This window comes from Oryctolagus cuniculus, chromosome 12 (assembly GCF_964237555.1).
Source record: "Oryctolagus cuniculus chromosome 12, mOryCun1.1, whole genome shotgun sequence".
Taxonomy (NCBI): domain Eukaryota; kingdom Metazoa; phylum Chordata; class Mammalia; order Lagomorpha; family Leporidae; genus Oryctolagus; species Oryctolagus cuniculus.
The window spans coordinates 118,089,929-118,220,520 of NC_091443.1; the positions used below are offsets into that span (position 1 = coordinate 118,089,929).

General features: G+C 41.1%; 1 protein-coding gene and 3 pseudogenes across 5 annotated transcripts; 2 read left to right on the forward strand and 2 right to left on the reverse strand.

Moving 5' to 3' along the window:
* Window positions 1-754: 754 nt before the first annotated feature.
* LOC100341405 (E3 ubiquitin-protein ligase TRIM13-like) lies at window positions 755-38,948 on the reverse strand (annotated as a pseudogene).
* A 488-nt stretch (window positions 38,949-39,436) lies between these two features.
* LOC127489746 (NIF3-like protein 1) lies at window positions 39,437-42,080 on the forward strand (annotated as a pseudogene).
* A 25,240-nt stretch (window positions 42,081-67,320) lies between these two features.
* On the reverse strand, window positions 67,321-120,090 carry LOC138844788 (zinc finger protein 568-like). Of its 5 annotated transcripts, none has more exons than XM_070054832.1 (7): window positions 119,756-120,046; window positions 94,913-95,127; window positions 88,120-88,320; window positions 82,964-83,028; window positions 76,330-76,456; window positions 75,993-76,085; window positions 67,321-72,576 (listed from the first exon to the last, which is right to left on the reverse strand). In XM_070054832.1, exons 4-7 carry the CDS (start codon window positions 83,006-83,008, stop codon window positions 70,568-70,570), a joined length of 2,274 nt encoding a protein of 757 aa, XP_069910933.1. In that variant the 5' UTR covers window positions 83,009-83,028; window positions 88,120-88,320; window positions 94,913-95,127; window positions 119,756-120,046; the 3' UTR covers window positions 67,321-70,567. The 5 variants fall into 5 exon arrangements, with proteins under 5 accessions (XP_069910933.1, XP_069910934.1, XP_069910936.1 ...); XM_070054833.1 differs by having other exon boundaries at window positions 119,752-120,046; XM_070054835.1 differs by lacking the exon at window positions 82,964-83,028.
* LOC127490052 (vacuolar protein sorting-associated protein VTA1 homolog) lies at window positions 92,773-102,061 on the forward strand (annotated as a pseudogene).
* Window positions 120,091-130,592: the final 10,502 nt, after the last annotated feature.

The window sequence follows — 130,592 nt, forward strand, 5'->3', positions numbered from 1 at the left end:
ATTGATAGGCTAAAATGAGAAACTATAAGCAATTCAAATACCAAAATGTTCCATACTGAATCACAAAAATGGGATTTTCAGATTAATCCAACTTGTAATGTCTCATAGAATTTAAGAAGTTGTTCTGGTTCTGTGGATCTTCAATTGCTCTTCACACAGAATATTTTCTTCTTCTTAGAAACAATGTCTTCTGAATGGCTCTGTAGTCAGCATGAAAGGGTAGGAAATGGCTTTTCAGAGTGGCTGGGCAAACATGCTTCCGAAGTGATTCATTGTATCATTTTATAATATCTGCAGATTTACACATGGAACTTCAGGATTTTTCTTTTTTTTTGTTCATTCTCAAGTCTATGGACTTCAGTTCCTAAGGCATCAATGATATTTTTTCTAAGTTTAAGTGCATAGGTCTCTAGTTCTAGTGTTTCATATCTTCAATTTCATATATCACTTAGTCAAAAATCTTGTCCTTCCAAATAAAGTCTTGTAACAACTCAGCCATCAAAATGTACCTCTGCATTAAATCTTATTTATCTAACCTGATATCTGTGGCTTTGATGTCATGAACTGCCCTTACAGATCGATCTTTCTCCAGGAGTTCAGTACGCCGTTGTACTTGCTCTGGCTGTCAGGATTGCTATAGAGGCCTTCTGTGTTAGTGTGGATAAGGATTGGTGAGACCACAGCTAATAAGGTGCACCCACCCAAAGAACATAGGCTGACAGAGTGAATTGCCTGCATATTCATCAAATAAAGATCATTTTAGGGATGCAGTGGGACTGAAGAAAATGAGAAAGTCAAGCAGAAAGACTACTACAAATAACTGATAAAAGTGCCAGGGAATCTTGCTAATGAATGTGACAGTGCCCTGAGGCAAAGAAAGTATCCACATCTACTAATTTGATGTTCTCACACTAACTGGTCAATGTTCTTCATCAAAGTGCTTCTGGGAAAATTAAGAGGCAGGTAAAGGGATTTCCTTGATGACCTTGATTTTCTCCCAGAATGCCTACATCTGTTGCAGAAACATCATGGGTTCTGCCAAGTCTTTGAAAGCCTCAGCCATGTTAAAGGCCAATCATTGTTCCTGTAAGGTGGTGTTGAGTTGGTTAACCTCTGGGTCATAAGCTTGCAGAACTGCAAATTTCTGATCTCAAAGTCAGATAGGATTTCATTATCCTTCATTATCCTTTTGATCCAATGTTTGTTTCAACTTCTCAAAAAATTTCTTAATTTTATCTTTTTTTTCTTAATTTCATCTTAATCTTTAGTCAGTAACTGTTGAGTATTTTCTCTTGCTAGTTTCCAGGTATCCAAGTGAGAAAGAGCATCTCCCCTACACGTTGTCTCAAAGCTCTGGAAGAGGAAATCAAAGGCATTCCTTTCCTGAGCAGAGGCATCTTCAATAGATCAGAAGACATACTTGGTGTGGTCAGCAGGAATAGCACAGATCCCACAAATCAGCTGCATATCAGTCAGGCAGAAAACAATGAGGGACTGCCCCAAGAGTCCTTTGTACACGGGCATCTTGGGAGAAATCTTGATCTTGTTCTACTTTTCCACAATACCCATCAGGGAATAATTAACCTGCAGCCTGCTAACTCCAGCAGCTGACATTTTCTTATGGCAGGAGGGACACTTGAATGATGATAGTCTCCACAATAAATTCTGCACAGTTCCCTCTGAGACCTTTCAGGCGCTTTTGGCAGAAGTTATGTGAGCAAGGCAAAACTTGAGGATCATCAAACAGATTGCAACAAATTGGGCACATGAGATCTTCAAGCACTACATCACATTCAGGGAGTCTTCTGTAAGTCAGAGGGCACCAAAGACAATGGTATTTCTAGGGAAGAAATGCTATCTTCTGGTTGAGTAAGAAGTATGAGCAGTTAGTCAGCAGCTCCATCCAGCTCTACAAGAAGGAGTGCCTCTGGCATCATGAGGGATATGCCACACCCCCTCCAGCCATGGGGGCCACGTGATATGTGCCAGTAATGGCTGCAAGATGGATTCATGGCCCCACATTACTTCTTTATCATTTTTCAAAAGGGAACATTCCTCAGTCATTAGATGAGTCAGTGTTGTGAGAAAAGAACATGTTTTAAATTGGTTGGCTAAATGAAGAGGTTTTCCCTGTTTCTTCCATTATGACATATCCTACAGATACTAAACTCTAGACTCTTTTAGACAAAACAAAATGTAATTAAAATGTCAGTAGTTATAAGATCTATTTTTTGATTTACATCCTTATTTCACTGTTTGTCAAACATTTTTCTTCAAGCTCGTTTTCTCCAAACCCTTGTATAAAATAAAACCCAATGTCCAGTTCTCATTGATCATGCAGATAATATCAACTGATTCAAACAAAGAGAGCTCTCAGAACCATAATAGCTTAACCTCACCACACCTGCACTGCATGCAGTTCCTGAGGAACTATCAAAGTCTTCAAACATCATGTTTGGAAACTAGTGGTTTAGATGAAATGTTTTAATCTATGTTTACTTTGCATAGTGTGATTGGTCTCCGTTATTGATATGCCCATGTAGGAGCCATGAAGTTCAAGTTCTTGAATGATTTTCTTTGATAAAGAACATTAGAAAGTAGAAAATGTTAATGAAAATTCTTTTTTCTAATCGGATCGGTGGCTCTAGCGGCACAAATATTTTCAGCAGAGGGACAGTATTTTAAAATAAAAAGCTTAATGGAAAATCTAACATGTAAAACATATTAAGCCATTTTACATGTAAAATCATGATTTAAAATGTTAATATTCATGAGTGACCCAACCACTAATTAAGTGCAATGTAAGACATTTGCAGGTTTAAAATTACCAAACATTATATTTGCATCAGATGTTATGGTAAGTACTAAAGTTACATAGTGGTGAACAAAATTAACATAACCCCACCCATATCAATCTGACAGTCCAAAAGAGAAAAACTTAAATAACCAAAGAAAAACCTATAAATCTTATGAAAAGTCAATATGTTAGACTCAACATTAAATTTATTTCTACATTTTAATGATCTAACATTAAAAATCCAAGTATAAATAAATAAGTAAAAATTATTTCTTAAAAAGTCAGCCCCTGGTATTCTCTAAGACCATTTTTCATTTAAACAAAGATGACAAAAGAAGTGTTATTCTTGAATTTATAGTAAATTCATTTACCTTAACAACAGACATTAATATGATAGTCAATGTGTTAAAAGCATTTCAATGGATACTTTCATTAGTTTCAAAAATAATTTCATAGAAAATGAATGTCAGCAAATATTTTGAACATTTTTGATAAAATGAAAATAAATGCCCCTAAACAATTTTTTAAAGATTATTTATTTATTTATTTATTTATTTGACAGGTAGAGTTACAGACAGGGAGAGAGAGAAAGCTTTTCCTTCCAATGGTTCACTCACCAAATGGCCTCCATGGCCAGAGCTATGCCAATCCAAAGCCAGGAGCTAGGTCCTTCTTCCTGGTCTCATGTGGGTGCAGGGGCCCAAGCACTTGGGCCATCCTCCACTGCCTTCCTGGGCCACAGCAGAGAGCTGGACTGGAAGAGGAGCAACCAGGACTAGAACTGGTGCCCATATGGGGTGCCGGTGCTGTAGGCAGAGGATTAACCTAGTGCACCACCGTGCCACCCCACCCCTAAACAATTTAAAATATTGTCAATATAGTGTAAGTTTTTCTCTTAAAGAGGTACAGGGAAGACATTTTATTTCATCCTGAAGTGACAGGTAATCTCTTAGTGTTAAACTCTTACAGTAAAAATGATGCTTGTGTTCACATACATGCACTCTTGTACATATAAATGTCATGCATTTCTTCCAAAACTATGCATACTATACATAAGTAAATAAAAATAATAAATGTTATAAATATTCATTACTTATACATCCATTTTTTTAAAGTTTTTGTTTAATTGGTGACTCTCAATTTTCTTTTATTTTAAAGATTTATTTCTTTATTTGAAAGAGTTACTCAGAGAGAGATGGAGAGGCAGAGAGAGAGAGAGGTCTTCCATCCACTGGTTCACTCCCAATTGGCCACAATGGCCGGAACTGTGCTTATCTGAAACCAGGAGCCAGAAGCTTCTTTCAGGTCTCCCACATGGGCACAGGGGCCCAAAGACTTGGACCATCTTCTATTGCTTTCCCAGGCCATAGCAGAGAGCTGGATTGGAAATGGAGCAGCCAGGACTCAAACCAGTGCCCATAAGGGATGCCAGCACTGCAGACAGCAGCTTTACCCACTACATCACAGCACTGGCCCCACATATACATCATTTCTATAAAGCATTTTTTTTTCCCAGAAAACAACTATTTCGTCTTTTGTATCAACATGTGGTACTTGTAAAACTTAGGGAGTATAATCCAATATTTCAAAACATGTATAAGTAGATCAATCAAGTAATTAGTGTTTCCATTTCCTTATAGTTTTTTTTCTAAGCTCATCAGCTCCTCCCCTCTAATTGTTCATATAGTATATAATGCAATATTGTGATCTATAGTTACTTTGCTGTACTGGGAAAGCTAAGAACTGATTATTCCTATATAGCTAGATTTTCATAACTATTACCTGATGTCATCTGCCCCTCTTCCCTCATCTTTATTTTAATTAAAATTATTTTAGAATTAAAATATTTTAATTTTAAAATTGGTTATCTTCTATAATGACTCCAATTCTAACTTTCTCACAAGCATACTAGTATTTTAAAGCTGAATATCATATGATTATTTTGTATATGAAAAATATAAAAACACCATTGCCTCCGCCTTGCAGTGTTGGTACACTGGGTTCTAGTCTCAGCTGGGGCACTGGATTCTGTCCCAGTTGCCCCTCTTCCAGGCCAGCTCTCTGCTGTGGCCAGGGAGTGCAGTGAGGGATGGCCCAAGTCCTTGGGCCTTGCACCCCATGGGAGACCAGGATAAGTACCTGGCTCCTGCCATTGGATGAGCACGGTGCGCCGGCTGCAGCGTGCCAGCTTCGGCGGACATTGGAGGATGAACCAACGGCAAAGGAAGACCTTTCTCTCTGTCTCTCTCTCTCTCTCACTGTCCACTCTGCCTGTCAAAATAGATAAATAAATAAATAAATAAATAAATACCATTGGTACTCCAAGATGTGCAATAAGTATTGTCATTCTGACTGCATTTTTAATTATAAAGACATGTAAACATGTAATTTCTTTATTTTCTACTGTGAGGCACACAAGTATGCCTCTATTTTTACTCATCTTATCCTAGAAGAAATAGATAAATTCTTGGACACTTACAACATACTTAAATTGAGCCATGAAGATGTAGAAAACCTAAACAGACACATAACAAAGACAGAAATTGAATTAGTAATGAAGACCCTCCCAACAAAGAAAAGCCCTGGACTGGATAGATTCACTGCTGAATTCTACCAAATACTTAAAAAACTAACCAATTCTTCTGAAATTTTTTAATAAATTGAAAGGGAAAGAATCCTCCCAAATTCTTTCTATGAAACCAGCATCACCTTAATTGTTAAAGCTGAAAAAGATGTAACAGAAAAAGAGAATTACAGACCAATTTCCCTGATGAACATAGACACAAAAATTTTCAACAAAATTCTGGCCAATTGAATCCAACAACATGACAAAAAGATCATTCACCTGAACCAAATGTGATTCATTCCTGGTATGCAGGGATGGTTCAACATTTGCAAATCAATGTGATACATCACATCAACAAATTGAAGAACAAAAACCATATGCTTATTTCATTAGATGCAGAGAAAGCATTTGACAAAATACAACACCCTTTCATGATGAAAAATCTAAGCGAATTGGGTTTAGAGGAACATTCTTCAACACAATCGAGGCAATTCATAACAAACCCACGACCAACTCATACTGAATGGGGAAAAGTTGGAAGCACTCCCACTAAGATCCGGTACCAGTCAGGGATGCCCACTCTCACCATTGCTATTCAATATAGTACTGGAAGTTTTAGCCAGAGTCATAAGGCAAGAAAAGAAATCAAACAATTCAGGAAAGAGGATGTCAAACTATCCCTATTTGCAGATGACATGATTCTATATATAGAGGACCCAACAGAATCCACTAAGAGGTTACTGGAACTCATAGAAGAGTTTGATAAAGTAGCAAGATATAAAATCAATACACAAAAACCAACAGCCTGTGTATACACAGACAATGCCATGGCTGAGAAAGAACTTCTAAGATCAACCCCATTCACAATAGCTACAAAAAAGTCAAATACCTTGGAATAAACTTAACAAAGGATGTCAGATGTATAATTTGGGACATGCTCAGGCTGACTGGCCCCAAGTGGTGGAGTTGGAAGCATACCAGGGGATTCCAATTCAATCCCATCGAGGTGGCATGTACCAATGCCATCTCACTGTTCCAGGTGATCAATCTCACTTCACAGTTGGTCATGGTGGAGGGACTGGGAGTCAAAGGGAGCACATAGACAAGTCTAGTACCTGCTAACGCTAACCGATGGAGTAAATAAAGGGGGAGAGTGATCCAACATGGGAAGTGAGATACTCAGCAGACTCATAGAATGGCAGATGTCCTAAATAACACTCTGGCCTCAGAATCAGCCCTAAAGGCATTCGGATCTGGCTGAAAAGCCCATGAGAGTATTTCAGGCATGGAAAGCCAAGACACTCTGGCAAAAGATCTTTGTGAGTGAGATCCCAGTGGAAAGAACAGGTCATCAAAGAAGGAGGTACCTTTCTCTGAAGGGAGGAGAGAACCTCCACTTTGACTATGACCTTGTCTAAACAAGATAAGAGTCGGAGAACTCAGAGGGCTTCCATAGCCTTGGAAACTCATGACTGGAGCATAGGGAGATTACTGATGCCATAGACAGGAGTGTCAATTGGTAAAGTCAACAACAGGAGTCACTGTGCACTTACTCCTCATGTAGGATCTCTGTCCTTAATGTGCTGTGCATTGAGATTTAATGCTATAACGAGTACTCAAACAATATATTTCACTTTGTGTTTCTATGGGGGTGCAAACTGTTGAAATCCTTACTTAATGCATACTAAACTGATCCTCTGTAAAAAAAAAAAAAAAAAGAAAGAAATTATCAATTCCCAACTTGACTCTCACTGGGATTAAACATGACAATAGGTCTGCTCTGATTTCATCATCATTTAAAAAAAATCATCTATTATTTTTCACTTTATGTTTCTGTGTGGGAGCAAACTGTTGAAATCCATACTTAATGTATACTAAGCTGATCTTCTGTATATTAAGATAATCGAAAATGAATCTTGATGTGAATGGAAGGGGAGAGGGAGTGGGAAAGGGGAGGGTTGTGGGTGGGAAGGACGGTATGTGGGGGAAGCCATTGTAATCCATAAGTCGTACTTTGGAAATTTATATTCATTAAAGAAAAGTTTTAAAAAAAAAACAAAGATCTCTACAATGAAAATTACAAAACATTAAATAAAGAAATAAAAGAAGACACAAAAAATGGACAAATTTTCCATGTTCATGGATTGGAAGAATCAATACATCAAAATGTCCATTCTTCAGAGAGTAATTTACAAAGTCAATGTGATACCAATCAAAATACCAATGTCACTCTTCTCAGATCTAGAAAAAATGGTGCCTAAATTCATATGGATCCACAGGAGACTTTGAATAGCTAAAACAATCTTATACAACAAAAACAAAGTTGGAGACATCACAATACCATACTTTAAGACATCATACAAGACAATTATAATCTAAACAGCCTGGTACTGGTACAAAAACAGATGGACAGATCAGTGTAACAGACTAGAAACACCAGAAATCAATCCAAACATTACAGCCAACTTATATTTGACCAAGGAGCTAACCAATCCCTGGAGGAAGGGCAGCCTCTTCAACAAATGCTGCTGGGAAAACTGGATTTCCACATGCAGAAGTATGAGACAAGACCCCTACCTTACACCTTACACAAAAATCCACTCAACATGGATTAAAGATATAAATCTATGATCTGATTTCATCAAATTATTAGAGAACATTGGGGAAACCCTGCAAGACATTGGCCAGGCAGAGTTCTTGGAAAAGACCCTGGAGGCACAGGCAGTCAAAACCAAAATTAGCAAACAGGATTACTTCAAATTGACAAGTTTCTGTACGGCAAAAAGAAACAGTCAAGAAAAAGAAGAGGCAACCAACAGAATGGGAGAAATTATTCACAAATTATTCAACTGATAAAGGATTAATAACCAGAATCTAAGAGATCAAGAAACTCCACAACAACAAAACAATCAACCCAGTTAAGAGATGGGCCAAGGACTTAAACAGACATTTTTCAAAAGAGGAAATCCAAATGACCAACAGACACATGAAAAAAGGTTCAGGATCATTAGCTATCATGGAAGTGCAAATCAAAACCACAATGAGGCTTCACCTCACTCTGTTTAGAATGGCTTTCATACAGAAATAAACAATAAATGATGGTGAGGATTTGGGGGAAAAGGTACACTAATCCACTGTTGGTGGGAATGCAAACTGGTAAAATCACTATAGAAGACAGTTTGAAGATAGTTCAGAAATCTGAATATATGACCCAGCCATCCCATTCCTTAGCATTTACCCAAGGGAAATGAAATCAGCCATCAAAAGAGTTATCTGCACTTTCATGTTTATTGCACCTCAATTCACAATAGCTAATATATGGAATTAACAACCTAGTCACCCATCAATGGAAGATGGGTCATTTGCAACAAAATGGATGAATCTGGAAAAATCATACTTAGTGAAATAAGGCAGTCCCAAAGGGACAAATACCATATGTTCTCCTTATTCTGTGACAACTAACAGAGCACCTAAAAGGAAACCTGTAGAAGTAAAATTGATACGATGAGAAGCAAAGACTTGAACAGCCCTTGTCTTGAATGTCAAGGAACAGCTTATTATCCATTTTTTTTTCTACATAATACCATTGGTTGTACTCTTTACTTAAAATAGAATTAATCATAGGTGTATTAATTCAATGGAAAATATATCCCAGTAAAAAATAAGGGTGGATCACTCTCCCCTTTATTTATTCTATCGGTTAGCGTTAGCAGGTACTAGACTTGTCTATGTGTTCCCTTTGACTCCCAGTCCCTTCACCATGACCAACTGTGAACTGAAACTGATCACCTGGAACAGTGAGATGGCATTGGTACATGCCACCTCGATGGGATTGAATTGGAATCCCCTGGTATGCTTCCAACTCCACCACTTGGGGCAAGTCAGCCTGAGCATGTCCCAAATTATACATCTCTTCCCTAATCCCATTCCCACCACCATGTTCAACAGGGATCACATTTCAGTTAATTTTCAACACTTAAGAATAACTGTGCATCAATTACAGATCTAAACCAGTCATATTAAGTAGAACAGATAAAAAAAACTACTAAGAGGGATAATGTATTAAGTTGTTCATTAACAGTCAGGGCTATGCTGATCAAGCCACCATTTCCCATAGTGTCCACCTCACTCCAACAGGTTTCCCTCTTGGTGATCAGTCAGTCGTCACCGATCAGGGAGAACATATGGTATTTGTCCCTTTGGGACTGGCTTATTTCACTCAGCATGATGTGTTCCAGATTCCTCCATTTTGTTGCAAATGACTGGATTTCGTTGTTAGTGAGATACTCAGCAGACTCATAGAATGGCAGATGTCCTAAATAGCACTCTGGCCTCAGAATCAGCCCTAAAGGCATTCGGAGCTGGCTGAAAAGCTCATGAGAGTATTTCAGGCATGGAAAGCCAAGACACTCTGGCAAAAGATCTCTGTGAGTGAGATCTCAGTGGAAAGAACAGGTCATCAAAGAAGGAGGTACCTTTCTCTGAAGGGAGGAGAGAACCTCCACTTTGACTATGACCTTGTCTAAACAAGATAAGAGTCGGAGAACTCAGAGGGCTTCCATAGCCTTGGAAACTCATGACTGGAGCATAGGGAGATTACTGATGCCATAGACAGGAGTGTCAATTGGTAAAGTCAACAACAGGAGTCACTGTGCACTTACTCCTCATGTAGGATCTCTATCCTTAATGTGCTGTACATTGAGATTTAATGCTATAACGAGTACTCAAACAATATATTTCACTTTGTGTTTCTATGGGGGTGCAAACTGTTGAAATCCTTACTTAATGCATACTAAACTGATCCTCTGTAAAAAAAAAAAAAAAAAAAAAAAAAGAAATTATCAATTCCCAACTTGACTCTCACTGGGATTAAACATGACAATAGGTATGCTCTGATTTCACCATCATTTAAAAAAATCATCTATTATTTTTCACTTTATGTTTCTGTGTGGGAGCAAACTGTTGAAATCCATACTTAATGTATACTAAGCTGATCTTCTGTATATAAAGAGAATCGAAAATGAATCATGATGTGAATGGAAGGGGAGAGGGAGTGGGAAAGGGGAGGGTTGTGGGTGGGAGGGACGGTATGGGGGGGAAGCCATTGTAATCCATAAGTCGTACTTTGGAAAATTATATGCATTAAATAAAAGTTTAAAAAAAAAAAGATAATATGAAAAAAAAAATAAGGGTGGAAATAAGAGAGATACAAGCTGTACAGTTTGGAGCACATTCCCACAGACTTACCTAAGGGTAAGCCTAAAAACGTGCCATGAGACTCTCAATCTCATTAAGCTGGATGGCTTCAATGCCACCTTATGTATTACAGTGATTATATTAAGTGCATAATTGATCATATAGATAGGGTTAAGTGTCAAAGGGATCAAATAAATAAGACCAAGTGTCTGGTAATAACAATAGATAGAATTAAAAAGCAGAGATGTTCCAACATGGGAAGCAGACCGCACAGTGGACTCATAGTATGAGAAATGCCCTAAACAGCACTCTGACCTCAGCATCAGCCCTTAAGGCATTCAGATCTTCCTAAAAAGCCCATGAGAGCATTTCAGGTATGGAGAGCCAAGACATTGTGGCAAAAAATGTTCTACATGAAGGATCTGTGTGAGTGAGATCCCATTAGAAAGAAGGGGCCATCAAAGAAGGATGTACTTTTCTCTGAAGAGAGGAGAGAACTTCCACTTTGCTTATGGCCCTGTCTAAATATTGCTGGAGTTTGTGGACTCAAAAGACTTCCATAGACTTTGCAGCTCATGTCAAGAGACTCAGGTGATCATTGACACCATAAATGAGAGTTAATTGTTCAATCAACAACTGGAGTCCTGTGCACTTACTCCCCATGTAGGACCTCTGTCTTGAATGAGTTGTACTATGATAATTAATTGCAAAACTTGTTTTCAAACAGTACTGTATACTGTGTGCATGTGTGTACAAATTGTTTAAATCTTTACTTAGTACAGAGTTGGTCTTTTATATATAAAGTTAATTAATAATGAATCTTAATGAAGAATGGGATGGGAGAGGGAGTAGCCAGTGGGCTTGGAGGGCAGAAATGGGGAGGAAGAACCACTATATTCTTAAAGCTGTACTATGAAATTTGTATTCATTAAATAAAAGCTTTCTTTTAAAAAAGAGACTATTGGAACTCCCAGATGTGCTTGATAAAGTAGCAGGATATAAAATCAACACACAAAAATTATCTTCCTTTGCAAATGCAGACAATACCACAGCTGAGAAAGAACTTGTAAGATCAATCCCAATAGCTGCAAAGACAGGCAAAGACAGGTGGCAACATATCAAGTCACTGCACAGGTGGCTGAGATGACAACTCCACCACCACAAACACAAAACCCACCACCTAAACCCATTGGCACTTGGGGACCAACCTGATCAGAGCAACTCAGGAATGCCTGGTTTACAGGTGGCTCAGCCTTGGTAGACCCTGGAAAGGTGCAGCCTGTAGACCCTCAGATAGAATGATCCTGACAAAAGAGGGAATAGACAATTCAGCACAACATGCAGAAACGCTTGCAATTTGGTTAGCAGTAGAAAAAACAATCCAAGAAGGACACAAACACATTTACATTTGCAATAATTCACAGTGCTCATACAATGCAGTCACAATTTCGCCTAGTAAATGGAAAAAAAATAATTGGCAAATCTGTGGTAAAGATATATGGTCCAATGAGACATGTGCTAAGATATCTGAGTCCAAATAAACTTAAAATAATGATTTAACAAACTTAAAATAATGATTACTCATGTAGATGCCAGTACTAATAAACCCCATCATGAAGCACAATACAATGAGGTGGTAGACAGATTTAGATCAAATAGCAACTATTAGCTAAAAAAAAAACCTAATAATTGGTAAATTAACATACCTAAATTGAAAATCACTAAACAAAATTGAGAATATAAAGTAAAAATACACTAAAATTAAAGAAAAATCCAAATGGAAAATAGTTAATACTGATCCATTAGAGATAACAAAAGAAACTCTTCAATTACATCAATGGCTAGGACATATAGGAACACATGCAATGTACAAATGGGTTCCTGATTGAAACCTACCCATTACGTGGCAACAGTGTAAGAATGCTATTAAAATGTGTACAGATTGTCCAAATATATCACCAAGATTTATACACAGAGAACCACCATTAAATTATAAAATTAGAACATTTAGCTGTTTACTACAAATAGACTTTATAGATCCATTACTCAAGCTCCAAAAGAAATATGCATGTACAATAGTAGACACTGAAACAGGACTGGAAATTGCTAGAGAATGCAAACACCCAAACCAGGACAACACTATTAGTATTTACGGACATGGATTTCACTCTTTGGAGTCCCAATAGTGATTGAAAGTGATCAAGGATCCCACTTTATGGGATATAAAAGATGGGCAGAAAATTTTGACATCATATTGAACTGGGGCTGGTGCTGTGCCGCCATGGGTTAACATCTTGGCCTGAAGCACTGGCATCCCATATGAGTGCCGGTTTCTAGTCCTGACTGCTCAACTTCCTATCCAGCTCTCTGCTATGGCCTGGACAAACAGTAGAAGATGGCCCAAGTCCTTGGGCCTCCGCACCTGCATGGGAGACCTGGAGGAAGCTCCTGGCTCCTGGCTTCAGATTGGTGCAGCTCCGGTCATTGAGGCCAATTGAGGAGTGAACCATCGAGTGCAAGACCTCTCTCTCTCTCTCTCTCTCTCTCTCTCTCTGCCTCTCCTTTCTCTGTGTAACTCTGACTTTCAAATAAATCAATCAATAAAAAATAATATGGAACTACCATATGGCATATAATCCACATGCTAGTGGTAACATAGAAAGGTTTAACAGATGAATTAAACCTGAAATACTTCAAGACAATAATAATAAAAAAATTGCAAAATGCCCTAGACATTGCAGTTTTTGAATTAAACTCCAGAACAAGAATAAACACAGAACACCCACATAAAGCATAACACAAAATGCCAATGATTTATTAGAAGTAACACCACAACAAAATTCAAAACACAAAGTCAAACCTTATAAGTTAGTTTAAAAAAACATTTAAGGATCAAATGTTACCCTCACAAGAAATTATAGCTAACAGACCAGGAAACACATACTGGACTACAAGCAATAAAGAACAATTAAAACTCCCAAGGAGAGATGAGTTAATATTTTTTGTAAACTCAGGTCAATACTCTTGTGCTGGGGCTAGCACTGTGGTGCAGCAAGTTAATGCCCTGGCCTGAGGTGCCAGCAAGCCATATGGGCACCATTTGAGACCCAGCTGCTCCACTTCTGATCCAGGTCTCTGCTGTGGCCTGGGAAGGCAGTGGAAGATGGCTCAAGTCCTTGGGCCCCTGCACCCATGTGGGAGACCCAGAGGAAGCTCCTGGCTCTTGGCTTCAGATCGGCACAGCTCCAGCCATTTTGGCCAACCAACGGATGGAAGACCTCTCTCTCTTTCTCTGCCTCTCCTCTCTCTGTGTAACTCTGACTTTCAAATAAATGAATAAATCTTAAAAAAAAAAAAAACTTGTGCTTATCTGAAGTAGGATCATGCCAGCAAATAGCCAACCCAATCTGGATCCATCAACAATACAGGCCATCACTACCTTCATAAAACCATTACTGCCCTTGGATGGATTTATGACAACCAACTACTAGACATCCTGGTGAGTATCCTGCACAAGAGTCCAACCTCAGAGTTTGAGCCCAACATCTTCAACATTTACACTGACACAGACATTAAATTTAACACTCAATAACACTGATCTACCCTGATGATGGGATGCCAATCTGCCTGTGCAACCCCATGAAATCAACTTCAAGGTTCTTCCAAACATGCTTCCTACAATATATACAACCTGTTTAACCTTTACTGTGGTTGTCCTGTCTTGACATTAACATTTTATGAACAGTCAGTGAACAGCAGTGACTGGTAGAGAAAGCTCATCTCCAACTACACCTTCTGTTTGATCAAAACCTTAAAAGAATAAAATTCAATGGATATTAATAATTGGACTATAATCAGTACAAACCCATATACATATATGGTAGAACTGCAGAGCCCAGATGGAATTATACAAAGATTCCATTCATCACCTTTTACACTGGATCAATTCCCAATTGGATACACAACCCAGGAATGTGAATAAAGAGCCCAGGAGTGTATGGAAACAGATGAAAATTATGAAGATTTCATCTTGATTGATGATGAGACAGATAGCATTGGTATAAATCAAGAATAGTTCATCAAAAATATAATAACCTATATCGATGACTTACTTCCACAATTAAATATTCATCATCTCACCATTGTATACCAATTATTGGGATGACCAATTAGAAGACATCTTGACAAACTTTACTACTGCTCCTGAGACAGAAACAGAATAGTATGAGATGCCTCATCATTTCCTATATTATCCTTCAATTTCTTCAAATTTCAATCTCAAGCCCCCCCCCCATATTTCACCACCAACCCTGCTACTCCAATCTACAATCATACTGACAATCTGGAAACATCTTGATGAAAATATTACCAAAGTGGCCGGGCACTTTGATCATAAATAGCTTGCCAAAAATATCTCTTATAACATTAATAACTTTTATGCCAAATATGCCTTCTGCTTTTATGTAAGTCAGTATGTTTATACAGAACAATGCAAAGAATACTGCAAAGCAAATAGAAGATATAGTGTCTGGCAAGCAGAGTTTTGGCCAGTGAACAATTTGGCAGAGCTTTGACAAGATGCAGCAGATCCACTCAGCCATCACTTGGAATAAGCCATTGTTGCCCAAGAGGATGGAAAGCAGTTGTGAGGCTTGATTTTTATCCCCTCTCTGGGGTAGGTGGGCAGTGATTGTGATCTAGGGCATCCTCAATCACAAGCCCATCCTTTTTGGGTGTCACCAACCAGAAGTTGGTTTTGGGTGTGGCCAATGGTGTGATAGAAGCCTTCTGAGTGAGACCAATTGTGATACGGTAAAGTGGGTGAAGTAAAGTAGTGGCCAGCTGGTTGGCTGCTTCTTTATGATGTAATGTTCTTCTGTCCTTATCGTGCTGACAAGCTGTGTCTGTTTCTGGCAGAAGATCTGGGCAGTTCCTCGTGCTTAGTAGCATTAGCTAAAGTAACTCGATCTTGGTTTGATTTTTCTCTTTCTTTTTGGGCTAGTGGTGCTCTGTAACTCTTTTGGGACTCCTGCAGGATTCCCTACAATGTGCCAGCAGGAGTTGTTTATTTTGAAATTGGAGATATAGATTCAATGGGGATCCTTGAGAAGACAAAGTGGGAAAGCCACACTCAATTGTTGCTGACTTCCCTTTGTCAACTCAATTCCTCTGTCTGAATTAATGTTATACCTCCCACATAGTGATTAGCACTTGTAATTTCAAGCCACTTATCAATGACCTGAGTACTAATATATATTTTGTGTTAAATCTACAAAAATGTATATAATGTAGCTGCTGTGGTAAACATAGAGAGAGTGATAATCAGAGTGGAATTGACTGAAGATCTTACAAGAATTAAGATCCAAGTCAATCTTGTAATAATCATTAATGAAAATATATACATTCATGCATCTCATGTCTGATTATGTTTAGTCCTATATTAATTCATTTAATATTCTTTAGAAACAGACATAGATAAGATAAATACCACTTTCCTCTTCACCATCCACAGAAAACCTGCTCCCTGAGTTAATCATTCTATTAAGTTTAATTTTCTCAAGCATTTTTAGCCATGTCTACATATAGAATGCATAACAAAGATGAGAATTCTCATTTTATGCATACTTGATTTTGGAATATTAGTGTATAAAGTGTTACATGAATTCAAATAATTCAATGTACATGTTTTAAAATGATCTGAAATACAAATTTTTAATTACTTTTGGAGATATTATGTTCACTTAATTATCATGTAACTTTTCCATTCAGAGTGTACAATTGAGTGGTTTTAACAGATATATGGAATCATGATGGCTGTCAATTAAGAACACATTTACCACTTCAGCTACAAACTCAGTACTCTATAACTGTTCCTTAATGATGGCTTCATCCCTCCAACCCGAACTAAACACAAATCTAGTTAGTTTTTTTCATAGAATTTTGTACTGTGAACATCCCATTTGATGGATGCAGGTTTCCAAGAGTTCTCATGCCCAATGTGGAGCCCATCCACAAGTTGGGCCTGGGGCCCACCTCACAATTGCACTCACAGTGCACAGGAACAGCAACAGGCCCACGGAAAGGAGGAGAAGTAGAGATGATTTCTCACATCCAAGGTATCCAGTCAACTGGCAGAAAGGAAAACTTCCCATTCTTGGCTTCACACAATTGGACTGCAGTTTACTGACAATGATTCAGGAGAGGAGAGGGAAAGAGAAAATCTAAATTCAAATATCACTGAATTTCCATGCTGTTACTTAATCTCAGCAGATTTAAAAAAAAAGATTTATTTATTTTGAAAGGCAAAGTTACAGAGAGTCAGAGGCAGAGAGAGAGAGAGAGAGAGAGAGAGAGAGAGAAAGTCTTCCATCCATTCATTCACTCTCCAGATGGCTGCAATTACCAGACATGCACTGATCCAAAGCCAGAAGGCAGGAGCTTCTTTCAAGTCTCCCAAGAGGGTTCAGGGGCCCAAAGGCTTGGGCCATCCTCTACTGCTCCCCCAGACCATAGCAGAGAGCTGGATCAGAAGTGGAGCTTTACCCACTATGCCACAGCACCAGCCTCAATCTTAGTAGATTTTAGCAGTTATGTTTTCATTCACGGCTGTTTTTGAGACCATTTAAAGAGCATTTAGAGGGTTGGATTTCTGTTTATATTTAAGGAATTTTCACCAATTTAAGAATAATGTAGGTCTACATAACTACTTGCTGTCCTATAAGAAATCTTTATAAAGATCTTTCAATTGTAATGAATTGTAATGAACAAGTAATTCATGAATTACTTGTAATTGTCATACAGTAATGACACATTAACTCTGACAATTAACATCATCAATCAATTGTCAATATCCTGAGAGTCACATGGTTATTGACATCCTTTGGAGGCTTTGAGGAAGCCAAAGTGTCATATGTGTTGTTATACTTTAGCAATTAAAAAATTCTAGAGGCCAGAGTTCTGGTGTAGCAGGTAAAGCTGCCGCCTGTGGTGCTGGCAACCCATGTGGGTGCCAGTTCAAGTCCTGGCTGCTCCACTTCCAATCCAACTCTCTGCTATGGCCTGGGAAAGCAGTGGAAGGTGGCCCAGGTCCTTGGACCCCTGCACCCATGTGGGAGACCTGGAGGAAGCTCCTGGCTCCTGACTTTGGATCGGCACAACTCCGGCCATTGCAGACAGTTGTGGAGTGAACCAGCAGATGGAAGATCTCTCTATCTCTCTGCCTCCCCTTCTCTCTCTGTGTAGCTCTGACTTTCAAATAAATAAATACATCTTTAGAAAAAAATTCTGTACTAGTCACCCCAAGTTCATTGAATTAGTAAAATTCATTCACGTATTTAAAACACCTTTGACAATAATTTTGAAAACCTTAGATGATACATGAAATTTCAAGGAATTGAAAATTCATTGATAATGAAGTATGAACTTAATTTAATAGGTAATGAAAAGATAAACGAGAGAATATGCCAAAATTTTAGTTGCATCAATAGATTATGCCTTTTTGGTTGTTTCTTTCCTATGTGTTCTATAATCCTAATGGCTAATTTAGAGCAACAAGTTAAAATTTGCAAGGTCTTTAAGAAAACATCTCTCATGTAGACTAGTCTATATTGATGTAAGGCATGATTTCTAGAAATCATGTATTAGAAATCATGTATTCTAATGTTTACTTTTTAGGAACAATGAATGGTGGATGCCATATATATGTGTAACTGCAGATTTTATTACCATTTTTCTACTTCTCATCACAGTTAATTGTTCCCTAATTTCATCATATCAGATATTATATTGATTTTACCTATACAAAACACTTAGACATCCCATACTGGTTTGTGTATGTGTATACAAGTGTAAGTGTCTGTGTGTGTATGTGTGTTCATGCAGGTGCCCATATAAGAGAGCGATTGTATTGAAAATGCTGTGAGGAGCCCTACTCCTAACTTCAAATATTCAGTCCTCCTTAGAACTGCCCACCTCTGAGGCAGAGCAGTGGGTCCCTTTTCATTGTTCTGGGCTGAACTGTTTGTCCTCAAAATTCATATCTTGAAACACTAATCCCAGGGGCCAGCATCATGACACAGGTTAATCCTCTGCCTGTGGCACCGGCATCCCATATGGGTACCAGTTCTAGTCCCACCTGCTCCTCTTCTGATCCCGCTCTCAGCTATGGCCTGGGATAGCAGTGGAGGATGGCCCAAGTCCTTGGGCCCCTGCAACCACATGGAAGACCATGGCTCTTGGCTTCAGATCAGTGCAGCTCTGGTTATTAAAAAAAGAAAAGAAACACTAATCCCAAATTAAACTATTTACCAATAAAACAATTAAATAGGTAGTTGAGTTTTTTTCCCCCCTCTCATTCTGGTGTGTTGAACTAATTTTGTCTCTTTGCTGCAAAAGGGAAATGGAAAGTTTTATTAAAAGCTGTGAGATGTTTTTATACTCTCTTTCAAAATATGGAAATGCATATTAGTCATATTTAATGTGAAAGAGTTCTGAAGTACAATGTAGTAAGCAGAAACTGGTAGGATCTTTAAGTCAAAATGGAAAATGATCTACTAATTTGAATCATATATTACTAAGTGTGATTTACCCTACCAGAGGAAACCTCCATGGTGTCTCTCACTGTTTCCTTCAGAGAAGTAGTCATTATTCAAAGATGTAGAAATACACATATTGCTAATAAGTTTCAAATGCCTGATTAAGGAATGGGAGAATTAATTTCTTGGTAGCTGTCAGATCACTGGACCGAAAACTCAGAAATAATTGACCTCTTCAAACCAAACCAAGAGATGCTGTAAACACTCGAAGGGCAAGCTCTGAGACCTGGGGCCCTTTGTGTCACTTCTTAGAGCAGGTGCCAGGGTGTGCTCAGCCATCCCCGTCCCCACACACCAGTGGGTCTGTAACAGTAAGTCCTTTCTCAAATGTGTGATATTTGCAGCATGATGTGTGTGTGTGATTAGAGCCAACTGCGGTTGGTTGGTTGCAAGCTAAAAGGCTAGAGCTCAAGAGCAGCATGCAGGAGAGCAGTGGGCATGTGGAGTGGTGTCATCACAGAGAAGGGGCTGTGCTGGTGGGTTCTGCTGCCATCTGGAAGAAGTCAGTACACTGTAATTACGACTTAGCCAGTGACAGTCTGTTGCATCCAGAGCCGAAAACTTGCCCAGATGTGATTTTTATAATAAAGGTGATATCCAAATAACTTTTTAAAAAAAGATTTATTTATTCAAAAGTCAGAGTAACACAGAGGAGAGGCAGAGAGAGAGGTCTTCCATCTGATGGTTCACTTCCCAGTTGGCCGTAACGGCCGGAGCTGTGCCAATCGGAAGCCAAGAGCCAGGAGCTTCTTCTGTGTCTCACTTGTGGGTGCAAGGGCCCAAGAACTTGAGCCATCTTCTACTGCTTTCCCAGGCCATAGCAGAGAGCTGAATCAAAAGTGGAGCAGCTGGGTCTTGTAGCGGCTCACATAAATGATGCTGGCACTTCAGGCCTGGGCATTAACCCACTGCCTGATATTAAAATAGTGCACTCAGAGAATTTCATCATGACAGCCTCCATTTTGGACTACCCCTTCAGCACTGTAAGTTTCTACAGCACCAACAGCAGTGTGGGCCATGAAGGATTCTTGCTGGGAGAGATAAGAGGGAACTTTCAGCATCAGTGAGTCATGCATTAGAAAGAAAGAATTTCTGCAAATAATTTAAATCCATAACCATCAGCTTTGTTCAAAACTTCATTTTCTGTAACTGTGAAAATGAAATTAAGGGAGAGATTTGAGACAGAATTCTTAAAGATATGTGAAAGAAGGTTACTGAGTGGTACATAACTTGGCAAACCTGCAGGTTTTATATAAGGAACAGATCACCCATAAACAGCTCACTCACACCACCAGAGTGCCCAATCTTGGCTTCCTTCTCTTCAGCTTCACCTCCACTATCAGCAATTTTATTCCTGTTTTAGAATTTAGGCTCTCTTTAGTTCAATTTGAAGGTATAATCAGAGGATATCACTACTCCCAATCTAGGTAATACTAGCAAGCAAAAACACAGTGTCTTCAGTGTCAAACACTGTTCAGTATTATGCCAAACTTATTAAAGAACATGATACAGGAATTTTTACAATGATGGAATAATAAAAATCATTAGAGCAATTTATCAGGTTTATAGTGCACACAAAAAGAAAGTGCTGTCAGTGTGTCAAATGTAGAGCACAGCGTGCAAATTGTTGAGTATTATCAGGGAGAAGTGAAAAAATTAAGACAAATCATGCTGGGTAAAAGTATATGGGAACAAGATTTCAGCAGGCAATGTTAAGCAGGGAAGCACCACATAGAAGTATGCAATCATTGTTTATTCAATGGATGCCCTAGTCTGGGTTCACAGCTGGGAGGTAGAAATACACTTGGAGATGCAGAGGTCCCTTATCCTCTTCATGATGACTTTTACCCAACCAAGACAGTATTCTCAGTCATTCTCACATGGAAGCAAGTGTCTTTTTGCCTTTATCTCAGCTGTGGGCTCTTTCAATTATTCTTCCTCCACTGCTGGACTTAAGTATCCTGCAAGTGGAGCAGATTTTCTTCCCCAGAAGAGCAGCTAGGGACAACAGTGGGGAATCAGGTGTCAATGATTGTAAAAATTTAATCGACCCTACAGAGCCCTCTAGTGGTGAATAGTCACATTCAACTGATTCATGACCCATTATTATATCCCAATGAGGACCCCAGCAACACTCAGACCTCCCAGAGTTAATTCAACCAAAGAGGCTCTCCAGTTAGCACACCTTCTCTCGCTTGTTATTGAGAGAGGCACTTGAGGACTTAATCTAGGAGAGCTTCCATGTCAGATGCTTTGACCCTCAAGAGGAGAGTTCTTGCACACAGTAATCATAAGCCTCTCTCCCTGGTCCATGTCCTTGGATGCAATGTGCAAGCTTCATGACACAGAAAAATTAACAAAAAGAAAGAAAGAAAAAAAAGAAAAAGAACAAAGAAAAGAAAAAGAAATAAAGAGAAAGAAGAAAGAAAAAAGAGAGAAAAAGAGAAAGAAAGGAAGAAAGAATGAAAGAAAGAAGAAAGAAAAAGAGAGAAAAAGACAGAGGAAGGAAGGAAGGAAGGAAGGAAGGAAGGAAGGAAGGAAGGAAGGAAGGAAGGAAGGAAGGAAGGAAGGGAGGAAGGAAGGAAAAAATTGTGTTGTGATACAACTCATGGGTTTACCATAAATTTAGATGAAGTGGGGGCCGGTGCTGTGCCACAGTCATTAAGCCTCTGCCTGTGGCACTGGTATCCCATACAGGTACCAGTTCATGTCTCGGCTGCTCCATTTCCAATCCAGCTCTGTGCTAATGACCTGGGAAAGCAGTGGATGGTGGCCCAAGTGCTTGGACCCCTGCACCCATGTGAGAGACCCAGAAAATTCTCCTGGCTCCTGGCTTTGGATTGGCTCAGCTCTGGCCATTGTGGCCATTGGGGAGTGAACCAGCAAAGGGAAGACCTCTCTGTCTCTCTCCTGTCTGTCAAATAAGTAAGTAAATATTTAAAAAAAAATAGATAAAGTGAAATTTTTCTGTGTAATTTCTGTTCTATAAAGTAAATCAGAAATTAGAGACTAAGCATAATTGGTTTTCCAATGTTTTGTAAATCAAAAATTTACCTCTTGTAGATTCATGCAGTAAAATTTACTTTTTCAAAGAGGGACAATTTTAACAAGAGCCTTCAAAGTATTTTCTATGATGAGCCAAATTCACTGTTGTCAGAAAAAAAAATTTAAATTTTAGGAAGGCCTAATAGAATGAATCAGATGTGCCTTCTATTCACATGACTTTGTGAGATTAAGAGAGAGTGCTTTGTTTCAACCTTTTTTTTTTTTTGACAGGCAGAGTTAGACAGAGAGAGATGGAGAGAAAGGTCTTCCTTCCATTGGTTCACCCCCCAAATGGCTGCTACGGCCGGCGTTGCACCAATCCAAAACAAGGAGTCAGTTGCTTCCTCCTTGTTTCCCATGTGGGTGCAGGGCCCAAGCACTTGGGCCATCCTCCACTGCCTTCCTGGGCCACAGCAGAGAGCTGGACTGAAAGAGAAGCAACCAGGACAGAACCAGCGCCCCAACCAGGACTAGAACCCAGAGTGCCAGTGCCACAGGTGGAGGATTAGCCTAGTGAGCCATGGCGCCAGCCTGTTTCAACCTTTTTCTACTAGGCTGATGAATATTGTCACTTGAAATGTTTTCATTTAAAACTGAATTCTAATTACCAATAATCAACCATTCAAATTAGTACATGATAATAGACATTAATTACTTTTCTTTTAGTATATCATAGTGACAAAACTGCAGTAGTAGCACATTTATAGTTTGTTCTGGTGTCCTTATTAAAATTTTTTTTCTTGAAACTGTTCTGCTTTCCTAGTTTCTTTTTTAAAAAATTATTGATTTACTTACCTGAAAGTCAGACTTTTCAGAAGAGAGAGAGGGAGAAGGAGACAGAGGGAGACAGGGAGAGTACAAAGTACTGTTTGAAGATTACTTTTACAGTTAATTCTCATAGTACAACACATTAAGGACAGAGGTCCTACATGGGGAGCAAGTGCACAGTGACTCCTGTTGTTGATTTAACAATTGACACTCTTATTTATGGTGTCAGTAATCACCCGAGGCTCTTGTCATGAGCTGCCAAGGCTATGGAAGTCTCTTGAGTTCACAAACTCTGACCTTATTTAGACAAGGCCATAATCAAAGTGGAAGTTCTCTCTTCCCTTCAGAGAAAGGTACCTACTTCTTTGATGGCCCGTTCTTTCCATCAGGATCTCACTCACAGAGATCTTTCATTTAGGTCATTTTTTGCCACAGTCTCTTGGTTTTCCATGCCTGAGAAACTCTCATGGGCTTTTTAGCCAGATCTGAATGCCTTAAGGGCTGATTCTGAGGCCAGAGTGCTGTTTAGGGCATTTGTCATTCTATGAGTCTGCTGTGTATCCTATTTTCCATGTTGGATCATTCTCTGCTTTTTAATTCTATCAATTATTATTAGCAGGCACTGATCTTTTTAATGTAATCCCTTTGACATTTAATGCTATATTTATGATCAATTATGAACTTAAACTGATCACTTTAACTAGTAAGATGGCATTGGTAAATGTCAACTTAATGGGATTTGGAGTCCCATGACCTATGGCAAGAGAACAAATTTTTCAAATGCTGTTTAATTAAAAGCATATCCATGGGGTCTTGTATATTTTTTCTTATTTAATCTTTGAAGTACACCTCTACTTATGGATTGAATTCTTAATTCTGTGTGAGGAGAAATGTAGGTCAAATTTTTCATAATAAAACAAAATTGCCTTGCAAAATATAACATGGCAAGAATTTGCATTCATGTGTACTTATTTTCAAAGCTCAGAATCCTAAACATGTACATCTTTAGGGGTGCATATCAGATGCAAATTTTATCTGGAATATCACCTTCTAGCTTATTCACACTATTGTTCTATATGACTCATTTGTAGTACTGCAAGAGGATTCCCCCTCTATTGGACCCATTTGCAATAACACCAACCTCTTATTCATATTTTCCAGTTCACTGTAGTTATTCATTTAATCATACATTAAAAAAGACTCTAAAATCTCATTCACCATGTCTTCTGGTTAAGGATGTAAACTTGGTAACTCCAAACATTTGCAGATCCTGTGACTGCATCTGACAGAGCATATGACTAGTGTATTTATACTGGTCTAACTAAACTCATCTTTACAAAATTACTTAATATGTGTATCTGTCTATATTTAAAAGTTATACAATTTTTTGTTCATGAGTACTTCATGTCATCATGCATGGATTGAGTGTTTTCACATATTCACATCACCATTCCCTTTTCATGTGGAATGGATAATATGACATAATGTCTCTACTGATGCCATAAGAGTTATACATAGGGGCTGGCACTGTGGCATGTGCTGGCATGCAGCACAAAGAACTGAGTTTCCTGAAACAGAGAGTGGGAATGTGGGGACAAGGACGCAAAGAATGGAGCCAAGACAAATCCTGATCAAGGCTCGTTTATTCAACAAGTCCAGTAGTATTTAAACATGACCAGTCATACACAAGAAGCCACACAAAAGATTTACATATCCAAAAGACTTTTGGTGTTACAAAGGGTTCCCAATAAGGTTCTTCTGCTTAACAGATCACAAAATGTTATCAATCATTGATTACAAGGGTATAATAAAACACCTAGGTGATAAATGCAGGTTTCAGGTGTGACTGATTATCTACACCATCTCTTGTGAGAAGTTTAGCAGTGAGATATGGTTCTTCCTGCCTCTTCCTGGAATCTCCTTAGCCTTTTGTCTGTGCCAGGATGTCTCCATCCATATGTTTAAGTGTAAACAAAAGGGGCAACTGCCTGTGGCTGCCCACATTTCCCCCTTTTATATTTTTTGAGGCATTGTTCCTGTCTTAGGTTGCCCATGTCTCTTCTTGTCCTTACCCGTCATTGGACACCCAAGACATCCTCTGAGGCTCCTGTCTTAGGTTGGTACAAGGAGACCAAGTCTTACCCATCATTGGAATTCAATGCCATCCTTTTTGGCTTGGGGGTGAAGCTGTGAATGCAACTTTAAAATCTCAGACCAAATGGCACCAAATGACACAGAGAGGCCTCAGAATATACAGGGGAGGCACAGAAGAAAAAGCAGGAGCAGCAATAAAGGACCCAGCAACGTCAAAACCAGGGGGTCCATTGAGATCCACCAAAAGAAAAGGGATTAGTTAGAAACATATGCTGAAGTTCAACTTTTAGCTGCTGTACCAGATATTTTATGTAAGGAACATTATTTGAGATAGTAAAGCAGCAACCTCCAGGAATCAAGTCACAGCTTATACGATCTTTCAGTAGTAAGTAGTCAATGGCAGCCCGGATGAGCAACACACCTGTCCGGACCTGATCAAGTTCTGTTAGGCAGAAAGTTAGGTATGAGCTTATGTGTGTGTGACAAAGGCCTCCGGAGAAGACTTCTATGTCCAGCATCTGCATCTACATCTGAAAGCTATCCCGATAATGCTTCAAGGGCAGCCCAGTGTTCGCATCCTGCCCTGCCCCCTTCTACCTGATAACCTGCCAGGCAGAGATCCCTGCCCCTTCTGCCTGACAAATCTTCCACAATCTCCCAGGTGCAGCCCAGTATCTGCATTTCAAACACCATGCTCTGGATCCCCATTCTCTAGGGGGTCCTGCTCACCCTTCCTCTAAACTCAGGATGGTGCCAGCTAGACTTCCTCTTGTCTGATACCTTCAAGGGAAAACTCAGATAGGAGCTTCTTAGTATTTACAGCCATAAAATCCTTTGTTTCAGGAGGAGATGTGTGAAGACAAAGACCCATCTCCTTAAAAACCCTGGGCCTCAACTGGACTGTGCACTCAGCCTCTCTGCTGAGCCACCCGCCTGGTCTGGCCAGGTGTAATCTCTCCTCTCATCATGTAACCTCACTCCCCCCCCCCCCTGACCCAGTCTCTCAGGCTCTGTCTGGAGGGGTGCCCATCCATCCTTAAGGATGTCCCTTCCCTAATAAACCTTGTTATTTTACCTCCCACTACTCTCTGTCTCACGCCTGAATTCTTTCTTGCGCAAAGACAAGAACCCTGCAATTTCTCCAGTAACAGTTCCTCAGCAATATTGGCTAAGGCAGCAGCAGTCGTGTTCACAGTTTTCGTAACAATACATGCTAGTTCTCTTAATCCGTGTTTGCATAAGCAAGCCCAGCAGCTCCTGCCATGGAGGCAGCAAGGAAAAAAGTTTCCCAATCCCCGGGAACATGGAAATTATCAGTACATCCTTCATAAATCATACGCGTATATCTTCTTTTGTACAGATTCTTATCAGCAGGTTTGAGGAGGGGTGCAACCCATCCAAGGGAGCATTTACCCCTATCATGAGGAGCTAGAGAGCTATATGCATAATAACCACCCAGAAAAACCCATCCTTTAGGAGCTTCGCTCCCATTGAATCGAGAAAGCTGAGTTTTGTTTAATTGCCAAGGCACATAGTATAACCTTTTGGTCGAATTGCTAATTTTTAGAGAAGTAGGATTTATGCCGGTAATTTTTGTAAACTCCTTTTTAGTAGAAGGAACTCCCAGGATATTGTTAGTTAACAGGTCTGTAGGAGAATCGGCTGTATTTACACAAAAGGATGACGTATTAGCTGAGGCAGCTAAATGTAGCCAGAAATTGCTACTTTCGACAGAGAAGGAGGAATTGACCATAAGAGTTACTTTAACAGTTTTAACCAATACATCAACGAGGCCTTTTTTCCAGAATTGACAAAGGTATACCCCGGAGTCTGACAATGTGACCAGTTTTAATATGCTAAAATCAGTATTCTCCCTTTTTGATTGATCAGTCACATTAAGCCATTGATTCTCAACTATATCCCTCCCAATATGGAACAAGGTTTGATTGTTCCTTACCCATTGTACAAACCCTGCTGTTTTAATTCCATTATCATAAGTACATGAACAATTTAGAACTACCGGTGAACCAACAGAGGTGGTAACATAAGTTTGGCTTGATGTAAGCCGGAGAGCCAGGATCCCGATCAGCAATGTTATCATGATGATCAAGGGGCTGCTTCGTGACATTGTTTGCTGTACCAGTCGCTCAGGTAACCACCGCACTTCATTGTCTTTCTTTAAGAATATAGAAACATGTCCATGTCCCCATATTAAAACAGGGTCAGGTCCATACCACTGAGCAGTTACAGGGTCTTTCCATTTCACATAGACTTGTTGTCTTTCGGTTTCAGGATGCCAGTGACGATCAGCTGCAAATTTCCCCTGATTATCCAGTATTAAAAAATTTAAGATGAAGAGAGCATGTGATAGCCATTTTTGCGGGGAATGTGCTATGGCCCCATATTCCCCCTTTTTTATTTTTTGTAAATGATTTTTTTTTTTTAATGTGGCATGTGCATGTTCCACAATACCTTGTCCCTGGGGATTATAAGGAATCCTGGTGATATGAGAGATGTGGAAGTTAGTACAGAAGTGCTTAAAAGAGTTGGAAGTATACGCTGGGCCATTATCAGTCTTTATTTGTATAGGGCTTCCTAAAACAGCAAAGGCCTGAAGCCAATGAGAGATGACATGTTTGGCAGCCTCACCTGATTGCGGGGTGGCAAAAACAAAACCTGAACATGTTATCTAAAGAGACATGTATGTATTTTAGCTTACCAAATTTAGGGAAATGGGTAACATCCATCTGCCAAAGCTATACACCATAGTGAGGGACCCAGAGAAATGTAACACAGGAAGGGCAGGATTTTACAATTTGCCTTGCCTGTTTCTGGGTGATTCCATATCTTAGTCCTAAGGTCTGGGCATTAAGGTGATGTAAATCAGGACCACGGGACGCTTTTTAGATTTTGTCAGTCTTCCTTTAAAGGATCTGGCTTATGAGCCAGAGACTGGAGCAGCTAGAAAGAAACTGAAGTTTAGCATCATTTTACATCTTGGCACCACTTTTAATCTAAACAGCCCAATTGGTTATTATCTCTGTGAGATGAGGGATATATCTTTTGACATCTCCAGGGGCCCCTCTGGAGGTATCAAAAGTCCAGAGAATTTAAAACTTTGATTTTCAGAAAGTCTGTTGAAGGTGCCTAGAGAACTTAGAGTATCTGGTCAAAATAGAATTCCTTAACTAATTTAGGGCAATTTTAACACTTTTAGACCAGATCTGATCATAACAACATTTAACATAACTTTTTAAGACTTAATGTTTTTTATCAATCATAACTTAACAGACAGTAGAGTACACAGATTACTTTGGCAGAATATGGATTCTATATTTCTTGTTGTTGAATAGACCAGAAATAATAAAAAAAAAAAACTTGAACATAAGAGTTAGTACACAAAATCATCACATAACTCAGAACTATTTAACAGAGTTAAAAAGAGCTTACAGGACCTAATTTTAGAAATGGCAGAGTAACTGATTAAGCAGACACTGTTAAACAGAGACGTTATAGTTTTTGCAAAAACAGATTAAGATTTATGATTCAGACCATTTTCAGATATTTACTAACATTAGTACACTTTTTTTAAAAAAATAACCCCATTGTTGTAAATTTAGGTCAGTGTAATTTTGGCATTAACACTCAACTTATAGAAAACCCTGTAAACAATATTTTAAAATCATAAACTTTTTACAACTTTTCATAACTTGCTCACACCTTCTGAAACTTTACACCCGTAGTTACTTTTCCATAGTTTTGAATTGTCATGAATGGACAACCTCTGAGAACACATGCTGACAAACTCAGTCTCTTATCAAAGACGTGAAAAGTACACATAATACGTTTTTCATGTTTTACTTAGCACCGATGCCTAGATGACTTAAGACACTGAGTTATTAATGAATACCACACCATTATCTGAATTAAAAGTCAAAATTACATTTCCATGCTTTTAAGAAACATAAGGACAACACCTCCTGAGCAGCAAACACAGTCACTAGTGCATGGTTACAGCTTTGAAAAGATCTTTATCCTTAAGAGAAACAAGTTTAAAGCATATCAAAGAAATGTAAAACTGAGCAAGTGAACCAAAGGGCAGGGCGTTTGCATTAACCCAATTTTCTGAACCAATCTGTATTGGCTTACTTTAGTTAACAACATAAGGGCTTGTATACACAGAATTTACTCTCATTTTTATAAGACTACTCTAGCTGAAAATCAAAAACATGAATACAACATAGATCTGACATCATTTACTACATTTTAATATACTTTGTTGAAGGGTTAAAAAGTTAAAAGCCGCTCCCCCCCCACCTCCTCTGGTGAACTTTCCTGACCTCGTTAGACTTGCTCTGCATAGCCATTCTCTATAAAGTTAATTAGTCAGTAAATTACCCCAATGTGAGCGTAACCTTAGTTTCACCTAAGTAAGATAGAAGAAGTCACCGTATATCTCTTTGCCTCCTGGAACTCTTACCCCACCATGTGTCCCTTATCACCATTCGGCTGCATTCCTAGGTATCATCAAGGCAGTTCCTGCAACCTTGTTGTGTTTGTTGTGTGGCCCTCCCTTTTGGCAATAGGAGGCTTTTTGATACTCCCTGTATAGGCCATATGGTTCTCTGAGGTCTAATCAGGCCCTTACTCGATATCCTGTACTCCCTGTATTCATAAATCAACTGGTTGTAAAATCACTTAACTTGTATCAATTGTTTACTCTATACCTCTGTCTGATCTATGCAATGATTGATTTTCTTTGTTTAAACGTGTATAAAAACCCCAAGCCAAGACTATTTGGGGCCGCTCGCCTGTACTGGGATGGGGGCCCCTGACATGTCGGATCATCAATAAACCTTACCCTTTGTTAATTGCATGAGAGAAAGTCTCTTGGAGTGTTTTTGGGGTGGCAAGAGCAATCCAACTCTAACATTGTATAATTTGAATGGACTCAAACAGTTGTACTTTAACAAATTTGTGAGTCTCATCCTTTGAGAGTTCCAGGGATCCGACTGGAAGCCCCAAAGTTGAAAGACTCGGTTTAGAATTTAAAATGTCAGAGACTCAAACTGCTTTAGTTAAAAATTAGTATGTTTAACCAAGACTGTGGGCTAGATCTGATCAGTTAGGTAATCCTCAAACATTAAAACAGGAAAATAACCTAAACAGCTTCGCATTGCAGTTTTTCCAATCAATACTCATACTGGCAATAGAAAAACATGAAACCTTCAAGACACATGAAAACTCTCATTAGATAAGTTAGCTACAGTAGCACAGAAAAGAGTTGATCATCAGCATATGAGCCCATTGTTTAAGTTTCCATTAACTGTAAAGAGAAAAACCCATCAGGTTGGAAAGGGTTAATGGATGAAGGTTCTTGTTCCCTTAGGTAAGGCCAGCACTAGCCAAAGGCACTTCCTCTGCCCCCCTCCTAGTGAGGAGTGGTATTGAATTGGAAATGGGGAGAAAAAAAGCAGCCCTGGGCAGCACTCTCCCAGGAAATATCTGGCTAGGCCTGCATGGGTGCGGCAGGCCACATTGGCTGGAATAGAGCACAGAGAAAGGCTATGGTCCCTCTTTTACAGGGAAGACTGCACACGCCGGGGCCTAGCAGGACTGGCTGTGGGGTTGGGTAGGTGCGCCATTTCACCAAGAGTGCTGGGAACCTCCTATAGCGCCTAGTCTAATTAAAACAGCCACCAAGTTGAGATCTTCAACCAGAGCCAGATCCAATCAGAGCTACTGCAACCACTCAATTAAAACAGATAGTTAATAGTGTACAAAAGCATACCACAACTCTCTCCATTCATCTTCTCTTCCAGTTATGATCATAAGGACATCTATATATTTCCAAGATCAAATAAAATTAATTTTTCTCCAGTAAAGTGATTACTTATTCTTCAGCTTATTTTCAGTCTTCTCTTATTTTTAATTCAACTTTCTGCAAACTTTTTGAAGTATGCTTCTTATGTTGGTTGCTAAATAATCTCATGGGCCTGGCACTGTGGCTTAGTGGGTAAAGCCACTGCCTGCAGTGCTGGAATCCCCTATAGATGCTGGTTCAAGTCCTGCCTGTTTCACTTCCCACTCAGCTTTCTGCTATGGCCTGGGAAGGCAGTGGAAGATGGCCCTAGTCCTTGAGACCCTGCAATCACATGGGAGGCCCAGGAGAAGCTCTGGATCCTGGCTTCAGATTGTCTCAGCTCTGGCTGTTCATAGCCATTTGGGCAGTGAACAAGTGGATAGACAATCTCTCTCTCTCTCGCTCTCTCTCTCTCTCTCCCTCCCTCCCTCTCCCTCTCCCTCTCTTTCTGCCTCTCTGTAAATCTGCCTTTCAAATAAAAAAAAATTTTTTAAATCCTTCCCTATTCTCATTAGAGAACAGACATGAACTAAATTAAAAAAAATGGGGCTGGTACTGTGGCACAACTGGTAAGACTATTGCTGGCAGAGCTGGCATCCATATGGGCACCGGTTCAAGTCCCAGCTGCTCCACTTCCAATTCAGCTCTCTCTATGGCCTAGGAAAGCAGTAGAAGATGGCCCAAGTCCTTGAGCTCCTGCACCAGCTTGGGAAACCTGGAAGAAGCTCCTGGCTCCTGGCTTCAAATCAGTGGAGCTCCAGCTGTTGCAGCCAGATGGGGAGTGAACCAGCAGGTAGAAGACCCCTCTCTCTCTGCTGCTGCTCCTTCTTTCTCTCTGTAACTCTGACTTTCAAGTAAATAAATCTTTAAAAAATTTTTAAAATAAAAACTTAATAGTCTCATGCCTTTCTAACGTTCTGTGCATTTTCCTTCTCTTTTTTTTAAATTAACATGATATCCTCCAGAAGCTAGTGTTCTGTTTTGCTTTAAAGATTTATTTATTTAATAGGCAGTATTACAGAGAGAGGGGAAGAGACAAGGAGAGAGAGAGAGAGGGAAAAATAGAGAGAGACAGAGGGAGAGAGAGAGAGAGAGAGAGAGAATATTCCATCCATTGTTTCACTCAACAATGGCTGCTATGTCCAGGGCTGGGTCAAGCTGAAGCCAGAAGTCAGGATCTTCATCCAATTCTCCACATGAGTACACACTCTCAAGTACTTAGGGCATCTTTTGTTGCCTTTCCAGGCATGTTAATAAGGAGTTATCAGAAGTAAAGCAAGCCAGGACTAGAATCAGTGCCCAAATAGGATGCCAGCACTCCAGGCAGCAGTTTAACCTGCTAAGCCACACGCTGGCTCTCCATTTTCCTTCTCTCTTTCCTAAAGATGAGAAAATATGTATTGATCTATTTTTAGTCTTAGTCTATTTTGTGTTGTTACAAAACCAGTGTACAATGTGTATGTATAAAGAAAAAGTGTATCTTACAGTCCATATGAGAAGTCCATGATCAAGAGGCCCCATCAGGAGAGGGCCATATTCCTGTAACTTAACTTGGCAGAAGTCATTACATGGTGAGAGAGAGTGTAAGAGATAAAACTTATCACCTCAAGGCCCTTTCAAAATTGCTGTCAATCTATTCCTGAGGGTTGAAACTATTGTCTTGGGGACTTTTTTTTTTTTTTTAAGATTTTGTTTATTTGAGAGGTAGAGCTACAGACAGAGGGAGAGACAGAGAGAAGGGTCTTCCATTTGATGGTTCACTCCTCAAATGGTGACAATGGCTGGAGCTTGCCCAATCTGAACCTAGGAGCTAGGAGTTTCCTCCAGGTCTCTCACATTAATGTAGGGGTCAAAGCACTTGGGTCATTCTCCACTGCTTTCACAAGTGGCAGAGAGCTGGATTGGAAGAGGATCAGCCAGGACATGAACTGGTAACCATATGGGATGCTGGCACCACAGGCAGAGGCTCAGCCCACAGTGCCACAGCACCAGTCCCAGATATTAGGTTTTCAATGCATCATCTGGGATGATACATGTTAAAGTCAGACCTTTTTTAAAATTATATTACATTTTTATTACTATTCCAATTTATTAGGCCTACAAGTAGAACTTTTTATTGTAGTTATTCTATTTTACAGCTATTGAAATTAAATGTCAGTTTTTATTTTTTTTAATTTAAGGTAAACAGATTTCATGTATTTCATATATACAGATTTAGGAACATAGTGATACTTCCCACCCTATCCTCTCTCCCACCCACACATCCCCTCTCATCCTTTCTCTCTAATTCCCTGTCTGATTTTTTCCTTAAAGATCCATTCATTTTTTTTTTTGAAAGGCAAAGTTACAAAGACAAAGGAAGGAAGAGACAGAGAGAGATCTTTCATCCACTGGTTTACTCCCCACATGGCTGCGATGGATGGAGATGGGCTGGTCCAAAGCCAGGAGCCAGGAGCTTCTTCCAACTTTCCCATGTGGTTGCAGGGGCCCAAGCCCCTGAGTGATCTGATATTTTCCGGACACATTAGCAGGGAGCTGGATTGGAAGTGGAGCCTCTGGGACTGAAATTGGGCACAGTTCTCCATACTACACCACAGTGCCAGTCCTACTTCTCTTACTTTCTACACTGATCTGCTTTCAGTGGACTCCAGCCCTACTTCTCTTACTTTCTACACTGATCTACTTTCAGTGGACTTTTTACTCTTAAGATTCACCCTATACTAAGTAAAGAGTACAGCACTGTTGTTCAGCAGTAGAGACAAGGGCTGTAAACAATCATAAACTCTCAGAATGCCAATTTCACTCCTATACGTTCCATTTTTTGCTGCTCTATTAGTTACCACAGATCAAGGAGAACATAAGGTGTTTGTCTTTTTGGGATTGGCTTATTTCACTAAATTTAATGGTTTTCAATTGGATTCATTTTTGTTGCAAAACAAAGGATTTTGTTATATTTTATAGCTGAGTAGTTATATTATATATATATATATATATATATATATATATATATATACACACAATGTTTTTATCCAGTCATCAGTTGATAAAAGTCTAGGTGGAATCCATATCTTAGCTATTGTTAATTGAGCTACAATGAACATGAGGATACAGATAGCTCTTTCATATGCCTATTTCTTTTTTTTTAATATTTAATTAATTTATTTGAAATACAGAGTTACAGAGAGAGGTAGAGATAGAGAGAGAGGTATTCCATCCACTGGTTCACTCCCCAGATGACCGCAATGGCCAGAGCTGCACTGATCTGAAGCCAGGAGCCAGGTGCTTCTGCCAGGTCTCCCATGTGGTGCAGGGGCCCAAGGACTTGGGCCATCTTCCACTGCTATCCCAGGCCATAGCAGAGAGCTGGATTGGAAGAGGAGCAGGCAAGACTAGAACTGGTGCTCATATGGGATGCCAGCACTTCAGGCCAGGGCATTAACCTACTGCACCACAGTGCTGGCCCCTCATGTGCCTATTTCATTTCACTTAGATTAATTCCCAGGATTGAGATTGCTGAGTCATATGCTATATCTACTTTCAAGTTTCTGAGGTGTCTCCATACATCTACCACAACAGCTGTGCTAGTTTATTTTCCCACCAATAGTGGATTAAGATGCCTTTTCCCCACATCCTGGCCAGCATGTGTTGATTGTTGATTTCTGTTTGAGAGCCACTCTGACAGGGGTGAGGTCAAACCTCATTGTGATTGTGATTTGTACTTCCCTGGTGACTAGTGATATTGAGCATTTTTCACTTGCCTGTGGTTTTTAAAATTTTCTCTTTTGATAAGAGCCTGTAGAGCAGCTCACATTGGTTGCCCAGAGAACCAGCTATATCCTGTGCCTTCTTATGCAGTCACAGGGTTTCCACAGTCTCAGCACACAGGGCTCCCATTGTCAATGGGTGCAGAGGATTTGATCCACCTTGCTAGACTGTCTCATTCACAGAGAGGCAGAGACATTCCAAGAGCCTTGACAGTTTGAGCATTGGAGCCTGTGACATGTTGAGAGATTGGGGGGACCTCAGTAATATGTGAGTGCACAGACTCTAGTCAATTTGCCAGCCAGACTCAAAGTCAGTGGGAAACATGGAGTTTTCCTTCTGTTAGAATCTAGATCACACACATGCACAATAGCCACCAACCAAAATGCTTCCTTCTCCCCATCAGTTGCAAGTTGCACGCATTCAAGCTGCTGCCACTGGTACTGGTAGTAGATGGCATCTTGTCTCAGCCAGGTGCTGGGCACGTGCACTAGAGCTTCTGCATCTTCTGTTTCTGTCCAAAATGGTGCCCACCTTCTCTCAACTGGTTATTGGGCACCATTGCTTAGTGAATGTAGTGAGAGAAACATGTCCCCCCTAGTTTTTTACTGGGTCAGTGGGTACACTTTCCCCTCAGAGCTCCAGGCCAGGCTCATGTCAACATCTCCCTCTGTCTACATCACCAGTGGTATGGGTTGCTGCAGTCTGATCTCACCTCACTCTCCAAAGCTGGTGCTTTCTCCTCCTCTTGGCTGCTGGCATCATGTTGTGTCTGTGTTCATGTTGCATGTCTGCATCTTCCACACTGATCCGTGGTGTTTCTCTCCTGTAGAATTTCCACCGCAGTTTTCTCTAACTCTTCCCCAATAATGTACTTCCAACATTTTTTGAAACTAGTTACCACTAGTATATGCCCTTCCCTATTCCACCTTCTTTGAATCCTCCAACATGCATGCTTTTTATGGAGTTTTAGCTACATAAAATCTGGAGATACTCTATTGAAAAATGCTAACATGGCATCCCCAGGGTATCCCTGTATTAAGAGGAACATAGTTAATATCATTGAATTATTTTCCATTGTTCAGTTGTTAGTGACACATGATCTTTCTTTGCAATTCTGTAATTAATTTGGGTAATAATTCTTAAAATTATATTATCTTTACTTGTTGCTGTTGATTTCTCAACAATGTTGCAGTGGATTCATTTCTGAGAGGAGCAGCATGGTGGGGGCAAGAGGTGCGGAGTCACCACATAGACCCCAGGAGTCAGGTGAAAGCAGGCTTGAGGCGAGCAGCCCGCAAACTCGTTTATTACAGTTGGAATAACATCTTATATAGCCAAGACCAGCCAATCTGGTCAAGGGGTAACCTATGCCCCAACCAATCACAGCCTGTTGCCAGGCAGGCTCCATTGCCAAGTGGGTTTCAAAGCCATTCCTGAGTAACTGACACTCGCTTGCCAGTGGCCACCTTGGCATGGCCTTCTCATTCCACCACATTTACTAACTTACATTTTTTACAAAATCAGTAGCAAATGAATGTCTTCATGAAACTAAGTTGTGTTTAATCTTTGCTAATTAATAAATTGTGTATGCCCTTTCAAGAATTCTTTCCAGCCTGTAATCATGGGTAAAACACTATTCTTGCATAGGGAGGTTTATTGTTTTTGTTCTTCCAGCTTATATATCTGTTATTCTGTATACATTTCTATCATAATCTTGTTTTGCACAGTGAAATGTAGGTACAATCCTGACCAGTTCTCTCACTACTGTCGCTCCCCCTCTTCGCGGAGGAACGACACTAGACCCTGCGCTGTTCTTTTGTCTGCTCAGCCCTTCCCGGGTTTGCTGCTGGTTCTTCCCGGGTGGGCTGCCATCCTTCCACCTCCGTGGAAGGGCGGCTCCCCCTGCCACTTTCCCCACTTCCGTGGGGGAGCAGCACACCACCGGCAGGCTCTCGCGGGGGCTGCTCAGATGTTTCTCAGGTGTTCCTGGTGCATGTTGTCTCTCTCCTCCTTTATAGTCCTCTTCCACCAATCCCAACTCTGCTACCCACATGCGGAGCACGCTGCTCTCCTCCAATCAGGAGCAGCTCCTGCAGCTTGTCAAGTTGGTGAGAGGCAGCTGTGTAGAAGCTGTTTCCTCCTCTCCCAGCGCCATATTGTGGGAGAGCAGATGCATAGAATAAGTCTTAATTCCAGTAACTTAGTCTAGTTCGAGTTGCTCCCCACAACTACCACCTTCTTTCACTTTCTCTTCCAGATATAGTTCTATTGACTTCTACATGTCTACATGTTTCTAAGACCAGAGAAATTAATATATCTCAGTAACTTGCTACTTCATCATTTCTCAGCTCATTTTACATTGTGCTTTAGGACCTTTATGAAAATTTGTTACTTAAAATGGAATGGCAAACACAACATTCATCATTAGAGAATGCACATGAACAAGATAAAGTTGGCACGGTTATAAGAAAATAGAGCCATGTAAGCTGAGAGCAAATTAATATCTTGTCTTTCTCCCACCCATGTACTAACCAGGCCTGACCCAACTTAGTTTCCAAGATCAGATGAGATTGGGGGTGGGAGGTTCAGGGTTGTATGGCTTTAGATAGTCTCTTGTCTTTCTGATGCTATAGCAAAAAGATATATTTGTTACATTTCAATTTAAAAATTAATTTAAAAATTAAGAGGAAATTTGCTAAATACCTATGAGATGTATTCTGAAACAGAACCTTTATGAGTCATAAAGATGATGTTGTGCATAGTGTTTTAGTTCAAGGCTGGAAATAAACACTCAATATGCTGCAGAGCCAAGAATTACCTAGTGTTAAAATATAAACAGGGGCCAGCACCATGTCTTAGTTGGTTAATCCTCCACCTGCGGTGCCAGTATCCCATATGGGCACTGGAACCCATATGGGTTCTAGTCCTGGTTTCTCTTCTTCCAGTCCGGCTTTCTGCTGTGGCCCAGGAAGGCAGTGGAGGATGGCCCAAGTGCTTGGGCCCCTGCACCTGCATGGGAGACCAGGAGGAAGCACGTGGCTCCTGGCTTCAGATCAGCACAGTGCCATCTGTAGCTGCCATTTGGGGGCTGAAACAACAGAAGGAAGACCTCTCTCTCTTTCTCTCACTGTCTAACTCTACCTGTCAAATTAAAAAAAAGCATAAACAGGTTATTTAGCTTATTTTGGAATTGCTAAAACAGTATGATCTTTGATAGCCTTTTGGAGCCTGTACTTATATATAGATAAGACCAGGAGTATGTGGAGGACAAAATCTATTGTGTGGCCTTAAATAATTGTCCATGCATTTTTCTCAGTCTATTAATGTAGGTTGCACAGACACTTTTTAATGTTATATTTTCAGGCAAATCATTCTACTATACATTTGAATTTTAACCTACTGAAATTAGTCTTAATTGAAACCCTGAAACACTTACCAGTAACATAAATTATAGTCAGAGCCAAAGGCTATTCTCTAATCATTGCATTAATTGAATCTTTTGTCATGTCTAAAAAATAGTTTTATCTTCAAGAGAAAGGGAGCTAGGAAGAATGAGACATATAGGTAGAGAGAACACTTTTTTGCATTAATTCATTCCTCAACACCCACAGCAGCCAGACCTGGGCCAAGACTGAATACAAGAGCCAGAAATGTAGTCCCAGTCTCTCAGAGGTAATGATAGAAGCCTAATTAATTGATTCTGGAAGTCACATCCAGGCACTCTAAAGTAGAACTAGGGTATCTTAATAGGCATCATAGGCCGGTGCTGTGGCTCACTAGGCTAATCCTCAGCCTGCGGTGCCAGTACTGTGGGTTCTAGTCCTGGTTGGTGTGCTGGTTCTGTCCCGGTTGCTCTTCTTCCAGTCCAGCTCTCTGCTGTGGCCCAGGAAGGCAGTGGAGGATGCCCAAGTGCTTGGGCCCCTGCACCTGCATGGGAGACCAGGAGGAAGCACCTGGCTCCTGGCTTCAGATTGGTGCAGCACAATGGCAGTAGTGGCCATTTGGGGGTGAACCAATGGGAGGAAGACCTTTCTCTCTGTGTCTCTCTCACTGTCTAACTGTCTGTCAAAAAAAAAAAATTGGCATCATAACCACTACACTAAATGCATAACGCCCATTTAAATGTTTTTCTTTGGCATATTTGAAAGTACTATATATGATTTTCCCCTGGTAATTCCTCTCTGTTTCTATCAGAACTCCACTGATGGTTTCTTGTATTTTCCTCCTGAAACCATCTGCATTCTCCTTAACATTACCCATCTAGGTATTCCCCCATTGATCCCAATCTCTGATTCTGCTTGACTGATTTTGCCATCTGTAATCAGACACTTCTCTTTCCAGTCTGAACGTCTTCCATGACCTTTAGACTATAGTTCCTTCTCCATCTTGAATGCTTCTTTGTAGCTGTTCAAATAATACCTCACACTTGATGAATCTCAAATGAAACCTGCAGCTTTCATTCTTTTTTATTTGTATATGGTATTAGTACAAGCCAGCCATGACTTAAATCAACATAATGGGATTTTTGTTGGACTCCTCATTTTCTATCAGGTCTAATTTCAGATCTTTCTTTGTCTTTAAATTTGTAATCTCATTTTTCATTGCTTGATTTTATTTTTACACTAGGTGGACAGAAAGCAATCCTCCTTAATAAAGTTGACAATTAGCTTCACTCAGAACATTTTAGCAATGCACGTTAAAAAAATTCATCTTACAAATTGTTCTGCAATCCAAATATACAACTTGAAAAGCGATGTTTAGAAAACAAAATCCAATGTAAAAAGACAGATTAAAGGCTATGGAGATGTACCTGGACTCAAATTGAGTTTTGCCCAAAAATTGCTGTATGTTGTCATCTTGCTTACGCCTGGTCCCCATGACAGTCTGGTTTGTCCTTTCTCTGAACTTCAATTCTTCCCGTTCCTTCATGGATCTGAAGACTCTCGTTTCCTCCTTGAAGGACTTTGCATCACTGTCTTCTGCTGAGAGTTGGGACAATGTTGGATTGCTGGTGGAACAAGGCCACCACAAACTATAAATACACTCTTCCTGACCAATGACTTGACTGAGCAGGTGATGGGGGAGGCTCTGCATAAGAAGGCAGATCTCATCTTTTCCTACCTTCCACCTATTTTCCTACACATAAAGTGTATTACCTGGACATCCTGAAAGGGGCGCCTGGTGTTCCGGGCTTTGGAGAACAGAGTTGGCATCTACTCTCTTCACACAGCCTATGATGCTGCACCCCAGGGATTGAAAAAGTGGTTTTCCAAAGGACTTGGAGCCTGCACATCCAGGCATATATATCCTTCCAAAGCTCATGGCTTTCCTATAGAGGGAACCACTGAGTACAATTCAACATTAACCATACCCAAGATATGGACAAAGTTGTGTCTGCAGTGAGAGAAGTTGAAGGTGTTCCTGTCACTTCTTTTTCTGCTAGGATTGGTGAGGAGAAAAATAAGGATCCGCCTGAATTGTACTGAGAAGCCTTTGATGCAGGTGGTGGCTCAGCTCTCTCAAAACAGATAACTTTACCAGAGATCTGAAATTCTGTCACTGCAGAGAAGCCTTTGCTCTACATACTGGAATGGGTCGATCATGCACCCTGATGAATCTGTTGCCTTGGCAACCATGATTGAGCGAATCAAAAGACACCTCAAACTAACTCATATTCAATTAGCTCTTGGGGTAGGAGGGACCTTAGCGTCATGAGTCAAAGCTGTGGCCCTGTGTGCTGGTTCTGGGAGCAGCGTCCTGCAGGGTGTGGAAGCAGACCTGTACCTCAGGGGTGGGATGTCCCATCATGATGGTCTGGATGCTACTTCCCAAGGAATAAATGCCATCCTCTGTGAACACAGTAACACTGAATGAGGCTTTCTTTCTGACCTTTGTGATATTCTGGGTACCCGCTTGGAGAATTAGATTAATATTATCTTGTCAGAGACAGACAGGGCTCTTCTTTGTGTGGTATAAGGCATACAGAAACATCAAGATGATACAACCTACAGATTGCATCTCCACTCATGTGGATATGTAACATGAGTCAGTGGAGTTGATATATCTTTCTGGAAGAGTATCTTAAGATGGATGAGGATGCTTCAAAAAGTTCATGGAAATGTTTATTTTGAGAAAACTACATAGATTAAAAAAATTCACAAAATACACAACTTTTAGCTCCATTTTCTGCAAACCTTTCTTAACTGCCCTTATATTATCTTTTCTAGTTTATCTGGTTCAACAAATGTTATAGTTCATAAGGAAATAACTGAACTACCATAATGAAGAGCAAATACTAAGAAAGATCAACTAAAGATTCTTGGGAAGTAACCAAGTAATTCTCTCCTTAGTTTAGTTATAGTTGGGATATGTTAACCTAGATATCTCTGCCATTGGTTAGTTTTAAAATGTCCTTTAAAAACTTGGAATTGAACACCTATTTTTAGGCAGTAGCCAGTTTGGGATGATATGGTCTGTCCCTGTGTCCATGTTCTGTAGGTCCACCTAAATTCCAGTGTTTCACCTCAGTTTCAGAATCAGCATGAGATGTATTAGGAGGAAGTTGTTTTTAATATGATTGCTATTCAGATTACTATGTCTTTATTGCTTTTTATTTTATAAAAATAAACCAAATTATAACATTAGTCCAAGCCCTAATCCTTACCCTGGCCCTAGCCCTAGCCTTAGTCCTTGCCCTAACCCTAAACCTAATCCTACATCTAAACCCATTCTGAAGCCTAATACTACGTCTATCGCTAGACAAAGCATTAACCCTAAGTTTGGCCCTCATCTTAACCATAACCTTACCTTAACTCTATACTTAGCCAAAATCCTAATTGTATCCCAACATGGTGCTTTACCCCAATCTAAACTCTAACACTAGCACTAATCCTTTCCCTAACTTTAGCCTTAATAACACAAGCATTAGCCTTAATCCTAATCTGAGCCCCAACTCTAACCCTAACAGTAATACCAAAATTTAAACCTAACTCTGCCTTAACCCTAACACTAACCCTGGCCTAAAACCTATCCATAGTCCTAACTTTAACTATCACACTAGCTCTAACCATAGTCCTAACTCTGGCTCTAACTCTAAAATTTACCATAGAACTAAATCTAACCTTAATCTTAAACTAATTTTAAATCTCACCCCAACACTAATCCTATCTTTCTGCTTAGGCCTAACCCTAAAACAAACTAGCATTCAGTGTGAACTTGACCATAGACCTGATGCTAACTTCAATGCTATATCTAACACCAGCCTTAAACTAACCATCATGCTAACACAAAGACTAAGCCTCATCCTAGTGATGATGACCCTAACTTCAACTATAACTGTATATTATATATAACCACAGCTCTCTCTATATATTATAGATATATAACCATATTTATAACAATAAATATTTATAACCATATATATAAAATATATTATATATTATATTATATATATAAAATGTATATAAAACCACAGCTCTAACTTTATCCCTAGCCCTACACCTAAATTTATCCCTAATCCTAGCTCTATCTCTAGGCCTAACAATAGCCTTAACCCTATCTATAACTCTAATCACAAATCGAATCCTAAATATAACCCTAGTCCTGGACCTAATCCTTATTCTCACCCAAAAGCTAAACATAACTCTTTGTGTAGCCCTAACCCTAAGCCTAGCCCTAACCATAACCCTAACCATGGCTTTTAATCTAACCCTAGACCTAAGCCTAAACTTAACAGAACCCTAATCCTACAACTAGCCCCAACTCTTGCCATAAGCCTAATACTAACACCACCAACACTAAACATAAACCTAGCTCTAAATCTTACCCTAACCCCAACCCTAACAATAGCCTTAATAATAGCACTCAATCTAAACCTTAACACCAATCCTAGCTCTCATCCTAGTCCTAATACTAACCCTAACACTCACTCATCCTATACCTAGCCCTACACTTAACTTCTAACCCTAAATGGCAGAATTTGCATTCACATGAGCTGTCAGGGTTTATATACACTTGAGTAACTGAAATGGTCAGAGAAACAGAAAGTGAGCCCAAGCCCATTTGTGTTTGAATGGTGCCATCATTAGTCACCAATTCTGAAAACACCACATTTTCAAGCAAATTGTTGTTAAACTTCTAGGTGTCACTGTGGTGATACATATGGGAAGGCTTGTGGCTTAGGATGAGAAAAAACTGCAACTTGGCAAAAAAATTTCAGAAAGCCTCAGTCAGTTATTGAAGTCTAATAGAGGCTTTATGAGTAACTGCCATGGATTGGTCCTCCAGTCCTAGTGTAAACTTTGTAACAGGAGGAAAGCAGACAAAATGCTGAAAATGTATCATTTGAAACATATTAAGTGGAAAAATCCAATATAGAAGGCAGATCAAATGAATTTTATTGTCTACAAATAAAAAAATGAGCTGAATGCCAACAGTGGCTGTGCTCTATGATGAAAGATAATATCTGAGTAGTACTTGTGAAAATAAACTGCACCCTCTCAGGGAGGCCTGGAAAAGTGATGCTCACAGTCAAGCATGTAGATGTAATGGCTACAACACTCCACAGAAAAAGAAAACCTTGGATTTGATCCCAAGTCCAGCTCTAGACAACTCTTCAAACCACAAAAGAGAAAACTCATTTTGCATTTTTCCCCATCAGAGTAGCAGCAAAATATGCAGTCATGGGAGCAGGGAGGAAGGGGAGGACTGAGAGACAGTGAGCAAACCTAAATCGGTTTGTGATTTAATGGTGCTGTGACTTTGCACCTGTTCTCAAAACTGCCCATTTTAAAACAACTTTATCTTTGTATCTTCTTGTGGTGCATTGGCTTTGGGAAGTGGGTTGGCATGGGGACACAGGAAGTCACCTGGACCATTGGTCACCTTGTGGGCTGCCTTAGATGCTGGAAATGAAGACACCAAGATCAGCAATGGGGTCCAGCTCTGAGATTAGACCCAAGGACTCTGGGGCTGGCCAAGGTATCTCAGCTTCCCAGCAGGTCCTGGAGGCTGGGGGTGCCTCATCTTGCCAGGCTCTGCCAGATTTCCCCAGGTGCCAAAGTCTATGCTGCAGGACAGGGTGCTGATGCCTCCCTGCCCCCACGCCTGGCCTGCTCCCACCACTTGCCTCATAGCAAGCAGTGCTGGTTCCTTGAATGGATTCGCTATTGTGTACATGGCAGCTTAATTTTCTGACTTTGTGTTGACTCTGAAACCAGATGCTATGGAATTATAGAGATTTACTGTATTTACCCAGAGTAACTGAAATGCTGTTTGTAAAAATTCACCTGAGTATTTATTTTAAATACATAATTCAAGGTTTAGATGGTTTCATTTTTAGATGCTTAATTTTGGTAGCAAGCACAATATTTTGACAAAAATATTTGTAGGAATTTCTTTCCACCATAAATTCATATAATATAAAATGTGTGTTGTGACTGATGTTATCATTTGTTTGCTGCTGATACTGTAAGTTCATGGAAACTGAGGAACTCAATAGCAAAACCTGCCCAATTCAGTAAGAGGTGGAGCTCACTTGTGCTTTTCATTCCTTTTCAACAGATGTCTCCCAGATTAGTTTCCATTACAGGAAAGATTCCTTTTTTGCAACATTTTATGTTTTCAGGTAGGAATTGGGAATGCTGCTTTCATTTTATAACCACAATGCTCTTCACAAGTGCCAGTAATGGGAGGAATGAATAATTGCTGAGATCCCTTGCCATGCCAGCTCAGCAAAGTAGAATAAACAGGAAATCAGATGTCATTAAGGAATTTTTTTCCCAAATGTACAAGGTTTTATATATATATATGTAATATATTTTATCATATTTATACGATTTTATGTTATTAAATATTCATTATATTAATATGTAATATTTATTTTATTATATACATATATAATAAAAGAACAAGCACTTGCCAAAAACAAATACAGTGCCAATCTTAAATGATTTGAAGTGCTAGTTTGTTGTGTTTTGTATCTCAGCATATTGATTATATTCTTTTGTATGCATCAAATATTACATAAGAATGTAAAATGGTCTTTATAAAAGAGAAGTAAATATAAGAAAAGTAAATATTACTAATATGCAGCAGTACATATTTATTATTTGCAAATGGTTCAAATCTTACAAGGCCCATTATTAATAGGATAACAACACATGTGAACTATGAGTTAGCAACATAGAGTGTAAAGGAAGTTACATATTTATATTAAAATACACAAGCAAATGCATACCAGTCTCTCTCAAGTGCTCAGCATACACTGCTTCAGAAGCAGGAGGCATGAAGCTGTAGCAGTTTGAATATACACAACATACTGAAATCTCTCAAGCATAAAAACTGTGCCTAATTTGCCATAATAGTTTCTTTCTTCAAGTTTTGGATCTGAACTCAAGCAAAGAAAATAATGAACACCAATGATTTTCATATTATGAAAATATAAACAGCCAGCGCCGTGGCTCACTAGGCTAATCCTCTGCCTTGCAGCGACGGCACACCAGGTTCTAGTCCCTGTCGGGGCGCCGGATTCTGTCCCGGTTGCCCCTCTTCCAGGCCAGCTCTCTGCTGTGGCCAGGGAAGGCGGTGGAAGATGGCCCAAGTGCTTGGGCCCTGCACCCCATGGGAGACCAGGAGAAGCACCTGGCTCCTGGCTTTGGATCAGCGCGGTGCACTGGCCGCAGTGCGCCGGCCACAGCGGCCATTGGAGGGTGAACCAATGGCAAAAGGAAGACCTTTCTCTCTGTCTCTCTCTCTCACTGTCCACTCTACCTGTCAAAAAAAAAAAAAAAAAAGAAAAAGAAAAAGAAAAAAGAAAATATAAACAGGTTAACAGTTGCAAAAATCTTGAAAAATATGGAGTTTATGAGAATGAAAAATGCATTTCATAAAAAAGGCCATAGCGGATCTATTTCATTGTGGCTTTACTTTTTTTTTTTTTAATTTAAGATCTCTCTCTTTTTCTTCTCCCTCCCTCTTTGTAACTCTGCCTTTCAATTAAATAAGTAAACCAATCTTTAAAAAAGATGGACAGATATGGCTGCACATACCCAAAGGAATAGATACACAAAGGGAGAACGTTGGATACATGCAGTCTCCAAGTGCAGGATTTGACTGATACAGAACAATCCGTGGTAGGATGACAGCTGCACTGCAGTTATTTTCAGATAAGTGGCAACACTCATTTCCACAATCCAACTTGTGAAAGTTAGGATTTAGCATTCTCTTTTCCCACTCAAGGATTACCTGAGCCACATGTACTGAAAAGAAACTAAGAGGGAGGATCTTCAAGCACATGTAGTCATCATTCAATTTCAAATATAGCCAGAGCTTTAAATGCTAAGGTTAGTCTGAATGATATCAGGCCCTTTTAGCTTCTTAGGGAATACACACTATATCTTTATTTTTTAAAGAAAACTTTTATTTAATAAATATAAATTTCATAGGTACAACTTTTGGAATATAGCAATTCTTCCCCCCATACCCACCCTCCCAACCCCAGGTCGTCCCACCTCCTACTGACTCTCCCATCCCATTCATCATTAAGATTAATTTTTAATTATCTTTATATACAGAAGATCAACTCTATGCTAAGTAAAGATTTTAACAGTTTGCACCCACACAGACACACAAAGTATAAAGTACTGTTTGAAGACAAGTTTTACTATTAATTCTCATAGTACAATTCATTAAGGACAGAGGTTCTACATGTGGAGCAAGTGCACAGTGACTCCTGTTGTTAATTTAATAATAGACACTCCTATATATGATGTCAGTGATCACCTGAGGCTCTTGTCATGAGCTGGCAAGGCAATGGAAGCCTTTTGAGTCCACAAACTCCATCAGTATTTAGACAGGGCCATAAGCAAAGTGGAAGTTCTCTCCTCCCTTAAGAGAAAAGTACATCCTTCTTTGATGGCCTCTTCTTTCTACTGGGATCTCACTCACAGAGATCCTTCATGTAGATCATTTTTTTGCCACAGTGTCTTAGCTTTCCATGCCTGAAATGCTCTCACTGGGTTTTCAGCAGCTTTATATTTTTAAGAATTATAATTCTCAGTGGGTTAATGCCCTGGCCTGAAGTGTTGGCATCCCATATGGGTGCCAATTCAGGTCTCAGATGCTCCGCTTCCAATCCAGCTCTCTGCTGTGGCCTGGGAAAGCAGTAGAAGATGGCCCAAGTCCTTGGGCCCCCACACCTATTGGGAGACCAGAGGAAGCTCCTGGCTCCTGGCTTCAGATCGGCACAGCTCCAGCTGCAGCAGCCATCTGGGGAGTGAACCACTGGATGGAAGACCTTTCTCTCTGTTTCTCCTTCTCACTGTCTGTAACTCTCTCAAATACATAAAATCTTAAAAAAAAAAAGAATTATAATTCTCTATACAAAGCTGCAAGTAAAGCTAGAATAAGCCTGTGACAACATCTGAGAACTTGTGTACTATGAGGTTCCTGAGTTTAAGGGATTTAAATAAACAGATGTGGTTGGATTCCAGTGATTCTTTATTTACAAAAAGAGATGTAATTGGCCTACAGGAACTACTAATGTGGTGAATCTTCCTTTTCAGAATATCTTGCATGCATGTTATTACCCATTTTACGGATACCATTGTGTGCCACACCACATTTTTCAAGTGGAAATTCAAATAAAACTTTCAAATCTTTAATTATAAAATAAGGTTTCTTTCTGCTTTTTTCTTTTATTTTTTAAGTAATTCAAAAGTTAAATATGATTAAGAAATTTTATATTTGACTAGGGTAGAATTACCAAGTCTTTAAGATTTTCAAACATTTTATGGTATCTACAAATCTAAGCAAGATGATAAATAGTATACATAATACATATTTGGGGGGCCGGCACTGTGGCTCAGCGGGTTAACACCCTAGCCTGAAGAGCTGGCATCCCATATGGGCGCCGGTTCTAGTCCCAGCTGCTCCTCTTCCTATCCAGCTCTCTGCTATGGCCTGGGAAAGCAGTAGAAGATGGCCCAAGTCTTTGGGCTCCTGCACCCACGTGGGAGACCTGGAAGAAGCTCCTGGCTCCTGGCTGCGGATTGGTGCAGCTCCGGCCGTTGCGGCCAGTTGGGGAGTGAACCATCGGATAGAAGACCTCTGTCTCTCTCTCTGCCTCTCTGTGTAACTCGAGCTTTCAAATAAAAAATAAAATAAATCTTTTAAAAAATACATATTTGGGAATTTTGAAGAAGTCATTTTATTCTTCAGCTTTAGATGTACATCATTTAGTACCTTGATCTGCCTTTTACTGCTATATATTCATTTCATAGTTTAAAAGCTTTGAAGTATTGCCAATATAATTTGTAACCATTATTTAAGGATTAGAAAACACAGATAAGTAAAATTAGATTGTGCATGATTACGTCATTTAGCAATGATGACTGTGAAAGGACTGCCTTTACACATTGTCTCAAATATCCTTTTCCTTTACTCCTGAACTGATTCCAGTAATTTCCACTCCCCTGACCATTCAAAATTTGTTCTCTCCAGATTGACAGTTATTTTTATAAAATTAGAGGTCATTTCTTCAATGTCATTTAATACAACCTGTCAGTAGTTATTGTTCTCAACAGAAAACTCTTCTCCAAAATAGCTTCCTCATTTGTCTTTCAAAATATTTGCATCTAGGAAGTTATTTTAGCTCATTTGTCAAGTGTTGGTTGTCAATGTGTGTGTTCATTTCTGGGGTTTCTATTCTGTCCCATTTGTTTACATGTCTATTTTTATTCCAGTACTAGGCTGTTTTGATTACAGCAGATCTCGATTATGTCTTGGAATCTGGTATTCTGATGCCTCCAGCTTCATTTCTGCTTAAAATTGAGTAATTGGGGTCTTTTTTTTTCCCATATGAATTTAAAATCAGTTTTTTCTATAATTGTGAAGAATGTCCTTGGTATTTTGATTAGGATTGCTTTGACTCTATCAATTACTTAGGGTAGTATGGACATTTTGATATTACTTTTTCCATTCTATGAACATGAGAGATTTTTCCCATTTTTATGTCTTTTGTGTTCTTTAACTAAGGTATTGTAATTTTCATTGTAGAGATGTTTCACATTCTTGATTAAATTTATCCCAAGGTTTGTTTTTTTTTTTTTTTTTTTTTTTTTTTTTTCTATTGTGAATGGGCCTAATCCTACAGTTCTTTCTCAGGCAGAGAATTGTTCATATATAAGAATGACACTGGTTTTCTTGTGTGTTGATCTTACATCCTGAAAATTTTCTTAATTCTATTATGAGCTTTAATAGTCTCTTAGTGGAGTCTTTTGGTTCCTGTATATAAAGGATTATATTATCTGCAAACAGGGATAATTGGAATTCCTCCTTTCCAACTTGTATCACTTTTTTTTTTTTGCCTAATGTCTGACTAAAACTTCCAGAATTATACTGAAAAATAATAATGAAAATGGTCATCTTTGGTTCCAGACTTAGTGAAATTCCTCCCATATTTTCCTCATTCAATAGGATGCTGCCTGTGGTTTACTCATATATTGCTTTGATTGTGTCAATGTATGCTTCTTCTATCCTGAATTTTAAGGGTTTTTTGTTTTTTTTGACAGGCAGAGTGGACAGTGAGAGAGAGAGAGACAGAGAGAAAGGTCTTCCTTTGCCGTTGGTTCACCCTCCAATGGCCGCCGCGGCCGGCGCGCTGTGGCCGGCGCACCGCGCTGATCCGATGGCAGGAGCCAGGAGCCAGGTGCTTTTCCTGGTCTCCCATGGGGTGCAGGGCCCAAGCACTTGGGCCATCCTCCACTGCACTCCCTGGCCACAGCAGAGGGCTGGCCTGGAAGAGGGGTAACCGGGACAGAATCCGGCGCCCCGACTGGGACTAGAACCCGGTGTGCCGGCGCCACTAGGTGGAGGATTAGCCTAGTGAGCCGCGGCGCCGGCCGAATTTTAAGGGTTTTTATCATGAAAGGATGTCATTTTATCAAATGGTTCTCTGCATCTATTGAGAAAATCAAATGACTTTATCTTTCATTTTATTGATTTTAAATAACATATTTATTTATTTGCATATGTTGAACTACCCCTGCATCCCTTGAATAAATTCTACTTGGGGTCTTATTGATGTATTATTAATGATTTTATTGATTTATTTCACCATTTTGTTGAGGATTTTGAATCTATGTCCATTACGGATATTGGTATATAGTTCTTATTTATTGCATCTCTGTGCTTTTGTAATTGATCTAATTCTTGTCTCAAACAATAGATTTGGATTGATTTTATCCCTTTCAATTGTTTTGAATAATTTAAGAATGGGGATCAGTTCTTCCTTCAAAGTTTGGTAAAATTCAGTTGCTTCTGGGCTGGCACTGGGGCATAGAATGTCAAGCTTCCACCTGCAGTTTCTGCATCACATATGGGTGCTGGTTCAAGCCTCAGCTGCTCCATTTCCAATCCACCTTTGTTCTAATGCACCTTGGGTCTCTGCAACCATGTGAGAGACCCAGAAGGAGTTCTGTGCTCTTGAATTTGAACTGGCCCAGCCCTGATCACTGCAGCAATTTGGAGAGAGAACCAGCAGGCTGTAAAACTCTTTCTCTGTCTCTCTTCCTCTCCCCCCCCACCAGTATCTCTGTCTTGTAAATAAATAAATAAATAAATAAATATTTTAGAAATGAATTCTGTCTCTTCTATGAATGATGTTTGGAAAGTTGGATTTCCACTGCTGTAGTTCAAAATCAAGCCTATATCTTACTCCCTATACAAGAATCAACTCACAATGGATCAAGGATCTAAACCTAATACCTGAAACCATCACATTACTGATGAACAACATAGGGGAAAGGCTATTGGCCTAAGCAATGAATTCTTGAATAAGATAGCAGAAGCACGAGTAATAAAACAAATACCAATAGACTAATGTGATTACATCAATCTAAGAAATTGTTTCACAAAAAAGAAAATAATTAACAAAGTGAAGAGGTAATGAAAACAATGAGAGAAAATATTTGAAAACTATGCATCCAATAAAGGATTAATATCAAGAATATATAAGGAGTTCCAGAAACTCAATAACAACAAAATAATCCAGTTAAAAATGTGCAAGGGCAGGAACAAGCATTTTTCAAAGGATGAAATAAAAAGGGCCAACATGGGGCCAGCACTGTGGCATAGCAGGTAAAGCCACCGCCTGCAATGCCAGTATTCCATATGGGTGCTGGTTCAAGTCCCAGCTGCTCCACTTCTGATCTGGCTCTCTGCTATGGCCCAGGAAAGCAGTAGAAGATGGCCCAAGTCCTTGCGCCCCTGCACCCACCTGGGAGACCCAGAAGCTCTTGGCTCCTGGCTCCTGGATCCGGACTGGCTCAGCTCTGGCCATTGCAGCCATTTGGGGAGTGAACCATTGGGTAGAAGCCCCCCCCTCTGTGTGTAACTCTGACTTTGAAATAAATAAATAAATCTTAAAAAAAAAGGCCAACAGACAGATGAAAAAACTCCAGGATGACTGCCATCAGGGAACTGCAAATACAAATTACAGTGTGGTGTCACCTTACCCCAGCTAGAATGCTATCATTCAAAAATCAAAAATGGAAAATGCTGGTCATATCACTCATAAATATTCTGAAATAAGCATTAAAACTATCACTCACCTAGTTTTCCTATTGCTTTTCTAGTGTATCCATAATAGCCTGCTTCTTTTGATTTTTTCTCATCTCCTCCTTTTTAAACAGAAGTGCTGTAGAGCTCAATATTTGATATTCTTTCTAATGACTTTTACATCCTTGTTTGCACTAATGGTTTCCAAATTTGTATCTCCAGCCCAGGAACCCCTCCTTAATTTCAGATTGGTATATCACACTGCCTACTTGAGATTTCTCTTTGATTATCCATTGTGTATTTAAATCCCAAAAGGTCCAAAATATTACTAATGTTATTCTTTCTCATACCTGTCATTTAGGTAGTCTTCCCTACTTGAGTTAATGGCAGCTTCTGCAGTTGCTGTGCTGAGATCCACAGTGCAATTATTTACTTATTTATTTTTTTGCCAGGCAGAGTAGACAGTGAGAGAGAGAGAGAGTTATAGACAGTGAGAGAGAGAGACAAAGATAAAGGTCTTCCTTCCATTAGTTCACCCCCCAAATGGCCTATGGCTGGTGCGCTGCACTGATCTGAAGCCAGGAGCCAGGTGCTTCCTCCTGGTCTCCCATGCAGATGCAGGGCCCAAGCACTTGGGCCATCCTCCACTGCACTCCCTGGACATAGCAGAGAGCTGGACTGGAAGAGGAGCAACCAGGACAGAATCCAGCGCCCCAACTGGGACTAGAATCTGGGGTGCCAGTGCTGCAGGTGGAGGATTAGCCTAGTGAGCCACAGCACTGGCCCACAGTGCAATTCTTGATTAATCTCTTTCACAACTCCTCTCTTGTCTGTAAACAAATCCTATCAAGCGTACCTCAAAAATGTGTCCAGAGGCGCAAAATATCTACCTTTAGTTCACCAACAGATGCAGTCTATATTAGTAGGCTAATTGCTTTTCTCCATTGTTTTTAAATGAAATACTCAGTTAATTGATTTTAATGCAGGAGTCTGCTACAAATGAATGATGAAAATTGTTTATGTGATCAGGATAAAAAAAGTAAACTAAATCCTTCATTTTCTTTCTTTTGCAAAAATGTTAGCAGTGATAACTTTTTCTGGAAATAAAAACAGGATTGTATCTTCCCTGGGTCATAGCAAGAAAATATTTCACTATATCAATGACCTTGAATGATTTACAGGTGGCTGATAATTGAATTTGTTAAGGAACCATTTCAATAGATGGTTGCTATAGAATTTTGAGTGATATGGATAAGTTCAGAGAACTTAAACCATTTTTACTAAGAAAAGCAATAGAAAAGTTGGTGATAATTGAGGAATGTGGAATTCTAAGAAGTTTTCTTTTAAAAATTCATCAATTACAATATGTTTTTACAGTGCTTTAAGTGATCTGGTAGAGAAGGCTGTGTTTATTCTATATACCTTTGTTTGCATGTGTAGGCAGTACAAATCTTGAAACACATTTTATAAATTTACTGTGACAAAATATACGTATGTTAGCAAAATTGATACTTTAAAATGTGAATATGGTGGGAGGTGGCAAGATGGCGGAATAGGAAGGGAGCACACTGATAGTCCGGGGAGAGACAATTTAATAAAAGTGGAGATACTGCAGGTTCAAGGAAGAGTAGGGGAAGAAACAGCAGAAGAAACTTTTCCGGAACGCATGATTCACAGTGGACCTGTGTGGAGAGCATGGGAGCCCACAGTTCGGGACACCAGCGGCAGACTCAACACACCAGTGCTGGAATGTGAGGTGAGCCGAACCTCAATAGCCTGAGACACCGGCAGGCAAGCAGAAAGAGGAGACTAGAGGGAATGACCCCCCAGGGGGAAAAGTTCACCAGGCTAACTAGAAGAGAGAGAGAGAAAAAAAAGGTGACTGGTACGGACACGGGTTTCTCTCTCTCTGCTCACCTGTCAAAGGTGAGCAAGACAAAGAGCAGGTGCCATCTTGGACATACGTCATAAGCAGAGTGACCTCAGATCTGCACTGGCCCTGAGCCTAGCAGAAAAACCTGACTCTGGGTGGGGCGAATTAACAGGAGATTAGGACCTAGTAAATTTCTGGTGCTACTGAACTGAGACTGTGAAAAAAGAGACGGTGGGGGAGAGAACTCACAGAATTCATGTGAGTACTCTCCAGAGACGCTACAATTCCGTCACTTTGGCAACCCAGTGCGAGACTGAAGGAGAATTTGAGCCCACTCTGAGGGCAGAACAGATTCCCTGTGTGGTCCTTGGGAAAGAGCTTCCGATCTCTGGCTCCTGTGGGTATATCATTTGCCTGCTAACTACTTCCAACTTCCTTCAGCTGTGCAGAATTACTTCCCTTTTGAATCAAAAAAAAAGAAAGAAAGAGAGAGAGAGAGAGATCTACCATGCCTAAACTGGGAGTGTCACCTTTGGCACACCAAACAGAGCTCTCAGGCCACGCCCATCTCAAGCCTCTAAGGCTCCATCAAAAACAGACAGTCCACTTAATCTAGAGTCATAGTATAACAAGAAAAAGCACCACAGTGAAGAAACCAAATATCTCCAATATGACAAATAACAAATGCAAAAACCGAGGTAATAAAAACAAGGAAGTCACCATGATGCCCCCAAATGAAAAAGACACCCCAATTCAAGATTATGAGGATGATGACATAGAAGAAATGCAAGAAGCAGATCTCAAAAATTGATAAGAACATTAAGAAGTTCTCAAAAACAAATTCTTGAACTACAGAAATCCTTAATGGACAAGATAGAAAATCTCTCTCTTGAAAATGAAATATTAAGGAGGAATCAAAATGAAACGAAACAACTAGTACAACAGGAAACTGGGATAGTGATGAGAAATCATAATGAAGTGAAGAATTCAATAGATCAAATGAAAAACACAATAGAGAGCCTTACAAACAGAATGGGTGAAGCAGAAGAGAGAATATCAGACTTAGAAGACAGAGAACAGGAAAGGAAACAGTCAGACCAAAGAAAAGAAGAGGAAATTAGAAATCTAAAACATATTGTCAGGAATCTTCAGGATACTATTAAAAAACCCAACATTCGGGTTCTAGGAGTTCCTGAAGGCATGGAGAGGGAGAAAGGATTAGAAGGCCTTTTTAGTGAGATATTAGCAGAAAATTTCCCAGGTTTGGAGAAGGACAGAGAAATCCTAGTACAGGAAGCTCACAGAACCCCTAATAAACACGACCAAAAGAGATCCTCACCACGACATGTTGTAATTAAACTCTCCACAGTGAAACATAAAGAAAAGATGCTAAAATGTGCAAGAGAGAAACGTCAGATTACTCTCAGAGGATCTCCAATCAGACTCACAGCTGACTTCTCATCAGAAACCCTACAAGCTTGGAGGGAATGGTGAGATATAGCCCAGGAACTAACACAAAAAAACTACCAGTCCAGAATATTATATCCTGCAAAGCTATCGTTTGTGAATGAAGGTGAAATAAAGACTTTTCATAGCAAACAGAAAATGAAAGAATATGTTGCCACTCGTCCAGCCCTGCAAAAGATGCTTAAAGATGTGTTACACACAGAAACACAGAAACACGGTCATCAATATGAAAGAAGGTAAAGGAAGGAAACCTCACAGCAAAAGATCACAGGGAATTCAAAGCATATATTAGAACTTATCTTTGGAAAATGGCAGGGCAAAGTTACCACTTATCATTAGTCACATTGAACGTAAATGGCCTGAACTGTCCAGATAAAAGACACAGATTGGCTGATTGGGTTAAGAAACAAAACCCATCTATTTGCTGCTTACAAGAAACACATCTTTCCGACAAAGATCCATACAGACTGAAAGTGAAAGGCTGGAAAAAGATATACCATGCCAACAGAAATGAAAAAAGAGCAGGCGTAGCCATCTTAATATCAGACAACATAAACTTTACCACAAAAACTGTTAAGAGAGACAAAGAGGGACACTATATAATGATTAAGGGATCAATACAACAAGAAGATATAACAATCATCAATGTATATGCACCTAACTACAGGGCACCGGTTTATCTAAAAGATTTGTTAAGGGACTTAAAGGGAGACTTAGACCCCAATACAGTAGTACTGGGGGACTTCAATACTCCACTCTCAGAAATAGACAGATCAACAGGACAGAAGATCAACAAGGATACAGTAGATTTAAATGACACTATAGCCCAAATGGATCTAACAGATATCTACAGAACTTTCAATCCTACAGCTAAAGATTTTACATTCTTCTCAACAGTACAATGAACCTTCTCTAGGATTGACCACATACTAGGCCATAAAGCAAGTCTCAGCAAATTCAAAAGAATTAGAATCATACCATGCAGCTTCTCAGACCACAGTGGAATGAAGCTGGAAATTAGCAACTCAGGAATCCCTAGAGCATACGCAAACACATGGAGATTGAACAACATGCTCCTGAATGAACAATGGGTCATAGAAGAAATTAAATGAGAAATCAAAAATTTTCTGGAAGTAAATGAGGATAACAGCACAACATAGCAAAACTTATGGGATGCAGCAAAAGCAGTGTTAAGAGGAAAGTTTATATCAATAGGTGCCTACATCAAGAAATTAGAAAGGCACCAAATAGATGAGCTTTCAATTCACCTCAAGGATCTAGAAAACCTACAGCAAACCAGGCCCAAATCTAGTAGGAGAAGAGAAATAATTAAAATCAGAGAAGAAATCAACAGGATTGAATCCAAAAACAATTACAAAAAATCAGCCAAATGAGGAGCTGGTTTTTTGAAAAAATAAACAAAATTGACACCCCATTGGCCCAACTAACTAAAAAAAGAAGAGAAAAGACCCAAATCAATAAAATCAGAGATGAAAAAGGAAACGTAACAACAGACACCAGAGAAATAAAAAGAATCAGCCGGCGCCGTGGCTCACTAGGCTAATCCTCCGCCTAGCGGCACCAGCACACCGGGTTCTAGTCCTGGTTGGGGCACTGGATTCTGTCCTGGTTGCCCCTTTTCCAGGTCAGCTCTCTGCTGTGGCCAGGGAGTGCAGTGGAGGATGGCCCAGGCGATTGGGCCGTGCACCCCATGGGAGACCAGGAAAAGCACCTGGCTCCTGCTCCTGCCATCGGATCAGCGTGGTGCGCCGGCCGCAGCACGCCGGCCGCGGCGGCCATTGGAGGGTGAACCAACAGCAAAGGAAGACATTTCTCTCTGTCTCTCTCTCTCACTGTCCACTCTGCCTGTCAAAAAAAAAAAAGAAATAAAAAGAATCATCAGAAATTACTACAAGGACTTGTATGCCAGCAAACAGGGAAACCTATCAGAAATGGATAGATTCCTGGACACATGCAACCTACCTAAATTGAACCAGGAAGACATTGAAAACTTAAACAGACCCATAACTGAGACAAAAATTGAAACAGTAATAAAGGCCCTCCCAACAAAGAAAAGCCCAGGACCGGATGGATTCACTGCTGAATTCTACCAGACATTTAAAGAAGAACTGACTCCAATTCTTCTCAAACTATTCAGAACAATCGAAACAGAGGGAGTCCTCCCAAATTCTTTCTATGAAGCCAGCATCACCTTAATTCCTAAGCCGGAAAAAGATGCAGCATTGAAAGAGAATTACAGACCAATATCCCTGATGAACATAGACGCAAAAATCCTCAATAAAATTCTCGCCAATAGAGGTAGAGTTGGAAACATACCAGGGGATTCCAATTCAATCCCATCAAGGTGGCATGTGCCAATGCCATCTCACTAGTCCCAGTGATCAATTTCAGTTCACAATTGATCATAATGAAAGGACTAAGAGTCAAAGGGAGCACATAAACAAGTCTAGTATCTGCTAACACCAACCGATAGAATAAATAAAGGGGAGAGTGATCCAACATGGGAAGTGAGATACTCAGCAGACTCATAGAATGGCGGATGTCCTAAATAGCACTCTGGCCTCAGAATCAGCCCTAAAGGCACTCGGATCTGGCTGAAAATCCCATGAGAGTATTTCAGGCATGGAAAGCCAAGACACTCTGGCAAAAAGATCTCTGTGAGTGAGATCCCAGTGGAAAGAACAGGTCTTCAAAGAGGGAGGTGCCTTTCTCTGAAGGGAGGAGAGAACCTCCACTTTGACTATGACCGTGTCTAAACAAGATAAGAGTCGGAGAACTCAAGGGGCTTCCATAGCCTTGGAAACTCATAACTGGTGCATAGGGAGATTACTGATGCCATAAACAGGAGTGTCAATTGGTAAAGTCAACAACAGGAGTCACTGTGCACTTACTCCTCATGTAGGATCTCTGTCCTTAACGTGCTGTACACTGAGGCTTAATGCTATAACGAGTACTCAAACAGTATATTTCACTTTGTGTTTCTATGGGGGTGCAAACGACTGAAATCTTTACTTAATGTACACTAAACTGATCTTCTGTAAAAAAAAAAAAAAAAGAAAGAAAGAAAGAAATTATCAATTCCAACTTGACTCTCACTGGGATTAAACATGACAATAGGTCAGATCTGATTTCATCATCATTTAAAAAAAATCATCTATTATTTTTCACTTTATGTTTCTGTGTGGGAGCAAACTGTTGAAATACTTACTTAAGGTATACTAAGCTGATCTTCTGTATATTAAGATAATCGAAAATGAATCTTGATGTGAATGGAAGGGGAGAGGGAGTGGGAAAGGGGAGGGTTGTGGGTGGGAGGGACGGTATGGGGGGGAAGCCATTGTAACACATGAGTCGTACTTTGGAAATTTATATTCATTAAATAAAAGATAAAAAAAAATTCTCGCCAATAGAATGCAACAACACATCAGAAAGAACATCCACCCAGACCAAGTGTGATTTATCCCTGGTATGCAGGGATGGTTTAATGTGCACAAAACAATCAATGTGATACACCACATTAACAGACTGCAGAAGAAAAACAATATTATTATCTCAATAGATGCAGAGAAAGCATTTGATAAAATACAACACCCTTTCATGATGAAAACTCTAAGCAAATTTGGCATAGAAGGAACATTCCTCAATACAATCAAAGCAATCTATGAAAAACCCACAGCCAACATCCTACTGAATGGGGAAAAGTTGGAATCATTTCCACTGAGATCTGGTACCAGACAGGGATGCCCACTCTCACCACTGCTATTCAATATAGTTCTGGAATTTCTAGCCAGAGCTATTAGGCAAGAAAAAGAAATTAAAGGGATACAAATTGGGAAGGAAGAACTCAAACTATCCCTCTTTGCAGATGATATGATTCTTTATTTAGGGGACCCAAAGAACTCTACTAAGAGACTATTGGAACTCATAGAAGAGTTTGGCAAAGTAGCAGGGTATAAAATCAATGCACAAAAATCGACAGCCTATGTATACACAGACAATGCCATGGCTGAGGAAGAACTTCTAAGATAAATCCCATTCACAATAGCTACAAAAACAATCAAATACCTTGGAATAAACTTAACCAAGACGTTAAAGATCTCTACAATGAAAATTACAAAACATTAAAGAAATAAATAGAAGAGGATACCAAGAGATGGAAAAATCTTCCGAGCTCATGGATTGGAAGAATCAATACCATCAAAATGTCCATTCTCCCAAAAGCAATTTATACATTCAATGCAATACCAATCAAGATAAAGAAGACCTTCTTCTCAGATCTGGAAAAAAATGGTGCTGAAATTTATATGGAGACACAGGAGACCTCGAATCGCTAAAGCAATCTTGTACAACAAAAACAAAGCTGGAGGCATCACAATATGAGATTTCAGGACATACTACAGGGCAGTTGTAATCAAAACAGCATGGTACTGGTACAGAAACAGATGGATAGACCAATGGAACAGAATTGAAACACCAGAAATCAACCCAAACATCTACAGCCAACTCATATTTGATCAAGGATCCAAAACCAATCCCGGGAGTAAGGACAGTCTATTCAATAAATGGTGCTAAGAAAACTGGATTTCCACGTGCAGAATCATGAAGCAAGACCCCTACCTTTCTCCTTACACAAAAATCCACTCAACATGGATTAAAGACTTAAATCTATACCCAACACCATCAAATTATTAGAGAGCATTGGAAAAACCCTGCAAGATATAGGTACTGGCAATGTGCAAAACACCCCAGAAGCATAGGCAGTCAAAGCCAAAATTAACTATTGGGATTGCATCAAATTGAGAAGTTTCTGTACTGCAAAAGAAACAGTCAGGAAAGTGAAGAGACAACTGACAGAATGGGAAAATATATTTGCAAACTATGCAACAGATATGGGTTGATAACCAGAATCTACAAAGAAATCAAGAAACTCCACAAGATCAATACAAACAACCCACTTAAGAGATGGGCCAAGGACCTCAATAGACATTTTTCAAAAGAGGAAATCCAAATGGCCAACAGGCACATGAAAAAATGTTCAAGATCACTAGCAATCAGGGAAATGCACATCAAAACTACAATGAGGTTCCACCTCACCCCAGTTAGAATGGCTCACATTCAGAAATCTACCAACAATAGATGCTGGAGAGGATGTGGGGAAAAAGGGACACTAACCCACTGTTGGTGGGAATGCAAACTGGTCAAGCCACTATGGAAGTCAGTCTGGAGATTCCTCAGAAACCTGAAGATAACCCTACCATTCAACCCAGCCATCCCACTCCTTGGAATTTACCCAAAGGAAATTAAATTGGCAAACAAAAAAGCAGTCTTCACATTAATGTTTATTGCAGCTCAATTCACAATAGCTAAGACCTGGAACCAACTCAAATGCCCATCAACAGTAGACTGGATAAAGAAATTATGGGACATGTACTCTATTGAATACTATACAGCAGTCAAAACAATGAAACCCAGTCATTTGCAACAAGATGGAGGAATTTGGAAAACATCATGCTGAGTGAAATAAGCCAGTCCCAAAGGGACAAATATCACATGTTCTCCCTGATTGGTGACAACTAACTGAGCACCAAAGGGGAAACTTTTTGAAGTGAAATGGACACTGTGAGAAACAGTGACTTGATCAGCTCTTGTCCTGACGGTTGATGTACAATGTAATACTTTATCCATTTTAGTATTTTTTTTTTTGTTCTAGTACCATTGGTTGAACTCTGTAATTAACACACAATTGTTCTTAGGTGTTTAAATTTTAACTGAAAAGTGATCCCTGTTAGGAATTTGGAAAACATCATGTTGAGTGAAATAAGCCAATCCCAAAGGGACAAATACCACTTGTTCTCCTTGATAGGTGACAACTAACTGAGCACCAAAAAGGAAACCTGTTAAAGTGAAATGAACACTATGAGAAACGGTGACTTGGTCAGCCCGCACCCTGACTGTTGATGAGCAGCTTAATATGTTATCCCTCTTAGTATTTTTTTGTTTGTTCTACTTAATACTTTTGGTTGAATACTGTAATCAATACACAATTCTTCTTAAGTGCTGAAACTTAACTGAAAAGTGATCGCTGTTAAATATAAGAGTGGGAATAAGAGAGGGAAGAGATGTGCAATTCGGGACATGCTCAAGCTGACTTGCCTCAAACCGTGGAGTTAGAAACATACCAGGGGATTTGAATTCAATCCCATCGAGGTGGCATGTACCAATGCCATCTCACTAGTCCCAGTGATCAATTTCTGTTCACAATTGATCATAACGATAGGACTAAGAACCAAAGGGATCACATAAACAAGAATAGTGTCTGCAAATACTAGCTGATAGAATCAAAAAGGGAGAGAATGATCCAACATGGGAAGTGAGATACACAGCAGACCCATAGAACGGCAAATGTCCTAACAGCACTCTGGCCTCATAATCAGCCCTTAAGGCATGCAGATCCGGCTGAAATGCCCATGAGAGTATTTCAGGCATGGAAAGCCAAGACACACTGGAAAAAAAAAAAAAAAAACCTAAATGAAAGATCTCCGCAAGTGAGATCCCAGTGGAAAGAACAGGTCTTCAAAGAAGGAGGTACCTTTCTCTGAAGGGAGGAGAGAACTTCCACTTTGACCATGGCCTTGTCTAAATATGATCAGAGTCAGTGAACTCAGGGGGCTTCCATAGCCTTGGCAGCTCATGACAAGAGCCTAGGGTGATTACTGATGCCATAAACAAGAGTGTCAATTTGTAAAGTCTACAACAGGAGTCACTGTGCACTTTCTCCTCATGTAGGATCTTTGTCCTTAGTGTGCTGTACATTGAGATTTAATGCTATAACTAGTACTCAAACAGTACTTTTCACTTTATGTTTCTGTGTGGGAGCAAACTGTTGAAATATTTACTTAATGTATGCTAAACTGATCTTCTGTATATAAAGAGAATAAAAAATGAATCTTGATGTGAATGGAAGGGGAGAGGGAGTGGATAAGGGGAGGGTTGCAGGGTGGAGGGACATTATTGGGGGGAAGCCATTGTAATCCATGTTCTGTACTTTGGAAATTTATATTTATTAAATAAAAGTTAAAAAAATGTGAATATGGTTTACTGCCCTTGTCTATACTCTTGAAGAATAGTGGTTTTCTTACTTGATACCTATTGAATTCTTTATTTAGTGGAGTTTTAAAAGTATGTCATAGTAAAAATTGAAAGAAAGATTAAGAAAAGAAGGAAGAGGGAAGAAGGGAGCAAGAGCGAGAGAGAGGGTTGGTGGGAAGTATTACTATGCTCCTAAATCAGTACATATGAAATGCATGGAATTTGTTGACCTTATGTAAATAAAAAGTTAAAAAAGAATTCTATTTAGAACTTCAATTGCTTTATAGTTCATGGTTATATGTGATTCTTTATTAAATGGCTCAGAAATAGAATTACTTTTTTTTTTAATTTGGAAGGCATAGAGAGAAAGAGATAGGAATGTAATGAAAGAGTTAAACTCTTCATGTCCACTCCATGAGTGCCTATACACTTGGGGTTAGGTCAGCAGAAAAGGCACTCAATCAAGGTCGCCTAGGTGGGTAGCAAGAGCAGTTATCTGTCTCCCAGGGTCTGGATTATCAGGAAGCTTGAGTCAGGTTCTAGAGCCAGAAATGAAACCCAGGTACTCTAGCATGGGATGCAGGCATCTTAATTGCTAGGTTACATACCTGCTCCACAAATGAAATATTCTATAACTGAACACTGAAATGCTGAACTGAAAGTTGACCTATCATAAATTTATGTGATAATAAACAGAAACACTAAGGACATGCTGAATATAATTTAGCCAGTTCTTTCCCTCCCTAGGACTCCTGGAGAAGGATGACATGAGGCAGCTGTGGGAATCTCTTAGGAGTAGACAGATGAGAATTAACTTTTTTTATTTTATTTTTTTGAAAAGACAATACTGGGTTATGCTGCAAATTTGGACTTTAGGTTTTGTAATTCACTTTCATGAAATTAATTTTATTTTCCATTTAGAGTTCTGATGGTTTCTTGTAGTAATAATCATTACTTTTTATGCAGAAGTGTACATTTACCTACTTAGAGCTTTGAATTAGTAAATTATTCAAAGGAAATAGCTGCTGTTGAGAGCAGTGCATTTCCAGTAATAATGTCTATTACTGTATGAGTGTCTTCAGAACAGTTGCCACAGACTTGGTGTTCTCATCCTTTTGAGAATTACCCTAACAGTTGCCTTGGAAACCCCAGGAGGCCAATGAAGTGATCCTAACCACCCCCAAACTTAGAGAAAGCAAATGATGACATTGATTTCATCCTGGAAGGTCTTTACTTGTGGTGAAGAAATGAGCAGAACTCATCATACACTTTGGTTATTAACATCTGTTTTGTTTAGATAATTCTGATCTCACAAACTGGGAGTTTGTACAACTGTTATGTGTGCATGTATATTTTGCTGCATCAAAGTAGCTGCTATATGTTATTCAGATTTGATTTTTTTATATTCTTAGTTATACTGTAGGATTTGTGTCAAGTAAAATCTAATTCTTGCCTCATGTGCATTTGGGATTGTCTTTTAGTAAAGAAATAAGAATTTTAATTACTGTTTTCTGAAGGCCAACTTCATATGTATTTAAATTTCATAGTAGTTCTCAAAGTCGGTGTTTTATCTCTGCAGATGAGGAGACAGATGCTGAGGAGCAAGATAATTGGCTCAAAGTCTTGTTACAGACTAACATGTTGCAGGACCTGTATTGGAACCAGGACTGGTTAGTTAAGCACATGTTGTCTCTACTACTCAAACCTGAATTACACACTTCTCCATATTTCTTTTTATTGTGCCTTGTCTTCACTCGAGTTTGGCTTACCAGTCTCTCTAGTCCATCCAGCTACTGAAGCTGGGGATGTTGAAGTAGGGCTTGGGGATAGGCTTCAATGCTGCTGAACAGGGTAGAGGCCAGCTGATGAATGATGATGGCTACAGTTCAGCTAAGGGGGAAGTATGGCATCTGTTTGATGGCTGACATTACCAAGAGGGCACCAGACCCTGGACAGATGCTTCATGAGGTGCAGAACATACTTCAAGCATCATGCTGAAAAATATGTTTCTCTTCTTGTCTCATTGGAGTCAGCCTAATTGGATTCTCTAGCTGTCTTTTCTTCCTGGGCATCTCAGTTTCTGGGAAGCTTGTTTCTGAAATTTGGAAAGCAAGAACTTTTGGTGTGGACCATCACTCTTCAGGTAGGATTGGCTTTTGCTGGTTCAGAGCTTGCACTCTTGTCCAAACTCTTTTCTTCCTCAAACTGCCAGCTGCCTCCATGAAAAAAGGAAAAAATAGCAGCACCCTAGGTTCATTTTCTTATTCGTTCCATGATGCTATGTTATCTCTTTGTCCTAATGTAATAAGTAGCTGATCTAATAATCTAATAAATTTTAATTGGCTAACACAAATGTGTTAGAGGAAGACCTTTTTTTTTTTTTTTTTTTTTTTTTTTTTTTAAATAGGGAACTCTATGCTGTCTGTCTTGATTTAACTCCTTGGTGACCATGAGAATTTTAATCTACAGGCTCTGGGAAGACACAAAACCCATGAAGTGTGGGATTGCTCTTGTCTTTTTTTTTTTTTTTTTTTTTTTTTTTTTAGTGCCTGTTTGTTGAAGGAGGTAACAGTAACCTTTGAATGACAGAGTGGCTGTTTTTGGAGGTAGAAGCACACAAGTGTCCAAAAAGCAGCATCTAAACAGGAGATGAAGTGATTTGCTCTTCACATTAGTTGGCAGGTGCATTCTTTTTCAGAAAGTGAAGATGATACAGAATCCAAGTTAGAGAGGGCTGTTTGTAGGGAGGGAGGTGTGGTCAAAAAAATGAACTAAGGGTGAAGCCTTTCTAATAGTGTTCTCACAAGCATGCATCCAATAAAAGCAATTTGAAAGATGAAATTTAGCCATTCCTTAGCATTATATGTATGACAGTGTCATTAACCCTGTTATCATAAATGGCTATGATTTTTCAGGGTGCTGTATAATAGTTGTTTATACTCTAGGGAAAATGAGAAGACTTGGTATATGTACTTTAGAAAATAAAATATTGGCAATCTATTACAGATGATCATTTTTATTATAAAATTTTAAAATTTAAAAGCCATGTTTCTGTCCACTGTGACTATTATGGACATGCATTGGTTGTTCAATAAGTATTTATTGAACCCAATAATAAACAATTGGACAGATGAGTAAAAGCCTATTGATGAATTTCTTGAGAAAGAATAAACCAAGGATTAGATTAAGATGGAGGAATAGAGGGAGCTTACTGTTGTAGAAGATAGTATGAAAAAAGTGGAGAGAGTACAGTCTCAAGGAAGAGTTAAGGAAAAAATGGCAGAGGAAACTCCACACGAATGAGGGACACTGTGGACCATGTGCAGAATGTGGACATGCACAACTCAGAAACCCAGCAGCCAAGAACCTCAGCAGCAGCTCAGGAAGTGAGACCAGACTGGAGCAACCCAAGCCACTGGTGATAAAGTTGCAGAAAGATCCTGGTGGGAATCCAGCTAGGAGCCCTAGGTAGGACAGTGTACCTGCTGTGTTTCTCTCTCCCTGACCACCCTGAAACTGGCATTTTGTAACAAGCTGATAGAGAGCAGGCATCATTTTGGACATATGTAATAGACGCACCAGTGTCTGTACACCCAGCAAACAGCAGAGCAGAGAAACTTGAATTTGGTGGGAAGAACTAATGGGGGGCTGGGTGCTCATCACTGTGGGAGGCTTGTGTGCTGGGACTGTGAGAACACTGATGCTGCATGGAGGGCTCAGGGTATGGCTGGGACTTTGGGCAGTCACTGTGGGAAGTTACATGTACTCAGGGCTCGCTGATTACCTGGTGAGGATCACTGCATATCGGTCTCCTACAAAAGTGCCAGGGGTTAGAATATGTGTGGAATCCACTGCTGCTTTCCCAGGAGCATTAACATAACTGGTTTGGAAGTAGAGCAGCCAGAATTCAAATCAGCACTCATATAGAATCCCAGTATTATAGGAGATGGCTCAACCCATTATTAAACAACAGCTCCCTCTCCTGTCTTCTGTGGTGAACTATTTCTAACATGCTCACTATTTTAGAGTTAAGGGTTGTTTTGGTGGCATCTTATGTATTGCATTATAAAATTTAATTTATCAGGTATATTTTTCCTTTTTTTTTGTTTTGTTTTTGTTTTTGACAGGCAGAGTGGACAGTGAGAGAGAGAGACAGAGAGAAAGGTCTTCCTTTGCCGTTGGTTCACCTTCCAATGGCCGCCGCGGCCGGCACACTGCGGCCGGCACACCACGCTGATCCAATGGCAGGAGCCAGGAGCCAGGAGCCAGGTGCTTTTCCTGGTCTCCCATGGGGTGCAGGGCCCAAGCACCTGGGCCATCCTCCACTGCACTCCCTGGCCACAGCAGAGGGCTGGCCTGGAAGAGGGGCAACCGGGACAGAATCCGGCGCCCCGACCGGGACTAGAACCTGGTGTGCCGGCACCGCTAGGCGGAGGATTAGCCTAGTGAGCCGCGGCGCCGGCCCCTTTTTCTTTTTTTAAAAAAGATTTATTTATTTACTTGAAAGTCAGAGTTACACAGAGCGAGGAGAGGCAGAGAAAGATAGGTCTTCCAACTGCTAATTCACTCCCCAGTTGGCTGCAATGGCCAGAACTGTGCCTATCCAAAGCCAGGAGCCAAGCATTTCCTCCGGATCTCCCATGAGGGTGCAGGGGCCCAAGGGTTTGGGCCATCTATTACTGTTTTCCCAGGCTATAGCAGAGAGCTGAATCAGAAGTTGAGTAACTGGTACTCAAACGGGTGCACATATGGGATGCTGGTACTCTAAGCAGTAGCTTTACCCACTATGCCACAGAGCTGGTCTCATAGTATATTTTTCAAGGATTTTTTTTTTTTTGCTTTGACTTTCATTCTTTAAACAGCATTTTGAAAAGAAGTTTTTGGGGCCATGCTATGGCATAGTGGGTAAAGCTGTTGCCTGCAGTGCCGGCATTCCATATGGGTATGACTTTGAGTCCTGGCTGCTCCACTTCTGATCAAGCTCACTGTTATAGCCAGGGAAAGCAGTAGAAGATGGCCCAAGTGCTTGGGTTCCTGCACCCACATGGGAAATCCAGAAGAATCTGTTGGCTCCTGACTTCAGATCAGCCCAACTCTGGTCATTGTGGCCATCTGGGGAGTGAACCAGCAGATGGACAATCTCTCTCTCTCTCTGCATCTGCCACTCTGTAATTCTGCCTTTCAAATAAATAAATAAGTCTTGAAGGAAAGAAGTTTTAGACTTTGATTAAGTGTAAATTATCCCTGTACTCAATTATAGATTTTAATTTTTTCTTGTATCTAGGAAATCTTTGCCTAACTTAAAGTAAAAAAAAAATTCTTCTATGATTTTTTTTTCTGGAAGTATTGTAGTTTTCAGTACTACAGTTAGATCTGTGGCATATTTTCTTTTCAATTTTGTAAATAGAAGCTATTTTATTGGAAATTAGTATCTCATTGTGCTAATACCATGTGTTGAAAAGGCTACACTTTCTCCCCTGCACTGCAATAGTGCCTCTGTAGAAAACCTGCTCACCGTTTGTGTTTGGATCTTCTATGGAACCTCTTTTGTGTTCCATTCATCTGTCTGGCTTTCTGTGTGACAACAGCACACTTTAGATTAGTATAAATTTATAACACTTAAAAATCATCCCTTTGATTTTTATTATTTTTTCAGAGTTATTTTGGCTATCCTAGATTCTTTGCATTTTCATATGCACTTATATCAGCTTGTTACTTTAAAATTAACCAGGTTGCTAAATGAAAGATCTCTGTGAGTGAGATCCAAGCGGAAAGAACGGGCCGTCAAAGGAGATACCTTTCTCTGAAGGGAGGAGAGAACTTCCACTTTGATTATGGCCTTATCCAAATAAAGTTGGAATTTGTGAACTCAAGAGGCTTCCATAGCCTCGGCAGCTTGAGATAAGAGCCTTGGGTGATTACTGACATCATAAATAAGACTGTCAATTGTTAAATCAACAATGGGAATCACTGTGCACCTGCTTTCCATGTAGGATCTCTGTCCTCAATGTGTTGTACTATGTGAATTAATGGTAAAACTACTACTCAAGCTGGCGCCATGGCTCACTGGGCTGATCCTCTGCCTGTGGCACCAGCACACTGGGTTCTAGTCCCAGTTAGGGTGCCAGTTCTGTCCCGGTTGCTCCTCTTCCAGTCCAGCTCTCTGCTGTGGCCTGGGAAGGCAGTGGAGGATGGCCCAAGTTCTTGGGCCCTGCACCCGCATGGGAGACCAGGAGGAAGCACCTGGCTCCTTGCTTTGGATCGGAGCAGTGCACTGGCTGTAATGGTCATTTGGGGGATGAACCAATGGAAGGAAGTCCTTTCTGTCTCTCTCACTGTCTAACTGCCTGGAAAACACAAGAAAAACCTTTGCCCATCATTATGAGGGGATCAGACCCCTTCCATTGTTGGGTGGTTGGGTCCCTCCGTCAAACCAGAGGCAATTGGGTTGCACCTGTGAGAGGCCTCCAGTGTCTCACTGCTGGTGGCTCTCCATGGGGTGAGACCTGTAAGAATTTTACAGTGAAAGGAGCAAAGTTAATACACTATTCATAGTGGGGGTACCGTACTCTCCCCTCTGCTTTTTAAGCATAGTCTTAAGGTCCTGCATGGGAAGTTAGTGCAAAGTAACTCTGATGGTTAATTTAAGAATTCACACTTTTTTGTGTGCTATCAGTGATCACCCAAGGCTCTTGACATGAGCTGTCTAGGCTATGGAAGCCTTCTGAATCCACAAGCTCCATCAATATTTAGAGAAGGCTGTAAGCAAAGTGAAAGTTCTCCCTTTGAAGAGAGTACATCCTTCTTTGATGACCACTTCTTTCCACAGGACTCTCACCCAGGGAGACTCTCCATGTAGGCACACCTTTTTGCATAAGTGTCCTAACTTTCCATGCCTGAAATGCTCTTGTGGGTTTTTAGCCAGACCAGAATGCCTTTAGGGAGGACTCTGAGGTCATTGAGTGTTACTTAGAGCAATTGCCATTCTATGAGTCTGCTGTATGGACTGCTTCCCATGTTGAAGCATTTACTTCTCTTTAATTCTGTTAATTCTATCGATATGATCACTTTAACAATTGGTGCCTTCTATATGACCAACTTAAAACTTAATGCAATCAAATACAGTCACTTTTAACCTTAATCATATATATATATATATATGTTAAAACTTAAGATGTCACTTTCACCATCTAGCCCAAGGGGATGAGAGACATTTCTGGAGAATCTGAACTTATACTGAGGACTACACAGATCCTTTGTGTGGTTCTTTGGACAGAGCAGACAAATATTATACCCACTGGGGCTAGTACTCAGGCACTGGTCTCCATTGAGGAGAAGAGCCCAACTGAGCAGAAGATGCTTCCCTTCTGATCAAAAAAAAAGAGAAATAAGACATGCCAAAATTGGGTGTGTCACCTGAGGCACACCCTTAACCCTGGAGACTGAACAGAGCTCTCTGGCCACATCCACTACTAGCCTCCAGAGATTCAGAGAAAGCAGAAAGTCCACTTATCTACAGTCATAGTACAAAGATAAAATCTGCCACAGTGGAAAAAAAATAAAAAAGAAGAAATCTTGCTGGTCTGGACAAGTGGTGGCAAATTCTTTCAATTTCTGTTTGTTATGAAAGGTCTTTATTTCACCTTCATTCACAAATGAGAGCTTTGCAGCGTATAATAATCTGGGATGACAGCTTTATTCTCTTCAGACTTGGACTAGATTTTGCCATTTTCTCTTAGTCTGCAGGGTTTCTGATGAGAAGTCTGCTGTGAGTCTAATTGGAGATCCTCTGAGAGTAATCTGATGTTTCTCTCTTACGCGTTTTAGAATCTTGTCTTTTTGTTTCACTGTGGCAGTTTGATTACAATGTGTCATGGCAAGGATGTTTTCTGACCATGTCTATTCAAAGTTCTGTGTGCTTCCTGTACTTGGATGTCTCTTTCTTTTTCCAAACCCAGGAAGTTTTCTGCTAGTATTTCACTAAAAATGCCTTCTAATCCTTTCTCTCTCACCATGCCTGCAGGAACTCCTAGAACCAGAATGTTGGTCTTATTTTTTTTTTTTTTATAGTATCCTGTAGATTCCCAACAGTCTTTTTTAGATTTCTAATCTCCTGGTCTTGTGTTTGGTTTGACTGTATACTTTCCTGTATAACATATGATTCCCATATAACATATGATTTATAAAGGCTTTTCCACACTCATTAGATTCATAAGGTTTCTGCCCTATGTGAATTGTTTTGATATGAGGTATAACTTATAGAAAAAGGCTTTTCCACAGTCATTACATTTATAAGGTTATTTCCCTGTGTGAATCCTCTGATGCATTTGGAGTTGGAACTTAAAATCAAGTTTTTCCGCAGTCATTACACTCATGAAGTTTCAACACTGTGTGTATTCTCTGGTGCATTATGAGGTTTGACTTTTGTCCAAAGGCTTTTCCAGTCATTACATTCATAAGGTTTCTGCCCTGTGTGAATTCTCTGATGCATGATGAAGGTTGACTTATGGCTAAATGCTTTTCACAGTTATTACGATCATGAGTTTTCTACCCTGTGTGAATTCTCTGCTGTGATATGAGGTTTGTCTTTTGTCCAAAGGCTTTTCCAAAATCATTGCATTCATGAGGCTTCTTCCCTGTGGGAATTCTCTGATGTTTCCAAAGGATTGACTTTTATCCAGAGGCTTTCCCTTGGTCATTACATTCATGGGGTTTCTCCCCTGTGTGAATTCTCCAGTGTGATATGAGGTGTGATTTCCATACAAAGGCTTTTCCGCAGTCATTACATTCATGAGGTTTCTGCCCTATGTGATTTCGCTGATGTATCATGAGGCCTACCTTATGGCCAAAGGCTTTTCCACAATCATTACATTTATGAGGTTTCTCCCCTGTGTGAATTCTCTGGTGTACGATGAGCTGTGACTTTCGTCCAAAGGCTTTTCCAGTTATTACATTCATGAGGTTTCTCCCCTGTGTGAATTCGCTGGTGTACGATGAGGTTTGACTTTCGTCCAAAGGCTTTTCCACAGTCATTACATTTATGAGGTTTCTGCCCTGTGTGAATTTGCTGATGTTTCCTGAGGTCTGACTTTCGTCCAAAGGCTTTTCCACAGTCATTACATTTATGAGGTTTCTGCCCTGTGTGAATTTGCTGATGTTTCCTGAGGTCTGACTTTCGTCCAAAGGCTTTTCCACAGTCATTACATTTATGAGGTTTCTCCCCTGTGTGAATTCTCTGGTGCACTATGAGGCTTGACTTTTGTCCAAAGGCTTTTCCACAGTCATTACATTCATGAGGTTTCTCCCCTGTGTGAATTCGCTGGTGTATTTTGAGCTCTGACTTTTGTCCAAAGGCTTTTCCACAGTCATTACATTTATGAGGTTTCTCCCCTGTGTGAATCCGTTGGTGCACAATGAGGTGTGACTTTTGTCCAAAGGCTTTTCCACAGTCATTACATTCATGAGGTTTCTGCCCTGTGTGAATTCGCTGGTGTATTTTGAGGCATAACTTTCGTCCAAAGGCTTTTCCACAGTCATTACATTTATGAGGTTTCTCCCCTGTGTGATTTTGCTGGTGCACGATGAGGTCTGACTTTTGTCCAAAGGCTTTTCCACAGTCATTACATTTATAAGGTTTCTCCCCTGTGTGAATTCGCTGGTGTAGGATGAGGACTGACTTTTGTCCAAAGGCTTTTCCACAGTCATTACATTTATAAGGTTTCTCCCCTGTGTGAATTCGCTGGTGTATGATGAGGTCTGCCTTTCGTCCAAAGGCTTTTCCACAGTCATTACATTCATGAGGTTTCTCCCCTGTGTGAATTCGCTGGTGTATTTTGAGGCATGACTTTCGCCCAAAGGCTTTTCCACAGTCATTACATTTATGAGGTTTCTCCCCTGTGTGAATCTGTTGGTGCACAATGAGGTGTGACTTTCGTCCAAAGGCTTTTCCACAGTCATTACATTCATGAGGTTTCTCCCCTGTGTGCATTCTCTGGTGTTTGATGAGGTCTGACTTCCATAGAAAGCCTTTTCCACAATGAAGGCATTTATAAAGTTTCTCTCCTGTGTGAATTCGCTGATGGTTTATGAGGCTTGACTTTCGTCCAAAGGCTTTTCCACAATCACTACATTCATGAGGTTTCTCCCCTGTGTGAATTTGTTGGCGTTTCCTGAGGACTGACTTTTGTCCAAAGGCTTTTTCACAGTCATTACATTCAGAAGGTGAATTAAAACTGAGTGATTTTCCACAAGGTTTACATGTGTAAAGTTTTTCCCTTGTATTTAGTCTCTGGTTTATTGTAAGATGTGACTGGTGAATGACAGGTTCAACATACATGATGTACTTATAAAATTTCTTTCTTGTGTGAGTTTGTTGATGCATATTGAGGCTAGAATTTCCATAGATAGCCTTTTCTATTTGAGTTGCTTTTCCAAAAGTGACAGTTGATTTATTACAGTTTTCTGCCATATGAACCCTCTCAGATTTACAGAACATCTTTCTTGTGAAGACTTTTGCTTGTCCAGTGGGTCCAAATGGCTGCTTCATGATGTGAATCTTGTCATGCTGACCAAGAGGCTCACAGAACTGGAGAGGTTTTCCAGGTATCTTAGTGTTATCAAATTTCTCTCCAGCCTGTAGTTGATCAGGCCCACTGGGGGGATACACAGTGTGACATTTATTGCATTCCTCAGGCTTCAATCCTGAATAGCTTCCCTTTTGAATAATCAGTGTTGGAATATGGCTTGAATTTAAACTAAGTGTTTTTCTTAATTCAACTCTCTTGAGAGCTGATGTCTTCTTATTTTTCATAAAATCCTGATTCAGATTGTTGTCCTGACTTTCCTGGTTGATCCTAATCAGGTCATCCCTTTTCATGCCCACTGAAATGAGAAAAAAGCAATCATGTCACTGAATCACATGTAACTGTTTCTCCTGGCATACTCATGTAAAGGCAATGAAGTTACTTGTTATCCAAGTGGCATAAGATTTTCACAAAATCAGTATGAAGTACTTATCTGTGACCATTATATGGTGTTTCTCCTTAATACATTAATATACCATGAGGTTTCCCAATGTTCAAACATGATCCTTTTTACTATGGGAATTTGTCAAGGATGGTAGAATGACATTTGTGCTATGATGTGTGGGATGCCTGCATCTCAAAACAGTGTCAGTTTGAGCCCTGGCTACTCTGCTTTCAGTACAGCTCTCTGCCTATGTAAACTGGAAGGAAGCAGATAATGGTTCATGTGCCTGGGAACCTGTGAGAAACCAGGGAAGACTAGAGGGATTCTAGAGTTTTGGCTTCAGACTTGTTAGACCTAAGTGTTGCAGGCATCTGGGAAGTGAGCTAATAGAGGACCTCTTTCTCTCTCTTCTCTCACTATCACTCTGCCTTTCACAAAGATGAAATATCTATAAAATATTTTAAAGAATGGAAAAGTATTTAATAAAAATATTCACCCACTACCTAGCAACCATTTTTTTCCCTGTCCTTTTTCTCCAGTTTATTTTTATAAAAATTGTGTGCTTTTTGCTTCTCTGATATCTCCACCATAAACATGAAAAAGTTTTACTGATCATTTACTTGCAGGTGGAGAAGAGTGAAATGTGCCTGTACTTTAAGCAGGACAACATTTAAGGAGTAGGATTTGAATCTATGAGTGTCTCATGCTCAGTCTTCCTAGGTAAACATCATTTGTGGGATTTTTCAAATGAAAAACTACTTTGTCTCTACTCTATGACAGCTTCCCTAAATTCCTAAGGACACCCAACACCTTCAGCTTCTCAGAAGTACAACAGGTACAGAAAATTCCCAATATACCACTTTAGCTAAACACTCCCAATCAGTTTGAAGAATTTGTTTCTGCAAACTGGGATGTGCTCATCTTCTTTGAAAAGTGTTTTCTAGCTCATTATGAAATCATCAGTGCTGGTTACCTCCTCTCAATTCTTTCTAGAAGCATTCCTGTGTGATAATTTGAATTTCTGGAGGCTTTTGATCAGTTGCCTCCTATTTTCACTGAAAGCTCCATTTCCTATGCTTTTCTTATCTTTTTATTTGCTTATTTTTCAATGATACTGAAAAATAAGAGAGAAATCATACTTCAAACTCCACCCTTAAAGAAATCTGAGCCACCCAACATAAACCCACAAGGCTACTTGACCTTGGGTCTCAAAATCTCATTACTTTCTTGGTGAGTCTAGGATCACTTCTTTTCATGTTTTTTATAAGTTCATGCTTAGTTTAGGATTTCTTTTTTTCAAAGAATTATTTTATTTATTTGAAAGCTAAAATTATATAGAGAGATAGAAACAGAGAGAAGTCTTCCATCTGCTGGTTCACTCCCCATATGGGCACAACCAGTGCTGGGCCAAGATGAAGTTAGGAGCCAGGAGTGTCTTTCTTGTCTCCCACATGGGTACAGGGGGCCAAAGACTTGGGCCAACCTCTGCTCTTTTCTCAGGTGCATTAGCAGAGAGCTGGATTAGAAGAGGACTAGCTGGGACTTGAACTGGCACCCATATGCAATGCTAGTGTTGCAGGCTGGAGCTTTAACACACTGCATCATAGTATCATTCCTAGCTTCATAATTTCTGATGTCACAGCACAGAGGCTTACTCATGACCATCTTTTATTTTTAAAGATTTATTTGAAATTCAGAGTTACACAGAGAGGAGAGGCAAAGAGAGAGTAAGGTCTTGATCCAATGGTTCACTCCCCAATTGGCCACAACGGCCAGAACTGTGCTGATCTGAAGCCAGGAGCCAAGAACTTCTTCTGGGTCTCCCTCGGGTGCAGGGGTCCAAGGACTTGGAACATCTTCTACTGCTTTCCCAGGCCATAGCTGAGAGCTGGATCAGAAGTGGAACAACTGGTGCCCATATGGGATGCTGGTGCTTCAGGCTAGGGTGTTAATTCACTATGCCACAGCACCAGAAACATGATCATCTTTTAGCATTTACTTATTTACTTACTTGAGAGTCAGAGAGACAGAATGAGAGATAAAGACAGACTGAAACAGAGGTTTGCCAACTGTAGGCTCACTTCTCAAATGTTTCCAACAGACTATAATTTTCTTATTTATTTCAGAGGCACAGAGGAAAAAAAAGAAAAAGACTAAGAGAGAGCTCACATTTATTGATGCAGTCCTGAGCAAGTTCTATGCCTGGGCAAAATCATGAGTGGGAACTCAATCTGAGCAATGAGTTAGAAATAAGTTTCCAGGGGCTGGCATTGTGGTATAGCAGGTAAAGCCACCACCTGCAGTGCCAACACCACTTAACACCAGTTTAAGTCCTAGCTGCTCCACTTCTGATCCAGCACTCTGCTATGGCCTGAGAAAGCAGAAGATGGCCCAAGTCCTTGGACCCCTGTATCCATGTGGGAGACCTGGAAGAAGCTCCTGGCTCCTAGCTTCAGATCAGTACAGCTCCAGCCATGACAGCCAATTGGGAAGTGAACCAGTGGATGGAAGATGGGAAGACCTCTCTCTCTTTCTCTCTCTGCCTCTCCTCCTTCTCGCTCTCTGACTTTCAAATAAATAAATCTTAAAAAAAAAAAAAACAAAAAAAAACAGAAACAGGCCAGCGTGGCAACTCAATAGGCTAATCCTCTGTCTGTCGCACCAGCACACCAGGTTCTAGTCCTGGTCATGGTGCCGGATTTTGTCCAGGTTGCCCCTCTTCCAGGCCAGCTCTCTGCTGTGGCCCAGGAGTGCAGTGGAGGATGGCCCAGGTCCTTGGGCCCTACACCTGCATGGCAGACCAGGAGAAGCACCTGGCTCCTGGCTTTGGATCAGCGCGGTGTGCCAGCCACAGCACACCGGCCATGGTGGCCATTGGAGGGTGAACCAATAGCAAAAGGAAGACCTTTCTGTCTCTCTCACTGTCCACTCTGCCTGTCAAAAAAAAAAAAAAAAAACCAGAAAAATTAATCTTAAAAAAATAAGTTTCTGTATGTTGCCTAATTAACAAGCATAGAAGGAACTAATAAGTGCATGAAGGAAAAGGTATGAAAGTATAGAGAAGGACAAGGTAGAATTTGGGGAATGTATCAAACCTAAATAAAAGCCTTAGTAACATCAGAAAATGACTGGATTTTTTTTTTTAATCAAAGAACATCTTCACTAAGAACAAAAGTTAGAAAGATATTGGTATCTCTAAATGCCTGTGTCTGATGCACAAAACCAGCTGTCATCAGGAGTAAGGCTTGAGAAAAATTCATGGAAAGAACACCAGTCAACACCTGCACACTTTCTGCCTTGGCCTCCCTGTATCTTATGTGCAGACTGACCTGGAAGGCTCTCATTCAAGCATTCGTCCACCATCCATGGCTCTGCTCCTTGCTCCAACTTGAAGATTAAGTCAGGTTTGGTAATGCAGTGCCCTATTAATGGAAACAAAGTAAGACTTTGTGAAATCACTATCTTGGGTTATTTGAAGGACTACAGCTTGGTTCAGGAGCTATGCAACAAATGTTCCAATTTGAATCTTTTGTTAGATGGTAGATGTTCAGATTATTCATGGACTCAAATTCTAATCCTGCCCAATATTAAACATTATAAACTGTTCCCTTATTTATCAAATAGCAAGAAAATGTTATCACTGGGCATGTGAAGGGTGTCACTCACCCAAGGAGAACAGGCTGCTGTAGGTCTCCAGCATCACATCTCTGTACAGAATTTTCTGAGCATTGTTCATTTTCTGCCATTCCTCCCACGTAAAGTACACAGCCAGGTCTTCAAATGCTGTCATCACCTATAATATTACACTTCCAGTCAACATGTTAACTCCATCACAAAATAAACACTGACCGTTGTGTATGGTTATGAAGGAAAAAAGGAAGGATATGGTGTCACATTAGACTTGTTGAGTGTTTAGAAAGCCATACAGAGCATTCAACAGAGTCAAACCCATGATCTACTGGCTGTGAGAAATGCCCAAGCTAGAGGGAAACAGGAGGTTCAAATCACAAAGGCCACATCTGTCAAGGGGAATTGCACAGCAGGCTAGAAGAGGGGCAATACTGACTCTTGAATGGGCAATGTTAAGGAGAAGTATGTAGAAGCATCGAGAAAAAAAGGCAAGAAACCATCAGTGAAATTACGATGGGAATGAACAGAAAACAATTTCCAGGAAAACACCATGCATATCATTTCCAATATGTCAGAGAAAAAATATATTAAAAGACAGGGCAGACATTTAGCTTAGTGTTGTTTATGATGCCACCTCAGAGTGTCTATGATTTCCAATGCCAGCTCTAGTTTCTAGCTCCCAGATAATGCAAACCTGGGGAAGCAATGGTGATGTCACCAATGAAGGAGGCCTAGATTCCATTCCTCAATCCTGGCTTCAGTCCTACCCCACCTATTTGGTATGGTTATCTAGGAAGTGAATTAATGTGTCAAAGCTCTCTCTCAGTCCATCAACTTTTTTCTCTATCAAGCTAATAAATATTTTTAAGTAAGAAAATACAGGTAAGACAAAGAATACAAATTAGCTTTTGCCCTTGTCTATGATTATTCTACTGATAAACAATTGAAATAACATTATACCGGCCGGCGCCGCAGCTCAATAGGCTAATCCTCCACCTAGTGGTGCGGCACACCGGGTTCTTGTCCCGGTTGGGGCACCGGATTCTGTCCTGGTTGCCCCTCTTCCAGGCCAGCTCTCTGCTATGGCCCGGGAGTGCAGTGGAGGATGGCCCAAGTGCTTGGGCCCTGCACCCCCTGGGAGACCAAGAGAAGCACCTGGCTCCTGGCTTCAGATCAGCACGGTGCACCAGTCGCAGTGCGCCAGCCGTGGCAGCCATTGGAGGGTGAACCAATGGCAAAAAAAAAAAAAAAAAAAAAAAAAAAAAAGGAAAACCTTTCTCTCTGTCTCTCTCACTGTTCACTCTGCCTGTAAAAAAATAAAGAAAGAAAGAAATAAAGAAATAACATTATATCTAATTAAAGTGAAAGCAATGGAAATACTTGCCCAAAACATTCAAATGATAAACATTTGAAATAACATTATACATAATTAAAGTGAAAGCAATAGACTTATTTGCCCAAAAAGAGAACCTGGGAATGTCTGCAGTACAATCTGCATTTGTGACTCACTGAGAAAAATGCTTAGAGATTTATTTCAGAACCTGCAATAGTCACCAGAATTGTGATCCAGCAGGCTAAGCCTCCACCATCAATGCTGGCATCCCATGTAAACAGAGGACTTGAGTCCTTGCTGCTCCACTTCCAATCTAGTTCCCTGCTAATCTGATTGAAAGAGCAGTGAAAATGGCTTGAGTATTTGGATCCTTCCACCAGTGTGGGAGACCCATGGAGTCCCAGGCTCCTGGCTTTGGCCTGGCCCAGTCCCAGCCATTGTGGGCATTTGGGGAATGAAACAGTAGATAGAAGATATCTCCTTTTGTCTCCCTGTCTCTCCCAATCTCTGCAAGTCCACCTTTCAAATAAATAAATAAATATTTATTTATTTGAAAGTCAGAGTTACACAGAGAGAGGAGAGGCAGAGAGAGAGAGGTCTTCCATCTGCTGGTTCAGTCCCCAATTGGCTGCAATGGCTGGAACTGCACCAATCTGAAGCCAGGAACCAGGAGCTTCTTCTGGGTCTCCCACATGGGTTCAGGGGCCCAAGGACCTGCCATCTTCCACTACTTTCCCAGGCCATAGTAGAGAGCTGGAGCAGAAGTGGAGCAGCTGGGTCTCAAACTGGTGCCCATATGGAATGTCAATGCTTTAGACCAGGGCATTAACCCACTGAGCCACAGAGCTGACCCCATATTTTCCATTTTAATTAACTAGTATACTGGGACTGGCACTGTGGCATAGCAGGTAAAGCCACTGCCTTCAGTGCTGGCATGCCATATTGGTGCCAGTTCAAGTCCCAGTGGCTCCACTTCCAATCCAGCTCTCTGCTATGGCCTGGGAATTCAGTAGAAGATGGCCTAAGTCCTTGGGCCCCTGAACCCATGTGGGAGACCCAGAAGAAGCTCTTCACTTCTAGCTTTAGATTAGTGTAACTCCGGCCATTGTGGCCAACTGGGGAGTGAACCAGCAGATGGAAGACTCTCTCTCTCCCTCTGCCTCTCTGAAACTCTTTCAAATAAATAAAAAAAATCTAAAAAAATAAATAAATAAACTAGCATTAAACACCTAAAATGAGTACTGACAAGCTGGGGAATAATTAAAAAAAAAACACTTACAGGTGATATATTAATTTTCTTTCCTCTTAGAAAGATGTGGAGGACCCAGAATCATACCTGGGAGAGAAGGTGAATGGCAGGAGTTCAAAGAAAACTCTGGAGGCCAACGCTGTGGCATAATGGGTAAAGCTGCTGCCTGCAGTGCCAACATTCCATATGGGTTCTGGTTCGAGTCCTGCCTGCTCAACTTACAATCTAGCTTTCTGCTATGTCCTGAGAAAGCAGTGAAACATGGTCCAAGTCCTTGGGCCACTGCACCTGCATGGGAGACCCAGAAGCTCTTGGGTCTTGGCTTTGGATCGGCTGAGCTCCAGCCTTTGCAGTAATTTGGAGGGTGAGCCAGCAGATAGAAGACTTTCTCTCTCTGCAACTCTTTCAATAAATAAATGAAATCTTAAAAAAAAAAAAAAAAAAAAAACACCCTCTGGTTTCCTTCTGCACTGAACAGTGCGAGAAAAAGGATACAATAGAATGAATAAAGAATAATAAATACATTAACCAAGAAAACATCAGCTTCACTGTGGAGGAATAAACCTGTAAAAATAGAAATACATAGGAAAATGCACCCACCTATATTAAGTGGCAGAGATTAAACAGAAGTTATCATTGGTTTAACGAAAGCATTATCTACAAATTTTGTAAAATAATAATGTAAAAGTAAAAAGAAATGTTGAGTGTTCAAATGAATGAGGTTATCAGAGGTAAACATTATGTTGTTATTAAAGTTTATACTAAAGAAAGTTAACAAATGCACATAATGTATATTTAATGCAGTGCACTTTACCAGTAATGATTCCAAGTAGCACCTTTCCCTGAATTCATCCCTTCACAAAACCCTGGATTGGGGCTGGCACTGTGGCCTAGTGGGTAAAACTGCCACCTGCAGACTGGCATCCCATATAGGCACTGGTTTGATTCCCAGCTGCTCCACTCTGATCCAGCTGTCTGCTATGGCCTGGGAAAGCAGTAGAAGATGGCCTAAGTCCTCGGGCCCCTGTACCCATGTGGGAAACCCAGAAGAAGCTCCTGGATCCTGGCTTTGGATTGGCACAGCTCTGGCCATTGCAGCCAACTGGGGAGTGAACCAGCAGATGGAAGAGCTCTCTCTCTCTTTCTGCCTCTCCCTCTCTCTGTGTGTGTAACTCTTTCAAATAAATAAATAAATCTTTTAAAAAAAAAGACCCTGAATTTCACCATTTCACTTGATTTACCCAATGAGATACCAGTAAATGTGATAGAAAGAGACAATTTGTTAAAATATTTATTTGTATGAAAGAGTTACATAGAGAAGGAGAGGCAGAGAAGAGAGAAAGGGGGATGGAGAGAGGGAGGGAGGGAGGGAGGGAGGGAGGGAGAGAAGGAGGAGAAAGAGAGGTCTTTGAACTGCAGGTTCACTCTCCAGATGGCTGCAATGGCTGGAGCTGTGTAGATCCAAAGATATGAACCAGGAGCTTCTTTCAGGTCTCCCACAAGGGAGCAGGGGCCAAAGGACTTGGGACATCTTCTACTGTTTTCCCAGGCTGTAGCAAAGAGCTGGATCAGAAGTGGAGCAGCCGAGTCACAAACTGACACCCATATGGGATGCTGGCACAACAGGTGGTGTCACAGAACCAGCCCCAGAAATAGACAATTTGTAAAGTATTTCCCGTCTCAGATTTCTTTTTCTGACAGTTATCTTCTGAAAAACCCTGGGGCCTGCCTGTTGAAGAGATAGTATGTAGGCTGGCGCTGTGGCTCACTAGGCTAATCCTCTGCCCACGGCACTGGTACTCCAGGTGCTAGTCCCAGTTTGGGTGCCGGTTCTGACCCAGTTGCTCTTATTCCAGTCTATCTCTCGGCTGTGGCCTGGGAAGGCAGTGGAGGATTGCCCAAGTTCTGGGGCCCTGCACCCACATGGGAGATCAGGAGGAAGTGCCTGTCTCCTAGCTTTGGATCAGCACAACATGCTGGCCATAGTGGCCATTTGGGGGGTGAACCAATGGAAGGAAAACATTTGTCTCTGTCTCTCTCTCTCACTAACTCTGCCTGTCAAAAAAAGAAAAAAAGAGATAATATGTAGCCAAGATTCACCACAAACCCCAGACACTTAAGTGAAGCCTCAATCAGTTCCCCAAATGGCTAAACTCTCATTTCTGCTCCTGGACTGATCATAGGAACTGCCCAGCTGACTACAGCCCATAACACAGAGTCAGAACTGCAAATCAAATGGCTATTTGTTAAGCCATTGTGTTTTCTGATTTGTCCTACATCAAATGCTGATATATATCAGTAAGTATGGAAGAAAGTTGAATTACATGCAAACTACAATGCATACAACTTCAAAATTTCATTTAGCAGTTCCTATAAAGCAGGGCCAGCATTGTAAACAAGTAAACCTGCCGTCTGCAATACAAGCATCCCATATGAGCACTGGTTCATGTTCTGGCTGTTCTGCTTTTGACCCAGCTTCCTGCTGATGGCCTGAGAAAAGCAATGGAAGATGATCCAAATACTTGGGCAAATGCTACCAATGTGGGAGACCCAGATGAAGATCTTGGTTCCTGGCCTCATTCTTTCCTGGCCCTGCTCAAGGCAGCCATCTGTGATGTGAACAAGCAGAAGGAAGATCTCTCTGGGTCTCTCCTCTATATACAATATTTTCAAATAATTTTTTTAAAAAACTTAGAAAAAAGCTCCTATAAACAAAGTCTTTGCCTATCAATTAGACCTTAGAAAAGCTGCTGATACTAAAAGAGTCCTGGGATTCATAAAAATAAATTATCTGGAGACCATAAGGTTGTTCTTCACATTTCGGCTTATATATGCTCATTGTGTTCTTTTGGTTTATATTTTAAGAAGCTTATTATCATATGAAATCTAATTTAATATAATTTTACTATCTCAGAAGGCAGGATAAAGGTTCACAGTAATTTTCTGTAGCTGCATGTATATTGCATATTGTTCAAGAAGAAATTACTGAAATGGGAAAATTTTTATGATATGCTTTTTGTTTTTTTTAAAGATGTATTTATTTATGTGAAAGTGAAATTTATGCAGAGAGAGAGAGAGAGAGAGAGAGAGAGAGGGAGGGAGATATCTTCCATCTGATGGCTCACTCTGCAAATGGCTGCAATGGCCAGAGCAGCACCAACCAAAGCCAGGACCCAGGAGCTTCTTCCTGATCTCCCACAGGGGTGCAGGGACCCAAGGACTTGAGCCATCTTCTACTGCTTTCCCAGGCCATAGCAGAGAGCTGGATCAGAAGTGGAGCAGCTGAGTCTTGAACCCATGCCAATATCAGATGTGGGCACTTCAGGCCAGGGCATTAACCCACTGTGCCACAGCACCAGCCTCATGATATGTTTTTTGAAGTCATACACTCAAAACATAGCATTAGTAGCAAAAGGGAAGACATGCTCATGAAAGTTTTCTAAAGCAGTACTATTTGAACTGGTGACAATTTCTGAAATGGATCTGAAAAATAAATGTTTTTTAATTAAGTGTGGCAAGATAGAGAACATTAGACAGAAGTTAAGGTGCTGGGTATTTACAAATCATGTGAAACTACACAAAGCACTTTTCTCCTGAAATACAATTTGTTTCATCTTTTTTACAGAGATCCTGGCAAAACTTCCTTGAGCTACCAGGAAGGACTATTAGAATACAGGGGGCAGGAGTCCTCCAAGATGGTGGAATAGGGACACTGATAGTCCAGGAAAAAATAGTTTAATAAAAGTGGAGATACTATAGTTTCAGGGAAGTTAGGGGAAAAAACTGCAGAAGAAACTCTTCCAGAACTAGTGGGACATGGTGGACCTACGTGGAGGGCATGGGTGCCCATGGCTTGGGACCCCAGCTGCCGAGTCTACACACCAGCACTGGAAAGGGAGGTGAGGCAAAACCTCAGTAGCCCAAGACATTTGCAGGGAAGTCACAGGAAGAGCCTAGAGGGAATGAGGCTTGAAACCCTGTGGGGGAAAGTCTACCAGGCTAACTAAAAGAGAGAAATAAAATAAATAAAATAAAATAGAATAAAATAAAAGGGACCAGTATGGACATGATTCTCTGTCTCCACTCACCTTACAAAGGTGAGCAAGACAAAGAGCAGGCACCATTTTGGACATACATAAAAGCTGTGCTGACTCTGGTGGGGAGAAATAAAAGGAGGTTAGGACCTAGTGAATGTGTGGGAGCATATGAACTGTGACTGTGAAAAAAAAAAAAAACTGAGGGTGTGTGAGAGAACTCATGGAGTTTCTGAGATGTGAGTACTCTTGGGAGACGCCGAAAACTTGGTAACCTTGGCAACCCGGGGGAAGACTGCAGGGGAATCTGAGCTTACACTGAGGACTGAACAGATCCTTTGTGTGGTCCTTGGGACAGAGCAGATGAATATTATACCCACAGGGGCCAGAGCTCAGACATTGACTGCCTTCAATTCCACTCAGCCGTGTGGAATTACTTCCCTTCTTAATAAAAAAAAAAATTAACAATGGGGATTGCATCAAATTAAGAAGTTTCTGTACTGCAAAAGAAACAGTCAGGAAAGTGAAGAGGCAACCGACAGAATGGGAAAAAATATTTGCAAACTATGCAACAGATAATGGGTTAATAACCAGAATCTACAAAGAAATCAAGAAACTCCACAACAACAAAACAAATATCCACTTAAGAGATGGGCCAAGGACCTCAATAGACATTTTTCAAAAGAGGAAATCCAAATGGCCAACAGGCACATGAAAAAATGTTCAAGATCACTAGCAATCAGGGAAATGCACATCAAAACCACAATGAGGTTTCACCTCACCTTGGTTAGAATGGCTCACATTCAGAAATCTACCAACAACAGATGCTGGACAGGATGTGGGGAAAAAGGGACACTAACCCACTGTTGGTGGGAATGCAAATGGGTAAAGCCACTATGGAAGTCAGTCTGGAGATTCCTCAGAAACCTGAATATAACCCTACCATACAACCCAGCCATCCCACTCCTTGGAATTTACCCAAAGGAAATTAAATTGGCAAATAATAAAGATGTCCACACCATAATGTTTATTGCAGCTCAATTCACAATAGCTAAGACCTGGAACCAACACAAATGCCCATCAACAGTAGACTGGATAAAGAAATTATGGGACATGTACTCTATAGAATACTATACAGCAGTCAATACCAATGAAATCTGGTCATTTGCAACAAAATGGAGGAATCTGAAACACATCATGCTGAGTGAAATAAGCCAGTCCCAAAGGGACAAATACCATAGGTTCTCCCTGATCGGTGACAACTAACCAAGCACCTAAAAGGAAGTCTGTTGAAGTGAAATGGACACTTTGAGAAACAGTGACTTGATCACCCCTTTTCCTGACTATTGATGTACAACTTAGTACTTTATCCCTTTTAGTTTTTTTTTTTTTTTGGTTGTTCTACTTAATACTTTGGTTGAATTCTGTAATTAACACACAGTTATTCTTAAGTGTTGAACTTTAACTGAAAAGTGGTCCTTGTTAAATATGAGCAGGGATAAGAGAGGGAAGAGATGTATAATTTGGGACATGCTCAAGCTGACTTGCCCCAAATGGTAGAGTTAGAAATGTGCCAGGGGATTCCAATTCAATCCCATCAAGGTGGCATGTACCAATGCCATCTCACTAGTCAAACTAATCAGCTTCAGTTCAGAATTGATCATAGTGATAGGATTAAGAGTCAAAGGGATCACATAAGCAAGACTAGTATCTGCTAACATTAACTGATAGAATTAAAAAGGAGAGAATGATCCAACATGGGAAGCCGGATACACAGCAGACTCATAGAATGGCAGATGTCCTAAACAGCACTTTGGCCTCATAATCAGCCCTTAAGGCATTTGGATCTGGCTGAAGAATCCATGAGAGTATTTTAGGCATGGAAAGCTAAGACACACTGGATAAAAAAATAAAAAGATTAAAAAAATAAAAACCTAAATGAAAGATCCCTGCGAGTGATATCTCAATGGATAGAACAGGCCTTCAAAGAAGGAGCTACCTTTCTCTGAAGGCAGGAGAGAACTTCTACTTTGACTATGACCTTGTCTAAATAAGATCAGAGTCAGTGAACTCAAAAGGCTTCCACAGCCTTGGCAACACATGACAAGAGCCTAGGGTGATTTCTGACACCATAAACAAGACTGTCAATAGTTAAATCAACAACAGGAGTCACTGTGCACTTACTCCCCATGTAGGATTTCTGTACTTAATATGTTGTTCAATGTGAATTAATGCTATAACTAGTACTCAAACAGTACTTTACACTTTGTGTTTCTGTGTGGGTGCAAACTGTTTAAATCTTTACTTAATATATGCTAAACTGATCTTCTGTATATAAAGAGAATTGAAAATGAATCTTGATGTGAATGGAATGGGAGAGGGAGCCGGAGGTGGGAGGGTTGCAGGTGGGAGGGAAAAAGCCATTGTAATCCAGAAGCTGTACTTTGGAAATTTATATTTATTAAATAAAAGTTAAAGAGAAAAAGAATACAGGGGGCAGAAGCATAGCCCAGGTACCAAGTATATAACAGACTAGATTTTACAGACCTCCATTTCTAGAGATGCTGATAGTGGAATGATGTAATGGGCATGTGGTAGGAAGCAATGCAAATAGTGACTCTCAGATTGGAGAGGTCATCCCTCCACCCCAGGCTGCACCCTTAAGACCACTGTCTTTCTAATCCACTCACAACTCTCTTTTGAATGCTGGTCCAGAACTTCTGTTACCACCAAGTTTTGAAAACTAATGGATGAGGTAAGGTAATATCAAGTATATCTTGTTCACTCTGGTCAGTATGATCCATAACTGCTTGGACCATGCAACTAGGTTCTTTACTTTTTAATGACTCTTGTCTCTGCTCTGAGCCTGAAGGTGTTATCTCAGAGAGCATTAAGTTGTATTCTGTTAGAAAAGATTCCTATTTATTGAGCTCCCTTCTTCAAATGCCATAAAAACTTCTCACTTCCAAAGGATATGGGACTGTCCCCCAGTACCCAAACTTCCATGTTCCCAGAAACTATGTATTCTATAAGTTCTGTAACCTTGAATGAGTAGCACTGGGCAGGCTATACAGTGCAGGAATTGAGAAACTTCATTTAAAGAAGATACACCAGAAATCCCATAAATGCAATTGCAACACAGTGTAAGTCAGCATGCACACATCTCACAGTAAAGACATTTCACTAGTATTGTTGCTATACTCATCTTAAAGATGAGTAAACAGTGACAGAGGTGCAACCTACATTCAGCTCATATACAATTCGGCTCCAGTGGTCTGAATACCCATCTCCATCCCATGGCCATCTTGTATGAGACTAGTTGTCTACAGAAATTTTAGAACCCCTTTCTGTATTGCTGGAGACCCACTGGTCTTCTGTCAGACACATCATCTTCTTTTAAAAAAAAAAAAAGATTTATTTTTATTTATTTGACAGGCAGAGTTACAGAAAGGGGTAGAGACAGAGAGAGAGGTCTTCCATATGCTGGTTCACTCCCCAGATGGCCACAACTGAGCTGTGTCAATCTGAAGCCAGGAGCCAGGAGCCAGGAGCTTTTTCTGGGTCTCCCACATGGGTGCAGGGGTCCAAGGACTTGGGCTATCTTCTACTGCTTTCCCAGGCCACAGCAGAGAGCTGGATCAGAAGAGGAGCAGCCGGGATTAGAACCAGCACCCATATGGGATGCTGACACTTCAGCCCAGGGCGCTAACCCACTGAGCCACAGCGCTAGCCCCTCATCTTCTGACCAAAAAAAAAAAAATCCTTGAAAATCCAACATTATTTATTCCTTCCATGGCTTTGGAACTAAGGATCTACCACTGGTATCCCTTCCTGAACCAGCCAAGGTCTATAGGGTGTACCTAAAAGAGATTATAATGCCTCCAATCTACAACTGCACCTATGCCATCAAGAGACAGGAACCTGCCCTGCTCTCCAAAGTTCCTTTTACCCCCACACTAACATTCACAGACATAGAAACCAATCACACAGTCCTTGAGCAATATGAGGACAGCTTCAGGACCAGAAATTCTCTAAAGATGGTGGGAGTGGTCGCAATGGCATATGCTGAGAAGGAAAACAAAGGAGACTTTCCATGATCTTTCCCTGTTGACATCACGGGCTGATGAAGCTACTTTCCCTGTAAAACAGTGCACACCTCCGTTAGGAAGAAATTTGCTGGAAAATCAACCTCTTAGGATACAGCGAGGATACATAAAACTTGTCTAACCACATGAAGTGCTCACATAATATTCCAATTCCTCATTAATTCCTGGCTTGGCAAATACATTTGAAAGAAACATACTATAAGTTGGCTGGCACCATGGCTCACAGAGCTAATCCCCCACCTGCGGCACCAGCACCCTGGGTTCTAGTCCCAGTCGGGGTGCTGGTGTCCCAGTTGCTCCTTTTCCAGGCCAGCTCCCTGCTGTGGCCCGGGAGTGCAGTGGAGGATGGCCCAGGTCCTTGGGCCCTGCACCCACATGGGAAACCAGGAGAAGCACCTGGCTCCTGGCTTCAGATCAGTGCGATGCACTGCCCGCAGCGGCCATTGGGGGGTGAACCAACAGCAAAAGAAAGACCTCTCTCTCTGTCTCTCTCACTCTCCACTCTGCCTGTCCAAAAAAAAAAAAAAAGTGGCAAATGTGTTTTTGCTGAAAGCTTTTCCAACAGCTCCTCAGTCTAGTTTGCCTTCACTTTGAAAAGACTCTTTTTCTAGGATATACATGAGCATTCATTGACTTGGCCATCAAACATAATTTTTGCAAAGAATTTAACTGTACCCAGCTTTTATCAGGAGCACAAGAATATATCACATTGATGACTTCTTCCCTTTATGAGACTATTTGACACACTTGTGAAGAACATACAATGCTAATACCTTTTAGTCCTTCCTGGGTTTTGGTGCAATGCATGCCTCATTTAAAAAATTAATTGTCATGGATGCTACAAATCAGCCCAGCTTATATGGCCCCCCCTTCCAATGAAAAGTCAAATTGAATTCTGTAGGCACTATCCTTAGTGCTCTCAGTGACTTCTTCACTTGTGGAGCTCATATGCCTTCTAAATTCTCTGGATCATTTGTGATATCCATTACTTCTCAAGGGCTGTGATGCAAGGAATAACCTCTCTTGGAACCTTGCTATGTGCCAGTAAAATTAAATTAGATTTCTATTAATTGTGCTATATTGGAAAAATAGTCACCTACATACCTTGAGCCTGTGATTCTCCAAACCTTGTTATCTAGTAGGACTTTGGCCATGGATATAGAACAGTAAAACATGAGAATGGCTACTAAGACCTCCTTAATAGATGATGGACCCAAACTTGGCATACTCCATTTGGCAAAGGGGATGGCTTCCAATGTCTGCTGTCTATGTCCAGATGCCAGGGTACAGCAGGAGGTCACTATTCTAATGATAAAAAAGAAAAACCATTTAAGTTCAGCTGGACACCATTTTGCTGACTGTTGATCTCATTACTGTTAATCCGGATGCCTTCACTGATGACAATCCAGAGACCCAAAGTAGTCACAGCCATTATCTGCGAACAAAAGCTTAAACCAAGAGTGAAGAATTAGTATCCATTATATCACAATTCCTCAGAACCCATCTAGTCCAAACCTTGAGAGTTGGAAGCTGTTATACTTGGCCCACCCATAAATAGGACGTTAATTGTCCCAGATTGTGGGGAGCAACCCGGACTGGACTGAGTTACTGGAATTAAGACTTATTCTATGCATCTGCTCTCCCACAATATGACGCTGAGAAGGGAGAAGCAGCTTCTACACAGCTGCCTCCAGTTCAACCAATAAGCAGCAGGACCTGCTCCTGATTGGAGGAGAGCAGCGTACTCGGCGTGTGGGTAGCAGAGTTGGGATTGGCGGAAGAGGACTATAAAGGAGGAGAGAGACGGCATGCACCAGGAACATCTAAGAGGAACATCTATCTGAAGGAACACCTGTGCAGCCCCCGAGAGAGCCGGCCGGCGGTGTGCCGCTCCCCCGCAGAAGTGGGGAATGTGGCAGGGGGAACCGCCCTTCCACGGAGGTGGAAGGGACGGTAGCCAACCCGGGAAGAACCAGCAGCAAACCCAGGGAGGGCCGAGCAGACAAAAGAACAGCGCAGGGTCCTGTGTCGTTCCTCCACGAAGACGGGGAGCGACACCAGATGGGCTCTATATCCTTGTACTGCAAGGAGGATGTCACAGATATTGATGCTCCAAACTTATCCAGCTCCCTGCTAATGTGTCTGGGAAAGCAGCAAAGGCTTGCCCAAATGCTTGGGCCCCTGAACCCATGTGATATCTGGAAGAAGCTCCTATCTTACGAGATCAGCCTGGTCTAGCCCCAGTCATTGCAGCCATTTTGGAGAAGAACAAACCAGAAGGAAGATCAGTCTCTCCCTTTCTCACTCTAACACTGCCTTTCAAATATATAAATAAATCTTTTAAAATGTAATCATTTCAATAGATTCCTCAGTGCTCAATCATGATGACTTTTGCCTCCTTAAGAACATTTTCATTTATTTTTTAAAGATCTGTTTATTTGAAAGGTAGAGAGAGGGCTGGTGTTGTGCTGCAGTATGCCAAGCTGCCATCTGTTATACTGGCATCCCATATAGTCACCAGTTCAAGTCCCACTTGTTCCACTTCTGATTTAGCTTCATGCTAATGGTCTGATAAAGAGTGGAAGATGGCCCAAGCACTTGGGCTCCTGCCACCCCCATGGGTGACTCAGAAGAAGCTCCTGGTTTCAACAAGGCCTAACACTGGCCATTGGAGCCACCAGGGGAGTGAACAAGATGATGGAAGATCTCTCTATGTCTCTCTCTCTCTCTCTCTCTCTCTCTCTCTCTCTGTGTGACTTTCAAATAAAGAATTAAATAACTTAAAATTATTTTAAAAAAGACAGAGAAACACACACAAAGTGGTTGAGGAGAGAGAGGCAGAGAGGTCTTCCATATGTTAGTTCACTTTCTAAATGTCTGCAAAAGCTGTGGCTGAACCAGGCTCTCAAGTCCCCTAATAAGTAGTAGATCTTGCACTTAGGTGAAAGGAACTGAAGAATTTGAACCACTACCCCATGATTCCCAGAGATATTAAGCAGGAAACTGGTTTGGAAGTGGAACACTGAAAACTTAGATTAGCACTGCAATATAGAATGTGGGCATCACATGCAATGGGCAACAAATTAGAAAACCTAGAAGAAATCAAAACACATGCTACATAACAAAATTGAGTCGTGAAGACATCTGGAAAACCTAAACAAACAAAAACCAAGACAGATACTGAATCAGTAACAAAAACTCTCCAAAGAAAAGCCCAAGACCAGATAGCTTCAGTGCTAAATTCTACCAGCCTTTCAAAACAGAACCAATTCCAATTCTTCTTAAGCTATTCAAAACAATTGAAAGAGAAGAGTATTCCCAAACTCCTTCTATTTGGCCAGTGTCACCTTATTTTCTAAACCAGAAAATGATACAATAGAGAAAGAGAATTAAAGAACAATATCTCTGAAGCACAGATGCAAAAAATTCTTAACAAAATACTAGCTAATAAAAATCCAACAACAGATCATAAAGATAATTTACCTGGACCAAGTGGAATGTACCCCTGGTATGCAGGGATCATTCAACATATGCAAATCAATAAATGTGATATGTGACACTAGAAAACTAAAGAATAAAAACCACATGATGATCTCAATAGATGAAGAGAAAGTATTAGTAAAAAACAAGCTTTCACTATAAAAACCTTAAGCAAGTTGGGTATAGAAGGAACATTCCTTAACACATTCAAGGCAATATATGACAAATCTTCAACAACATCATATTGAATGGGAAATCTTGGAAGCATTTCCATTAAGATCTGAAACCACAGTTGCTCTCCATCACTACTAACAGTTTTAGTCATGGCAATAATTCAAGTAAAAGAAATTAAAAAAAAAATTAGAAAGGAGAAAGTCCAGTAATCTGTTTGCAGATGACATGATCCTATATATTGGGAAACCAAAAGACTCCACCAAGTGATTATTGAAATTCATAAGAGAGTTTGGTAAAGTTGTAAGATATAAAATCAACACACAAAAATCAATAACCATTACATACACAAATATGCCATTGCTGAAAAATAACTTATCAGATCAGTGCCATTCACAATAACCATAAACATTTTTTATTACCTTGTAATAAATTTAGTCAAGGGTGTGAAAGATCTTTACAAGAAAAATCACAAAACGTTAAAGAAATACATGTTCATAAATTGGAAGAACTAATATCAAAATTCCCATACTACCAAAATAAATTGTTTTTAATTTTATTTTTACAATCATTTATTTATTTGAGTGGCAGTTATAGACAAAGAGAGGGAGAGACAGAAAGCGATGTCTTCTAACTGCTGGTTAATTCTCCAAATGGCTGTAATGGCTGTAATGGCTGGTGCTGGGCTGATCTGAACCCAGGAGCTAGAAGCTTCCTCCTCATCTTCTATGTGGATACAGGAGCCCAAGCACTTGGGCCATCTTCCTCTGCCTTGAGCAGAGAGCTGGATCAGAGGAGCAGCTGGGACCCAAACTGGCATCCATGAGATGCCAATGCCACAGAGGCTCAACTTACTATTCCACAGTGCCAGTCCCCCAAAAGCAATTTACAGATTCAATGTGATCTCAATCAAAATATCAACAACATTCTTCTCAGAGTTAGGAAAAAAATGATGTTAAAATTGGGATGAAATACCAAGGCAATCTTAATAAAAGCAAAGAGGGAGGCATCACACTTCCAGAATTCAAGATCTACTACAGGGCAGTTATAATAAAAATAGCTTGTTATTGGCATGCCAAAAGACATGTAGACCTATGAAACAGAATAGAACCTCTGAAAATTAATCTGCACATCTAAAACCAGTTAGTTTGTGACAAACAAATTTAAAGCAATCTCTGGAGAAAGGACGATCTTCAAAAATAGTGCTGGGAAAATTTGTTCTTCACACTGTAGTAGGAAACAAGATCCCCACATTGCAACTTGTACAAAAATTAACTGTAATTGGATCAATCATCTAAATCTAGGGGAAAATATCAGGGAAACTCTGCAAGACATTGTCATAATCAAAGACTTTTGGAAAAAGGCCCCATGAAGCACAGACAATAAAAGGAAAAATAGCCAAAGGAGATTATATCAAGCTAAGAAGCTTCTGAACTGCAACTAAGGAAGCAACTGACAGAATGCAAGAAAATCTTCACAAACTATTAGTAAAAATCTCCAAAATCTCTATGAGCTCAACAACAAAACAAAGAATCCAATTCAAGAAATGAGCAACAGGCACTTTTCCTGTTATATTAACAGGCAGTTTTAACAAGCATTTTTCCAAGGAAGAAATTCAAATGGCCAACAGACACATGAAAAATGTTCAGGATCACTAGCCATCAGGGAAATGCTAATAGAAACCACAGTGAGATTTCTCCTCACCCCAGTTAGTATGGCTATCATACAGAAACCAAAAATTGTTTTGGGACAGGCACTGTGGCTTAGTGGGTTAAGCCACTGCCTGCAGTACTGGCATCCCATATGAGTGCTGGTTTGAGTCCTGGCTGCTCCACTTTTGATCCAGTTTTCTGCTAATGAGCCTGAGAAAGCAGTGGATGGTGGCTCATGTGCTTGGATCCCTGTACCCATGTGGCAGACCTGGATGAAGTTCCTGGCTCCTGGCTTCAATCTAGCCCTGCCTTGGCCATTGTAGTCATTTGGGGAGTGAACCAGCAGAGATCTCTCTCTCTCTTTCTCTGTAAATCTGCAATTCAAATAAATAAATAAATCATTTTTTAAAAATCACCAAGTATTTTACTGAACAATTTTAAATGTTGTATGAGCAGACATCTACAACCATTGAATTATTTTTACAATAGTCAGTCTGGTTTAAACTGCTTTTCTGTGAATGTAAGAATATGTACTTGAAAAAAGTATAGGCTTGAGGAAGTGGTGATATGCTCGAGTGCTAGAGTGGAGATGGCCGAGCTTGCTCCACTGCCCCCACTCTCCCCACACATTAAGAACATTCAGCACCACCTGATGTTCAGGAGCATGACAAACAGGACTCTGTGGTGGCCAGTTACTGAATAGTTGCTCAAGAACTGATCTGAGAGGTTGTTGGCAGCCATTGTTCGATCATTATGTATCTCACCAAGGGGGTCATTTTATATGCCATGCAAACTAGAATGAAGATTCATAATAAAACTGAGTGTTGTAAATTTTTATCAAAATTAATGGGTCAGTTAGAAGCTCTTAAGAAACAATTGGGGGGCTGGTACTGTGGTGCAGCACATTAAAGCCCTGGCCTGCAGTGCTGGCATCTCATATGTGCTCCAGTTCAAGTCCCAGCTGCTCCACTTCTGGCCCAGCTCTCTGCTCTGCCCTAGAAAAGCAGTAGAAAGATGGCCCAGCTGGTGCTGCAGCTCACTAGGCTAATCCTTTGCTTGCAGTGCCAGCACCCAGCGTTCTAGTCCCAGTTGGGGCACTGGATTCTGTCTTGGTTGCTCTTCTTCCAGTCCAGCTCTCTGCTGTGGCCCAGGAGTGCAGTGGGGGACAACCCAAGTGCTTGGGCCCTGCACCCACAAGGGAGACCAGGAGAAGCACCTGGCTTTGGATCAGCGCAGAGTGCCGGCTGTAGTGTGCCGGCCACAGTGGCCATTGCGGGGTGAACCAATGGAAAAGGAAGACCTTTCTCTCTCTCTCTCTCACTGTCTACTCTGCCTGTCAAAAAAAAAATAATAATGAAGATGGCCCAAGTCCTTGGGCCCCTGCACCCATGTGGGAGACCTGGAAGAATCTCCTGGCTCCTGGCTTCAGATCAGCACAGTTCCAGCCATTGCAGCCATTTGAGGAGTGAACTAGCAGATGGCAGAGGCTGACTCTCTCTCTGTCTTTCTGCCTTTCTGTGACTCTGCCTTTCAAGTAAATAAATAAATCTCAACAACTGTTAGACTGGACTCGGATGGGACTCAATTATCCCAATGAGAGACTTCAATAATACAAAAGCAAAGAGGTTTATTGTTCTAGCTCGAGCTAGGGTCCACTCCTCCAATCATCACAGCAGTCTTCTGATGAGAATCCATCCCATTTCTTTTGTGGGGTTTATATAGGGTTTTCAGAGACATTCTATACATTATAGCACCATTCAGCAAATCATCTCATTCTGTGGGAAATTTAAAGAACATCTCTTAAAATTGCTTAGTAAATCCAGTGGTGGGAATAGACTAGTAAAGGTGGTTGGATGGCTCTGGGTTGATGCTTTTTAAAATGATTGGCTAAAGTATAGGGTATGAGCCGCTAGGGTGTATGTTCCAAACTGCAGGGTTTTGGGATGCTATCAATCACCCTAACCGCCTGAAAAGATACCTGGAACTTTAGGTATTTCCCTGCTATCTGCTGATTGGCTGTTGCTAGGAGAGTTTATCACAAGGGGAGTTTATTTTTCTTCCTCCAGAGCTTTTGGCTTAGGGTTCAGGGCCCGGTCATGCCCAAGTTACAAGATGGAGGCCTGCTGCTCCTCCACACGTGGAGGAGCCGCACCGGACCGGACGCTTGATGTTCCCCTTTTTTACAAGTCCTTTCTATAGTAAAGTAAGAATAAGTAAACAGTGAACTCCCAAAGCAAGAATGAGTAGAGAGAAATGAGAAAGAACGAAGCAACGAACTTCCCCGCGAACTCTCCAACGCACTCTCCAACCAACCCACACCACCATGCCGTCTCTCTCCTCCTATATAGTCCTCTCCACCAATCCGTGCTCTGCTACCCACACTCTGAGGGCGCTGCTCTCCTCCAATCAGGAGCAGCTCCTGCAGCTTGTCAAGTTGGTGAGAGGCAGCTGGGTAGAAGCTGTTTGCTCCTCTCCCAGTGCCATATTGTGGGAGAGCAGATGTATAGAATAAGTCTTAATTCCAGTAACAGTATAGTCCGAGTTGCTCCCCACAGATCCCCCTTTCTTTTTATTTTTTTGGCGTTGATACGCGCCTGTGTAAAGTTCAGCGTGATCTTCATGCTATTGACTGTCTTGTTTGTCGTGCTACTTCAGAGTTCGTTGAAAAATGTCCCATATTCCAAAGATCCCAGGAATTGGTTATTCATTGTTTTCTTCCTCAAATAGAGTTTTTTTCTTCTAGCTCTTCTGCTGGTAGGTTTACCAACCGAATTCTTCTCTCAGGGGTCCATATTGGTTGTGCCACACCCTGCGGAAAAAAACAAACGGCACCTCGTACTCTTCTGAGTAAGGGGAACGGGCCTTTCCATTGGTTGTCCTGTAAATCCTTCCACATTACCCACTGTATTGATTTCTTATCAGCTAATTGAGCATGCATTTCTGCAGGTGATTTACTGTTCTTTTTCTTGTTCAGAAAATTAATTGTATAAAGAGCTAAGGCCAAGGCATCCTTATTGGATGCGGCCATTTCCCCTATTCCCCCCCCCCTTTTTTTTTTTTATTTTTGACAGGCAGAGTGGACAGTGAGAGAGAGAGACAGAGAGAGAAAGGTCTTCCTTTGCCGTTGGTTCACCCTCCAATGGCCGCCGCTGCAGCCGGCGCACCGCGCTGATCCGATGGCAGGAGCCAGTATCCAGGTGCTTTTCCTGGTCTCCCATGGGGTGCAGGGCCCAAGCACCTGGGCCATCCTCCACTGCACTCCCTGGCCATAGCAGAGAGCTGGCCTGGAAGAGGGGAAACCAGGACAGAATCCGGTGCCCCAACCGGGACTAGAACCCGGTGTGCCGGCGCCGCAAGGTGGAGGATTAGCCTATTGAGCCACGGCGCCAGCTTCCCCTTTTTGTTTAATTATTAAATTTTTTAAATATAAGTGAGTGTGTTCTACCACAGCTTGCCCTTGTGGATTGTATGGAATACCGGTAATATGGGAGATTCCGAATTCTTTCAAAAATGCAGCAAAACGAGCTGATGTATACGCTGGGCCGTTATCCGTTTTGATCACATGAGGAACTCCCCAGGCTGCAAAAGCCTGCAAGCAGTGTTGGATTACTTGTTGTACTCCTTCTTTATTCATGGCTGTGGCCATAACTATACCTGAATATGTATCTACAGTGACATGAACACAGCTTTGTCGCCCAAAAGAGGGGATATGTGTAACGTCCATCTGCCAGATATGTCCTGGTTTAAGGCCACGGGGATTGGCTCCCGTAGGAATCTTTGGAACTATGGCAACAACGCACTTTTCACAGGATCTAATAATACCTTCTGCTTGCTTGCGGGGAATATTAAATTTAAAACTTAAAGTGTGGGTGTTAACATGCCATTTAGAGTGATATTCTTTAGCTTGTTCCAAAGCGGTGCATGCAAGCAAGAATCTTGAATAATGATCGGCCATCATGTTTCCTCGAGTAAGTGGGCCAGGTAAATTAGAATGAGCTCTTATGTGGCCTATGTAAATAGCATGCTCTCTTTGATTTAATAACCCCTGAATGTCACTTAAATAAGAATAGACTGAGGAGGATTTAAGAATAAGGCACTGTGTAGCAAGCATCTGAACTGCATTCACCACATATGCACTATCAGACAAAATATTCATGGGTGCGCTCTCTCTGCGTAATACTGTTGTGGTAATAGCTAATTCTGCATGTTGTGGAGAACGGGATGCTGTTAAAACAAAATATCATTGATTGTTAAATATAGCTGCTCCTGTTCCGCCTTTAGCTCCATCCGTAAATACGGTAACTGCCCCTTGAATTGGATCCCTTCGCACCTTCTGTACCCGTTTTATTGAAACCTGTGTGCAGAAGTTAACAAATGGATGGCGAGGGTAGTGATTGTCAATCTCTATTTGTAGAATGAGAACTATGTATGCCCATTGCCAGCATTCCCTTGTAAAGGCTTCTACTGCCTCTTGAGCAAAGGGAACTACACATCGCTTTGGAGTCTTCCCCGCCATTTCTGTCGCCTTTTTTTATTGCTGTTAATATCAAATCAGCCACCGCAATGCCTTGGGTGTATAGTACACGTGGTGCATGTGAATGTGGGTATACAAACAACAAGGGTCCTCCTTGCCAAATGACTGCGAAGGGATACAGCTGTTCCATAAAAATTAATATTTCTAGGGCTTGTTGTGGATCACATCTTTCCATCTGCATTGCTTTAATTTGTTTTTCGATTTTCTGTAACGCCAAGCGGGCTTCTTTTGTCAATCTACGAGGGGAATCAAGCTGGGCATCTCCTTCTAAAATATTGAATAATGGCATCATATCTTCGGTGGTTAATTTACAATAGGGCCTCAACCAATTTAAATTGCCACATAATTTTTGGAAGTCATTAAGGGTCTGCAACCCATCTATTGCAATTTCAAATTCTAATGGGGTCACCTTTTCAGAAGTTACTTTAAGCCCTAAGTACTGTACTACTTCCCCTTTTTGTATCTTCTCTGGCGCTACTTGTAACCCAACTTTTTCCAAATATAATAGCAACAGCTTATATGCTTCCATAAGGTGATTTTCACTTTCAGCCGTTATTAACAAGTCTTCCATGTAGTGTAAAATTTGTACTTTTGGGCACTGTTGTCGAACCGGCTCTACTGCCTGATCAACATATAGCTGGCATATGGCAGGACTGTTAGTCATTCCTTGGGGAAGCACTTTCCATTCATATCTTTTGTCGGGACCTTGATGATTAATGGAAGGTACGGTGAAAGCAAACCTCTGAATGTCTTGTTCATGTAGAGGTATGCTAAAAAAGCAGTCCTTCAGATCGAGTACTATTAATGGCCAATGCTTTGGGATCACAGTAGGAACCGGGAGTCCGGGTTGTAATGCCCCCATGGGTTGCATCTGCTGATTAACAGCCCGTAAATCATGCAACAACCTGTATTTCCCCGATTTTTTCTTTATCACGAATATTGGCGTATTCCATGGGGAGGTTGATGGTTGCAAATGGCCTGCCTCTAATTGTTGTAACACTATATCATTTACCGCAGCCAACTTTTCCTGGGTAAGGGGCCACTGTGGTATCCACTTTGGCTTGTTGTCCAGCCATGACAATGGCAGCGGCTGCATCTCAGTGGCCCCCACGAAAAACCCGTGTCCTGTCTTTTAAAATCGCCTTTGGGCTGGGCTAGGTCCCTTCTGCCTTCTCTGGAGCCTAATCCTCTCTCCTGATATCCCTTTTTATACATAATACGCCGTCCTGTAGAACTCTCCAATTGGTCTTCATTGGTTAATGTCAGTCCCAATTGTTCTAAAATGTCTCTTCCCCATAATGTGATGGGGAGTGCACTAACATAAGGTTGCACATTTCCCTTGTTCCCTTCTTGATCCTGCCAATGAAGCACCTGAGCACTTCTTGATGGTGTCATGGCCGCACCTAGGCCTACTAAAGTATTATCTCCTGGCTGAAGGGGCCATGACTTCGGCCAATCATTTTCCGAAATTATACTTACATCTGCACCCGTATCTAGCTGGCCCTGAATCGACTTTCCTCTAATGGTTAAGGTCCACAGAGGTCGATCTGCTAAAGACAGGGACAAGGCTGCAAATTTCTCCCCTTGGGGTCCATGAACATCCTGCGCTCCAGTCATAATCAGCATTTGAGCCACAGGTTCTTCTGGATTGATTTGTATAATACCCTTTGTAGATTGTATTAGCACCTTTAACTTATCAAAGGGTAATTGGATGACTCCGGTAATGACCATTAGGCCTCTTAAAGCATTTGTTTCTTTTCCTATGATTATTCCAAGTCCCTTATGCTCAGCTGAAATTGTTTCTGCCCTCACCTCTATGGCTTGTGGCCCCATTTGAGGTGTTAGTAACGAATACCCGGTGGCTCGTAACTCTGCGCAGTAAATATTTGGTTTTTGTATTGTTGGGACCATGGCACCCACCGATTGTTTTGGCCCCGGGGTGCAGGGGCCCACATTCCATTTTTTTGTTGTTGTCCATATACACCTGATCTTTTTATGGGGCCCGGCTCATTTGGCATCCTCAGGGGATTGCCTGTGCTATACATTTTAGAGTAACATTCACTGACCCAATGATTCCCTCTTCTACAGCGTGGGCAAAGGCCTGGTCTTCTCGAGTTCTCTATGCCCTGCTGATCTCGGGCTGGAAATTTCACCCTACATTCCCTCATTAGATGCCCTTCTCGACCACATCTAAAGCATTTTCATCCCCTCATGTTCTGTCTAAATTGTCGGGTCACTGCTACTGCAGCATGTGATCCAGAAGCTACATCATCCATGACATCCCTACAGATTTTCAAAAAGGTAGGGATGTCTTTATGCTGCCATGGTCTAAGAGCTTCACGACATGTTTTATTGGCCTGTTCATACGCCAATCTTCTGACTAAGGGCATTGCTTCTTCCACAGTTTCAAAAATATTTCCCGCTGCTTCCATTAATCTATTCACGAAGTCAGCGTAAGGTTCAGTAGAGCCCTGCACTATCTTAGTCAAGCTGTGTCTTATCTCTCCTTTTCTGGGTACCACCTTCCAGGCTCTTCTTGCTATCTCTCTCACTTGTAAGAGGACAGCTGTTGATAATCGGGCCTGCTTATCGGGATTGGCAAATCGCCCTTCTCCATTTAACATTTCCTCATCCCATGTTTGATTCCCTGCTCGATAGTTCTGCTTTGAATATTCTCGCGCGAATTCTCTATAAGCAGCTAACCATAAGAGGAAGTCACCCCTGCCCAACACCGCCTTTACTAAATTTCTCCAATCCTCGGGTATTAGGCCTTGCTGTCCAATGTTATCAAGGATTGCCTGAGTGAAACTTGCATGGGGGCCATACAATTGCACTGATTGTTGCAATTCTTTAAGTAATTTATGGTCAAGAGGCGTCCAACCCCTGTTTCCCTGTTGATCCTGAATTACAGGAAACACCTGGCCTGGTTCCTGGTACTGCTCCCAAGCAGGTTTCCTATAAACAGCTCCCCTTTGCTTGCTTTCGGTTCTTGGCCTTTCTATCTCCTCCTGCATACCTACTCCCTCCATCACTCCTTCTTCCTCCTCCCACTCTTCTTCAATCTCATGTGGAAAAAAAGGGGCTTTTCTTTACAGGAGGAAACTTTGGTAGTACCAATGGGCGATACCAGGGTGGTGATTCATCCTTTATGGTTGAATTTGCCAGCCTTGTAGGGCCAGGATATATTCTTGGCATCTCTCTCGGGGGCGAGGTTCCCTTTTCAGCTTCCTTCTCCCCCCCCCGTAAGCTTCCTGGCTCTCTAAATCCTTCTTTGATTTTCTTTTCACCTGTCCGTTACAATAGCTGCTCGCCTGGCTGCCCTGCCATAATTCTTCCTGCAATTCACTCCCCTCATTAAACAACAACTCGATCCCTTCTGTGGGGTCCTGGAGCGCCTGATCAACGAGTTGCCACAGCTTCAGCACTTCTATCGATTCCCCAGCCTCGCGTAATTGCCGTCCCACCTGCCTCCACTACTGTAGAGTAGAAACCAGGGGGACGTCTCTATGACTGCTCTTACGAATGCATGAATTTTCCTCCCCGCTCGTTTCCCTCGCTTAGAAGAAAAGCTGCGAGGAGGTGGGGAGTAGGAAGAGAGAGAGAGAGAAACCACATTCAGCCCATATTGGATGATCTTTAGGGAGAAATAGAGGATGGTGCCTAGCAGGAAGAAGACGTAGCCAGTGGGCAAAGAGTAGCCAAAGAACTCCATTGTCTGTACCGTCCGTGACATGTTGGAGCGGTGGGCGTAATGGAAGACTGAGTCCCCCAGGCGTTCCCAGTAAATACCTCTTTCCTGGCTTCTATTTTTCTTCCCCTGCGGCTTTTTCCCTAGGTTCTAACTAGCTTTTCACCGGCACTCTTTTAGTCCGGCTTTCCCCTAGGTTCTTTGCTAGTCTCTCTCTCTGGTATTTTCCCGCTTCTTCCCGCTTCTTCCCTCCTAGGTTTCCTAATCCGAGTCACGGCACCATTTGCTGCTCCTCCGCACATGGAGGAGCCGCACCGGACCGGACGCTTGATGTTCCCCTTTTTTACAAGTCCTTTCTATAGTAAAGTAAGAATAAGTAAACAGCGAACTCCCAAAGCAAGAATGAGTAGAGAGAAATGAGAAAGAACGAAGCAACGAACTTCCCCGCGAACTCTCCAACGCACTCTCCAACCAACCCACACCACCATGCCGTCTCTCTCCTCCTATATAGTCCTCTCCACCAATCCGTGCTCTGCTACCCACACACTGAGCGCGCTGCTCTCCTCCAATCAGGAGCAGCTCCTGCAGCTTGTCAAGTTGGTGAGAGGCAGCTGGGTAGAAGCTGCTTCCTCCTCTCCCAGCGCCATATTGTGGGAGAGCAGATGTATAGAATAAGTCTTAATTCCAGTAACAGTATAGTCCGAGTTGCTCCCCACAGAGGCCTAGTCTAAAATAGCTGCACATTGATCCAGGCTCAGGTTCTTCACAACAACAAAAAGAAACAGTTGAGTGATAATGAAGCTATTACCCAAGGAGCAGTTGGTTCTGCCCATTTGGGGATTTATTCTTGAAAAATGTTTATATATGCAGACAAGGAACATATACTGCAAGTCTTTTAATAGATGTCATAACCGTGTTTGACATAACACTGATGAAAATGTGAAACATAGAAAGTATGCAAGGTGGAAGGCAACATATATCCATAATTGCTTAAAGAATGAGGAGACTCCTCAAGCAGGCCCTATTGCAATTGAGGAAGATACTGATGGTGAAGAAAATGAAGATGCTGTAGTAGCATCTCTGCCCATTCCACACACCTCAGCCATCATCATCTTCAGCAGTTGACCCAGGCAGCATGCCATCAGACAGCTATAGTTGAATACAGATTCCTCTGGGTGCACATGCCCCAGCCAACACACCAGCGAAAGTGCCTCATAGCATGGGTGTAACAAGGAATACCATCCAACCTACTCTATAGACTATGCCAGCCATTGATCCTGCACTTTCCAGTACGGTTTCCCAAGGCGATACCCACCTCACCCCTGAGGAGTTTGTGAGAGCTCAGAGATACTGCAAATATGCTGGCAGTGCTTTGCAATATGAAGATGTAAGCACTGCCATTCAGAATCTACAGAAAGACCTCAAGTTACTGATGACTGACAGAGAATGAAGACTTTGTACAACAGATCCACGAATCTTTGGCATAAAGAACTAACTCCATTACCCTATCTTCAGCCTATCAAGAGGACAGTTTTAAGACTTCAGTTGAATTGAATATGATGATAAAATCTGTGAATATCAGATTCCTTTTGAAGCATTCATCAGTAGCCTCAACCAGTTTTTATTGTCCATTTAATGGCTCCAATAATTTATGGGCACATAGGGCTGATGTTGGCAAGATCCTAAAAACACCCTTTGAACCCTGTTTCAGCAAGTGAAAACACAGAAAATATATATTGGAAATAAGCTTTATTAATTTAAATACATGAAGAGAATTTTTTAAAAGCCATAATATTTGGACAAACAGACCATATTACTTTGCAGTAAAATTGTAAATCTAATAAAAGATTCCAGAATTGTCTAGATTAGAGATTACCTTTTTGTTTTCCTTAAGATTTATAAAACAAATACAAATGTCCTAAAGTGTTAGATTAACCTGAAAAACTTATGTTCAAAACACAATTTTTATTCATTAGAGTTTATAGTTGGCAGAAGGAAAAGTCATTCAGTAAAGAGGTAGAAGTGCTTTCAGACTTAATATTAATAATGTTGGTTTCCCAAATGCTTTCTCTTATCCGTCAAGCTTAAGGTGAATTGGTATTTGCTGCATCAGCAGTCTGACTGCATGTCTTAGAGAATGAAAAATAGAGGTCTGTAGAGATGCCTGAAGAGTTGGTGCTTTTAAGTTAAGATTCTTCTCAGCTGCTGAGGAGTATGTTCCATCGAGTGCATAACTATGAATGATTCAGAAGATTTATAAGACTTAAGATACTCAGCTGTTAAATTTATGAATTTTGTGGGAAATTATGGACTTACGGTGTCACCTGAATTTGCTGTGTTAAAAAAATAAATACAAAGATTCTTTTTAAATAAAACTTAAAAAAAGTATAGGCTTGTATGGAACAAGATGTTTCTAAACTTCATAACATGCTGTTATTTTAATACAAAACATACATAAGCAAATGTTTTAAACATAAATAATTGATTATAAAAGCTTGTGTTTCTAATCAAATACACTTGTGAAAAGAAATTACAATTTACCCCCAAAATAATCTAGAATTTCCTAACAGTATCTAACTTAATAATGAAGTAAAAACATCCTAAAACATCTTTTCTTTGTGTGAATTTAAGTACAGTACTTTAAATTAGCATTTTCCATCCCAAAGGTTATTAAAAGTTTTGAAAGGGAGATAAACTCCATGAGGTTGGTAGATTTTCTGTTCTAAATTCTTCATGTAGGTGGGGCTGGTGCTGCTGGGCAGCAGGTAAATCCTCTGCCTGTGGTGCCAGCATCCAGTATGAGTACCAGTTCTAGTCCCGGCTGCCCCTCTTCCAGTCCAGCTCTCTGCTATGGCCTGGGAAAGCAGTGGAAGATGGCCCAAGTGCTTGGGCCCCTGCACCCGCATGGGAGACCAGGAAGAAGCAGCTGGCTCCTGGCTTTAGATCCGTGCAGCTCTGGCCATTGCAGCCATCTGGGGAGTTAATCAACAGAAGGAAGACCTTTCTCTCTGTCTGTAATTTTACCTCTCAACTAAATAAAATCTTAAAAAATATATTCTTTATATACTCATATTAATTACAACCTCCTATTTTAGAAAAATGAGGGTTAATGGTTTATGACTTCTGCTAGTCTGTGATTGTTACAAAGTAAAACTTCTAGTTTTATCTAGAAGACAATTCCTTATCTGCAATCACCGTATTGTAACAAAAATTGTGGTACTAAGTTAATAGTCTTTAAGTAAATTAGGAGAATATTTAGCAACTTAAAAACACCTGGCTAGAAAATTTCTTCACAAGATTCCTCGTGGGGTAAACACATGCTGAATTTCTGGTTTTTTATTTACGTGTCTCATTGTCACAGGCTGAACAGCAACAGAACACAGTATGAGAATGGTGAGCACTCCTCTAATGCTAGAGACATATGTGCCCTGTCAGGACTTCATTGGCCTGACTCATCAAAAGACTCAGGAATAAATGTTTCTGTTTTCAAGAGAATTGTGGGGCTGGTGCCATGGTGCAGTAGGTTAATCCTCCACCTGCAGCACCGGCATCCCATATAGGCCCCAGTTCCAGTCCCAGCCACACCTCTTTCAATCCAGCTCTCTGCTATGGCCTGGAAAAGCAGTATAAGATGGCCCAAGTGCTTGGGCCCCTGCACCCATGGGAGACTGGAAAAAAGCACCTGGCTCCTGGCTTTGGATTGAGCAGCTCTGGCTGTTGCAGCCATTTGGGGAGTGAACCAATGGACGGAAAACCTTTCTCTCTGTCCTACCTCTCACTGTCTATAACTCTACCTCTCAAATCAATAAATAAAGTCTTTCAAAAAATCTTTTAAAGTGAATTGCAACCACTATTGCATGTTTTCTTTCACAACTTCAAGTGGACATAGCTCATAAAATAAAATGAATCATGGTTTCATAAACATTAAAGCTTATCATAGACAATTGGTACCAATGAATAGCTTCTTTTACAGTCTCTCTATATAAATAATTAATAAGCCAATTATATTCTTCCTACTCTGCAAAGCCAGTCAATGCAATTGATTTCAAATTTAGAATTTTCAAATCACCCAGAAATGCACAATGTTAATGCTTTTGGAGCTTTATAAGAGCCCAAAATATCAATTTTTAATTCTTGTACTTTTTAACATTAGAGAGTTCTGAGACATTAAATAGTGCTTTTTCTTTCTAATCCATGTAAGACTAACCATGTGCAGAAAAAATATGAGGATTTTTGTTATGCAGATAAATAATTGTGCTTTGCCTAGAATCATGCTTCAACTTTGGTTATTTTTCCTCTTCACTGAATCCAGGAAGACAAGAGTCCTGTGAAACTAATAAAATGCCCCTGGTGTTCTTAAATGATTACTTTTTGGACAGGAACTTCCAAGAAACAACACCACAGTCGTAGTGAACATTTTCTGTGGTTGAATTTTCTCTTTGCTTTCAGGAGACCAAGAGAAGCCACCTGGAGATCTCAGAGAAGGCCACGTGGGAATGGAGGGGCATGCACCTCCTCTGGAAGCAGTTGTGTCTGTGAAATTTTTTGCTCATTGCAAATTTGACAGGTCTCTATCCATTGATAATGAAGAGACTCATCATAAAAATTAGTAATACAGAAAAAATCATTGAAATTTCATTTTTTTCTGCCACAGGCAAGTGGAACAATATCTCTCACAGTAAAACAAACAGACTGTAAAGAGTCTATCCAATGTCTCTGGCTCTCCTCACATTCTGAGGACAGATCTCAGAGAACTTCTAGCTGCCTCTTCCAGAAAGGTAAATCAGTAAATAAATTATTAATAAAAAGAAAAGGAGGTAACTTTTTTTCTGTATTTCTGGATAGGATTCCTGTCTTCGAATCAATATGTCATGATTTTTATTCATTTTTCCTTCTTTGGAATTGGGGTAGGAGTAGGCAAAAACATGCATGAAAGAAGGGGGAAAAAGCTTAAAGTACTAGATTGTAAAGTAGGAACAAATAGGCAGGAAGGCTGGAGGTGAAGGGGTAAAGACTAGGTTAGGGAAAAAAAGCCAGCTTATTAAATCCTTAAAAAGAGAAAGGAAGAAAGGAGGAGGAAATAGAGAAGTATGGTTATGTTCTTATGGAATTACATTCTTATGCAATCTGATCTCTTTGTATTAATAAAAATAGAAATGTTTAACAATTGAAAATTTATTCCTTTATTGAATCACTACTGCCTCATTCCAACACTCTATAAAAACAGAATCCAAAGGCAGGCATAGGTTGCAGGGTGGGGCACAGTGCAAGTGGCAGTGACAGACTTATTTCTCTAATATCAAATTCTACACCACAACTTCTAATCCAGCAAAGTTCTACACATCACCCAGAATCAATTGCATAAAATAAACCGCTTAGGGCAAAAGCTCAGAGAAAATCAATGTCCCCATTATTCTTTGCCTGTGAAGCACTCATATAAATTAGCATGCTGCTAAAGAAAATGAGATTATGGCCAAGCTATGTATAAAGAACATAGGGATGCAAAGTCAGGAGGCAGTTTGGTGTTTTATGAGCACCCAAAGTGAACTGCAGATGAAGAAGGGGATGCATTACAGAATGGGAGCTGAGTAGGCAGCACAGCCAGCAGTGATCACCAAGCCATTAACCTGAGATTGATGAGTATTTGTGAAGTGTACAAGTGAGTTCTACCTATAACAACAGTAATTACTTTTTCTTTAGGACACAAGGCAAAACACATTTTTTTCCCAATTTTTATCTGTTTTTCATTTTATTTGAAAGGCAGGGGGAGATGGAGAGCGAGAGACATTTCTTCCACTTTCTGGTACATCCCCAAATGCTCACAACAGCAGGCAATGTTCAGCCTGAAGCCAGGATCCTGGAACTCCATGCAGGCCTGGGAGAGTTCAGTTAATTCTGAGGATACACAGTCTTCAGTGACACCTGTCTTTATAAAGACACATCTCAATACAAAATAAAACTCTCTACTCAGGACTTTAGAGATCCAAGAGAAAACTTTCAAATATTTTGCAGGTGAATGCAAAACAGAAATCTGGAGACTTCTGTGAGCCAACAAGTTCCCTGCCTACCTGAGAATCAGCCTGGTCACCAGGGAGATCAAGGGAAGAGGACCAAGCAAAGCCATTTGGGACCTGTGCCCAGAGTCTTATCTCTTGAGTGAGCCTAAAGGCAGCCCAGTCATTGGGCACTGGCAGTTTTGGACCACCTTAATCCTGAAGTGGCTACACAAACTAGTCAACTCCAATTTGGGCTGAGTTATCAGACTGGAAGTCTGGTCAAACACTGCCACCCATTAAGGAATCTGGACACAGGAATGGCCAAAAAAGTACCATTAGGAGGTGCTCACAATAGGAGGCAGAGAACTAAGTGGGTAATAAATGCACAGATCCTAGACCAAGGCAACAGGCAATGAAAACCTTCTCTTTTGTTGCAAAATTTTCTTATTTTATCTTAAAGGCCTTGAGAAACAGATCTGTAGACATCTCATGTGTAAGACAAACATGGATCATTCATAATTGGCCTATAAATATTAGCATTCTTGCCCTGAACAATCAGCCTCAGGAGCTAGCTCAGGGAGGGGCAAGTAAAGGGAATTACTTCAATCTCATTTCTAGGGAAATATACATCCTCCATGAACTGCTTCTTACAAAACATTTCTCCAATTTTCCAGGAGAAATACATCAACTCTGAAGAGGCTACTTTTTTTTTTTTTCCATAGAGCCCAACACCTGTCTTGGGAATCACCTGTGATCCAGGTAGATGGATAAGAAAGACAACTGGAATCATCTACTATGAGACAAGATACTTTACCCAAATCACTATATTTCACTCTACAGAAAAATGCAAACTGAATCACAAAGAACTCCAGTGGATTGATCCACTGGTTTCAGCAAAGGGCATATTTGCATTACTCCAGATATGCAGGCCTCTCTTTCTGTGTACCTTCATGTGGACTATCTGCAGATACAGAGTGAAGGGGAGGCTGCAGCAGTAAAAATGGTCAATGTTTCAACTATGAAACTTATTTTTAATTATCTCAAATACAGTCATAAAAATTCTGCTCTAAGCAAGACACACATAAAGCAAAGCTCATCCCTTTCTCAACAAAAATTTAATGCGATGAGAATTACAAAATCTTAAAGAAAGAAATAGAAGACGATACCAAGAAATGGAAAAATCTTCCATGCTCATGGATTGGAAGAATCAACATCATCAAAATGTCCATTCTCCCAAAAGCAATTTATAGATTCAATGCAATACCAATCAAAATACCAAAGACATTCTTCTCAGATCTAGAAAAAATGATGCTGAAATTCATATGGAGGCACAGGAGACCTCGAATAGCTAAAGCAATCTTGTACAACAAAAAACAAAGCCATAGGCATCACAATATCAGATTTCAGGACATACTACAGGGCAGTTGTAATCAAAACAGCATGGTACTGGTACAGAAACAGATGGATAGACCAATGGAACAGAATTGAAACACCTGAAATCAACCGAAACATCTACAGCCAACTTATATTTGGTCAAGGATCTAAAACCAATTCCTGGAGCAAGGACAGTCTATTCAATAAATCGTGCTGGGAAAACTGGATTTCCACCTGCAGAAGCATGAGGCAAGATCCCTACCTTATACCTTACACAAAAATCCATTCAACATGGATTAAAGACTTAAATCTACGACCTGACACCATCAAATTATTAGAGAACATTGGAGAAACCCTGCAAGATATTGCCACTGGCAAAGACTTCTTGGAAAAGACCCTGGAGACACAGGCAGTCAAAGCCAAAATTAACAATTGGGATTGCATCAAATTGAGAAGTTTCTGTACTCCAAAATTAATAGTCAGGAAAGTGAAGAGGCAACCGACAGAATGGGAAAAGATATTTGTAAATTATGCAACAGATAAAGGGTTAATAACCAGAATCTACAAAGAAATCAAGAAACTCCACAACAACAAAGCAAACAACACACTTAGGAGATGGGCCAAGGACCCCAATAGACATTTTTCAAAAGAGGAAATCCAAATGGCCAACAGGCACATGAAAAAATGTTCAAGATCACTAGCAATCAGGGAAATGCAAATCAAAACCACAATGAGGTTTCACCTCACCCCACTTAGAATGGCTCACATTCAGAAATCTACCAACAACAGATGCTGGCCAGGATGTGGGGAAAAAGGGACACTAACCCACTGTTGGTGGGAATGCAAACTGGTCAAGCCACTATGGAAGTCAGTCTGGAGATTCCTCAGAAACCTGAATATAACCCTACCATTCAACCCAGCCATCCCACTCCTGGGAATTTACCCAAAGGAAATTAAATTGGCAAACAAAAAAGCGGTCTGTACCCTAATATTTATCGCAGCACAATTCACAATAGCCAAGACCTGGAGTCAACCTAAATGCCCATCAACAGTAGACTGGATAAAGAAATTATGGGATATGTGCTCTATAGAATACTATACCGCAGTCAAAAACAATGAAATCTGAATATTTGCAACAAAATGGAGGAATCTGGAACACATCATGCTGAGTGATATAAGCCAGTCCCAAAGGGACAAATACCATAGGTTCTCCCTGATCGGTGACAACTAACCGAGCACCAAAAAGGAAACCTGTTGAAGTGAAATGGACACTATGAGAAATGGTGACTTGATCAGCCTTTGCCCTGACTGTTGATGTACAATTTAATACTTTATCCCTTTTAGTATTTTTGTCTGTTCTACTTAATATGACTGGTTTAATTCTATAATTATCACACAGTTATTCTTAAGTGTTGAAAATTAACTGAAATGTGACCCCTGTTAAACATAAGAGTGGGAATAAGAGAGGGAAGAGATGTACAATTTGGGACATGCTCAATTGGACTTGCCCCAAATGGTAGAGTTAGAAACATACCAGGGGATTCCAATTCAATCCCATCAAGGTGGCCTATACCAATGCCATATCACTAGTCCAAGTGATCAATTGCTGTTCAAAATTGATCACACTGATAGGACTACGAGTCAAAGGGATAACATAAACAAGACTAGTGTCTGAAAATACTAACCGATAGAATAAAAAAAAAAAAAAGGGAAAGAATGATTCAACATGAGAAGCAGGATACACAGCTGACTCATAGAATGGCAGATGTCCTAAACAGCACTCTGGCCTCAGAATCAGCCCTTAAGGCATTTGGATCTGGCTAAAAAGCCCATGAGAGTATTTCAGGCATGGAAAGCCAAGACACTCTGGCAAAAAAAATAAATAAATAAAAAAGAGGACCTAAACAAAAGATCTCTGAGAGTGAGATCCCAATGGAAAGAACAGGTCATCAAAGAAGTAGCTACCTTTCTCTGAAAGGAGGATAGAACTTCTACTTTGACTACTACCTTGTCTAAATATGATCAGAGTTGGCGAACTCAAAATGCTTCCATAGCCTTGACAACTCATGAATAGATCCTAGGGTGATTACTGATGCCATAAACAAGAATGTCAATTTGTTAAGGCAATAACAGGAGTCACTGTGCACTTACTCCTCATGTAGGATCTCTGTCTTTAATGTGCTGTACCTTGTGATTGAATGCTATAACTAGTACTCAGTATTTTTCACTTTGTGTTTCTGTGTGGGTGCAAACTGTTGAAATCTTTACTTCATATATACTAAATTGATCTTCTGTATATAAAGAGAATCAAAAATGAATCTTGATGTGAATGGAAGGGGAGAGGGAGCGGGAGAGGGGAGGGTTGCAGTTGGGAGGGAAGTTATGGGGGAGAAGCCATGCAATCCAGAAGCTGTACTTTGGAAATTTATATTCATTAAATAAATGTTAAAAGAAAATTAATGTTAACTGCATAGTTAGGAGTGTACTATTGCATTTAATTACAGTGCTTCTCTATATTTTATTTTTTAAGATTTTATTTATTTATTTGAGAGGTCAAATTATAGACAGTGAGAGGAAGAGACAGAGATAAAGGTCTTCTATCTGCTGGTTCACTCTGCAAATGGCTATAACAGATGGAGCTGCACTGATCTGAAGCCAAGAGCTTCTTTTCTGTCCCCCCTTGGGTACAAGGGCCTAAGCACTTGAGCCATCTTCTACTGTTTTCCCAGGCCATAGCTGAGAGCCAGATCAGAAGAGGAGCAGCTGAGGCTAGAACTGCGGCCCATATAGGTACCAGCCCCTCTACATCTTATAAGCACATCTTATCTGTAAGAAAAACACTGAAAAGTTAGTCAAGTATATCACAAACTATGTTAGAAATTATCTCTAATTTAAATAAAAAAGGAAAACCTTAAAATAGAAGTGGTTAATTTTGGCAATCTGCACAAATGACCTGTGTCCTATTATTTTATCCTTTGGAATACTTTTCAAGATTTCTTCTGACCTTCCCATCTTCCTTTGTTCCTCATACCCTTTCAATATCACTGCCTCTCTGTCCCTGCAGCTCTCTCCCTTTGGAAACAGTCTTGCAGGCTGTCAATCATTATTTCAAAATGTTTTGTAGGGAGTGCCTGAATGGCCTTCTAATATCCCATAAATATATATTTCCATAAAACAGACAATAGAGGGGCTGGTACTGTGCCCTAGCAGGAAAAGCTGCTGCCTGCATTGCTGACATTCCTTATGGGTGCTGCTTTGAGTCTCGGCTGCTCCATTTCTGATCCAGCTCTCTTCTACTGGGGAAGCAGTAGAAGATGACCCAAGTCCTTGGGCCCGTGCACACATGTGGGATAACTGGAAGAGGCTCCCAGCTCTTGGCTTCAGTTCAGGGTAGCTCCAGCCATTGCAGCCATCTGGGGAGTAAACCAGAAGATGGAAGACCTTTCTTCCTCTCTCTCTGCTTCTGCATCTCTCTAACTCAAATAAAATAAAATAAATAAAAATTTAAAAAAAGGTGGTATAGCATAGTGGGAAAGCTGTTGCCTGTGATGCTGGTATTCTATATTGTGCATGAGTTCATGTCCCCACCTGCTCTACTTCTTCTTTTTATTTATTTATTTATTTTCACAGGCAGAGTAGACAGTGAGAGAGAGACAGAGAGAAAGGTCTTCCTTTTCAGTTGGTTCACCCCCTAATAGTCACTGCAGCCAGTGCACCATGCTGATCTGAAGCCAGGAGCCAAGTGCTTCTCCTGGTCTCCCATGTGGGTGTAGGGCCTAAGGACTTGGGCCATCCTCCACTGTATTCCCGGGCCACAGCAGCTCTACTTCTGATCCAGCTCCTTCATCTGCCTAGGAAAGCTGCAAAGAATGGTGCTTGTGCTCCTACTCCCACATGGGAAATGTGGAAGAAGATACTGGCTCCTGGGTGGGAGGGACGTTATGGGGGGGAAGCCATTGTAATCCATAAGCTGTACTTTGGAAATTTATATTCATTAAATAAAAGTTAAAAAAAAAAAAAAAAAGAAGAAGATGCTGGCTCCTGACTTTAATCCAGTTCCAACCCCAGCTGCTGTGGCCATTAGGGGTGTGAAACAGTGGATAAATGATTTATATCTCTCTCTCTCTTTGTAACTCTGCCTTTCAAATAAATATTGGCTGGCGCCGTGGCTCAACAGGCTAATCCTCTGCCTGCGGTGCTGGCACCCCAGGTTCTAGCCCTGGTCGGGGCACCAGATTCTGTCCCGGTTGCTCCTCTTCCAGTCCAGCTCTCTGCTGTGGCCCAGGAGTGCAGTGGAGGATGACCCAAGTGCTTGGGCCCTGCACTCGCATGGGAGACCAGGAGAAGCACCTGGCTCCTGGCTTTGGATTAGCACGGTGCTCTGGCTACAGGAGCCATTGTGGTGTGAACCAATGGAAAAAGAAGGACCTTTCTCTCTGTCTCTCTTTCTCACTGTCCACTCTGCCTGTCAAAAAATAAATAAATATTTTTTTTTTAATTTAACAAATGGCCCTAAATATTCTGACTCATCTTGACATGTAACAGGAGACAAAAAAGTTGCTGCTGACTTTATGTAGTGCCTCCTCAATCTTTTCTATAAGCAAAATACATTTATTTCTTTTGCTGTCCAAGCACTCAAATCTAAAAGAAATAATACTACCCAGTGCAACTCTGTTCAAGGCTGCTCCTGCACTGAAGAAAAGTAAAGGAGCAAGGGGCCCAAACCCTGTGTGGCCGGCTGGCAGTCCCCTCCTCACTCTGCATCTGAGTTTCTGATTAGAGAGGGAGACAAAGGCAACTCCAGATACTGCAGCAGTACACAAACAGCCTCACAGACACACCTTATGTGTGTGCAACAGAAGGAGAGCACAGAGCACTATGCAAGGGAGGAATACATTGAACAAAAAGGAAAGGATGTGAATGGACATAGCTAAGAATTTCCCCACTCTGCTGATCATGATCTCAAGGATGTCCAGGCCAGAATTCCATTTCACTTTGGAAAACCCACTCCATAAAGTTTTCTCCACCTAGGTGTATTCTTATGTGAGGAATCTGTCTTCCTGTGAGAGAGGGCACCACCACAGACTGAAAACCAGTCAAAAAGCAGAGTGATGGCTTTAATTCTCAGAGGTGAATGGACAACCACATCTATGAATTCTGCCTTGAAAAATAAGCTTCCTTCTGCTCTAGGAATCAGGTATAGTTTAGGGCTAAAATGAGAAACACAGAGACCAGCTGGGTCTGTTACATGAGAAGAAAGGAAGCTTGATGGCAGCACTGTAGGTGGCAGCCTCACCTGCCATGCCACAATGCCAGTCCTCAAAATCAGCCTATTTTAAAAAGCATTTTAAATGAGGGATGGGAGAGAGGGACACTGGATTTCATTTTCCACTTCTATTTGAAGAAATGGAATAGTAGAATCCATGCCAGCCTAACACATGGCAGCTTTAGCCACTGATGACATCACAGCTTGCTACCCAAAAGTGGCAGCCAAAATAAACTCAACAAATGAGAACCAAAATAAAACAGAAGAGTTTAACCTAATACCAACAGTTGTTCAGCAGATATCACCAAGATCTTGACACACAGTCATCAGAAGGATAAAGGGTGGGGCTGGCTTTGTGGCACAGTGGATTAAGCCACCACAAAATAAAATGCTGGGATCCAATATGTGTGTCCACCCTTTAAAAAAGATTGATTTATTTGAAAGTCAGAGTTTTGGGGACCAGTGCTGTGGCACAGCTGATTGAGGCCCTGGGCTGCATTCCATATGGTCCCTGGTTCAGGTCTTGGCTGCTCCACTTCCAATCCAGCTGCCTGCTAATGTGCTTGGGAAAGTGGCACAGTATGGCCCAAGTCCTTGGCCATATATCCACATGGAGATCTGGAAGGAGCTACTGGCTCCTGGCTTCAGATCAGCTCAGATCTGGCCACTGCGGCCATTTGGGGAGTGATCCAGCAGACTGAAGACCTCTCTATCTGTCTCTATCTCTATCAGTAACTCTGTCAAATAAATAAAATAAATCTTAAAAAAAGTCAGAGTTATAGAGAGGAGGGAGAGTCAGATGGGATGGCATTGTGGATTAGCAGGTAAAGCTGCTGCATCTGGTATAGGCACCAGTTCATGTCCTGGTTGCTCCACTTCTGATCCAGCTCTCTTCCAATGGCCCTGGAAAAGTAGAAGATGGCCCAATACCTGGGTCCTTGCCACCCAAGTGTGACACCTGAATGAAGCTCTTGGTGCCTGGCTTGGGCCTGGCCCAGTTCTGGTCATTGTAGCCATCTAGGGAGTAGACGAGCAGATGGAAAATCTCTTTCTCATTCTCTCCCTTTCTCTATCTCTGCCTTGCAAATAAATAAATGCTAAAAAAGAGAGAGATCTGCCATCTGACATGGCTGCAATGGCCAGGGCTGAACCACACAGAAACCAGGAGCCAGGCACTTCATCTGGGTCTCACACATGGGTTACAATGGCCCAAACGCTTGAGTCATCCTCTGCTGCTTTTCTCAGGCCATCAGCAGGGAGCTAGTTTAGAAGTGGAGCAACTGAGACATGAACTACTGCTCATCTGGGAAGCTGGCATTGCAGGTGGTGGCTTTCCCCATTGTGCCACAATGCCAGCCCCATGAGTGCCAGTTTGAGTCACAGCTGTTCCACTTCTGATCCAGCTCCCTGCTAACACAACTGGGGAAGCAGAAAAAGATGGCACAAGTACTTGGGTCCTTGCACCAACATGGGACACTGGGTTGGACCTCCAGCCTGGGCCAGCATTATTCATTGCAGTCTCTTGAGTGAACCAGCAGATGCAAGATCCCCATCCTTCTGTCTCTGCCTCTTTCTCTGTAACTCTGCCTTTAAAATAAAATTTTTAAATCTTAATAAAATAAAGAGAAAGGGTGAGAGAGTGTCCACAGTAAAGTAACAGAGCAAAGCTACAGTTGTGCTGTCCCTCAGCAGCCTTCTGCCTTAAGTGGGAAATCTCTGGCTTACAGACACTGACATAAAAGACACATTCAAAACACATTTCAAAACAAGAGATGAGAGGTTTACAAGGCATATTGACTTTATGATGACTTTCATTCATTAGGTACACTGGGTTTAGGTATATGCCTTTTGTGCAGCCAAGTTAACCCAGGGTCCAATTCAAAGAGATGTACTGAGGAAGGTGTGCTGCCAGGGGAGAGAGCTACAATGTCCCATTGCTCTTGTAGCATCATAAAGGGAAGGAAAAGGTCTACTCATGTCCATGGTTACAAAGAGGACAGAAGCACAAACATTTCAGAAGGCAGGAGCAAATTTCAAATACAGTTATTTTAAGAAAATAAAAGGAAGCAAATTTCAGAATATAACATGGGGTAGAAACACACCATCAGTTCATCAATTCTCACAGGGATCCAGGAAAACTGCCCTGCCTACCCATAAACCAAATGTTTCAAAACATATTTTCTGATTAAATTCAGAAGATTACAGGACTCGGCACTCTGGGTGTTCAAATGCCAAATTAAGTTTTAGTTTCCACTACGGGCATATGTAGCCCAATCACTCAGAACATGAGAAAAACTTTTCCATAAGAAGGAACATGAAATATTCAGTCACACAGAATAACTGTGCTTAGTGCTCAAAGTGAACCAACCCCAGGATAAGCACCCAGAAAACCTGTTAGGTCTTAGGGCCAGCTCCATGGTGAAGCATGTAAAAATTTATTTATTTATTTAAAAGGCAGAGTTACAGAGAGTCAGGGCACAGAGAAAAGTCTTCCATGCACTGATTCACTCTGAAAATGGCTGCAATGGCCAGAGCTGGATTTACTTGAAGCCAGGAGCCAGAAGCTTCTGTCAGGTCTCCCATGTGGGTGCAGAACCCAAGAACTTGGGCCATCTTTCACTGCTTTCCCAGGCCACGGCAGAAAGCTGGATCTCAAACAAGCACCCATATGAGATGGCAGCACTGTAGGTGGCAGCCTCACCTGCCATGCCACAATGCCAGCCCTCAAAATAAACCTATTTTAAAAAGCATTTTAACTGAGGGATGGGAGAGAGTTTGTTTATCCAAAGCAAGGATAACATAACATAACTACTACACAGAAGAAGCTCCTGGCTCCTGGCTTTGGATCGGCACAGCTCCGACCACTGAAGCCAACTGGGGAGTGAACCAGCAGATGAAGACTTCTCTCTCTCTGCCTCTCCTCTCTGTAACTCTGACTTTCAAGTAAAATAAATAAATCTTTTTAAAAAAATAACTACTAGTACTCATTAACTTCAAAAATATAGAAATTTAAGGAAACTCAAAATATAACCAAAATCATCATCTACTACACATTATAATCTTTATTTTGAGAGTCATATTAGAAAAAAAAATTAACCCCTCCCCCATTGAAAAAATGCACATGGGACTGGTATAGTAAGTTAAGCAGACCCTGGCAGTGCCAGCACCCCACATGGGCACTGGTTCAAGACGTGGCTGCTCCATTTCCAATATAGCTCCCTACTAATTCACCTGGGAAAGCAGAGGATGATGGCCCAAGTGTTTGGGCCCCTGAAATCAAGTGTGAGAACCAGAAGAAGCTCCAAGCTCCTGGGTTCACCTGGCCCAGCCCAAGTCATTGTGGCCATTTGAGGAGTGAACCAACAGATGGAAGACCTCTCTTTCAATCTCTCTGTAAATCTGCCTTTCAAGTAAATAAAATTGATCTAAAAGAAAATACCCTGTATACAATGTAGTATTTTGGTTATTTCCTCATACAAAGAAAGCTCAGATAAACTGTCGATGAATCCTCCTGGCTTGATGCAATTCAGAAGGATGATTGCCTTCTGCCACACTGTGGTAGACATCAATGAAAGTTATTAATGGGGAGATGAATGGGCTGGAGCCATGGCTCACTAGGCTAATCCTCTGCCTGTGGTGCCGGTACTCCAGGTTCTAGTCCCAGTTGGGGTGCCAGTCCTGTCCCAGTTGCTCCTCTTCCAGTCCAGCTTTCTGCTGTGGCCCAGGAAGGCAGTGGAGGATGCCCAAGTGCTTGGGCCCTGCACCCGCATGGGAGACCAGGAGAAGCACCTGGCTCCTGGCTTTGGATCAGTGCAGCGTGCCAGCCGTAGCAACCATTTGGGGGGGTGAACCAATGGAAGGAAGACCTTTCTGTTTGTCTCTCTCTCTCACTGTCTAACTCTGCCTGTCAGAAAAAAAAAAAATGGGAAAATGAATGGACACCATCAGACTGCTTCCTCATATGCCACCTTTCCTTAAAGACATCACTGCTACATTACCAGATTATGTCTCTTGTGTGAAACATATCTCTCCTAAAAATTTTAAAGAACTTGCCAGAAACTTATAACAGAGCAGGGAATGATGTGCCAAGGACAGTGAGTTAGCCTGAGTAGTCCAGGAATCCTGTTCTTGGCTGTTTTCAAGTTCATTTTTTTTTTTTTTTTTTGACAGGCAGAATGGACAGTGAGAGAGAGAGACAGAGAGAAAGGGCTTCCTTTTGCCATTGGTTCACCCTCCAATGGCTGCTGTGGCCGGCGCACTGTGGCCGACGCACCGCGCTGATCCGATGGCAGGAGCCAGGAGCCAGGTGCTTTTCCTGGTCTCCCATGGGGTGCAGGGCCCAAGCACCTGGGCCATCCTCCACTGCACTCCCTGGCCACAGCAGAGGGCTGGCCTGGAAGAGGGGCAACCGGGACAGAATCCGGCACCCCGACCAGGACTAGAACCCGGTGTGCCGGCGCCGCTAGGTGGAAGATTAGCCTGGTGAGCTGCGGCGCCGGCCCTTTCAAGTTCATATTAATGTACACACAACATAGTTGCTGAGAAAGTGTCTTACAGTTGTTTCCTGGGTGTGAAGCAGCTCTTTTCAGCAGAAACACGTAACTGCTTGTCCACTCGCAAGCACTGTGATAGGGAGTACATGGGAGAAAAGTTCAAAAACACACTGGGTTTCAGAGGAAGATGTTGTTACCCTAACAACATCTATCCAGGATTCACTTTCTATTTTTACTTCCTAGGCAACCTTACTATGCTAAATGAGTTTCACAGATTAATAATCTGGTGACAACAGGACTCTAACAGAATCTATGAACCACTCAGTTAATCAAGTGATAACTTCATTATACTGAAAGTTAGTCTATAGCAATAGTTTTTAGGGCCACATGTCTCTTTTTTTTTAAAGATGTTTTATTTATTTATTTGAGAGGTAGAAATACAAATATTGAGACAGACAGAAAGGTCTTCCTTCTGCTGGTTCACTCCCCAGTTGGCCAAAATGGCCAGAAGAACTGCATTAATCTAAAGCCAGGAGCCAGGAGCTTCTTCTGGGTCTCCCACATGGAGACCCCCCACATGCCTTCCCAGGCCATAGCAGAGAGATGGATCAGAGGAGGAGCAGCTGGGACTCAAACGGGTGCCCATATGGGATGCTGGCACCACAGGCAGAGGATTAACATACTGAGTCACAGTGCCAGCCCAAAGCCACATCTTTTACTATACTGTGTATAGTAAAAGTATAGTATACTATCTCTGTGGGGGGAGGGGAGCATATTTTCTCTTTTCTTCCTTACCCCTCCTCACATTAACACCTTGTATAAAGGCTTCCATAGACCACAGTCATTATGAAAATCTGTCATTAATATCCTCCCATGTTGAAAATGGCATGGGGTTAAACACAGAACTCAGAATAAGAAAAGTAATTTGAAGCTGGTGTTGTGGCTGAGCAGGTAAAACCATAAGGGTGCTGGTTCAAGACCTGGCTGCTCCACTCTCTGCTATGGCCTGGGAAAACAGTGGAAGATGGCCCAAATGCTTGGTCCCCTGCATCTGTGTGGGAGACTTGGAAGAATTTCCTGGCTCCTGACTTCCATGCAGTTCTGGCCATTGTGACCATCTAGGGAGTGAACCAGCAGATGGGAGACCTCTCTATCTCTCTGTGCCTTTGCCTCTTTGTAACTCTGCCTTTCAAATAAATAAATAAAAACATTAAAAAGTAACTGACCCTCTTAATTAAAACCATATGGACTGTAAGATAATCAGCTTGGTGGAGCATTGAGTCACTTTAAAGAACTAGAAGAGAAAAATTGCTACTTTTCTGTATTTATGTCTTCATAGCTCTCTATTTTATGAAAATCCATATTAAAGTAGCTCATTATTAACTCACACGGTAGACTAATTTCAGTTCACTTCTCACTTTGCAAAGGGATTAGCAGCAGGTAATAATAGTTGACATCCCTAATAACATAAGAAAAAAGGGTTGAAGACAGAAATCGAAAAGCAGGAAAATAAATCAGCTACATTTCCATGGCCTCAAGCTCCAGATTGAAAAAGAGTCTGTTAATTAAACACGGAGGAGAGATCAATCTACTAAGCTACTGCACAAGCTTCACATTGCCGCTGGGAAATACAGCCAAACTCATAGCGCCCTGGCTGTCAGATGTGTCCACAGGGTCCAGCCTGGGGGCCACTGGGCCCCACCCAGCTGGAACAACCATGGGGTATTGCTGGAAGCCCAGCCAGAAGGCATTCTCTGACCCACCCTAAATGAGAACTGGGCTATTTAAATCTAGGGAAGGGGACTCCTTCCTTTGCCATGCTCTCAACTGCCCTGCTTGTGCCATTCCTCGTCCAGTGTACTGTAAGGAGAATTTGAGTGAGGCAGCCCGTGGGACTGGCCGTGCATCGGGAGACTGGGAAGCGGCGGTGGGAGACACAACACCTGGGTTCCAGCCTTGACTCTGCCAGAGACGCTCCCAGGATCACTGAGAACCAAGTGATCAATGTCTGGGAGCCGCTACCCGCCATCGCACCCACCCCTCTCCCACACACGCATAGATGCCCCTTCCTGTTCTCCATACTTGCCGTGGAAACTCTCGGGAGCACGTCCCCTTTCTTCAGGACACCTGGAGAGCAAAGCGGAAAGTGTGGGACAGGAGAAGTCGCTGGAACTTGGGGCCCACGGTGGCAGATGCAGAGGCACAGAAGCAGCGGGCGGCAGGTCTGGGGTGTGTGCTCCCGAACCGCCTGCAATTGCACTTGCAGAGCAAGATTCCCCAGGGAATGTGGGAGAACGAGCAGTGCGGCCTCTCAGGGCACACTCTGATCAGTAAATGAACTTCCTCTGTTCTCAACCCCCGGGCCACAGGGAAAGGCACGCGCATGCGTACGTTCTCCCACATGCACACGCACAGGCGCTCAGAGCACGGAAAACGTTAGAGCACCAGGTGACTCTGGGAAATGGAGTCCAGGCCAGGGCATTCCTAGATAGACTTACTGGCCCTCTCCTAGGACTTCAGTACGGGGTGGGTGGAGACAGGCTGGGAACCAGAGGGCGTTTGCTTTTGTTTCCATCCCTCCTTCCCTTCCTTCCCACCCCAGATCTCGAGGGTCAGCTGCTGTTCTTCCTTTCTTGAACAAAATCTTAAGAAGTGACAGCCACTGCTGCTGAGTCCCAAATCCTGGTTCCCTCACACACGCTGTTTCCCTCAGGAAAATCCCCTGCTGCTTTATTCCTGGACAGCTTCTCTCAAGTAACCCATGACAAGGATTTCAATGTAACTCTCAGCACAGGTGTACACGGCACAGTTTAACATCTAGATTTGAGAATACAATTTTTACTTGTGTCTTTTATTTGTGGTTCTTTTCAAAGTATTTTACACCACCCTCTAATTCACCAAGTACAAAAAAAAAAAAAAAAAAAAAAAAAAAAAAAAAAAAAAAAAACAAAGAAAAAAACAAAGAAAAAAAGAGAACTGGATACAGGACTAACATTGCCAAGTATCTTCTAGGGGCCAGATTAACAGAGTAAATGCCTTACTTTGTATCAATTATACCTCAGGTTAATTCTGGAGACCGTATTCTCAATTTACAAAGAGAAAGCTGAGGTGGAAAGAGATAAGAATTAAATTTGCCCATGGAAGTATGGTAAAAAAGTCTAGGTTAAAGGCCAAAGTGAAATATTGGTTTAAGAAATCTTTCAGGACCAGAATGGAGAGTGTGATTGCACATTAAACACTGGCAAAGTGTTTTCAACATGTCTTAAAATGCTATGTCTAGACCAACTCTAAGGTTTTTTTTTTAATATAAAGATTTATTCATTTACATGCAAAACTGAGTTACAGAGAGAGAGAGAGAGAGAGAGAGAAAGAGAGAGGCAAAAATATCTTCCACCTGCTGGTTTATTCCCCAAATGACTGCAACAGCCAGAGCTGGGCTGACCTGAAGTCAGGAGCCTGGAGTTTCTTCCAAGTCTCCCAAGTGGGTGCAGGGGCCCAAGCACTTAGGCCAACCTCTGCTGTTTTCCCAGGTATCTCAGCATGGAGATGGATCAGATGTGGAGCAGCTGAAACTTGAACCTGTGCCCATCTAGGACACAGGCTGGTGAAGCAGGTGGTGGCTTTACCCTCCACACGATAGTGCCAGCCCCATCCACACTAAGCCTGAATTCATAACTCTACTCCTGGTTTGGACTGGAAGTTTTCTGGCAGAAAGATTATTAATGTCTCTGGCTTTCATTATAGGTATAGAAATAGTAGTGTGTTCTTGGTTTCATTGATATAGAATGGTGATGCAACTGCAAGATAAAGCTGTGCAGAGGGGCTGGCACTGTGGCATAGTGGGTAAAGCTGCCACCTGCAGTGCCAGCATCCCATATGGGCACTGGTTTGAGTCTCAGCTGCTCCACTTTCAATCCAGGTCTCTGCTATGGCCTGGGAGAGCAGAGGAAGATGGCCCATGTACATGGGCCCCTGCACCTGTATGGGAGACCTGGAAGAAGCTCCAAGGCTCTTGGCTTTGAATCAGCTCAGCTTTGGCCATTGTAGCCATCTGGGGTGTGAACCAGCAGATGGAAGACCTCTCACTGCTTCTGCCTCTCTATAACTCTGCCTTTCACATAAATAAATAAATCTTTAAAAAAATCTGTACAGAAACTGGCAGTGCAACACTTTGGGGTGCTCTGCTATGAGCTGCTGGTGGGAAATCCACCCTTCGAGAGCGTCTCTCACACTGAGACATACAGACGCATCCTGAAGATGGATGTGAAGTTTCCTGTAACAATGTCTTCGGGAGCCCAAGACTTCATATCCAGGCTTCTGAGATACCAGCCGTCAGAGTGGCTGCCCCTGGCCCAGATCCTGAGGCACCCCTGGGCCCAGGCCCACTCCTGGAGGGTGCTGCCTCCTTGTGCTCATCCAGCTTCCTGAATCCTGTCTGCCTCTGTCTGCATTTGTGCAGGGAGCTCTCCTGGCTCTGTTAACTCATCTATTTTTTGTTTGTTTCCTTTTTAAGATGCAAGATATAAATTAATAAAAGCTGAATTGTTTAGTACCAGCTGAAAAAAAAAATGCAGAGGATCTCAACAGCTAAACCCAAGACTAGGAACTTTATCTAAAGAAATGCCTACAGGGATGGTGTTGTGGTGTACGAGGTACAACTGCCATCTGTGACTCAGCATCCCCTATGGTGCTGATTTGAGTCACAACTGTTCCACTTCTGATCCAGCTCCCTGCTAATGGCCTTGGAAAGCAATGGAAGATGGCCCAAGTTTTTAGGCCTCTGCATCCAAGTGGGAGGAAGCTTTTGGCTCCTAGATTCAGATCAGCACAGCTCTGGTCATTGTGGCCAACTGGGGAGTGAACCAGCAGGTGGAAGACTTCTCTCTGCCTTTTCTTCTCTCTCTGTGTAACTCTTTCAAATAAATATATCTTAAAAAAAAGAGTTGTATGTATACTTATTTCAGAATATCTGACTGATCACCTAATGAAGATGTATCAAATTTATAAAATAAAAATCATCAGATTTACAATTTATACAAATTTATAAAATCCTCAGATAGAATAAATCTGGTTTATAACTGGTTGGATCACTCTAAGTGGATGGATGTTATTTCAAAATTAATAGGGAGTTTATTTTGACCAAATATTTTAAGCCCCTTTGGCATCCTTAACAGATTTCTCAGAATCAAGGTTCTAAATTTTTTCACTTTGAGATTTCCAACAGGAACCCTTGATGTGTCAAAGGATATATCCTATCTTGTAGAGGTAATAGCTGATTATGCAATTTAGATTGTATGTAAAGTACTGTCATGAAATTATGCTCAATTTTAAATTATATCAATATAGATATACCATTGATATATAAATTTCCTAAAAGTTATAAAGTCTTAAAATCTGATAGTTCTGTTTTGTTGTTATCAGTCATGATGGTTATCTTGATAAAAAGGAGACCCAGAGGACTAAGGGAGACAACAGGTTTGTAAAATCACTCCATTTCTTTCTTTCCTTTTAAAAAGATTTATCTATTTATTTGAGATGCAGAATTCCAGAGAAGGAAAGACAGAGGGAGAGAGATCTTCTGTTGGTTCACACCCCAAAGGGACACAATAGCCAAGGATGGGCCAGGCTTCGGTGATCATGTCTGCTTTATTAACAACCATGTATACTTTTGAAAGGGCAGGCAGCAGGAGCATAACTAATTCAGGGCAATACTAATTCTATAGGATGAAGCTGACATTGGCACTGCTATGCTTCTCCATTCAGCTTGAAGAGTAGATTTCCAGGTGGGCCTGGGCCACACCCAGGAGCAGTTTAGCTGATTGGTGGTGGTTGGGGGAAATGCACCCAGAGATCCCATTGCCTGACAGGAAGGAGGCCGTGGGGTCCCTCCCGGTAGGCCTGGTGCACCATGCCCTTTCAACCTCCTGCATGGGCAAGGCAGGCAGTCTGACAGGATCACCCATATCTCCCAAAAGGGTGTAGGAGCCCAAACACTTGGCCATCCTCTGCTGCTTTCCCAGGTGCATTAGCAGGGAGCTGGATCAGAGTGGAGCAACCAGGACTCGAAGTATAACCCATATGGGATGCCAGCATCATAGGTGGCAGCTTAACATGCTATGCCACAATGCTGACCCCCTCTTTAGTTGCTTTGTAACATGCTCTATGGGATGAATGTAAATGGCTCATGTCAATTAATCAATTTCATTTTAACCATGTATATTTAAAGACTTGTGCCATCCATAATTTTGTATTTTCTAAAAACACTTGAAATCAGTTTAACAGAAAATATTCTTAAATACAGATCTTAGGCTACTTTAGACACTAATTTCCAGAATGCTGAGGGAAAGAAAAAAACTAAAAATCCATTAAACTGCTAGTAGGGGGCCAGTGCTGTGGCACAGTGGGTTAAAGCCCTGGCTTGATGCTCCAGCATTTCATATGGGCACCAGTTTGAGTCCTGGGAGCTCCACTGTTGATCCAGCTCCCCATTAATGTTCCTGAGAAAGCAACAGAGAATGGCTCAGGTCCTTGGGCCTCTACATCCACATGGGAGACCCAGAAGAAGCTCCTGGATCCTAGCTTCAGATCAGCTCAGCTCCAACTGTTTCAGCCACTTGGGGAGTGAACCAGCAAATGGAAGTGCTCTCTCTCTCTCTGTGTGTCTCTGTCTCTCTCTGTAACTGTCTTTCAAATACATAGAATTAGTTACATGAGATTGAATTAATCATATTTATGGATTTCTATGCTTTTATTTAAATATTTTGGTTCTGCATTTCAGTGTTTCATCTAGATTCAGGAAGATCTCTACAATTTCTATCGGTTACTATACTTTAGTATAGTTTTGTAAATAGATGGAAATGTTTACCTTTCCACCTACTTAATTCCTCTAAAATGAAAAACTTTTTTGATTTCTTGTGGCAACGTTATTGTATGAGCTCAGTAAGAATCCGTTATCAGGGCCGGCACTGTGGCATAGCAAGCAAAGTCACTACCTGCAGTGCTGGCATCCCATATTGGCAATGATTCAGGTCCCGACTGCTCCACTTCTGATCTGGCTATCTGCTATGGCCTGGGAAAGCAATGGAAGATGGCTCGAAAGCCCTTGGGCCCCTGCACCAGTGTGGGAGAACCAGAAGAAGCTCCTGGCTTCAGATCAGCCCAGCTCCGACCTTTGTGGCCATTTGGAAGAGAGAACAAGCAGATGGAAGACATCTTTATCTCTCTTACCTCTGCCTCTTTGTAATTCTGGCTTTCAAGCAAAAATGAATAAATTTAAAAAAAGAAGAATCTATTATCATCATACCATAATATCCTTGAAAACATTAGCAGACACAAAAATTATGCACCGAATATCTGGCATCATGAACTCCTAGCCTTGCAATTAGTGAATAGAGTTGTCACTTCTTAGTGAACCCCAAAACTTGAAAATACCAGATATTGCAGTTAAAAAAGAAAACATAAGCCTGTCTTGGATTCAGTTTTTAACTTTCAGAATTTTTTGATCAGATATTATACATATTTAATGTAAGCAGTTAGCACACTGTAATACTCCTTCTTTCAGATCACAACTCTGTTCATTGTTTTTGTTTTATTTCAAAGATTTAGTTTTTCATTTATTTGAAAGGCAGAATTACAGACAAAGAGGGAGAGACAGAGAAAGAGAGGTCTTCCATCCATGGTATACTCCACAAATGGCTGCAATATATGGAATGGGGCAAGGCTGAAGCCAGGAATCAGGAACTTCATCTGAGTCTTCCCCATGGGTGACAGGGGTCCAAGCACTTATGTCATCTTCTACTGCTTTCCCAGGTCCATTAGCATGGAGTCATATCAGAAGTGACTCAAATTGGCACTCATATGGGATGTAGGCATCAAAGATGGCAGCTGAACCACTGGGCCACAATACCAGCCCATGTTCATGGGCCTGAAAACTTTGACTGAGGTTAATAAGCATTTCCTGTGTACTTATATGATGTTAATTATGGTATTCTGCTATTCGCTTGTAACCTTGTTCGTTGTTTTAACATATAACTTCTGCATAGCTTATATGCATAGATGTAACTCAATTTGCTATCATCTTGTTGGTTTTGTTAAACACTTTTATTTTGAACTTTGGGCCTATTGAATGGCATACTTCTACAGAAGTACAATTCCCAGCAAAATAGTCCTGGCTAGGTACTTCGGGGCGACGACCTCTGTATACAGAACAGATATATCTAAGTTTAGCAATGGACTACAGATAAAGTTAGTCTGAAGACCACTCCTAAATCTTCATTGTTAATCAAATGTGACTAAAAACATATTTACACTGACATCTTCTCATCAAATGTTTCTATCTTGACATAGGTCTGCATGAAAAACCAGGTCAAATACAACTTTGCAACAAGAGACAGATGGAACATGATTGATCAGCTGTGATTTCAGAAATAGATCTTGATCACATGGAAGAAACAAAAGTCAAGATGTAGTGAGTCACTGGTGTGAACTCTAAAGCAAATTAGATAAAGCAAAGAAGTTATAAAGATTTTTAATGAATGATGGATAGTAACTGGCACAAAAAGACTCTGCTAGAACTACAATCTTTAGAGTGCCCTCCCATTTTGAAAAAGAGATGAGAACTAGGTATGATACTTTATATTCTCACACCTAATGCTACATCTATATGCTATTTAAAATGATTGTCATTCTATGAGTCTGCTGTGTGGACTGCTTCCGAACTCAACATGTCTTAAAATGCAATGTCTGGCCTCATTCTAAGTCTTGTTTATTTTTGCTAAATATTTATTTATTTATTTATTTGAAAGATAGCCTTACAAAGAGAGAGAGGGAGAGACAGAGAGATCTTCCATCTGCTGGTTCACTCCCCAAATTGCTGCAACAGCCAGAGATGGGCCCACCAAAGTCAAGAGCCAAGAGCTTCTTCCAGGTCTCCCAAGTGGTTGCAGGAGCCCTGGACTTGGGCCATCCTCTGCTCATTTCCCAGGTGCATTATCAAAGATGGATCAGAAGTGGAGCATCTGGGACTCAAACCCATGTCCATATGATGCTGCCATGGCAGGCAGTGGCTTTATCCTCTGCACTAAAGTGGAAGCCCCATGCACACAAAGTCTTAATCAGTGACTCTTCCTGGTTTTAAACTGAAAGTTTTCAGGCAGAAAAATCACTAATTTCTCTGGTTTCATTTGAGGTACAGAAATACTAGCATGTTGCTTTTATTACTGCTGTAGAATGGTGATGCACCTGCAAGATAAAGCTATGCAGAAACTGGCTGTGTAAACCTTCTATTTATGCAGAAGATCACTAGAGCTAAACCCAGAACTAGGGAGTTTTTTCTTAAAGAAACACCTACAGCAGCTGCTGTTGTGGTGTAACAGGTAAAACTGCCAACTATGACTCCAGCATCCCATATGAGTACTGGTTTTAGTCTTGGCTGCTGCACTTCCAATCCAGCACTTTGCTAATGGCCTTGCAAAAGCAGTGGAAGATGACCCAAGTACTTGTGCCCCAGCCACCCAGGCAGGAGACCATGAAGAAGCTCCTGGCTCCTGGATTTGGCATGATCAAGCCCTGGCTGATGCCACCATCTGGGGAAGTGAAACAGCAGGTGGAAGATCTCTCCCTCTCTCTCTCTCTGTTAATTAATAAGTAAGCAAATAAATAAATTAAAGAAATGCCTACAACCTCCTCTCCTTTCATCTTTAAAATACCCTCACATTACCCCATAAATTTCATGAAGCACTCTAGGCTCTCAGTGTTATCTGGATAATTTCTCTTCAAATGCAAAAAGAATTGGTTGACTTTTCCAAGCACCTTGTATTGAAGAGACTACTCATTTTTCTTTTTTTTTATTTAGAGAACACTTTATTTGTTCTGTAATCAAACCCACGTAGATAAGACCTTACATATTTAATACAGTGCATTACCCCTGTACAAATGGAAAAAAATTAAGTTTAATGTTTCTAGACCAATAGACACCTTAAAAATCAGTTGACTATAGGTTAATGACTTGTTCTCTATTCTGCCCCATTGCTTAATGTATCTGCTTTAATGCCAGTGATATGCTATTTTGATTACTATAGCTTTGTAAAATATATTAAGTATTCTTCTTTTACTTCAATATTGACTTGACTATTCATTATCCTTCACAGTTCTGTACAATTCTGGGGACTTTAAAATATTTTGTTAAAGAGGGGCTGGTTGGCACTGTGGTTTAGTGGGTAAAACCATCACCTGCAGTACCATACCAGCATCCCATAAGCGTGCCAGTTCAAGTACCGACTACTCCACTTATGATTCAGTCCTCTGCTATGGTCTAGGACAGCAGTGGAAGATGGCCCAAGTCCTTGGAGACCTGGAAGGAATCCTGTTTCTTGGCTTTGGATCAGCACCCTGCCACAGCCTTTGTGGCCCTCTGTGGAGTGAACCAATGGATGGAACACTTCATTCTCTGTCTCTGTCTGCAACTCTTTTCTTTTCTTTTCTGAACCAACGGCAAAAGGAAGATCTTTCTCTCTGTCTCTCTGTCTCTCTCTCTCACTGTCCACTCTGCCTGTCCAAAAAGAAAAGAAAAGAAAAGAAAAGAAAAGGAAAGGAAAGAAAAGAAAAAGATTTATTCTATCTGAGGATTTTATAAATTTGTATAAATTGTAAATCTGATGATTTTTATTTTATAAATTTGATACATCTTCATTAGGTGATCAGTCAGATATTCTGAAATAAGTATACATACAACTCTTTTTTTTAAGATATATTTATTTGAAAGAGTTACACAGAGAGAGAAGAAAAGGCAGAGAGAAGTCTTCCACCTGCTGGTTCACTCCCCAGTTGGCCACAATGACCAGAGCTGTGCTGATCTGAATCTAGGAGCCAAAAGCTTCCTCCCACTTGGATGCAGAGGCCTAAAAACTTGGGCCATCTTCCATTGCTTTCCAAGGCCATTAGCAGGGAGCTGGATCAGAAGTGGAACAGTTGTGACTCAAATCAGCACCATAGGGGATGCTGAGTCACAGATGGCAGTTGTACCTCGTACACCACAACACCATCCCTGTAGGCATTTCTTTAGATAAAGTTCCTAGTCTTGGGTTTAGCTGTTGAGATCCTCTGCATTTTTTTTTTCAGCTGGTACTAAACAATTCAGCTTTTATTAATTTATATCTTGCATCTTAAAAAGGAAACAAACAAAAAATAGATGAGTTAACAGAGCCAGGAGAGCTCCCTGCACAAATGCAGACAGAGGCAGACAGGATTCAGGAAGCTGGATGAGCACAAGGAGGCAGCACCCTCCAGGAGTGGGCCTGGGCCCAGGGGTGCCTCAGGATCTGGGCCAGGGGCAGCCACTCTGACGGCTGGTATCTCAGAAGCCTGGATATGAAGTCTTGGGCTCCCGAAGACATTGTTACAGGAAACTTCACATCCATCTTCAGGATGCGTCTGTATGTCTCAGTGTGAGAGACGCTCTCGAAGGGTGGATTTCCCACCAGCAGCTCATAGCAGAGCACCCCAAAGTGTTGCACTGCCAGTTTCTGTACAGATTTTTTTAAAGATTTATTTATTTATGTGAAAGGCAGAGTTATAGAGAGGCAGAAGCAGTGAGAGGTCTTCCATCTGCTGGTTCACACCCCAGATGGCTACAATGGCCAAAGCTGAGCTGATTCAAAGCCAAGAGCCTTGGAGCTTCTTCCAGGTCTCCCATACAGGTGCAGGGGCCCATGTACATGGGCCATCTTTCTCTGCTCTCCCAGGCCATAGCAGAGACCTGGATTGGAAGTGGAGCAGCTGAGACTCAAACCAGTGCCCATATGGGATGCTGGCACTGCAGGTGGCAGCTTTACCCACTATGCCACAGTGCCAGCCCCTCTGCACAGCTTTATCTTGCAGTTGCATCACCATTCTATATCAATGAAACCAAGAACACACTACTATTTCTATACCTATAATGAAAGCCAGAGACATTAATAATCTTTCTGCCAGAAAACTTCCAGTCCAAACCAGGAGTAGAGTTATGAATTCAGGCTTAGTGTGGATGGGGCTGGCACTATCGTGTGGAGGGTAAAGCCACCACCTGCTTCACCAGCCTGTGTCCTAGATGGGCACAGGTTCAAGTTTCAGCTGCTCCACATCTGATCCATCTCCATGCTGAGATACCTGGGAAAACAGCAGAGGTTGGCCTAAGTGCTTGGGCCCCTGCACCCACTTGGGAGACTTGGAAGAAACTCCAGGCTCCTGACTTCAGGTCAGCCCAGCTCTGGCTGTTGCAGTCATTTGGGGAATAAACCAGCAGGTGGAAGATATTTTTGCCTCTCTCTTTCTCTCTCTCTCTCTCTCTCTCTCTGTAACTCAGTTTTGCATGTAAATGAATAAATCTTTATATTAAAAAAAAAACCTTAGAGTTGGTCTAGACATAGCATTTTAAGACATGTTGAAAACACTTTGCCAGTGTTTAATGTGCAATCACACTCTCCATTCTGGTCCTGAAAGATTTCTTAAACCAATATTTCACTTTGGCCTTTAACCTAGACTTTTTTACCATACTTCCATGGGCAAATTTAATTCTTATCTCTTTCCACCTCAGCTTTCTCTTTGTAAATTGAGAATACGGTCTCCAGAATTAACCTGAGGTATAATTGATACAAAGTAAGGCATTTACTCTGTTAATCTGGCCCCTAGAAGATACTTGGCAATGTTAGTCCTGTATCCAGTTCTCTTTTTTTCTTTGTTTTTTTCTTTGTTTTTTTTTTTTTTTTTTTTTTTTTTTTTTTTTTTTTTTTTTTTTTTGTACTTGGTGAATTAGAGGGTGGTGTAAAATACTTTGAAAAGAACCACAAATAAAAGACACAAGTAAAAATTGTATTCTCAAATCTAGATGTTAAACTGTGCCGTGTACACCTGTGCTGAGAGTTACATTGAAATCCTTGTCATGGGTT

Coding starts and splice junctions, on each gene's coding strand:
- LOC138844788 (XM_070054832.1), bottom strand. CDS start 83,008: ATGTCCAAAATGGTGCCTGCTCTTTGTCTTGCTCACCTTTGTAAG. Junction 76,457..82,963: donor GTCTTGCTCACCTTTGTAAG/GTGAGTGGAGAC, acceptor GTAATATTATAG/GTGATGACAGCATTTGAAGA. Junction 72,577..75,992: donor CTTGAATGAGAGCCTTCCAG/GTCAGTCTGCAC, acceptor TTCTCATTTCAG/TGGGCATGAAAAGGGATGAC.